Consider the following 144179-nt stretch of genomic DNA (forward strand, 5'->3'; position numbering starts at 1 on the left):
TTTCATCTTTGATTTTATTACTCATTGTTAGACATGTGTTCATTCATACCACCACAAAACATAAAATCTGAAGTACTATTTTCTTCGTATTTTGAAAGTATGTCATCAAATTCTGGGTGTATGTCAGAAGATGCACCTGGTCTGTAAATGTCAGCAGAAGTAAGTTCGAGAGACATTTTTTTACAGTAAGCAACAGCTGTAAGATATTCTGCTACAGAAAGAGCTATCCTGTGTCATTGCATTTCTACAAACCAAAATCAAGGGCATGGCAGTGAGGAAAGTGAATTGAAGATTGTAACACTAAATGGTAACTAGTATCTTTTTTTTTTTTTTTTGCCAGTGGTAATGGATATGTGAGGATATTGACAACAACATTGGAATAGCAGAGGAATTGAAAATGCTATACATTGATCAATGGGAAACTAGCTAAATTAATTATATTGCATATATACAATAAAATACCATGAAGAAAGCAAACACATATATAGTCTTGGGTTGAACCATATACCATTCTAAGTGCTCTACATTACATATACTATCTCACATAATTTCCCAACAATACTACTACTATCCCATTTTACATATGAGACAAGAAGTTAAGTAACATGCCCAAGATGACATATATATGTATATATTTTTCTATGTCATAATATTGACATTCAGTCCAGTAATCCTCCACTGTAACAGCTCCTTTACTTTGCAGTGAAAATTGATTTGTATATTTTTTGCCTCTGAGTCCTTGTGGGATTTTTTTTTTAAATTCAAACAGAAAGTCACAAAAATTATAATCATCCTCATCAGTTCACTCAGTCCCACGTAATTAATTTTTTTTATCTTGATCTTTTGTTAGCACTTTTATGAGTTCATCAGTTTTCCATTAGGGTTCTGAAAATGCTTATTCATTCAGTTCAGCAGTATAGTCAGTTATCAGAAACCTGTACTTGTCAGTCTTTTCTATGAACTCCTTGAAGATGAAACCCTTTCATAGGAACATTTTTGCAAAAGTATCAGAGTACACCCAGAACTGTCTGTAAATGACAAAACACTTAAAAATGACCATGGTTAAAGATTTGATGAAAGTTCATAATAATGCAGCTGACAAGGAAATTTAGTTATTTCTGAGATATACATTTTAAAGTAATAACTAGAATTATGACTTATAATATTATACTAGAACATATAAGATTTTCAGAAATTTCATGTAATGTCTGAAACATTTATATTAACATATTTCCATACAAATAACCCAAAGAAAGTTTAGTATTAGTTGTTTTTTTGTCTGTTTGTTTGTTTGTTTATACTGCAGGTTCTTATTAGTCATCAATTTTATACACATCAGTGTATACATGTCAATCCCAATCGCCCAATTCAGCACACCACCATCCCCACCCCACCGCGGTTTTCCCCCCTTGGTGTCTATACGTCTGTTCTCTACATCTGTGTCTCAACTTCTGCCCTGCAAACCGGTTCATCTGTACCATTTTTCTAGGTTCCACATACATGCGTTAATATACGATATTTGTTTTTCTCTTTCTGACTTACTTCTCTCTGTATGACAGTCTTTAGATCCATCCACGTCTCAATAAATGACTCAATTTCGTTTCTTTTTATGGCTGAGTAATATTCCATTGTATATATGTGCCACATCTTCTTTATCTATTCATCTGTTGATGGACACTTAGGTTGCTTCCATGTCCTGGCTATTGTAAATAGAGCTGCAATGAACATTGTAGTATATGTCTCTTTTTGAATTATGGTTTTCTCTGAGTATATGCCCAGTAGTGCGATTGCTGGGTTGTATGGTAGTTCTATTTTTAGTTTTTTAAGGAATTACCATACTGTTCTCCATAGTGGCTGTATCAATTTACATTCCCACCAACAGTGCAAGAGGGTTCCCTTTTCTCCACACCCTCTCCAGCATTTATTGTCTGTAGATTTTTTGATGATGGCCATTCTGACTGGTGTGAGGTGATACCTTGTTGTAGTTTTGATTTGCATTTCTCTAATGGTTAGTGATGTTGAGCATCCTTTCATGTGTTTGTTGGCAATCTGTATATCTTCTTTGGAGAAATGTCTATTTAGGTCTTCTGCCCATTTTTGGATTGGGTTGTTTGTTTTTTTGATATTGAGCTGCATGAGCTGCTTGTAAATTTTGGAGATGAATCCTTTGTCAGTTGCTTCATTTGCACATATTTTCCCCATTCTGAGGGTTGTCTTTTTGTTTTGTTTATGGTTTCCTTTGCTGTGCAAAAGCTTTTAAGTTTCATTAGGTCCCATTTGTTTATTTTTGTTTTTACTTCCATTTCTCTAGGAGTCATTATTTATTGAGGACCTGCTATGTGCCCGGCATGATGCTAGGTCATTTTTTTTTTTCAACTTTATTTACGTATAATTTACATATTGTAACACTCATCCATTTCAAGTATACAATTCAATGATATTTAGTAGATTTAATGAGTCGTATAAGTACCACTTTAATCCAGTTTTAGAACATGTATAAGATCCCTGTGCCCACTTACAGTTAGTCTCTATTCCCACCTCTAGCCCCAGGCAACTGCTAAGTGATTCTGTCTCTATAGATTCAGCTTCATTCTGATCTCTTCAATTGCACAATTTGGGTTGTACCTCACAATGGCAGCCCTTCTTGGTGTCGCTCAGGGCATTCATACCAATCCTTGGCCCTTTAACACCTCAGTGCCAACAGCCCAATGCCAATATCCCTTTGCCCATATGCCATCATTACCAACCCAGTGCCAATATTCACAGCCAGCACCCCAAATCCACACATCCATCCCATTACCAATACATCCCACTGCCCCATCACCAACAGCTCTTCCAAGAACTAGGCAGTCCTTTGCTGCCAGGTGCTCTTCTAAATGCCTTGTAATGCCACCTCTGTCCCACTTATGTGTTTCCATGCCACCCCACTTTCTGACAGTCCCTCACCACCAATAAGTATCCAAGGAGCCAAAAGAGCACAGACGAAAGACTTCTCTGCCAAAGAAGAATCAAGGCAGACCTCCAGATGCAGAGGGACCCAAATGAAAAGGAAGTAACTCCACCCCTTGCTCTCAGAGGCACCCTCCCCTCGACTACTGCACTTCGATTTTGAGACCCTTCAAGTGGGCACTCAGTACTGCTAAACAAACCTATCACAGCCGCCCTAGGGAATTTACTTTTCCACTCCCTAGAATAACCATTTCAGACACTCTTCTTGAATCTCCAATATGTTCTCCCACACCCAGTCACACTTAACTGATGGTCTCATCATCCCATCTATTCACCATCCCACTGTACTTAAGCCTACACCCCACCTTCCTTTCCGTTACATGAGATGAACTGTCAGTCTAATGGCAGCCCCTACCCCTCACTCACCCCTCGCTCTGGATCCCATCCCATCTCTGTGGCCTCTTTCAGGATCTTGCTCCTGCAGCCATCCCCTCCCCTTCCTGTATTACCCATTTCCGCCTCTCTGCCCAGCCACTCTCATCAATGTATAAACATCCTTTAAAGAAACCTTTCCTGATGCCACAGCAACCCATTTCTCTCATCCTTTTCACAGGAAAACATCTCCCGAGTGTTGTCTCTATTTGATATCCCCCTCTTGTTTTACTGCACATTCTTTCTTTTGTTTTTTTTTTGTTTTTTTTTTTTTGTTTTTTTTTTTTTGCGGTACGTGGGCCTCTCACTGTTGTGGTCTCTCCGTTGCGGAGCACAGGCTCCAGATGCGCAGGCTCAGCGGCCATGGCTCACGGGCTTAGCCGCTCTGCGGTGTGTGGGATCTTCCCGGACCAGGGCACGAACCCGCGTCCCCTGCATCGGCAGGCGGACTCTCAACCACTGCGCCACCAGGGAAGCCCACTGCCCATTCTTTCCTCAACCCATTGGGGCATTTTGAATAGGTGCTTGTAACAGCGTATAAAAAAACCCCACAAAATGAGATATAGTGAAAAGGAAGGTTATCCCCTTCCCCTGCTGCCAGCAACACAGTTTCCCTCCCCAGAGGCAACTGATAGTCCTTGTTTCTCATTCCATGTAGAAGTAAATACCTCAATCCATTCTGAATCTCCTTTTATCTCCACCCACACCAGTGACCTCTCTCAGGCCAGAGACTGTTCTGTGTCTCCGTCTTACTCAAGTTCTCAGCAGCATTTGACATGGTCCACCATTTCTACTGTATTTTCCTCCTCTCTCTGGCCATTTTTTCCCAGTCTCCTTCACAAACTCCTCCGACTCTTTTCATTCTCTAAGTGGTGGTGTGCCCCGAGTCTCAGTCTTCAATCTTATCCCTCCCTAGGCATTCTCTGTTCTCAGGTGACCCTGTAGCTCCATGTCTTTTCTATATGCTGACAACAACCACATTTTAAAAATCTCCAGCCCAAGATCTGGAGCTCCAGACTCATAAATATTAATCCCCTTGTATATCTGAATGGCATCTCCGACTTAGAGAAATACTGATTTCCTGCTCCAAATACTTTCCGTTCAGGAAGTGATGGCATCATTCACCCATTTGCTCAGACAACTGAGCTTGACCTTCCCACAAGCATCCAATTCACCAGAAGACCTGTCTGCCCCCTTTTCAGGATATATCTTGAATCCAGCCTCTTCTTACACCTCCATTATGACCCCCCCAACCCAAGTTCCCATCTTCTGTCATCTGGAACACAAGAGCCTCTTCCCTGTTCTCCCTGCTTCTGCTCTTCCCCCAAAGCTACAATCCTTCCTCCACACGGCAGCCAGAGTGAGTTGGAAAATATCACTCCTCTGCTTGAGACACAAGCCTTCTAATGGTTTCCTGCTTTGCTTAGAATAAAATCCCACCACTTTACTGTGGCCTAGCATGATCCACCCTACTCTCCCCCCCACCAACCCTCCACACCTGTCCCCTGTCATTCTCCATGGAATGCCTTTCTCTCAGACCTTCAGGGGCTGCCTTTTCTCACTACTTCTAAGGACACAACTCAAATGTCACTTCCTCCAGGAAGCCCTCTCTGACCACTGTCACACCTCTCTACTTGTTTTTTTCTTCTTTACAACCCTTCTCAGTTCCTGAAATTACTTGTGTACATGTCTATGCCCCACTGGAATGCAAACTCCTTGAGGACGGGGTCTGTGATTTGTTTCATACTTTTTAATCCCTCAACAACAGTGCCTGGCACATGGAAGGAGCTCAATCCATGTTTGCTGATTGACTCCTAAAATGAAAGAGCAAGCTTATCAGTGACGGGTAGGGTCTGTAGGGGCTGGGAGCCCTTCCGAGCACTGTCAGATCATCTGTGGTCTCTTTAGAATTAAAAAAAATTCTCCAGCGCAACCCTCCCCATCAGCCCCACCAGAGACTTGGCAGAGGTCAGAAAGGTAGTCCTATTTAACTCCTTCCTCCACTGTCCTCACACCCACAAACCCAGTAGAATCTGCATCTTGCTGCATCGTACTACAGGCTTGTAAGTGTAAAGCCTCCTCTCCCCCCACCCTTCCTCTCCCTCTCTCCCCATATTTCCCCTGTGATGTCAAGGGGAAACAAGCTGGCTTCACATCAGACCCAGAAGTGGGAAAGACTTCTACACTAACTTATCTCCCCACAGGGAGATGCAAAATTTGCCCATAAATAAAAGATTTTATTATTTAGCTTCAACATTAAATTTCATCGGTCTACAGCATGTGTTTCATTACAGCAGACATTAACATGTGCTTAAAAATTCTGAAATGCAGCCCTGGCTTGCAGAATTCTAGCAAAGAGACTCCAGTGTGGTCTTAGAGAGATGCCCCAGACTTCACCTTCCCAAACGGCACTGGTCATCGTGATTCTTACATTCGCAGGGCATTTTGTGCTGATTTAACATGTGGTATTAGAGGTGGCAAAGATGCTCCCATGGTGCCTCTAGCTGCTTCTATCTACTGCTGCTTCCAATCTACTGCAGGCTGGAAAAAATAAAATCCCGCAGCCAACGATGTTAGAATGGACTCCTAAGTAAGCATCAAGACCCCCCAAATGAGAGCTGAGAATTCTACGTGAAAGACACAAAGACTTCGTGATAGCTGTTCTTTCCGTCCACTAGCCTTTTTCCGTTCTTTTCTAAAACCTCCTTTGTTCTTGACTGTGCTCCAGAGAAATGCTTCTCAATTGTAAATATGCATCACCCGGGATCTTGTTACAATGCAAGTCTGATTCAATAGGTCTGGGTGGGGCTTAGGTCTAATAAGCTCTCAGGTGATGCAGATGTTGATGGTCACTGGAACGCACGTCGAGCAGCAAAACCCTGGAAAAGCCCTCTCCTATATGATAGCCACTAGTCATGTGTGGCTATTTAAATTAAAACTAATTAAAATTAAATGCAATTCAAAATTTAGTTCCTCCGTCACACTAGCCATATTTCAAGGGCTCAACGGCCACATGTGGCCAGGTGCTACCATCCTGGACAACACAGATGTTGAACATTTCCATCATTGCAGGAAGCCCAATTGGACAGCAGTGCTCTCCAGAGCTGAAGGAGTTGGAAATATAACCCCCAAAGTGTGATATGTGACATTCCCTGACACCCCCAGAGTGGCCAAGGACAGACCAAAATCTACTTGAGATCAAATGCATAAGCACAGGTATCATTCTGTCCAGATGAAGTCCTCGGTCTTACACTGCATTTTTCCTCTTCCTCACGGCCAGGCCCACCACTGTAGGTGCATCTTGTCAGTCAAGACCGTGGCCGTCACTTCTGGGAGACGTGGAGCAGTGATTCAGTGCAGAGGGAAGGCTTATAACCTGCCCCCACCCACCCACCCCACCTCCCTTCCCCTCTTTATTTGCTAGAGGGTCTGGAATGTGGAGGGGAGTTTACAGCACAAACTGCAAAGAAACTGAGGCCCTTTGTCTACTGCTTCCACTTCTCTGAGCATCTTCATTCCACGAAGAGGAGGGGAGAAGAGAATGTCAGAGAACTGAGTTGATTCCACACACATTGGAGCAATAAAGCAATGAGACCCAACCCCCTCCACTCAAACCAATCTGGGCCGCCAATTGCTGCAGTAATTCACAGCACAAAATTCTCCAGCAGGGGAATGAGGGAGGGCGGAGAGATTTTCCAAGAATGCCTTTCATGTGGACCCAGAGCTGTCATTTTCCCAGCAATTCTGTGAACCAAGACCTGGGGCAATTGCCCAAAGTGCATTTGGTGAACATGTGGCCAGCTGTAGCAATCACCCCGAGAGGCGCATAACTCGGGGCCCCAGAAATGCCTGCCTCACCACCCTCAGAGTTCACGGCCCAGCAGGGCTGGAAAGGACCAGAGACTGGGGCAGCCTTGCTGTCTGCCTGGGGAACTGTTGTCCCTAGCTAAGCAGTGAAAGACTGGCCTGGATCTGAACCCAAGCAGCCTCCTTCCTTGGGCAAGGACTCTGCTAATTTGCATTGGAACTGCAGCCTTATGTCTATAGATTCACAAGTAAGGCTGATGCCATCCATCCCAAATAGTCAGGTTAATCCTTCAACCAACCAGTAGAGACATAGCAGAAAGAATGCTGGTGCCTGAGTCAGAAGAACTGGATTCAAAGCCCGCCTCTGGCCCTTACAAAATGTGGGATTTTGGGCAATTCTCCTTTCCTCTCTGGGTCTCAGTTTACTTCTCTGTAAAGGAAGGATAATACCTATTTTTCGGGGTTATTCAGCATTTGGTACCCAGGACCAAGTGCTCAGTGAAGGTTGACCTACCCATTCCATACTTACTAAGTGCCAGGTGCTAGGCAAGACAGTGCGGGAGATGATGGTGACACAGCCCCTGTCCTCATAGACTTGATTGTGTGGAGAGGGAGACAGACACTCATCAAAGAGGCACATGGAAAAGCATAAAATGACAACTGTGGCAGATGCAACAAGGAGAGCAACAACCTGCAATGAGAATCTGTCTTGGGGAAACTGACCTAGTCAGGGAGGCTGACTTCTCTGAGGATGTGATGACCGAACTGAGAGCTCAAAAGTTATACAGGTTAACTAGGCAAGTGGCGGGGGGCGGGAGGGAAGGACACTCTAGGCTTAGGGAAGATATGTACAAAGGTCCTGTGGTAGGAGAGTACTTGGCTGTCCAAGGATCAGTGAGTGAGAGGACACATGGAGGGAAGAGAGACTGGAAAGGGTGTTGAGATAAAACTCTGCATCTACCTCCTAGGGCCCTATGCTAGGTCTTGGAGGTCAAGCCGATTATAAACATGCCTGCCCTCAAGGAGTTTACAATGTATTAAAACAGGATGATAACTGTTAAAAGTTTCCTTTCAGTGTTCTTTGGTGTATCAAAGACATTATTGCATCTTGGCCCATGGCCTGGAAGAAATTAAGATGATGTCAAACTTGCCCACTTGGAATTTCTAAAACCCCTGACCTCTTACACACACACCTAGCTCATCTGCAAGGAACCGAGAATGAATCAGACCCAGCTTCCCAGAGAAGTCCAGGGATGGTTACGGAGAATGAATCCAGCCTGACCAGAAACGTCCCTTCTCTGCAAAATGCCCTGCCCTCTCCATACTGGCTTCTTGAAAAAGAAGATGGAAAGTCCATGGGAATCACATCCCATTTTCCTTCTGACTACACAAATGGTTTGCATTAGGCGACCATAGTGCTTTGCTGCCTTCATTCTTTCCAGATGAGGCGAGGCATGCCCTCATGACTGCAGGCATAACTGGATGAGTGAGTGGGGTGATTGATGCCTCCAGCCAATCGGAGGGAGCTTTCTGCTGGAGACAAGAGAAGTGCCTCAACCCAACCCACTTGGAATGGCTTAACCTAAGAATGAGAAACCCTTGACCGGGGAAGAGGAAGCCGTATTCCCAGTAATAGGTATATCTTTGTTCTTACCCTAGGTGTGGTGGCACCGTTTCCTGCTCCATAGCAGGCGGCCTAATGGTGGTGACAGTGGCAGGAGAAGCAGCAACAGCAGGGAGTAGCGCACCAGTACTAGGTGGTTATTGGAATGGGAATGAATGTTAGTCCACAAACACTTTATTAATCTATAATGGAAATAAATTTGACTGGTGAGCCCCCTTCTAGCAGGTGGTAGAAATTCAATCTCAGTCAATTTGGAAGTTTCTCTCCCTGTTTTATTTGGATTTGGCCTAAGCTTTGGGGAGGTTGATGGGGAACCAGGGGTGGGGGGAGGGGAGTGGGTGGTTCGGTACGGAACCTGATCCTCCGTGTGGTCAAGGGTCCACGTGGGCTTCATCCACCAAGGCAGCCTGATCTCAGCAATATAGTGGCGTGGTTAAAGGAACAGATGCCAGAGCCAGACTGCCTGGGTGTAAAACCTCGTCGTCTCTTTTACTGGCCCTGGGACCTTAGCCAAGTTATTTATCCTCCCAGTTTCTTCATCTGTGAAATGGAGATAATAATAGCGCCTACCTTACTGGATTGTTGTGAGGACTAAACGAGTGAATGCATGTGACGTGCTTTAGAATAAATGCTATATATAATGAATATTTACTCCTCTTTATATGGGGGTTTGACATTGTTATCTTCCCCCATGCCCAGTGGCCTGGCCTCTCTGCGTTCCCAGGACCCCACCCAGGCCATTTTTAATCACACAGGACTAAATGTGGTACCAGCAACAAGCTGGACCCAGAGAGCTTGGGGAAGACTCTCTCCGACCCCAGCTGGCCTGGACACACCCCACAGCCACCCCTTCTGCCCCCGTTCCGCACTGGGCACTTGATCTAGGAGAGGGCAGAGCACAGACCCCATTCAATGCCACCACCCAGCCTCCAGTCTCCACAGTCTTCATATTCCTCTGCCTCCCCTCCCACCTCCCAACCGTAAACTTGTTTCTCCTCACTCATCCTCATGTCTTAGTGCCATAAATATTGCCAGGACCTCGGCAATATTTGGCTTGAGTGTGTGACTCATAGCCAAAAAGACTGTTTTGGGGGTTCTGCTGTGTCATCTCTTCCAACAAGGAGCAGGGAAGGAATCCTTTGACTGGTGGAAAGGGGAAGGGCCAAGAGGTAGAAGGAAAGGTTGGGGGTTGGGGAAACAGGGCCCAACAAAGATGTCAAATGTTTTCTCCCCACATGTGTTGTCACCTTACTGAGGCTTCTGCTCAGGGCTAGTGCCTGGTTGTAGGAATAGTGGTGTTAGTGCTGGAGACCTGCTGCTACGGGACCACGCTGTACCTCTGTACACTCCAAACAGAGCTGCAGAGCCCTTTAAGTCAAAGGTGGGAGCACTTGAGCATCCCTACAGTCAGTGTGTCAGGAAGCATGTTCTCAGCACAGCCACTTGGTCCAGCCAATGATTGTTCCCAGGTGCACTGGGCACTCTGCCAGCTGCTGATGCCAGCATTGCAGAGTGTTTCTTGCTAACCAGCCTTATCAAGCTGATTCTGATTACACAATGGTACTTACCCCTGGCAGAGAAGACCAGCTATACACATCCTTCTAGAGCCAGTTTCTATGGAAACCTACAGCTCTTCTTTTCCTTTCTAGCTTTACTGTCCTCCTTACGGGGCCTTGAACACACCAAGCTTGTGACCACCCCAGGGCCTTTGCACTAGCTGTTCCTTCTGTTCTGATAGCTCTTTCCCCAGATATCCACATGGTTGGCTCCTTCACCTTCAGATCTTTGATCAATTGTCACCTTATCAGTGCGGCTTTCTCTAAGCATCCTATTTCAAACTGTTATCCCACCCCTCCCCATTCTCCACGCCCTTCCCTAATTTATTGTTCTCCAAGGCATTTAGCACCATCTCTCCTATTTACTGTTTATTCTTTCTCTCCACCCAATGAGGGCAGGGACTTTGTCGGTCTTATTCATGGCTTTATGAAAGAAAGATGAGATGAAAGGGCCTCACAGGAGCTCTCTGCCTTCTCTGTATTGTGTACACAAAGCAATAAAGCCCAGAGAGGTTAGGTGACTTGTCTAAGACCACACAGCCATTAAAAAGAGAAGGGGAATCTCTCCTAGTTAATTTCTAGTGAACTTGCACATCCTGCTTTTTCCAGCCTTCCTGTGGGTTTCTCACACATTGTGAGTACCTGTCATTCACTCCTTTCCATCTCTAGCTGTAGAAACCCCTCATCCTTCCAGGCACACCTCAAAGCCTTCCTGGGTGCCCTCGTTGGGAGTGACCCTTCCCTCCTGGGAACTCCAAGTTCTCTTTCTCTGCCTCATGAAGGCACTTCTGGAGTCAGCCTTGTGTTATAGTTGTTTGTGTAATGACTAGGCCTTGTGCAACCCCAGGAAGGGGCTGTACTTCCCATCTCAGTATCTCCCGTCTGCACCAGCCCCCAGGAAGGGAGTACAAGTATGAAAACAGACTCTCTTCAGCTTCAGTCCTTCCACATCCGCCCCCAAACATCCATTTCTACCTGAGAGCTCGAGAGAAGGAGGGGGACTTGGTGACAGATTACTGACCCAGAACATGAAAGAATGAACGGAGGGATGACTCTCTCTGACCCCTTTCTAGATTGTTCTTTCCTTATGGGCAGGATTTGTGTGTGGTAATTCTTCGAAGCCCCCCACAGTACCTGCCTCTGGGTTTGTAAGAGGCGTTTAGCCCTCCTTATGAAAGGAAAAATGGAAGGAATGGTAGAAGGAGGTCCAGTCCCATTTCAAGTTCAATTCTGGTACTGTGACTGTGCTGTCAGCTCTTTCCTGATCCTTTGCCCCACACCCCACACACCCCCGATGGGAGGGTCAGGCCCAAGTCAAATGCTCTGCCCCCAAGCCCAGCCTGCCTGGCAGGTCCGCAGCAGGTGCACCCAAAGGGCGGGACCACGGCTCTCGGGCAGACTCCGACGGGGCCAACATCAACAGGGAAAGGATGAGGGGGGTTGCAAACAGACCCTCCTGGGCCTTGGTCCTCCTGTCTCCCCCCAGCACAAATCTAAACAATTCAAGCACCTGCTGACAGCTGAGATAGGAGAGGCAAACCCCGGCTGGGGCTTCCAGCTTGGATTTCACATAACGAGCCTCTGGAATCTGGGAAGTGATTACAAGCCCACTGGGGAGGGACCACCTACAGGTCCTGGAACCTTTCATCGCTCTCCCACATGTGGCTCGATGGATGTTGGGCTCACCAGGAAGCTGCACTTAGATGAGAAAGATGCAAATCACAGACTCCGTAACAGCACGGTTCAGCAGGGCAGGGCTTGAGAATTCTGTGCTGGAGGCGGGGACACAGTAGGGTGAGCCCGGGGGAAGAGGGATTGGGTCTTGGTTTTCAGCGTTCTCCAAGAGCGAGGCTTGAGGAGGGCCCAGAATGCGCCCTAGCAACTCCACATCTCGTGCAAGTCCCATCTATGGCCCAGATGCGTTTGTTGAGTACCTGTTTTAAAATCAGGGAGCTGGAGAGAACTTGAGTTTCGCAGTCAAAACTGCCTCATTTACAGATGAGACCATCAAGACAGAGAGAAGGAAGGTGGGTTGCCTGGCATCATACAGGCTGGGAGGGGCTCAGCCACGCCTAGGTCTCAGGCCCCTGTCCTGGTGCTGTTAGCCCACCTGGCCATCCTCACCCAGTTTAGAGCCAAGAGGCAACCAAGCCAGGCTGGGATCCTACCCACTCATTCCTCGTCTGAGGAGCTGAGCTACTGGAAGCTCAGCCCCTTGATGGGTGCTAGGGTTGGGTTGGGGGGGGGGGGACCAGTGACAACCCTGTATGCTGGTCACTGTGCAGGTACTTTACCACATCCTCTCACTTCCTCCCTAGACTTCTAGGAGGTGGTGGGACTCGTGTTCTTTATTTTACAGATGAGGCAACTATGGCTCAAAGAGGTTAAGTCACTTGCCCAAGGTCATACAGGTGGAAAGTAGTGAAGATGTGATTCGAACCCAGGCCAATCTGACCCCAAGCATTTGCCCTTCCAGTGTGCTAGGCTCAGGGAAGATCACCTGGTACAGTTGAGGCACAAGCTGTCATACAAGGTTAGGAAGAACTTTGGGAACTATGGCTAGGAAGAGAGAGAAAATGGCATCTTTGAGGCCAGAGATTTTTTTTTTTTTTTAACATCTTTATTGGGGTATAATTGCTTTACAATGGTGTGTTAGTTTCTGCTTTATAACAAAGTGAATCAGTTATACATATACATATGTATATCTCTTCCCTCTTGCGTCTCCCTCCCTCCCACCCTCCCTATCCCACCCCTCCAGGCGGTCACAAAGCACCGAGCCGATATCCCTGTGCCATGCGTGAGGCCAGAGATTCTTAATCGCAGAGGTATTAAGAGGTTACCAAGACCCCAGGTGGTCACATAACCTCTCTGGGCAGCTTTTCTCTGCTCTGACTACAAACACAGAAACGCAGATTCTCCAGCCAAGAAAGGCCAGCTCGTAAAACTGAAAGCGTCACAGAGATGGGGCTTCAGGGAAAGGTCACAGGAATCGTCCTCAGGTTCCTCTGCGGAGGCAGAGGAGTTCAGGGATGCTGGCAACAAGATAATACCAGCCTGAGTATCTAGAGGGCACTGGCCAGGGTGAGGCTCAAGGGAGCAGGCAGGGCTGGGGACGTGGAAGCCCACCAGAGTCCAGCCTAGCCTTGGGCCAGGCCCAGAAACCAGTCCTGTTAAGCAAAGCATTGCACAACCACATAATTAACTACATCAATTGAGAAGGTCAACTAACTCATTCCAGCTCTGTGAGGCTCTGGTCAGAGGGGATGGGAGAGGGCAGGCTCCTGAGTTCCAGTGCAGTGTGTCCATGTTGGTTTAATTAGCTCCATGATTTCTGCTTGCCTTGGGCAGAGCCTCGCATGTCAGGCCCCTGGCAGCTGCCTGGCATCCTTAGAGGAGCCAGGAAAAGAGGGGGATACCCCAGGGCAGTGGGTGGGGTGCAGATAGGAGTGGATTTCTTGCCCAGGGCAGCCAGGGCAGGAAGTCTGGGGGTGGCAGAGCAGTGATACAAAGACCAAGGCTGGAGGTGCTGTTGGTAGGGCTCAGGTCAAAAGGACCAGGAGAGGGCTTCTCTGGTGGCACAGTGGTTAAGAATCTGCCTGCCAACGCAGGGGACACGGGTTCGAGCTCTGGTCTGGGAAGATCCTCCATGCCACGGAACAACTAAGCCCGTGCGTCACAACTACTGAGCCTGCGCTCTAGAGCCCGCAAGCCACAACTACGGAGCCCACGGGCCACAACTACTAAAGCCTCTACGTCTAGACCCCGTGCTCCGCAACGAGAAGCCACGGCAATGAGAAGCCCGCGCACCGCAAAGAATAGTAGCCCCCGCTCACCCCAACCAGAGAAAAGCCCACGTGCAACAACGAAGACCCAACGCAGCCAAAAATAAAATAAATAAATTTTAGAAAAAGAGAGAAAATGCTTAACTTAAAAAAAAAGGGCCAGGAGAAGTTGTCAGTGGGAAAACGAGGCCAGCAAGCTTTCAGAGTGTAAGGCAAGTCAAGACAAGCAGTTCAAGACAGTCATACGAATGCAAGGGTGTCATTGGCCAAGTTTGGGGCATTGCCAGCTATGCATATGACAGACGAAAGGCCCTCAGCAGCACTGAATTTTCGCAAGCAATTAGGACTGCAGACCTCTAGGAAAAGTCACAGAACTCAAAGAATACTAATAAAGGTAATGAAAAAATTGGGAAACTAGAACAATGGTTCTCCAAGTGCAGTCCTGAATCTGTAGCATTAGGGTCACCTGAGAACTTCTTAGGAAGGCAAATTATCAGGTCCCACCCTAGGTCTACAGGATCAGAAAATCTGGGAGTGGGGCCCAGCAACATGTGTTTTACACCAACCTACAGGTGATTCGGATGCATGTTAAAGCTTGAGAACCACTTGGCTACACAAAGTGTGGTCCACGGACCAACATCATCAGGTCACCCGTAAGCTTGTTAGAAATGCCGAATCTCAGGCCTGGCCCCAGAACTACTGGATCAGACTCCACAGTTTAACAAGATCCCTAGGGGGTTCACATGTACCATACAGTTTGACACCTGAGCTCCAGCCCTGGGATTCTTTGGTCTGAGTATGGATGGGTCTCTAGGACAAATAGATGCAGATGACAAGTGGGCCACATAGATCCCGTCATCAGCAAGGACTGTCCTCGTCTCTTCATGAATCCATGCTACTCCCAGAAAATGTCGCCGAGAAGAATAATGGCTTCACTAAGCCTGCAAACATGCCCCACCTAGACATTGTGCAGAAAGCAGATTGCAAAGCCGACATTACAAACAGCCTGATGGGAATATTGATGTTCCACAGGAGACAGCTGGGGCCCCTGAAATGCAGGCAGGCTCCCAGTCCTCTGTGATGTGGAGATGATTTAAGGAGAAGCAGCTGAGGGTGGCTGCAAGCAAGTGAAAGACCCGCAGGGACACTGCTGGGAAGACAAAGCTGCTGAGACAGGAGGCTGGACCCATGACCTGTCATCCTGTCTGCCCACGGTGACCCGGGTTCTCATTCTTTCCAGGGAAACCAGCAGGGCAGCAGTGGTGATGAATTATAGGAGAGAACCTTGCCTCTGATGGCTCTAAGCCAGAATATGAATGGCTTTATCCTCATGACACCAGAAATAATCCCTTTCTCTCCCATCTCCCTGCTGGCTTCCTGGTGCCTGATTCTATCAGACTAGCCTTTCCATACCCGTTAATAATAGCTGCTAATTATTATTTAGTGAGAGTTTACTCTGTGCCAGGCTCTGGGTTAAGTACTATGTGCCTACTTTTTGCACTTAATCCTTTTAACAATTCCATTAAGTAGATAGCACTATTTTGGGTTTTCACTAATAATTAGGCATTTACTAAATACTATTAGGATTTACTACTCTACCGATGGGGAAATTGAGACTAGGAGAAGTTAAGTAGCTTTCCAAAAGTCAGCTGGATGGAAAGGTGGCCAGACATCCTGACTCCAGCTTCTCCACCAAACCACTGTCTCTGGTACTCAGAGTGTGGTCCTACGGCCAGCAGCTTCAGCATCCATTTGGAAGCTTGTTATGCAGGACCCAGACTTACAAACTCAGACTCTGCATTTTAACAAGATCCCCCAGGATTGATATGCACGTTACGGTTTGAGAAACATGCCTGGTTATAAATGCCTCCCTCCCTTGTAATGATGCAAATCCCACTCGCGTGAGGGACACAGCTGGTATAAGTCAGAGACACTTCAACAGGGATGTTTCAGATTGTCTTTGGGGAGCAGGATGTTAGGAACCCAGAGGGAGCACCGGGTTCTAGAGGGACACAAGGGAGGGGGAGGGAGAGAGAGGGAGAGAGAGAGAGAGAGGGAGGGAGGGAGGAAGAGACAGAGGGAGAGGAGTGCATGCCTTCTTTAGAAACACATTGTCCTAGAAATCCGCCTTCCCGGGGTGAAGTTGTGCCTGCTTTTGTTTTCTGCACGTTGCAGTCTGGAGAATTGATGGCCCCTGCAGACACCAGTGAGAAAGAGATGCAAGAAAGCATTTCTGAGTTTCACTTTCCTTGGGCCTCAGCAACGTTATCTGGTGCGGATCATAATCCTGCCCACCTCCCTCGCAGGTGTGATTTAAGACCTGCCAGTGTGGGAAACGGTTCACAGGTTCAGAGTAGAACACAAGTCTAGGGCACAATCCTTATTATTAGGTTGACCAGGTGCCTGATCGCTCTGCCCTGCAAAGCCGCATTATAAAATTATTTGCTGAAAGGCTAGATCTGGATCCCTCTCAGTGCTACCCCCGCTCCCCTCTGCTCCTCGCAGTAACTCGAGGGCATTCCTGGACCAGCTTCCTCTCTCCTGATACTGGCACAAAAACAGCGTCTGCTTGTTTATGATTCTGCTCTTTCTCATGAAGTGTGGTCCTTTCAAGGCCTTTGATGACCGTGCCTTATGTCCTTCATGGTCACTGCATCACAGATCCGATTCCAAAGGTCAGTGTTACCTGTGTTTAAGAGTTCAGGATCAGGGGACTTCCCTGGCGGTCCAGTGGTTAAGACTTCACCTTCTAATGCAGGGGGTGCGGGTTCGATCCCTGGTCAGGGAGCTAAGATCCCACATGCCTCGTGGCCAAAAAAATCAAAACATAAGACAGAAGCAATATTGTAACAAATTCAATAAAGACTTTAAAAATGGTCCACTTCAAAAAAAAAAATCTTAAAAAAAATAAAGAGTTCAGGATCATCAGAGCTTAAGTCCCAGCTCCGCTATTTATTAGGTGTACGATCCTGAGTGAGTTTCTTTATCTATCTCCCTGTGACTCGGTTTTCTCATTTGCAAAGTGGGAATAATAATAGTCCCTAATTTACAGGATTACTGGGAATATTAAATAAAATACTACATGTGAAAAACTTAGCGAGTGCCAGCATTTAGCTGATATCCAGTAGCTATTCTTTATTAAACTGTATTTCAAAGTCTCTTAAGATACATCAATTGTGAGACATCCGTAATTTCAGAGATGTTAAAATATTTTTATTCATTCAACAGGAAAAGTGTTCCAAAGCCAAAGATGTTTGGGAACCATCAAGTTTATTTCCTGCCAGATATCTCTGAACCTTTAAACGCTGCCTTCCAATGTGATTTCTAGGGTAGTTATGGCATTCAGTATTTCCCAGACTTAGTAGACAGGAACCCCTTTTCCATGGAGCATGTAGAGCGTTCTGTGGAATACAGTTTTGTAAGTGCTGACCTAGCCCAATGCTCTAATTTCATAGATAGGGAAACTGAGGCCCAGAGAGCAGAAGAGGCTTCCTGAAGTTAGCTGGTTAAGTGGTGGAGCCCAGGTCACTGAACAGCCCAGCTGGAGCTTCCTCTGCTAAACCAACTTCTCCCCCACACTTAACCTGTCACTTGTGGCTCTCCTCACGCTAACCCTGAGAGGTCCCAAGGAAAGGGATCCTCTCCATTGTACAGACACAGTCCCCTGGACACAGGGTGATGGGCAGAAGTGGAACTCAGATCCAATTCCTTGGCTTCCTGCTGTATTTTCTTAATACCCTAAAAACTCTGGAGGGAATGAGATACAGGACTGGGAGGGAGCAGTTGAGCAAGGAAGGTCTGAAAGGCCTGGGGCAGGAGGTGGTCTCAGTACAGACAGGCTCCAAACCAGGCTGACCTCACTTCCTAAAGCAGTATTTCTGGGCCAATCCTGTCCTCTCCTGTGGTGGGCTGAGCTGCAGGCCATCATCCGTCTGCCAATCTTGGTCAAACAGTGGGGGTGGGATGAGGGAGGAGGTACCAGAGGTACTGCCCCTCATTTCACACCTGCCCATGTGCAGAGCCCTGTGGAATGGAGGGCAGACCTCCAGGTTCAATGTTATTCCATCGCCAAAGAATAGCCACAGGGACTCACTGGGCAGATCAGACCACATATATGAAGTCCACCGGGAAGTTCTTTCAGCACGGCAGTTAATTCGATGACTGCTTTATTTTAAGAGTAGTTTGTGTTTCACTGCCTAAGGTGAATTACTCTGAGGAGTTGTTAAGCAATTCTTCAACTTTAAAACCTCAGTATGATGTTTGTGGTCAAACATGATTATTTTCACAGACTGAGTGACTCACAACCTTTTCCCCTTTGAGATGCACATGATGGATGATGTTTATCCACATGCTTGACCCGCCCCCAATGGGAATAGACTCCCTCGGATCAGCAAAAATGGTAAAGAATGGCCGCCCCAAGTGTTGGTGGGAAAGGTTAACTTTTATACATTGCTAGTGAGAGTATAAATTGATATAGACCCAACAGAGAACAACTTGGCTGCACCCGATGAAACAAAACATGTAATTTCGACTGTATTCCCTATAAGCCTGCAATTCCATCTTTAAGGATGTTCCAGAGAGGAGTTCAGCATATACACAGGAAACACCTCCAAGGGTAGTCACTACAGGATGTTGGTATTCATTGAAAACTGAAAACAACTCAAATGTCCATCCATAGGAGAGAGACTAAGCAAAATACGGTATAGTCACACAATGGAATATTTCACAGCAGTTAAAAGAAATGAATTAAATCTATATGTATCATTTGGGATAGATCCCAAAAATATATTGTTAAGTGAAAACAGAAAATTACTGTTTGATACAAAATTTAAATTCTATTTATATAAATTCTCAAATAGAAAAATCAGTACTACATATTTATCATAGGTGTATACAAATTTATAAATGTAAAAGAGAAAAAAACAGACTGATAGGAACATACCACATACATGATAGTGGTTTTCCCTGAAAAGGGGGAAAGGAGTGGGATGTTCTGAGGGACGAAGGGAACTTCACTTTCTCTGTAAAGCTATCATGTCAGTTGCATCTGATGAATCTCAGATTCTCTTGACTTCCCCTGTCTCCTGAACGTTTGACCGCTTGCTCTGCCTCTGGCACTCCACAGCAACTGACACTCCGCAGGCCCACCTGGTTCCACCTGAGGCTGGCTGGCCGCATGCCCAGAATCTTGGGTTCTCCCATCATTTCCGGGCTTGAATGAAACAGAACCTGGGATCTGCAGCAGGGCCTGGGGTCTGGCTTCCTCAGTGGCCGCCCAAAGGGGCCAGGCATAATGCAGTGGCTCTCAGCTGGGGTGATTTCCCCCCGCAGGGGATATTTGGCAATGTCTAGAGATATTTTTGGTCGTTAGACCTGGGTGTGTGTGGGGGTACTACTGGTATCCAGAGGGAAGAGGCCAGGGATGCTGCTAAACAGCCTACAAGGCACAGGATAGACCCCCTACAGTAAAGATTCATCTGGTCCAATGCCCATGGTGTCAGAGTTGAGAAACCCTGGTGTAGCGGTTAAGAACAAAGTCTCTAGAAAGACTAGCTGTGTGACCTCAGACGAGTTACTTCACCTTTCTGTGCTTCAGTTTCCTCATCTGTAAAAAGAGCATAATAAGTGTATCTACTTCATATGGTTGTTGTGAGAATTAAATGTATTAATAATTAAATACATTAATAATTTAAAAAATAAATTTATTTATTTATTTAATTTTTGGCTGTGTTGGGTCTTCATCGCTGCATGTGGGCTTTCTCTAGTTGTGGCAAGCAGGGGCTACTCTTTGTTGCGGTGTGCAGGCTTCTCATTGTGGTGGCTTCTCTTGTTGTAGAGCACAGGCTTCTAGGCACGCAGGCTTCACTAGTTGTGGCTTGCGGGCTCTAGAGCGCAGGCTCAGTAGTTGTGGTGCATGGGCTTAGTTGCTCCGTGGCATGCAGGATCTCCCCAGACCAGGGCTCGAACCCGTGTCCCCTGCATTGGCAGGTGGATTCTTAACCACTGCCCCACCAGGGAAGTCCCTTAAATACATGAATAATTTATGTCAGTGAATGTCACTTCGAGAATGTAATAATAATAATAGTAGTAGTAACTCTGCCATGGAGAATAGTAACATTAAACATGGTAATATTTTTTAAGGAAGCCACTCACAAACTTCAAGCTTCAATAGTTACAAATATTTCACAACATACTTCACAAGTTATGAATTCTTAAATGCACACTTTCCCCACACTTTGACCCCTCTGTGCTCAGGGTGTATCATACAATCATGGTTGGCAGGTGGCCATCACACAGAGCTGTCACTGTCTGCACACATGCATAAAACTTGGAAGGAAATTCTGGAGACAGCAGAGAAGACCCCCTTTTAAGAAATGGTGCATCGGGCTTCCCTGGTGGCGCAGTGGTTAGGAATCTGCCTGACAGTGCAGGGGACTCGGGTTCGAGCCCTGGTACGGGAAAATCCCCCACATGCTGCGGAACAACTAGTGGTTGTGTGCCACAACTACTGAGCCTGCTCTCTAGAGCCCGCGAGCCACAACTACTGAGACCACATGCCTCAACTACTGAACCCCGCACGCCTAGAGCCCGTGCTCAGCAACAAAAGAAGCCACCGCAATGAGAAGCTGGCACACCGCAACGAAGAGCAGCCCCCACTCGCCGCAACTAGAGAAAGCCCGCACATAGTAACGAAGACCCAACGCAGCCCAAAATAAATAAATAAACTTTTTAAAAAAAGAAAGAAATGGTGCATCACTCACTATTGATGGCTCAGAGGACAATATTATGTGAAAATATGGTCATTAGTGATGCTGAATCAAAAAGTGACCCAAGATTTGCACTCTTCTGAAGGGAATTCATTTTGTTTACATATTTCTTATGTATGTACAAAAGTGATATATTATCAAACACCCATGTCTAAATAAATGAGATTTTTTAATAAGGACATGTTTAAAAATTCTACATGAGAAAACCTTGTGCCGTAGTTTACTAGGTAATGTTCTTTTCCTAGTGGTACATAAAATAATGGTGCCTCTTACAATTTATGACATCATAGACTTGATGAAATGTGTAATAATCATACTGTCATTTACTGAGTCCTTATAATGTGCTAATCAGACTGTATATATTACCTCATTTAATCCTCTTAACAGCTCTATACTGTATGTACTATTATTGTTCATATTTTGCTAGTAAATAAACTGAGACTCAGAAGTGAAATAACTTGTCCAAGGTCAACAGCTGATAAGCAGAGCTAGGACTCCAAAGCCTTGGGGCTCAAACTTTGAATCCTGGTTCAGAACTACAGTCAGAGACTGTGTCTTATTTTCCAGGTGTTAGCAGCCTAACGCATGGATAGTAAAAACAGAAGGTGGCTGACCCAATGCTCAGCAACCTGTGGGCTGGTCTTCACGTTGCTATTTCTCCTTCCCTACCCCCGTTTCTTAGCACCACCAGACCTTCCCCAGCATAGCTCCCCTGCCCAGTCCAATGGTAGAATACAACCAGAACTGTGATCAACATGGAGCACCACATTTCAGAGACTGCTAGTCTCCAGGCTTCCCTAAGGAAGAAAAGTTCATGTGCTGCACAGCTGAGAGGGGCTTAAAAGGATGGAGATGTTTTACAAGCTTTGGATAAAAATCATGTGGTCCTAGGCTGAACCACATCTTTAGAATTTTTCATTTATTTTCTCCCTTATAGTAAACTTCTATCTCTACAGATTCCAGCAAATTGCGGAGCAAAACACAGAGTCATTGTAACCAAACATCCAAAGGTAATTATACAACGGCATTACCAATGTGCAAATAATAAAAGCCCAATTGTGAAGCCTAGCAGATGTATCCTATTAGCATCACCAAGACTTAATTCCAAACTGTGTCTCCTCTCCAGCAGTACAGGCCTTCCCAAGTCTCCCTGTGTGCTGGTGGAAGAGAAGATTGGCTGTTTGCAGCGGGTGTGGGGAGATGGTAAGCATTGCACCGGGGATCGAGAGACCCGTGTTCTTAAAGCTTGTGTGACCTTGAGCAAGACGCTTGACTGTCTATGCCTCATTCTCCCTCCTTTAAAATGTGTGCCTTCCCCCCACTACCCCAGTTTCTGAAATTAAATGGCAGCTCTCTTTTACTCTCTCCCATAACCCTGTGGAATCTGGTTTTCATTCTCATCATCTTTCAGGGCCTCTGAGCAAGTTCCTGTGCCCTGTTTCTCTCAACAAGGATAACTACTTCCACCTGCCTTTGTAATTGGTTCCTGGGACAAGAAAAGCCTCTTGACAAGGCTGGGCTGCCTTGCGTGTGTTGGATAAATGCTTGAAATATGGATTTTCTCCCCCCTCACCCACCCGTCCCCAGGGTTCAGAGCTGAATGCATCAAGAAGTTCTGCTGTTGGCTTTGCAGGAGCAGAAGTTTTGCTTTTCCTCGGCTTTGTGACTCACTCACTCTGAGGAGCAATGAAAAGACTGGGGTCTAGACAGTCTTGGATTATTTCCTGCCCCGATCTCCCACTCAGGTCATGGAAGTTGGCAACTGCAACCACTCTTTGCATAGAGGCCTAGAGAGGGGACGAGATTTTCTCAGTGTCTCACAGCAACTTAAGGCTGGACTGGGATGTCAGTCCTGGTGGTCTGACTCCAAGTCCAATTATCAGAGTGAGAGAGTCAGAAGAGGCTGGGCTATGGATTCAAACTGACCTGAATTTAAACCCAGCATTGCCACTGGCTCACTGTGTCTCCTCTGCTTCCCCGACCCTGAAATGCAAATAATAACCACCTCACAGAACTGTGAGCATCAGACGGGATAATGTACAGGGCACTCATGCTGTCTTGGGCTTAAACCTAGAAAAGACCCAAGTGACAACTGCTGGCACTTTAATGGGGATAGAGAGGAAGTGTTATTGCCCCACAAAAATGGAGAATTGGGGTTAAGGTAAGATACCTAGAAGGACAGGACTCTTTTTACTTGAGGGACCTTAAAACACTCCCCATCACTTAAGCATATGAAGAGACAGAAGTCCCACTTGTTAAAGGGAGAAGTGTGAATCAAAAGTACCCTGAGTATCATACGTAAATCATACCTCAATAAAGCTAATTAAAAAATCCTGAAATTGGTAAAGATCAAAATTCCTGGTAACAGACGGGTATCAAAGGGTGTGGGGAAGTGGGGGCATCCAGTGCAAAGTCCGAGGAGGGCAACTTGGCAAGAGTCATCAAAATCAGTAATGTCCACGCTGTTGGGTACAGCAATTGCACTAGTGGTAGCTGGTTGCAGGCGGCCCCTCCGCCAGTGCGGTAACGACCTCGGCTCCTTTGGTATAAAACACACCACCCGCACTAGAGCGTGGAGTGGGCAGAGGCAGCTTCACTTAGAACTTGTTGGGGTGTGGGTGAGGTGATGGGCGTTGTTACTACCTTGAGGGGAAACAGTTTTGTGCCACTTGAGTTGCAGAGGCGGCTGGGGCTGGGGCCGGGGAGCAGCTCCTGGTCATGAGGGGACCACTCTGGGAGGGCTTGGAATCTGGCAGACCTGTCCATTCGTCCCTGCTCTGCTACCTACTAGCTGTGTGGTCTAACACAAGTCACTTTGAGTTGCTTTTCTCCATCTACTCACTGAAGATGGTACCACCTTCCATGAAGAGTTGACGTGAGGATTAAATGAAATCCACAGGAGGAACTGGCTCAGTGTCTAGTGTCTGGCCAGCAAGCAGTGAAGGTTTTTCTCTTCTCCAGTTTATCCGTGTATCCCTCTTCCTATCTTTTTCTCTTCACCTCTCTGTTGCCTTTTTTGTAGTTGTGGCCAACACTCCCCTGCATCACACCCCAGCAGCTTGGAAGAGCATGTTTCAGAGAGTGATGGACCCAAGAAGCAATGGCTCACGTCTTAGCCCGAAGCTCCAACCTGTTCTGCCCTCCCTCCCCCTGGTCCTGAATGCCTGGTACACTGAGTTGGCTTGATCCTTGCCTTAGGCGCCTGGATTTCCTCCACTTCCTGACAGGGCCCCCAGCCAGCTCCCCGGTGTGGTTTCGGTTTGGCTTACAACTCTGGTGCCGGCTTCTTCCTTTGTCTGACTGTGGAACCCCCCCAACCACACACCTTAGCAGAGGAGGTAGAAATTCAGACCCTGTCTCCACTAGTCATATCAAAAGCAATGTGCTTTAGAAACAGACAAACAGCCGTTTTATTTTAAAATAATTATAATCTTGCAGAAAGTTGCAAAAATAATAGAGGTCCTATGTACCCTCCACCCAGCTTCCTCCTATGGTGACATTTTACATGTCAGCATTACACTTCTAAAATATGTGTTTGGGCTTCCCTGGTGGCACAGTGGTTGAGATTCCACCTGCCAATGCAGGGGACACGGGTTCGAGCCCTGGTCCGGGAAGATCCCACATGCTGCGGAGCATCTAAGCCTGTGAGCCACAACTACTGAAACCTGCATGCCTAGAGCCCATGCTCCACAAGAGAAGCCACCGCAGAGAAGCCCACGCACCACAACGAATAGTAGCCCCTGCTCGCCACAACTAGAGAAAGCCCCGGCACAACAACGAACACCCAACGCAGCCAAAAATAGATTAATTAATTAATTTAATTAAATAAATAAATAAAATATGTGTTTGGTACTTGTACCATCTGGGCAAGGATCTAGTATAGAAAGAAGATTTAGTGGTTCAAACCTTGTCATTGCAAATCTTCTGTTCCATCCCTCCCTGAAAGGCCTGATCTTTCCTTTCTCCAGGACATTGTTCACTCACTGCTTCTGCCCAGAAAGTATTCTTTATCAGCCAGAGACTCAGGTGAGCTTAAGTCAAAATAGAATTTACTGGAAAGCTGTTGAACTGCACCAGAATCCGTGGGAAGACCAGGAGGCAGAGCAGGAGCCAGGAGAAGGACCATGGCATCCAGAACTCCTTGGTCACTCCCTCAGAATGCTCCCAGGGCAAGGAGTAAATGTCCACTGCTTTGTTTTGTGCTGTTTTTCCTGTCCTTTGCCATCTGTTTGTGAAGCGTTTCCACATCACCCCAGGCAGAAGTGGCTCACACATACAGCCCTTCCCAGCTGGGCTGTGTTTCTTTGGGGTCAAGTTCTCGGTCTCTATATAACCTATAATATTTATCAACATAGGCAACCAAGAAGTATTACGAATAAATACATTTGGGGGCTTCCCTGGTGGCGCAGTGGTTGAGAGTCCGCCTGCCGATGCAGGGGACACGGGTTCGTGCCTCGGTCCGGGAGGATCCCGCATGCCGCGGAGCGGCTGGGCCCGTGAGCCATGGCTGCTGAGCCTGCGCGTCCGAGCCTGTGCTCCACAACCGGAGAGGCCACAACACTGAGAGGCCCGCGTACCGCAAAAAAATAAATTAAATAAATAAATAAATAAATACATTTGGCACCAGAGGCAGTTAATTTATTTTACCAAATTCATTAATTTATTTTACCAAATTCTTTGGCCTTCATACATAACCAAAACGAGGGGAAAACTGCCTCTTTTCATTTTTGACTCAGTGAGAGTGCCAAAGCAGTGAGTGAGTGAATTGGGCTTTTAAAATCATTAACAAAGCTTTTAAGGAGCCCATGAACTTGTAAATAACAGCTACAGAAGGTTTTAATTAGCATGATGTTAAAAACAGTCACTTGACCTCTAGGCGCCCTTCTTTAAAAAGTGGGATAATGAGAGTGGCCACCTGCCTAGCTCACGGGAGGCACTAGTTTATTAATGAGACCAGTGATAGCAAGGTGCTTGGAGCACTTTGGATGAAAGAAGGAGGAAAAAGCTCTCCGGATACTAACTGTTATAATGATGGTTTTAGCCAAAAGTCCTATTATATCTAGACTCCCTCTGGTGACCAATTTAGCATACTGTATATAATACATTCTGAATTAATTAGTTTCTACAGCCTCTCGGTAGACTGGGAGTTGCCAAATGACAGTAGCTATGCCTTTGCTGAGCCACCATGAATATATTCTCTTGGTGGTTAGCCCTGCCACCTTTTTCACGCCGGGCCATCTCTCTGCCTTTGCTTTGGTGCTTTGCTCTCCTCGACAGTTTTCCATTTGAAAGCCAGGCTTTTCAGTGCCGCTGTGCAGTTTGGGGAGCATCATCGTCACCATCCTTAGATCTCTGGACATGGACACAGGAACTGATTCATTCTGTTTGGTGCCAGAAAGCAAAACTGGCACAGGTGAGACAGAGAAGAACAGGTTTCAGCCCAACATAGAAAACGTTTTCATAGCCACACTTGCATATTCAATGGGCATCTCGTAGTCAGTGCCCTGCCCCCAGAGACAGAGCCTGTTTGACAAGGGTTCTTGGTTTGTAGACATCCAAATGTGCTCCAGTGAGTTTTAACAGAAAAGAGTTTATACAGGTGGACTGTGCTTCACCTCGACTCCCTTCCGCCTTCACGTGTGCCTTCCTCTAATGGCAAGGCCGGAAAGCTAGTCTGTGTTTCCCAGGCTGGCAGATGGGCTGGCACAGAAGGTAGAGGTGAGGAGGAAGCTACAATTCTACTGGGTCTACTGATTTTTTCAGTGGCCCTTGCAGAAATTCCAGTGTCCAATCACTAGCTTTACGAGTACTGGGAAGCAGAGCACAAGGCATTCACTGGTGTAGACTAACAGGCACAGTGTGACTGTGGTGGAGCTGCAGCAGTGGTTGTGGTTTCTGATCATGGTGACATCCTGACTGTGACAGTTTGATAACCATAGAGGCTTCTGGACTGTGGCAGCATCCGTGTGGTGCTGGAACCAGTGGCGTCCTGATCACAGACGAGGTAGCAGCTCTCTTGGCCCCTCTGAGAGTCATTCACGTGCCTTCAGCCTAGAGTCGTGTCTACAGCTCTGCCATCAACTCTAAGCCCTTTCATACCCTGTAGTGAACCATTTTCTGCTTAACTGAACTGGAATGGACTCTGTCCTCTGTTATAGAGCCCTAGCCGATACAAAGAGATACATAGAGCCTAACAAATCCCTGGGACTCTGTCTAGGGCGAGTTTACGGGAACAATTCACAAAACTACACTGCAGATCTGAGCTACCAAGGGAGCTGTTACTATGTGACATTCAGGACTGTCCTCACCTGCTCACCCCAGAATCATGCCAAGTCTACCCCGTCCTGTGCCAGCAAAACAGATGTCCATGCTCCACCTCCTTCTCCACATAATTCAGTTCTGAAACAGAGTCTCACACGGATGCATTTGACCAGCAGAATATGAATCACAACCAGATCCTGACCTGCAGAGGAGCCTTGGACATGTAGTCATTAGTGGTTTAGCCTCTACAGTTCAGAAAGGAATCATGTGAGCCAGTCCACAGTATGTACCACAGAATCACTGACTTTTAGGGCTGGGAGAGATCTTAGAGAGGAGGATAATTCAGCCTCCAGAGACAGATGAACTTGGGTTGTCCAAGTTAGAGTCAAAATTACAGCTGGTTAGAGACAAAATCCATGAGTACGAACATCTGGCCCTGTCTACCTGCTCCACTTTCTCTCTCTGAGACTCTGATGGGTTCCGGAAGGAATTCCTGCATTTGTTGGGAGTCTAGACCATATATACCCAGTGTCCAGGGATCCATATTATTTTCCCAAAAGGAAACACTATGGGATTTGGAAAACTTCTTTCCTCTGAGTTAGGCTAAACTGGTTTCAAATCCTGACCGCTTCATGTCGTCGGTGTGGCCTTAGACAAGTCACTTACCCTCTCCGAGCTTCAGTTTCCTCTTGAGCAAAGTGGGCAATTGTAATGTCTGTTTTAATGGGTTTTTGCAAAGCGTGAAATGTCAAAAGCACCTGACATACAGTAAGTGCTCAATAAATATTAGTCCTGTGATTCCCAACTCTTTGGTATTCAGTCAACATGTAGTTATATTTTTATGCAACATGAAGATATTTCCTAAAAGAGCAACAGAATTTAGAATTCTCAGAATTTGCCATGGAAACTTAACCCTTCAATTACTGCATAAGCCTGCAAACATCTCCAGGCCCATTCTTATGTTGGCAATTTTTCAGGCAAATGCCCCAGTGTAAGCTATATCTAAGATGAAGGTTACTGGGAAAGTTTAGTGCCTTCCATAAATTTGGTGTTTATTCATTATGAAGCAGAAGGGAGGCCCATTAGGTCCTGTTGCAGGAGCACACACTGACTGAGAACTGTTCCTAAGAGGTATGACTTGGGGCTGAACCAAAGGAAGCCTTCAACTTAGTGCAGTTTGATGCTTCCCACGGTAAACACAGGCTCTCCCAACCCTGACTTCTTTCTTATTCTTTCCAGGGACAACTGGTGAGGCTCAGAGGAAAGAGTTGTGCCTCAGGAATCACTGGAAAGCTGGATCTCACCTTCCCTTTTCTCTCTCTCTGGGCCTCAGTTGCTTCATCTAACAAAAAGGGCTAGGGCTAGAGGGACTTCCCTGGTGGTCCGGTGGATAAGAGTCTGCATTTCCACTGCAGGGGCCACGGGTTCAATCCCTGGTCAGGAACTAAGGTCCCGCATGCCACTCCCCAGCGCCCCCCCCAAAAAAAAGAGGGCTAGAAGACTGTTATATCCTCGTGCCAGCCCCCACCTCCCTCCCAGTGCTCAGATCTGTGATTCCAAGGCTTAATGGTGGGCTCACACACTAGAGGGGAAGCATCTTGGGACTCAGGAGATAGTATACAAAGACAAAGGTCTCTACCTATGCAGAGCAGCTATTTGTTCAAACAGAGTCTTAATTCCTAATGATCTCACGAACTATACATATTGGACTCACAGCTCATACAGGGCTAGGTCCTAAAGTCAGGACTTAAAGTAAACATCCTCTTTAGTCAAAATTACCCTTGAAAATCCCCAAGATTGTATCTGCATTGCATGACAATATCATCTTTCAATAAGATCAGTACAGCCAGTTTTTCCTCTAGTTTGGGATATTTGAACACCAAATATAATAGTGGGCTTGTGTCTGGGGACTGTGTTGTATGAAAATAGAAAATGTTCAGTGCTATAGACACATCCAGTGCTGGGAGATAGATGCTCACGTTATGAAAGGTTGAGTTCCACTGAGGGGAGAGATGCAGGGGCTGGGCAGGCAAAGCGAAGTCCAGAGGAAGGACAGGAATGGTCCTTGACACCAGGAGCAAGGGGAATGTGTAGGGCGGAACTCCAAAAGGTCAAAGGCCAGCAGGTTGGGGGAGGGGCTCCAGAGATCAGGCCAAAGTGACGCAGTGATGCTGAAGGGGTCCTCAGCAGCCCTGCCGAGCGCCCTCCAACCCAACCACCTTTCTGCTCAGCGCTGCTTGGTCTTAAAGGGCCCTTCTCCTAGGTCTGCAAAGAGATCTTCAGAAAAGGCTCAGATAATTATGTTATCTACGTTGAGAGAGAAGTGATCCTACTGAGATGTGGAAGATTGGGAAGACTTCGGGGAGAACAAGGGTGCTGGGTGGGTCTGCATAGCCGGGGAGGATGGGGGTAGCATTCTGGCATGGGAGACAAGTGGGAGGCGGGGCAAAAATAGCAAAAGCAGAAATGTTGAGGTGGGGAAGCTCAGGACCTGTTAGATGGCCAGATGAGCCAGGAAGGTGAGACATTAACAGGAATGGAAACAGGTGTCCTGAGCCAGGTACCAGAGGACTCAAATATCAGGCTAGAGACTTTGGACTTTGGCCTTTGTGTAGAGACCAGGGGTTTTGAGCAGGAAAATTACTGTAATCAAAGTCGATTCTCCTGGAAGCCCAGCTGGTCAGTGGGGTGCAGGTGGATGCCAGTTAGGAGGTCAGACAGGAACCCAGGCTAGAGATAATCCAGGTCCCATATGGGGTAGTGGTGAGAGCATGGAAAGGGGGAAGGTAGGAGAAGGATGCAGCATGCTCTGAGCTCAGGTACCTGGGAGCCAAACTTCAATTCCTTCCATGTAACACTATGTTGATCTCCTACAGTTCTTTCTGAATGTCAGGACCAAGTCACCCCATTTCCAGAGACAAAGCTTCTTGCTTTAGAAACACACAAAAGTATTCTGGGTCCTAAAACTAAGAGAGAGTGTGAGCTTTTGTGACCTCTGGCCCAGGACTGAGAAGTCTTCCCTAGAGCTATGGGGCTCTCTGCTGCATGGATTTGAGGAGTCTCAGCTTGTCTGGCTTCTGCTTTTAAACAATTTCCCACCATCATTGCTGCTGACACCGTAGGCATACTCTCAACTGGCAAAAACCTTTCCAATTTGAAACTTTAAGTGCTCAGTTAACTAAGGTCACAGAGACGGATCTGACCAGAGATCAGTAGAGGTCCCTGCCTCTGATGTTCTCCACTCTGCGTTCAGAAAAACGAATTAAGTACTCTCTGAGCTTGCGTATGGGGTGAATTGACTCATGTATCCACTCAACAAATATGAATTGAACACCTACGATGTGCCAATTCTAGGCACTGGGGATACAAGGGTGAATGAAACAGTCAAGTCCCTGTCCTCATGGAGTCCACATTCTAGTAGGCGATAGACAACAAAGAGTGAGTGAAATGTACAGCATGTGAGATCATGATAAGTGCTGCAGAGAGGAATAAAGCAGAATAATAAGCACAAGGAATGCTGGGATTTGCCATTTGTGTTGGGTGGTCAGGATGGGCCTCGATGAGCAGGTCGAATTGGAGCGGGGACCCGGAGAAAGTGAAGGGCAAGTCATATGGGTGTCTGGGAGGAGTGTTCCAGGCAGAGAGACCTGCAAGTGCAGAGGCCTGGAGAATGGATTGTGCTGGGTGCTCAAGGAACAGCAAAGAGGCCAGTGAGGCTAATGTAGCGTAAGGGGGGAGAGGGGCAGGAGGTGAGGTCAAGAAGGAGGGGGCAGATGGCGAGGGCCTTGGAGGTCATGGTAAGGACTTTGGCTTTTTCTCCAAGTGAGATGAGAGCCGGTGTGAACTTCTGGGCAGAGGATGATAAGAGCTGGCTCCCATCTGGACAGACTCCCTCTGGCTGTTGTTTTGAGGTCAGTCAGGAGGCCACTATGATAATCTGGTGGTAGTTCAGATCAGGGTGATCTTATCAGTGGGGGAAGAGCAGACATCTCTAGGAGTAAGGCCCAGGGCACCTGAAATTTGGGGAGGAAAGGTCAGATTTTAACATTATGAGCTTTAGATGAACAGCCCCCAAACAAGTGTTTGCCCTCAAGCCTGATCCTTCTAGTCCAGCCCTGGGCTCTGAAGGCTATTCTGAGAGAAGAGTTGCTGCAGTGTTTTGAGTGGGGACAAACTTTTTCTTTTTTTTAATTAATTTATTTATTTTTTGCTGCATTGGGTCTTCGTTGCAGTGCATGGACTCTAGGCACACGGGCTTCAGTAATTGTGGCACATGGGCTTAGTAGTTGTGGCTTGCAGGCTGTAGAGCACAGGCTTAGTTGTGGCGCATGGGTTTAGTTGCTCTGTGGCATGTGGGATTTTCCCGGACCAGGACTCGAACCCGTGTACCCTGCATTGGCAGGCGGATTCCTAACCACTGTGCCACCAGGGAAGCTCAGGGACAAACTCTTTTAGAATGGATATCAAGCCTAGCAGGATGGCTGCTTTGAAAGGGCCTTTTGGGTGTCCTAAGTGTAAAAAAGAAAATCAGTTTTCATGGCCACGTTAGAGGACACAATTGGGAACTTCATCCCCTGATTGCTCCCTCGGCGTTTCATTCACCACTGGTGCCAAGGACATTCAGTTCTTAATGTCGCTGTCATTCGAAAGGACAATGCCTCATGCTGCTGCCCCCCAGAGGCTACTAGCCTAATTGCAGCCCAGGCTGTACCTCCCAAACTTCACCGTGTTTTCTGAGCACAAACCATGGGCTCCACGTGCAGAGCAGCATGGCAGAGCCCTCAGAGAACTGAGACCAGAGAGGTGACTCTAAGATGCCCAACCCCGGGGCATCTGGCCTGCATTCCCATAAGAGATGCGGGACTGGGGGCCCAGAATCTGGTTTCCCATTCCTGCTTGGCTCTCATCTCACTGGATAACTCACCGTGGAACTCAAGCAAGACCCGTGCTCAAATAGCAAGCCCTTAAACTGGAGTTTCTCATTTTCCCTTCCTGCTCTGACATTTTAAAAGTGCTTATGGAATCTGTCCATTAAATGGAGTATGGTCTCCATATCATCCCCAATTCCTTTGAGATTCTTGCACCCTTCATCTCTCTCTCCCCAAACATCCCTCCTGGCACCTAAGGAAACCTGGGAAACCACACTGCGAGGCTCCTTCTGGGCCTGCCTTTCCTGCCTGTGCCCCAAGATTTTTGGAGTTTTTTTCTTCTTTTGCTCATCAAAACTGACCACTCCTAGTTCCATCAACTAACTAATGAGTGCTAATGAGGGATCATATTTTTCCACATCTCTGGAACCTCGGTTTTTAAATCTGTACAACACAGCTAATAATAATATTTATCTTCAGGGTTATTATGAGGATTACAAATTCTTTATGCAAACTGTCTGGCAGAGTGTCTGAGGTATTCGATAAATGGCAGACATTAGTCTAGAATGGACTCAGCTTAGACATCGTCTTCTCTAAGAAATCTTTGATTCCACCAAGTGGGGTTAAATGTTTGTCATCTGTGCTTCAAAGACTATGGAAATAATTCATTGAGTACTGGATATATGTCCACAGCAGGCTAGACACCTACGGTCAGCAGAATAATACCCTGTATCCCCCACTCCCAAGATGTCCACTTCCTAATCCCTGGAACCTGTGGGTATGTTACGTTACATGGCAAGAGGGAATTAAGGCTGCAGATGGAATTAAGTTTGTTAATCAGCTGACCTTAAGATGGAGAGATTATCCTGGATTATCCAGTTGGGCCAATATAACCACAAATCTCCTTAAAAAGTGAAAGAGGGAGGCAGGAGAGTCAGAGGAAGAGATGTGATGACAAAAGCAGAGGTCTGAGTGAGACCATTGCTGGCATTGAAGATGAAAGGGAGCCCAGAGCCAAGGAATGAGAGCAGCCTCTAGAAAACAGAAAAGGTAAGAAGAGGGATTCTCCCCTAGTACTTCCAGCAGGAATACAGCACTGCTGACTCCTTGATTTTAACCCAGTGAGACCCATTTCAGACTTCTGGTCTCCAGAACTATAAGATAATAAAACTGTGTTGTTTTAAGCCACTAAATTTGTGCTTATTTGTTACAGCCACTGTTAGGAACTAATACAACCCCTCACATACATCTAATTTGTACAATTATCCAAGTCATCATTGTTATTGTTCCCACTTTACAATTGAAAAACCTGCAGCTCAGAGAAGTAATTTGTCGAAAACTGCACAGCTAATAAATAGCTATCAGATCTTTCAATGCAAGTTACAAAAAACAAACAAACAAAACACAAATTGGCTCAACCTATGGGGGGGCGGTATTGGCTCAACCTGTCGGGGGGTGGGTATTGGCTCATATAACTGAAAAAAAATTCCAGAGGAGGTATTTGTGGAGACCAGGCAAGGCTTGATCCACAAGCTAAAAGGATGACACCAAAAATCCAGTATTTCTCTATCTCTTGTGTCTATTTTCCAGAATCTTGGCTTCATTCTCAGGTTCCACACAGTGGACCCCATGGCTCCAGGCTCACCGCTGTGGTGGCAAAAATGGCTACAGCAATTCCAGATGTCACAACCTCACTCCCCACAACTTCTAGAGGAAAAAAGAAATCTTCCCTTTTTCAGACGGCCCAGCAAAACTCTTGTAGTGATTTGTTGCTTCTAATTATGTTAAACCCCAATTCCTGGGCTAAATACTGATCCCCATGGTGGACCTGTGAATGAGGGGTGGGGAAGGGTTGAATTGCCTGAAAGGAGATCAGAGTCCTTTGGGCAGGAGAAACAGGCAACTGATATCAAATGTCCACAGTGCTGGCTAGGAAAGGTCCACCACAAAGTTTCTGAGTTCAAACACTACTGCTTCCCAGTAAAGTCATTTTCTGACTCTTTGGACACATGGTCATTGTCTGTTTATCTTTCAGTGAGACTAAGGGACAAGGCTGGAGCCATCCTAATCTCCTCTGTGTTCCCAGCCCCTAGCCCATGGCCTAGCTGAGATGGATCATCAGAGAAATGTTTATTGGTCACTGGGGCTGCTCTCTCCAGGGAAGTGAGCCATTCAGGAAGTGCTACCTTTCTCTGATTCTGTGTGAAGCTGTGATGGTACCCAAGCAAGCTAAATGTTTCTGAGAAAATGTAAGTACTCCAATGGATATAAGCAGTGGCTTGGATTTAAGCCAGTTTGAGTTGGATGTTTCTTTTACTTGCAGCTAAAAACATCCTAACAGATACAAATGCCTTATGGGGTGGGTGTTGTGAGGATTTAAATGAGATAATGCATGTAAAGTACTTAAACACGTTTAACAGGTGTTAGCTATTATTATTACTTTTTTTTTCTTGGTACACGGGCCTCTCACTGTTGTGGCCTCTCCCCTTGCGGAGCACAGGCTCCGGACGCGCAGGCTCAGCAGCCATGGCTTACGGGCCCAGACGCTCCGCGGCATGTGGGATCTTCCCGGACCGGGGCACGAACCTGTGTCCCCTGCATCAGCAGGTGGACTCTCAACCACTGCGCCACCAGGGAAGCCTGCTATTATTATTTTTATTACCACTTATAATGACATTATTAATGAGTTCCTCAAGGGCAGGTTGAATACTGCCCATTCTGGAATGTAGTAAATAATATTTAAGTAATGGTTGAAACAAATTGAAGTATCCAGGGCACCACTTTACAAGGGTTAAGTTTCCATCAATCGAATTTTTAAATGCGAGTTATATTTTCAAATTCACTAAGCTAACTTGCTATTTACAGAATTTTCCTGTAGAAAGTTGTTTTTCAAAGATAAGTCATTTCATAATTCAAATCATTTATGTTTAATTCGCCTATTGTACAAATTTGGAAATTCTTATATGCATGATCAGGTTTCTTCCATTCATTCAGTAGTTCACTCATCCATTCATTTACTCAGCAACTTTTTGGAGCAACTGTCATATGCCAAGCCCTGTGCTAGGACATAGGGAGATAGAGTTAAAACTTGGCCCCTGTGTTCAGGGAGTTCACAGCCTAATGAATGAACAGACAATAAACCAAGAATTACAGCAAGGTGGCTAGGAGGGTAAGAAAGAGGAAGCCCGGGGCAGAGGTGGTGGGAAGTGGGTGAAAGCAGTGAACGCTTCATCAAGAGGAGCCTCTACTGTTTCTGAAGGACAACCAGAAGTTAGCTGGTGAATGTGCAAAGGCTTGAGGTAACATAAAGCTTATTTTCAGGGAAATCCAAGTATTGACAGCATTGGTTTTGACTGGGTACAGCTTATGTAAGAATGGCACTTGTGTCAAGAGGTGAGACGGAGAATAGGCGAGGATGAGGTCCAAAGGGCCTCAAATGCTGTGCGGGGAAGTTCAGATTTTATCTTGAAGACAATGGGGAGAACTTTGAGGGATTTTAAGCAAACATGATCAGATTCGTGTTTCAGAAAGACTACCTTGGTGGTGATAAAAAGGGTGATTGGAGCTGTGGCAAGAGGGTGGAGGAGGCACGCCTCAAGCAGTTAGGGAGAGACCCGTGAGGAAATGACTGTTAGGTGGAACCATGTAAAATCATGATTTTTTTTTTTTTAGAAAATGTTCAAATGTCATCAATTCCATACGGTTCAAACTAATACAGTGGTCCAGGTAAGAAATGATCAGAGCCCCAATGAAGGCAGAGGCAGAGGAGATGAAACCAAGAGACATTTAGGAAGTCTAATTTGATAGGATACCATGATTTCTTTGGTGAGAGGGACAAAGGAAAGGGCATTTGTCCTAAACTGGAAATATACAATCACAGGCTATATAAAATAATTCTTGAACCTAGAAGAACACTTACTTCAATTAGTTTTACAGCTGAGGCCTGATAAATTCATTCATTTGGATACAACAACACTGTGTGTTTGGGGCTGAGTTGGGACTGAAACCCAGGTCTCCTGACTATTCTACTATTCTAGCTTCACTGCACCTTGGATATGCCAAGAAGATATTTGTGTTAGTTTCCTGGGGCTACCATAACAAAATACAACTAACCGGGTGGCTTAAACAACAGAAATTTATTGTCTCACAGTTTTGGAGGCTGGAAACCTGAAAACAAGGTGTTGATAGGGTTGGTTCCTTCAGAGGGCTGTGGGGGAGATTCTGTTCCAGGCCTTTCTCCTTAGTTTGTAGGCACATCAACGTGATCTCTGCCTTCACGTTCACATGGCATTCTCCCTGCGTGTGTGTGTGTGTGTGTGTGTGTGTGTGTGTGCGCCCATCTCTTCATATGGCTGCCTCCACTTGTATATCCATGTCCCTGTTTTCTCTTATAAGGACACAAGTCCTTAGTGTCCCCACAGGAGACACAGTCATAAGGACTCAGTCATAAGACCCACCCCACTCCAGTATGACATCATCTTAACTAATTACATCTTCAATGACCCTATTTCCAAATAAGGTCACATTCTGAGATACTGGGGGTTAGGACTTCAACATATGGATTTGGAGGGGGGCACAATTCAACTCATAACACTACTTCTGAAAGTCCTATGTCATGTTACTGGTGGTAATTCTGTCTTTTCCCTTGGAAAAGGAAATACAGATCTGAGGAATAAGAGTCTTTTCTCTTTCCTTTATATCTTATCACAATGCCAAGGATAGTCTTCTACCCTGCAAGTCTGCGTTGACATACCTGGTGGCATGAGACAGGGATTTCAGTGAGTTTCTAAAAATTTTACTGTGTGGTCTTCTCGTATTGGTGGAAAGAAAAAACTCTTAACTGCATTCCATCTGACTAGATGGGCAGAACATGTGGTTACCTGCTTTGGGTGTACAATGGTTCCCTTTGATTTCATATGCCAAGGGCAGGCAGCCAACCGCTCTTACTTTACCTGTGATCAGGCTCAGCAGTGGCTTCCAAGGGGAGCTGAGGAATGGCAGGTGTTCCTATTCATCATGATGGTTTTTTAAGACATGGCCTTTATTTTGGAACTATCAATAATTAAATAGGCTTTCTCTGGGTAGAATGAAAATGTAGGTTAGAAGGACACTCAGGGTTTAGCTATTGAGAGGGCTTACTGAGAAGATTTAGAAAAGTGTGGGAGTCTCCACCCCACCACTCACAGTAACTGAGACCATGTTTAACCACAAAGCTGTGGATGGGTAAAAACATGGGCTCTAGAGTCCCACAGACTTGGGCCTGAAACTCTGCCCTGATTTTACATTAAGAGTTGGCTTAGTTACCAAAAAGGGAACTAAGTAAAATCAGGTGCCTCCTGATATGATGCACTGAAAAGGACACAACATTGCTTATATAGTGCCCCCGCCAAAAGCGCATAATCTAAATTTAATCATAGAGAAACAACTGGGCAAGCCCAAATTAAAAGACATGCTGCAAAACAATAGGTATTCTTCAAAAATGTCAATGTCATAAAAGAAAATGAAAGGCAGGGACTTCCCTGGTGGTCCAGCGGGTAAGACTCCACACTCCCAACGCAGGGGGCCTGGGTTTGATCCCTGTTCAGGGAACTAGATCCCGAATACCACAACTAAGACCCAGTGCAGCCAAATAAATAAATAAATATTAAAAAAAGAGAAGAAAATGAAAGGTAGAGGAACTGTTCCAGATTATAGGAGACTAAAGAGACATGACATCTAATGGAATACTTGATCCCGAATTAGATTTTGGATTGGGGGGAAAAGTTTCTTGAAAGAGCAATATTGGGGAAATTGGCAAAATTTGAATATGGATTATAAATTAGATAATAGTATTGTAGCAATGTTAAGTTTCCTGAATTTGATCATCATACTGTGGTTATGTAAGAGATGTTCCTTGTTTTGGGGAGATACATGATGTATTTAGGGTTGAAGGGTTGTAATTTCTGTAATTTACTCTTAAGTGGTTCAGGAAGAAAACTAGAATAAAAAATAATGAGGATTGTGGGCTTCCCTGGTGGCACAGTGTTTGAGAGTCCGTCTGCCGATGCAGGGGACACGGGTTCGTGCCCCGGTCCGGGAAGATCCCATATGCCGCGGAGCGGCTGGGCCCATGAGCCATGGCCACTGAGCCTGCGCATCTGGAGCCTGTGCTCCGCAACGGGAGAGGCCACAACAGTGAGAGGCCCGTATACCGCAAAAAAATAATAATAATGAGGATTGGTAATTATACATAAAAATACTGTATTGGTATTTGAAAGTCACTAAGAGAGTAAATCTTAAAAGTTCTCACTACCAGAAAAAAAGGTAACTATGTGAGGTGATGGATGTGTTAACTAACTTTATCGTAGTAGTCATTTTACATCATATATGTATTATCAAATCATCACGTTGTGCACCTTAAACTTACACAGTGTTGTATGTGAATTGTACATCAATTAAGCTGAAAAATAAATAAATAACCCCCCGCAAATAATGAGGATCTTATTTATGTAATATGTAAAGAGAGAGAGAGAGAGAGAAAGCAAATGTGGCAAAGGGTTAACATTAAATAAATCTAGGTGAAGTGTATTAGGAAATTTATTATAATTTTCTCACAGTTTTTCTCTATCCTTGAATTTTTCCAAAATAAAATGTTTAATTAAAAAAGAAGAGATGAACCAGACTGGATATCGTCCAAGACACTGAACTAAAAAGGTGCAAAAGTATTACTGGAGTGTTAAAAATCTAACTAGAAATGTAACTTGAAAAAAATGTATTGTGAAAACTTCTCTTTGGAGAATACGAATGTGATTGGGAAAAAATGCTTATACAACTCACTTGTGGTTGAGAGATGAAGTTCCTAAGGGCAAAGCGAAGTCTTTTTAGGGAAGGTCCTCCTTCTCTACCATTCCCCTGTGAAGTTCTCAGTCTCTCTTCTAAATAAAAATGAATTACATTTTTTTTAATGTTTAAAAGAGAACCAAATTACCAGCCTCTCTTTTTAATCTGGTTCTGCAAGCTGTACAACTTTGAACAAGTCACTTCATCCATTCAACAAACGTTTATTTAGTACCCACTCTGTGCCAGGTACTGTTTAGATGTTGGAGACTTGGCAAGGAATAACATAGATATGGCACCTGCCCTCATGGAGTTTACAGAACAGTGATATGTGACAGATACTAGGTGTTGCCAACATTATAGGAATTTCCTTTTCTTCCTTGCTGATAAAACTCCAATTTTGCAGAAAGCAATGTGTGAGGGGGAAAGCCATGTGTGCTACAGATTGGGAGAAAATACTTGCAAACCACATATCTGACGAAGGACTAGTATCTAGAATGTATAAGGAACTCTCAAACGTAACGAAAGGAAGAAAGAAAGAGAGAGAGAGAGAGAAAGAAAGAAAGAGAAGGAAAGAAGGAGGGAAAGAAAGAAAGGAAGGAAGGAAGAAAGGAAGGGAGAAAGAAAGAAAGAAATCACTCCAATTAGAAAATGGGCAAAAACATAACACACATTTTACCAAAGTGGATATACTGATGGAAAATAACCACACAAAAAGGTGTTCAATCGCATTAGTCATTAGCAAACTGGGAATTAAAACCACAATGAGATATCACTTCATCCTTATCAGAATGGCTAACATAAAAAATAGTGACATCACCAAATGCTGGTAAGGATGTGGAAAAACTGGATCAATGGACCATTCATATCTTGCTAGTGGGAATGTAAAATGGCGCAGTCACTTTGGAACAGTTTGGTAGTTTATTTAAGCACTAAATATGTAACTACCATACAACTCAACAACTGCACTCTTGGACATTTATTACAGAGAAGTAAACATTTATGTTTACCCAAAAACTTGTACATGAATGTTCAAAGCAGCTTGATTCATAATAGCCCCAAACTTAAGTCAACCCAAATGTTTTTCAGTGATGGTTGAACAAACTGTGGTACAACCATATCATGGAATACATCCAGCAATAAAAATGAACCACCTAGTGATACAACAACCTGGATAGATCCCCAGGGAATGATACTGTGTGAAAAAAACCCAATCCCGAAACATTATATACAGTGTGATTCCATTTGTATAACATTCTTGAAATGACAAATTATAGAAATGGAGAACAGATTGGTGGTTATCACGGGTTAGGGGACGATGGAGTATAGCGTAGAAGAAATGTGGATGTGGTTATCAAAGGGCAACATGTGGGATCTTTGGAAATGTTCTGTATCTTCACTGTGGTGGTGGTCACAGAAATCTACACATGTGATAAAATCACATAGAATTAAATACACACATGTTCCCAACAAAATAGTGCTTGTAAAACTGCTGAAATCTGTTTAAGAACTGGGGAAGACTGGGTGAAGTGTTGTATGGAATCTCCGTTACTCCTTCTTTTTTTTAACTTTATTTTTATTTTATTTATTTTTGGCTGCGCTGTGCATGGGCTTTCTATAGTTGTGCCAAGCGGGGGCTACTCTTGGTTGCTGTGTGCAGGCTTCTCATTGTGGTGGCTTCTCTTGTTGCAGAGCACAGGCTCTAGAGTGCAGGCTCAGTAGTTGTGGCACATGGGCTCAGTAGTTGTGGCTCACAGGCTTAGTTGTTCCACGGCATGTGGGATCTTCCTGGACCAGGGCTCGAACCCGTGTCCCCTGCATTGGCAGGCGGATTCTTAAACACTGCGCCACCAGGGAAGCCCTCCATTACTTCTTATAACTGCGTGTAAATCTAAAATTATCACAAAATAAAAAGTGTTTTAAATGGGTGACTTAAAGCTCAGGAAAGCTGTTAAAAAACACACACACACAACAGAAAACGGGAGGGTGTTTTTGATTGTCACCATGGGAGGGAAGCACTTTTAGAATTTAATGGATGTGGGATTCCCATATTCCACAGGACAGAATTTTACAACAAAGAATCAACCTCCCCCATGGAACATGCTGCCAGATATTCAGGTAGATAACACACACACAAACAGAAGAACAGTAACAACATATATGTTTATACTTATCTGAACCTAGAATTTAATCCCATTTACAAATAAATGTAAAAGTAATTTGTGTATTATTTTAATACACTCTGAATTTTCCAGGAATGCTAATGTCGTGTAAAAAGAGGAAAAGTTGTTATTTTGTTTTGCTTGGAACTTTGCCAAGAATTATTCCTCATTCCAGAAAATCAACAGTGACAATGCTTCCAATAATATTTGAGTCACCAATACATTTCATTAGCCTCCATTTAAGCTGGTCATTCATGATATATATACACATATGTGATTTATTATATAAATGCATTTATTATGTATATATATTTATTTTATTTTTAATTTTTATTTTTTTTGCCACATGGCATGCAGGATCTTAGTTCCCTGACCAGGGATCAAACCTGTGCCCCCTGAAGTGGAAGTGCAGAGTCATAACCACTGAACCACTAGGGTAGTCCCATGATATATATTTTTGAATGATATATGTATTTAGTCCTTAGTTTGAAATGTCAAATATAAAGTGTTGACTATATTTGGTTAAATATTATCTTATGTTCTGTAAAATCATTATAAGTAGATGCAAGCATCTGATTACATCATGTTGTGTAATGTAGATGTGCCTGTGTACCTCCATATTATAATACATGTTTTTTCTAATAAATTACTTTTAATACTTTAAAAATACTATTAAAATACTTTTAATACTTTCTCATAAATTTCTAAAAAATTACTTTTATATTAGTTAGGTCATTATATAGATTATTTGTAATATGTGTAATATTACACATTACATTACACATATTTATAATATATGTAAGTTATATTATCTATGAGTTTCATGCCAGGATGAGTAAAGGAGACATTACAAAATATGTGTCTTGAAAAGAGGGTGTTGAGTTTGATAGAGTGGAGAACTACTAGTCTAATTTCTGGTCAATGAGAGGTCTGTGGAGGATCTTCAGGAAAATATTTTCTTCTCTGATAAAAGAAAGAGAGGGGCTCTGCACCACTTTCCCTCCCTGTTTTGGAAGTTCTAGGACAACATAATGCTTCTGTATGATGCAGTCATCTTGCAAGCAGGAGGCAACAAGTCTGAGAAACAAAAATTAAAATGCTGAGAAGTGCGGTGCCAAAATATGGAACGAGCCTGGGTATTTGATGGTGTCACTGATCTGTTGCACTAATCCTAGAACTGCCGACTGTGGATAATTATAGGTCTGCATTGTTTAACCCACTGTTAGTCGGGTATTCTCTTGCATGCAGCTAAAAGTATCTAACCAATATATGGAGAATACAGTAAATGGGCAATTACAATCAAGTATAATAAAGTGCTCTAATTGAAATAGAGGAAGATAGGGAAGCATTTCTTCACATTCCCAACCCAAACTGGGGGTTGGGGGATTGTCAGTGAGTATTACCTGTAGGAAATACCTGGTCTAAGGCCTGAAGAATGAGTCGGGGGTTAGCAGGACAGGGCACAGGAGAGTGTTCCATATAGAGAGAACAGCAAGTGAAATACTACAGAGTGACAGAGCAGTGATTCTGCCAGAAAGTAGGTTTCCTGAAAAAGGTATAAACAAATAGGTATGAGATACCAGATCAAATCCTGACTCAGTCACTTGGTAACTCTAAGTTACTTAGCCTCTCTGAGTTTCAGTTTCATCATCATGAAAATGACAGTTATGGTAGTTCTCATGTCCTAGGGTCTTTTTGAGAAGATTGTCACAATCATCCAGACAGGAAATGTTCAAATCTAGACCTGGGTGGTTATAAAGGTGCATAAGTAGAGGAAACATACTGGGGTTTGCTTCGACAAGGCTTGTTGAGTCAGTGTTTAAAGGGAGAGGGTACAGGATCAAGGATGATGTGTCGGTTTCTGGCATGGGTAACTGAGTGGTTGATGTGTCATTCACTGTTACAGGCAATACAAAAGGAGTAGTGGATTTTAAGGGGGAATTACGGGGTTCCGTTTTGCAGATTTTGAGTCTGGGGTGCCTGTGGGATGTGGAGGCATCCAACAGGTACTAGAATATACACCTCTGAGCTTAGGAGATGTGTTTGGGTTGCAGGTAGACAGGGAAGCAACAGCATATAACTAATAACTGAAACCAAAGGAGAAGGTGGGATGTGCCAGGACAACTGGTGAGAGGTGGTGTAAGGCCAGAGCCCTGAGGTATATGTAATACCCAGGACATTTAATGGCTGGGCAGAGGAAGAGGGGCCTGCAGAGGAAACTGAGACGGAGCACCCTTAAGGATAGGAAGAAAAAACAAGAAGTAGCGTCTGAGATCACGAAAGCTGATAGAATATTTCTCAACAAGGGGAGAGATCGAGTAGGGTTGAGAAACGTGAGATTAACAAGTGGAGTTATGGCTGACCTTGACCAGAGGCATTTCTAGGGGGTGGAAGGCAGATTGGAGAGAGATAAGGAGTGGGAGGGGAAGGACGAACACAAGCAGCTCTTTCTGCAAAGTTGGCTGCCAACGGGAGATAAGACGGTAGAGAAGAACGTAGGGACTTGAGGAGCGGAGGTGGAGGAGGGACAGAGGCTTAAGCATGATTAACTGCCACTGGGAAGGAGCCAGTAGAAAGGGAGAGACTGAAGCTACAGGAATGTAAGGAAATTCATTCAACAATTAGTTGAGCGCTTCCTACGTGCCAGATCAGTTCTCCCATCCTCTCCAGAGAACACGCGTGTAGGCTACACATATGACAGGTTTAACCAAAGGCTTTATCTTCAGGGGAAAGAGGTTCTCAAGCTGTTTTTCATAGGAGCTCCAATTCTGCCCCTCCCCCCACCCCCCATCACCGGATACCCCAAAGGAGCCCCAACACCCCTGGATCTCACAATCTCAATTGGACACTTGAAGCCACAACTAACGGATCTCTAAGAGGGCCAAACTAGTGACGCCAACGCCGCAGCCTCCCCGGCGTTTCGCCCCAGCTCGCGAGAACAGAAGCGATTACGCAAGGAATCGCCGCCTGGCTGGCCCCGCCCCTTCTCTTTCTTTGTCTCCAAGCCCGAAGATCTCGCGAGACTTGGGCGGCAAATCCCGCGAGCTGAGACCTGGGGCCGGTTCTGCGGCTCTCGCGGTGTTTGCGCGAGACTGCTCCTTTCCTGCTTCCTTTGCCGGTCCGGCTGCTTTCCTCCCCCTCTTCCCCGCCCGACCTCCCCCTCCTTCCCCCGCGGGCCCCCTCCCCGCAGGGATAATATGGTCTCCGGCGATGGACGCCCCAAGTGCAGGTTAGTTTCAGTTCACCGACTGGATCTGGCAGCTGTAGACGCGCGCTGCCCCGGCTCCGAGTTCTTTGCTTCTCTCTCCTGGAGTTGCTCGGCCGGCGCCGGGGCCCTCCGGGCTCAGGTTGTGCTCCCTTGGGGCCTGCCTGCTGGGCCGCACTCTGTGCGCCCAGGCCTCGAGGGCCCGGCCTCGCCGACCTCGTCCCTTAGCGTGACCCCAGCAGGGCCGTCCGCTCCGCCGCTGGCCTTGACCCGTACCGGCCTCGGCCCGTTGGCCACTGCTGGCTGCCAGCGGCTTCCCGGTACTCCTCAGTAGTACTAGGGTCGAGGAGAGGCCCACCATCTTCTCCCCGCCCCCCATTTGTAAGAGATGAGGGTGGGGGCTAGTGTCTCCTTGGTGGCGTCTCACGCAGCTAGTTGTTTATTCTGCTGTCCAGCCTCGAGCCCCTCCCTCTCTCTTTGCCTCTAGAAGCAGAGTGGGGGGTGGTCAAGGCCGAACACTGGTCAGCCAGTTCTCGGACCATTTATTGCAGCGCTGGGTCTCCTCCCCCCATCCACCTCCCTCGCTTAACCCTCAATAAAAAAGGAAAAACATTATATATTCTCAAAAAGTGAACAATGCTTATCGCTTCTCATTTCGGACCAAGGTCCTGGCAATGTTGGGGGTCCTGCCCACCTACTGCAGTGAATCTGCACAAAAGATCTGAAGGTTCTTTAATCTCAAGGCTGCCTCTCCGCCACTTCCCCCAAGAACCTTAGGAGCTGGGGCACATTCAAATAAGTCCCCTGGGTCTTCGACTTGGTAGTTAAGCTTCAATTCGTACAAAACCAGAAAGACTTGTCTTTTAGGGAGAATCTGCTAATTTGCCCAGATATTTTGTTGTTCACCTTTACCTTTAGTCTTAAAGCCTGTGAAGGTCTTACCTGATAAGTTGTTTGTTTTTGATTTTATTCCTGTTGTTGAATGCTGTGTAAAAGTCCATCTTTTGGTTATTTTTTTAAAAATCAGTTCTTCTAACATAATTGTGGCGTTGTCCTGTCTGTATTTATGCAATTTTCAGGACATGTCTTCACAAAACATGCCTATTCATCCTTTAAATCATTCTTATTGTCCCTTTCTAGGTATTCTTTATTATCACATTTTCAGGAGTTAATTATTTTACTTTCTAGATATTGTCCCTTTCTAGGTATTCTTTATTATCATATTTTCAGGAGTTAATTATTTTACCAGTTTTTATTTGACAAGGGTCATGGCTTAGAGTTTTACTGTCCAATACAGTGGACACCAGCCACATGTGACTATTTAAATTAAGTAAAATTAAGAACTCTGTTCCTCAGTCGCTATAACCACATTTCAAGTGCTCAATGGCCACGGCTACCTATAGAAAATATAGGTAATATAGCGCAAATATAGAAGATTTGTGCCATTACAGAAAATTCTTTTGGACAAAGCTGGTTTCTAGGTATTTTCACTTTGAATAAGGTAATTTGTAGCAGTGTTTAATGAAAGCTTTTTTTTTTCAGTTTTTATTTGACAAGGGTCATGGCTTAGAGTTTTACTGTCCAATACAATGGACACTAGCCACATGTGACTATTTAAATTTAAATTAATTAAATAAAATTAAAAACTCTGTTCCCCAGTCGCTGTAACCACATTTCAAGTGCTCAATGGCCACGGCTACCTATAGAAAATATAGGTAATATAGCACAAATATAGAAAATTTGAGCCATTACAGAAAATTATTTTGGACAAAGCTGGTTTCTAGGTATTTTCACTTTGAATAAGGTAATTTGTAGCAGTGTTTAATGAAAGTATAATTTTTTTTTTCAGGATATGCCTTTGAATACCTTATTGAAACATTAAATGACAGTTCACATAAGAAGTTCTTCAATGTACCTAGACTTGGAGGCACCAAGTATGGTAATGTTGCTTAAATTTTCTTGGATTTGTTTAGTTTCTAATAATAAAAATGCATTTGTCGAGCTGAGTTGAAGAAATTTTAAATTTATTCCCACCATGTTGTAGCAGGTACACCTACACATATGTCTAACATTTTAAAAGCTTCTTGGGCTAGCTTTTGTTTGAGGAGGATGTAAGCCCATACCATAGCTTCTCATTTTAAAATCTAAGTTAGTTTAGTAATGATTTTTACCCCCAGGAAATTACTAATACAATTTTAAAAACAACAGAAACCTGCCAGATGATATTCTAGAGCTATTAAATGTATATTTTAATTTTCCGAGTGAACAGTGTCCCTATCCTTTGAATAGGAATCATCAGCAGGGCCCACTGATTTGAGTTGTTGACCAGGGCACGGTTTGCCCTGGCTTGTGCCCTGACACTCTTGGCAGACCTTTGCAGGCGCCTGACCTGGATCAAACCTTTCACTGAGGTTTCAGAAGAGTGAACTTGGCGGAACCCCAGAGTATTGGATGGAAGTCTTTACTTTATTGACAACTAAGTAATTTTCTCAACCAGGCCGGTGAAGGGAAGACCTGTTTGGAAGAGTGATTTAGATTATTATTTAATGACTTTTCAGTGAAAAGAAAAATTAAATGCAGTTTTGGAGGGAGCTTTTCCTTAACCTTGGTTTTTTCCTTCTTGTGTTACTTAAGATTGCTTTTGTGATTTTTCTGTAGATTTTGGTGGGTTTAAATGTTCTAGACTAGCAGTATTTTCTTGTACATTCTGAGAATATTTGGATATTTTAGAGTATATTTTGGAGAAGATCCCTATCCTAGAATTAGGTTGCCATTTCAAAATAAACAGTTCACCAAAATCCTTTACCTTACATGTTTAGTTGCTGTGATTTGCATTGAGAGGTTGGTCTTTTCTTAGTGCCATGTGTCTTTCATTCACATTTATTTTATATCTTCACTGATGATGAATTTGTATTAATTTTGAAAAGGGAACAGCTAAGTTGATTATATATAAGAAAGATCTTTTATTTCCTTTCTCTCAAGTATCTAGTGATTCTGGCCTGGAAGTTTCTTAACCCACATTTTATAGCTTAGTAAAGTAAAAGAACATATATGAGGATGTTTTTTAATTTAGTATAAGTTCTTTTTATGGATAATTTGTGGAAATGTGCCTACTTGAAGATAGCCTGTATTTCCCAAATGCAGGAAATCAGTAGGAAACTATCAAAACAACTGTAAAATGCACTGAAAGAGTGATTAATAAACTAAGAGCTATATTATCTCTGGAAAATAAGCTGTCACAGGCATCTGTACATAACTGAGTTCCAGAGTACCAGGGTTTTTATAACCATGATAAATATAATAAGAGAATGCCTTTAAATACATATGCCTTTAAAACAGAAATTTGGTTTTTATTTCTGTGGGGTTAAAACATTGTTTTTAATAGAATGGTTTTATCAGAGGTTTACTAAGTAATTACCTAAATAATTTCTTAGTAATTAGTAGGGAATAAAATTTGGAAGAAGAATTGACTTTGAAAGAAAGGAGCAACTTGAGTAGAAAAACAAAAAATCCTTGCTGCATTTTTGGAGGGACCAGATTGAATGGCCTCCCAGACATGTGCTTAGGAGACATTGCTTTGGTAATCACCAGGGTTCTGGACCACTGCCCTCTCTGCTTCCCACATTTGGATGCCTACCAGGCTGAGAATCACAGTTGTAGTGAGTAACTTAATGAAGGGCAAGTGTTCTAGCTCTCTTATATGTTGGGGAGGAAAGATAGTTGAGAACACTCTTCTAAGCTCCCTGCTAACTGTATCAGGAATGCCTGCAGCTGCAAGGAACCGAAAACGTACTGTACAGTGACTCTAACAAATGGGGTTTATTTTTCTCACCTAACAAGAAGTCTGGATGTGGACATACTGGGACTGTATAGCACCAACATCAACAAGGACCTAGGCTTCTCACTTTTTTCTGTTTTGCTTTCATTTTTGGGGTTGCAAATAGCTGATGTACCTGCATTAGGTCCATGTTTTAGGCAGCTGGAAGAGCAAAACAGAAAGAAAAGCCCACCCCAGGAGCTTTTGCCTGTATCTCCTTGGCCAAAATGTCATCTCCACTCTCGGCTTTAAAGGCTGAAAGATGGTGTATTTAGCTTTCTGGATTTTGCAGTAGAGAAAGACAAGGGAGAAGTGGTTGAAGTGGTTGGGAGTGGGTAGTGAGTGAACTAGCCTAGACTATCTGCCTCACTAACAGTACCTTCCCTTATTAAGTCTGTCTTTAGATAGAGTACAACACAAATTACTTGATTTCTCCTTTTTTATTGCCATTTTATCTTTTTGCTTCCCAAGTTTATACTCAAGGTATCTTTTTTTTTTTTTAATTAGTTAATACCAGCTGTTTCCTTAGTAGTTCTCAAACTTCAGTGTGCATCAGGATCAGCTGGAGGCTTGCTGGGCCCCATCTCTGGAGTTCTGGTCTGGGGTAGAGACTGAAAATTTGGATTTCTAACAAGTTGCCAGGTGATACTGATGCTGCTGGCCTGGGGCCATATTTTGAGAGCCACTTAGTTTTTTTTTTTTTTGGCTGCGTTGGGTCTTCGTTGCTGCGCAGGGGCTACTCTTTGTTGTGGTGTGCGGGCTTCTCATTGCTGTGGCTTCTCTTGCTGCGGAACACGGGCTCTAGGCACTCGGGCTTCAGTAGTTGTGGCACGCGGGCTCAGGAGTTGTGGCTTGCAGGCTCTAGAATGCAGGCTCAGTAGTTGTGGCGCATGGGCTTAGTTACTCCGTGACATGTGGGATCTTCCCAGACCAGGGCTCAAACCCGTGTCCCCTGCATTGGCAGGTGGATTCTTAACCGCTGCGCCACCAGGGAAGTCCTATACTCAAAGTATCTTTATGGAAGTGGGCATATTGTACACGTTGACCACATTTTTAAACTTTAATAATTTCACTAGTGGCAAAATGCCTTTTTAATGATCTGGAGCTGCCTGTCTGGCACTCCAGTGCATTGACTACAACCTTAGAGATTTTGAGTGACTCTCTTAAGTAGATCTCTGAATTTGAAAATATACCTGGTTCCAAGGAAGAGAGAAATCACTGTTGCCTGGAATAGTTAGACTACTTTCTGAAGGAAGGAGGACTTGAATTGATGTTAAACAGAGGAATCACAGAGGCCAGTCAACACTTGGGGAATTAGAATGACCAGCAAGCATAATGGAAAATGAGTAAGGGGGAAGACAGTGAAGAGACTGGCCTGGCTCTAGGGAAACATATTTTAGAGAGTAGCTGTTATTGGGCAAGAGGGCCTTCAGCCTGGCGTAAAGCTTCAGGCCCCCTTCTTTACCTCACGTTATCTCATTCATCTTTCTTTTTTCCTTCCTAACTGCTTGCTTTTTAACCATGGTACTGCTTAGTCCTGTAGTAGAGCCAGGACTTGGTTTTCCTAATCCTACCTTGTAATCTCTGAAAGAAAATCTGTATTTAATTTTTTAGGAGAGTTTTTATTGATTATAAGAAATAAGGTTGGGATTGGTAATCACAGACAAAAACATTATAGGCAGTGTAGAAACAGTTTCATTTTTACGTGCATATACAAATATATGTAAATGTGCTCCTTAACAAAAAATACAGTATATATTGTTTTGTAACCTTTTTTTATTTAGTATATCATGAACATCTTTCCATGTCATTGGATATAAGTATCCCTTGCTATCTGAATCTGTTTGGTTTCTGAGTCAGGGATTATGAGTTTGAGTAGAAAGGGATACCTGTACTTTTCTACAGCTTCTACTGTACTGGCTGCCCGGTATTACCTGTATGAATGCATCATGGTTTAGTTAGCAGATCTTTGAATATTGAGGTTGTTAACCAACTTTTCCCTATTTATAAATAAAGCTGCTGCTGTGTGTGTAGTAGTTAAATTTTGATGCAACCTTATTATATAGTTACCGGATTGAAAGTATTGTTCCCTCCACCCGCATCACTTTTCTTTTTCACTTTTACTGTATATGTACTGTCTTTTCCAGTCTTTGTCCTTGAATATAAGGAACAGAAACTCACTTAACTCAGCACTCAAGAAAGAAGATGCTGTTACAGTTTCCAAACATCCAAAGGCAAAGGAAGAAAGCACAGTCAGGCCTCATGGGAACTAGAATTTCTAAGCCAGAGGCTGTTCTTTCTGTCACCTGTTTCTTTTTGAAGATCTACTCTCCAGTCTTCTGTCTCCACAGCCCACTTTACTTATTGGTATTGTGTAATACCCAATATAGCCACTACCAGCCATTCTTTGTGTGTTATGATTAGCTTACCAGCCAGTTAAGACTGTATCTCTAGATGACTTTTTCTCCTATTGTTTTAACCTATAGTTAACCTATGGTTTGGCTGGGCAAGTCGGGCGTCTATTGCTGGTCAGTTATCTTGCTGGTAGGAACACAAGTCCATGTTTTCTAATCTTGTCTCTTCCATGGACTCTGGAAAGGGCTGTAAGTTTGGTAAGCAATGAAATAGTTTGCTTGTAATATTTATACACAATACATAACTTTCTAAGGATTACCTTTACCTAATGTGATTCTAGTCCATCTACAATCATGCACTCACCAACCCTCCACATTTTGTCCAACGATCTGTTGGTTTTAACTGTGCCTTTGTAGACAATTTCTATTCTAGATTAGGTCCTTTTGGTAGCAGAGAACAGACACCCACTAGCTCAAGTGAAGAAAGATTTATTGTAATGATACAGAGCTCCCGAGCAAATGAAAGGTGGCTGTATCTCAAGAAAATGGGCAATGAGCCAGAAGTGAGGGAGCTCTTTATTTTTTCTCTCAGGGCTTCAGATTCCTGGCCCTCCTCCACTCTTCTGCTCCCTCTACTTCACTGCAGACAAGCTGCCTCTGCCTACTAACTTTATACATGGCCACAAATGGCAACCTCTGTCTCTAGCTTAGCTCTTAACAACTTTCTGGTTTAGCCTGTGACCTGATTGCAAATTCCTGAGAGAGGAATCTATATTTTTTCCACCAGGCTGTTGGTCATTAACCTGCCAAGGGGTTGGCATTTGCTTCAGCACTGTAGCCAGGGAGGTAATGGGACACTGAGCACTGTCCATTCCATGGATGGCAGTTTGGACAGGCACCATGAAGTATGCCTGTTATGTTAGCAGATAGTGCTAGATGACATGCTTACCAGGAGCAAATGAGAAGAGTGAGTGTGTCTGTACGTTTATCAATAATAGATATTATTTTTCTGGTTTTCTCTACCTTTGTCAGTGAGTGAAAAAAAAAATCTTAAAGAAGCAGGAATCTGTTTTCTCTTTCTGCCTTCTTGGACTCTCCATGGCGATATTAAAAAACAAAACAAAACAAAACAAAAAAGGTCAGAGTTCTTTATTGGAAATCAGTTCCATTCCAGCCTGGTACTGGTTAGAGATATAAGCAGTACCTTGACTAGTGAGACATGGGTGTGAGTTAATCCTGTTGCAAAGTCTGGGGTTACAGGGCCTTCTAGAACAGTTTCTTAATTTTTTCTCCAGGTTCCTGGCCTTAACAGGGTTTTTAGGTTTACACTAAAGCTATTCTACCAGTCCCCTTGCTCTCTTAGCCTGGACTCCAAAGATAGCCTCCTTGAGGCTTTAGGCAGGCCTAGAGTGTTTGAGTGTTTGTTTCCCCTTTCCATCAGTCTTCAGTGTATTTCTCTTTCATATCTAGTTTATCTAAAGCCTGTTGTTAATATTGATATTTCCTATGGGTATTTTCTCCATCTACTGTTTAAACCTGGAATTAATCACTTTTGAGAAATAACAAAACCCTTTTACATTATCTATCTTCACTACATTGCTTTATGTTAGGCAGGGAGGATAGTTTTATGCACATGAGGAAAATGAGGCTAAAAATCTCAGTAATATGCCTAAGGTCACATATCTTCTAAGTGAGAAGATCTGGTCTTATGCTCATATCTTTTGACTTCAGACCAACACTTTTCCCCCCTTAATACCATTCTGTTTCCCAGCTTAATAAGGGCAGTGATAAAGTGCTAGTATTTATTGATTGTTTACTATATCCATTCTGTAAGTTCTGTTATTACCCACTTGGCCAGGGTCCCGCTACTAAGTACCATTACCTAATAAATGATAGAGGAGAAACTTGATCAAAACATGATGAAACTTTGAGATTCCAAAGTCTATGCTTGTAAAACTGCTACACCAGGGGTTGTATGCTCATGCTTATAAGGACCATAGAGGCACCATAAACAAGTGAAATGGCCCTGGCTGGAATTGTGGCAAGCAGGAGAGCAAATGCCCTATATAAAAGAGTAGGTGCTACTCAATTCCAGCAGAAATGTGAGGTTGGTGTTGTAAAACTTTCTATTTATCTTAAGCCAGAAATTTGGATTTTCATGTAAAAAAATCTCTGGTTTTTTAGTGTTGGCAATTAAACTTTAAAATGTTAAAACTGTGTAGAACAAACGAAACACATCTGCAGGCCAACAGTTTGCGACCTCTGCCCTGAGAGAGAAATTTTATTGCCTAATCATAGTAGCAGCCACTTAGCCTTGAGTGGTAAGATCTACAGTCCTGGAAACCTGGATATGCCTTTCATCAGCTGCCTCCCATGTAAAATAGCAGACCTCGGCATCTTTTTTTAAAGCCTGAACCACCTCTTGGATCTTACACTGAGTAATTGATCAAAAAGATATCTGTTGTTAGCAGTTCATTTCAGAAGTATGATAACACGTTATCATACTTTTTCAGTTTAAGTCACAGGCATGTTCTGGTTCCCTGCATGTCTTTTTGATTACCTATCTTTAGAGGATTAGCTTTCCAGATTCATAGGATTCTGGAAATTCCTGGTTAGAAGAGGTGGTATTAATCCAGCCCAGTTTTCTATTGATACTTGGTGCATGCATCTCTCAACAATGCTCACTCAGCTAAGATTGAGTACTCAGATGTTTCTGGCGGGTGAAAGATGGCTAAGATAGCATCTTTGTGCTAAAGAAAGCACACAGTTTAGTAATGGAAAATGTAAGTACAGTGCCTTAGTATGTTGTAGCAGTCTCAGTCCAATCGGGGCATAGAATAGGGGAACTTTAATGTAAATAATTATTAACTGTGATACAAGAGTAATTGTAAGATGTAAGGAAATTCTTTATGGTACCTGTAGGGCTGACAGAGAATACCCAAGGAAGGAAAAATTGGAAGGGGGTCAGGTACCATTGGAGAAGGTGTGGTTCAGCTCATTAGATCGCAGAGAAGTTTGCTGGTTTGGTCAGACTGGAGCTGGTCTGGAGTTGCTGGGCAGGCAGTAGGCCATCATCTTAAGTACATGCAGGGGAGTAGGCAACCAGCAACTGGTACTGTGAACGTGTATTGAGAGAACAGATCCTGGCAGGGGCAAGAGCCCTTCACGATGCATGGGACACATGGGGGCTTGCAGAAACAGCAGCAGCTCGTTGTGTGACCGTCCAGGCAGCTTGCAGGGGAAGTCCAGGCAGTGGCAGGACAAAGGGTCTTCTGCGCAGAGCGTCTTGGTCCAGGTTCTGGTACAGGCAGGAGGAGTCTTTCAGAGTGCACAGCTTCATGGGAGCTCTGGTTCCCATGTTGAAAGGGCTGTGGTGATACTAACAAACGTGCATGTCTGTATTTTTTATATATTGTATAATAAAATGTGTCCGCATTTGGAAGATCTGCGTAACTTAGTGAACCTTTATTTCTCAAAGATCTTCAGTGAACACAGTGAGCAGAGAGTGGTGGGACTAGATAATGAGCAGACAGGCTTATTACTTCATTCATTTTTGAGAAAATGTCTGCCAGATATCCATATTTGAATAATCATAGTTGGTCATTTGTTCTTTCAAGTGAAAATGGTGTTCTTTGGAAAAAGTGGCTAATTTAGCTTGTAATTCAATCACACAAGTGTTTTTCCCTTGAGCAAAGATTGTACTTTGGTTTTGAGCAGAAATGCTGTATACACTTCATTGTTGTCACACAGAATATTGAGACTTGACCTCAGTGGTTGAGATTTAATAAAATTAACACTTTTTCTGCTTCATCAAGGACATTCTTAAGTGAAACTGGTATTTTGCCTGAAAATGAACGATACAGTGAGTACAAATACGGTTTGGTGCCACTGCTTTGAGTCCTGCTAAGGCATCAGCAGTTTTATCCACTATTGTTTTTGAACCATCAGCACATATGTCAAAATGGTGGAAAAAGCAAATAATGTCTTAGTTGACCTTGCAGATTCCCTGAAAGAGTTTCGGGGCCCCCCAGGAGTCCAGGGACCACACTTTGAAAACCACTGGTATGGGACATGTATGGAGATAGAACGATGAACTAAAGAATCTGAGTGAGAGATGACATAGTGGTGGCTTGTACTTGTTAGTGGTGGTGGTGATAGAAGTAGACAAATTCAAAATATATATGAAAGAGGTGTCACGGATGTTGCCTAGATACTTTGGCATAAGCATCTGGGTGGAAGGTGGTGCTGTTTACTGAGCTAGGGAACACAGAGGTGGTAGTAATATGGGACAGGGGCAGAGGGGAAATCAGAGTTCAGTTTAGGTACTAGTGAATTTGGAAACATATCAGTATTCAAGTAGAGATGTTTGTGAGGCAATTAACTGCATGGTTCTGGAGCTCAGAAGACAGATCTGGACTGCAGAAAAATATTTTGGAGTTACTGGTGTAGAGATAGTCTGTTGAAGCCATAGGATCAGTTAAAACTCCTGAGAGGAGACGATATGGAGTGAGAAAAGAAGTAAGCCTAGATATGAACTCTGAGGAACTCCTGCGTTTAAAGATCAGGTAAAGGAGTAGAGGTCAGCCAGGGAACCGCAACAGGACTGCCAGAAAGTGTTGAGAACTGTAAAAGTGCCAGAATTTCACTCTCCTTGTAAGTTAAACTGACAGTTTCATAGATGCTGGCAGAAGACACAAAACTCTTGGATCAGAGACAATGGACAGTTTATTACCCACAGCAAAGCAGTGTGCTTGGTACCAACATTTGTTGAAGAAGGCCAGGTAATACCTGCACACAGAGATTGTGTTACAGAAAATGAAGTCTGACTTAGGGAACCCAAATCTTTTGTAATGGACAGTAAGCATGCCTGCCCTTTGCTCCAGAAAGAGACACTATCTTTATCTTCCAAGGCTATTCACTATATTAACATCTTTTTCAAGATAGTCTGGAACAAAGGCAAGTCATTGCTTCTGCGTGCAAGTAAGGCAGAAACGTGAGATTGGAGACATGGAGAATGGTATTGTGAAAGCCAGTAGAAAGAGTGTTTCAAGAAGGAGGAAATTGTTAGCTCCGTTTAATATTGTTGAGAGAATATTGAAACACTAGTTAGAGCTGTTTCATTGATATTTTAAGAAATCAGATTGGGCTGGGCTGAAGAGTGAATGGAAGTGTAGAAGTATAAAATGAAATGTGTAGAAAAGTGGACATTGGGAATATAGGCGACTCTTTCAAAAAACTTGGTTGAGAGTTTGAAGAAAATAGTACTTGGAAGCTGTGTGTGTGTGTGTGTGTGTGTGTGTGTGTGTGTGTACACGTGTGTGTGTGTGAAACTGGGGCTAAAGACTTCAAATGCTGCTGGGAAGAATCCAATTGAAGGATAGATTACAGAAAAAGGAGAGATAATTGATGACTCATGGGTCCTAAAATGTATCACTGGGAATTGGATGCGGAACTCCTATAAAAGTTGGCATTTAGTAGGACGAGGTCCACACCTGCCTTCTTAACTGGGAAAAGGATAAATCAAGAGGTATCTAGGCTTGTGTGTAAAGTAGGAGGAAGTGAAGATAGGAACTATTAGTTTTTATTTATCTAGGATGTAGGAAGTGGGGCTAGATCCTGTAGGAGGCAAATAGAGATTTGATTTTAAGGAGAGTAGTTGAAGGTATGAATGAATTATTGTGGAGTGTGGGAAAACAAGCAGATCAGAGAAACAAAGTAGAATTTCTGGGTGAATGGTGAGGACCCAAATGAGGTTGTAATTGTGTATTTATATTGGTACCAGTTTCTCTGGTTGATGTTTTAGGGATTTGTTTTTTCCTTCCTCCTCCTTTACACATCACCACCAGTAAAACCACAGTGAACTACTTCACAACCACTAGAATGGGTATTATATAAAAAACAGACAATAACAAATGTTGGGAAGGATATGGAGAAATGAGGTCACTTCATACACTGCTGGTGGGAATGTAAAGTGATGTGGCCACTTTGGAAAATAGTTTGACAGTTTCTTAAAGCATTAAACATAAATTTAACATATGACCCAGCAATTCCATTCTTAGGAATCTACCCAAGAGAAATAGAAACGTTCTCTACACCAAGATTGGCAAATGAATCATCTCAGCAGCATTATTCATAATAGCTGAAAATTGGAAACGACCTAGATGTCCTTCATTGGGTGAATGGATAGACAAAATTTGGTATAGCCATACAATGGAATACTCTTAAGCAATAAAAAGAAATTAACTACAGATACATGCTACAACATGGACAGACCTCAAAAGTATGCTCAGTGAAATAAGCCAGACATAAGAGACCTTATTGGATGATTCCATTTGTATGAAATATACAGAAAAGACAAAGCTATAGAGACAGAGTAGATCAGTAGTTTCCAGGTGTGGGCAAGGAGAGGACAGGGATTAACAGCAAATGGGCATGAGGAATCTAATTAAGTGATGAAATATTCTAAAACTGATTTATGGTGCTGATTGTACAACTTGGTAAATTTGCTTAAAAAATCGTTGAATTGTATCCTTGGAAAGGGTGAATTATGTGTAAAATATGCCTCAATGAAGTTCTTTTTAAAAAGAACAGTTCCTCGTAAGTGGGAAAGTGATGTGGGGTTCACCAACTGAAAGGACAAAACAGGTTGGTGTTTTGATGGACAGATAGGATAAAAGAACAAAGGGGAAAAAGTGTACAGTTTGGGGAAACGAGATTTGACCACATAGAACCTAAACTGCTTATGTGAGGGGAGGTACAGACAAGCAGGTGCTGATGGATAAGGGAGAAAGTAAGTCCTCATGGTGTTGAAGAAAAGGTGTGAGAATGGGGATCAGAGAGGTTTGGAGAAGGAACTTTTACGATGGTGTAATTGGAGCATGAGATAGTGTGTGGTGGGGGGCCATAGGGAGAATAGGGAAGAAGAAAGAGGTTAAGGGCCTTGGTGAACTTTGTGCCTGATCCAGAGTAGGGATATGGAATTAATATTGCTAAAAACAAACTAGAGCACCTGTGTCCATTTTTACACACCTGCCAGCTTAGTCTCTACTGGTAGGGCTCTGAAGTATCTACCTATAGATTTACTTTAAGGATTAAATGAGATAATGTAGGTAAAACACATTGATATTTTCTCCTTAGTAGATCCTAAGTAAATAACTGTAGATGTTACTGTTTTAAAAGTTGAGGAAGAGAATTGTATTAGTTTTCCCTTACTATGTAATACATTAAACCAAAAGCTTTATGGTTAAAGCATTAGTAAACATTTATTATCTCACAGTTTCTGTGGGTCAGGAATTCAAAAATGGCTTAGTTAAATAGTGCTGGCTCAAGATCTCTCCTGAGGTTACAGCAGGGGTTAGTTGGGGCTGCAGTCATCCGAAGGCCTGACTGGAGCTAGAGGATCTGCTTCTAATGCGGCCCATTCACACATGGCTGGCAAGTCAGTGCTTGCTGTTGGCACAGAGGCCTCAGGTTTGCTCCACATGAGCCTCTCATCAGTGCTGCTTGATTGTCCTTGTAACAGGCCGCCAGCTTCTCCTGGAGTGAGCAGTCTGAGAGAGGAAGGCTAATGCTGGAATACTTTTATAACCTAGCCTTAGAAGTCACACACTGTCATGGACCTAGAAATTATCATACTAAGTGAAGTAAGACAGAGAAAGACAAATACATTATGTTATCACTTATATGTGGAATCTAAAGGAATGATACAAATGAACTTTTTTACAAAACAAATAGACTCACAGACATAGAAAATAAATTTATGGTTACCATTGGGGAAAGGGCAGGGGAGAGGGATAAATTAGGAGTTTGGGATTAGCAGATATGTACTACCATATATAAAATAGATAAACAACAAGCACCTACTGTATAGCACAGGGAGCTAGATTCAATATCTTGTAATAAGAAATACATCTGTATATCTATATCTGAGTCATTTTGCTGTATACCGGAAACTCACACAACAGTGTAAATCAACTGTACTTCAATGAAAGAAAGAGAGAGAGAGAGAGGAAGAAAGTCCCCCACTGTCATCTCTGCCATACTCTTGGTCATACAAACAACTGATCTTCAGTGTAGGTTATGTGAGAGCATGTGAATGCCAGGAGGTGAAGATTACTGGTATCATCTTGGAGGCTGGCTACCACAGAGAGAAATAAGAAATAAATTGTTTTTGTTTGGGGGAGAGGGTGTTTATTTGCATCTTCCCTTGCTGTAGGCCTCTAGTAGTTATTCTGAAATTAGACAAATCTGCAAGTTAGTGCTCCTTAGTGACAAAATGTCCAGTTAACATTTGTGATTCTTTTTTTCTTAGCACACTCTTATCTGATACTGCTTTTTAACTTAATATTAATTTTCAAATGATAGAGTTAAAAAACAGTAAGACCACTGAAATTATAACCAAAAGAGTAACCCTGCCCCAGATTTCTACTCTGCAGAGAATACTTATTTTTAATTCTTTTGGCTATTTGTTTTGGTAATGTCCTCCATATTATTAAATAGCCTTGCTTATACAGCTGTTTCTTGTTTTTTCAATTTTAGACTTTACTTTTTACTACGGAAAATGAGAATTTGGCACTTTTCTTCTCCCCTACATATATCCCATGTACCTCTTCCTAGTATAGTTATAATTTTTGGTTAAATCAATGTTCAGTGCTTATATTATGACTGTAAATATTCTCAGCCAATCCATGTAGTAAATGATGATTGCATCTCGTTTCTCTTACAACTTTGTATTTTTTTCCTGGAATTAATGACTGTCTTTTTTTGTTTGCTTCGTTTTCTATGTCTTTATCAATACTTCATCTCCAAACTCTCCAAAAGAACTAAACTCCTTCTGGTATAATCAGGTAATCTATCAATTAATTTTTTTCCCTTCTCTTAGCAGCATACCATCTGGACTCCATCTTCGATTGCACTGTGGCTTACACAGTGTTGCCCTAGAAGAGTCTCTGCGCTTTCCTGTGTCAGAGACTATTTCCTAGATATCATGATTTTTTATTTTCCACTTAATTCCTTGTTTTATAGAACATATCCCAGTAGCTTCCTAAGAAAGGGTGCCTGAGAAGTAAATTTTTGAGACGTTGCCTGATTAATTGATAGTTTACCTGTTCACAGATTTCTAGGTTGGAAATTCTCTTGGAATTTTGAAGGCATTGTTACATTGCCTTCTAGTTTCTTACACTCCTCTTAAGAAATTGCAGGTTGTCCTGATTCCTAGTCTTTGTTTCTGATTGCCTTTCCCCTATGTAGACATTTAGTTTCAGCTTTCTCTATTCTGCTCAGTCCATTACCAGTCAACCAAGGACTATTTTCCAAAATTTTGTTAGTTTTGCTTCTCTCTGTTTCTTTCTTTGTTCTTGCGAGTTTATAATTTTTTTTATTGCTTTACTATTATCTTAGTGGGTTGCAGGAGAGAGTGGAGATAATTACTGGTGTTTATTTTACCATATTTTACTAGAAATCTGACAAAATGCTTTTTATAAAGATATTTAAAACAAAAAATATTCCTGAGATTGTTTTTCCAGAATAATTAACCAAAGTTAATTTTGTGTTTGCTTCTGGGATAATATTTTACTTCTCATCATTTCCAAATGTTCTGTTAAAAAAAAATGTCCCCCCTGTAATTCCTCTTGGTTTGGGGGGCTTCATTACATTTCTCATTGAGGTAAGAATGGAAACTAATATTTGTTAAGTACCTACTGTTTGCATAGTATGTTTGTTTGAGGGTTTTACATGTACTAGGTAGATGCTGAGGTAAGATATTCTTCACATATGTTAGGTAGCTGGCATTCCCATTTTGAATGGAAAATGCATCAACTTGAGTTGCTTTCCAAGGGTCATACCTATTGTAAATAGCAAATACTGGCTTTGAATCTAGTATTTCTGATTATGTAGTCCTTTATCCTCTTTACTTACAACTTCATTAATCTTCAATTTGTGTGTGTTAAAATTTTCAAGCATAAAAGTAGGGAGAGAATAGTATAATAACCCACCACGTATTTGTCAGCTAGTTATCAACATTTTGTCAATCTTTTGTTTCAAATATTCCACCTTTTTTTAAATCTGTAAATGTACTCCAGTATACATCTCTGATGTATGAAAGGACTTCTTATAACTAACAAAATTAACAGTAACTCCTTAATATGATCTAAAACCCAGTCCAAGTTCAGATTTCTCTGGAAATACATTTATTCAGTTGGTTTGTTCACACGGTATCCAAATAGGATCCACATGTAGCATTTGGTCTTTATGTCTCTTAAATCTCTTTTAATCTATAATATTCATCCTCTCTCCTTTTTCCATGCCATTTTTATGTTGAAGAAATCAGGTTCTTTGTTCTGTAGAATGTACTACATTCTGGATTTGATTGTTTCTTCATGGTTTTATTTTATTGTTGTACTATCCCCCATATTTCTTGTTAACTAGAAGTTAGAGCTGGATGTTTGATTAGATTCAGGTTTGTGTATGTATGTATGTATTTTTGGAAAGAATATCTCCTAGCTTATATTTCCTACTTCATCAGGAGGCAAATAATATCTGTAATGTCCTACTTTTGGTGATGCTGAGTTGGGTATAGTTTTTCTCAGCTTGATCCATCCATTATAAGTTCCCCATTCATATATCACCTCAGGATTTTAGCATCCACTTATGATCATTGTACAGATCCATTATTTCATTAGGTGCTGCACATTGGTGATTTTTCTAATTATATCACTGCCCTTCTACATTTATTAGCTGTAATTCTGCTATTACGAGGAACTTTCTCCTCTTTACTGTTTTGCCACTTGAAATCAGGAAAGACAAGATTAATGATTGATTTTCCCCCCTTTATTTGCCAGTTTTCAGAGTGATGAGTTTCTGTAGCAAAGGAATCATTATGAACTCAGGGCTATTTATATATTTGATATATTTTAGTGTATTACAGTCATTATTCATTTTGTTGCTCAGATTGATCCATTAGTGTCCCCATTAGTCTTTGATAACTTCTTTGGTTTTTGACACAGGATGTTCCAGGCTCATTTTGTGCATATCCTTCCCCAAATACGGAACTAACCATTTCTCCAAGGAACTCTGTTTTTTTAAAAAATGGGAAATAGTATTTAGAAACAGCAACCTGAGTTGCTAGTGGTTCAGTACTATTGCATTGTCATCATTTTAGGCATTTTCACTGATCAGAGATAGGAAATACGTACATATTTTTTAGAAAGAGAAAAATCATGAGTTTGTACTGATGATACCTATTGAAGTGTAAGTTTTTTTTAAAACTTAGCTACTCTGATTTTATACTTGTACGTCAGTACTCTTAAATCTTGGTTCCCAACCATAGTAACAAAAGTACTTTTTGCTTGCTTCTCATTGTATATATGACAATTTCAAAACTACAGTATCAGTACTAATGACTGAACATAATTTGTTTTCTTTGTGGATCTTTTTGCCCTTAATATATATCCTGGTAGGGAGATACAACCAAAATACTACATGGTGCATACATATATATATATATATATATATATATAAAGTTTTTTATTTTATCCTTTCATTGTTCTTTCTGGGGGGGAGTATATATTATTATATATTTAGTATATTTAAAATTATAGTTTTTAGTTTTATATTTAATATGTAATAATACATATTTTGTTTTACTCCCTTTCTTACTGTAAAGGTATATACTATAAACATTGTTTTGCATTGCTTTTTCTCTTAATGGTACAGTCTGGAGATGACTTTTTTATTTATTTATTATATTTTTTGGCTGCATTGGATCTTCGATACTGGGTGCGGGCTTTCTCTAGTTGCTGCAAGTGGGGGCTACTCTTGGTTGCAGTGCGCAGGCTTCTCTTGTTGCGGAGCACAGGCTCTAGATGCGCAGGCTTCAGCAGTTGTGGCACATGAACTTAGTTGCTCCGCAGCATGTGGGATCTTCCCGGACCAGGGCTCGAACCCGTGTCCCCTGTGTTGGCAGGCAGGTTCTTAACCACTGCGCCACCAGGGAAGCCCTGGAGGTCACTTCTTATCAGCATGCAGAGATCATCATTCCTTTAAACAGCTGCATAGTAATCTATTATGTGGGTTACCATGACTTAGCTAATTTCATACTGATTTCGTCTTCCATTTAAGTCCTAAGGAAATACTTCTTTGTGGCAAAATCCAGTGTGAGAATTTAATAGGATCAAAAAATTTTTAAATATTGAAATCTATTTCTCTCCTTAAACTTGAAATCAAGAGTTAATGACAATTTTCATGAAATGAATTTTATTTACCTAAGCACCCTGGTTTATTTTTAAACCTTAACTATTTTTGATGGAAATCCTTTAAATTTATTACAAACTTTTACGCAGTTTAAACATTTTTTGCCATAATTGGGATGTTTTCATTATTGTATTTAATTCTAATTATCTGTGCTTTTCAGTTTTTCTGTGTTTTCCCTGAATGTTAAGTACTTGTCAGTCTCATATGCCCAAGTCAGCTGTCAGTCTCATATGCCCAAGTCAGCTGTTGTGTGAAGTTTTTTTAAATTAATTAGTTAATTAATTTTTCATTTATTCTATTAAAGTTTAGGTGAAGGTTTTATCTCTGCTTTTTCAGGGCCTCAGCTTACACACAGGAAAGTCAAATTTATAGAAAGCCTGGTATTAACAAGAATGGTGTTTCACTCCCTGTTTACTAGACTAAAAATTTTTTTTATATTGAAATATAGTTAATTTACAATATTTTGTTTCAGGTGTACACGAAGTGATTCAGTTATATATATATTTTTCAGATTATATTCCATTATAGGTTATTGCAAGATATTGAATATAATTCCCTGTGCTATACAGCAAATCCTTGTTGCTTATTGACTAAAATTTTTTTAATTGAGAAAGCATCTGTGTCTTTATCATTTTGCTATTGTAATTTTTACAATATGTAGTTATGATTATTCGCTTATTAATAGTAATATTTTCTCTTGAATCAGATGTTCTGCCTTACTCAATACGGGTCCTGTTGGAAGCTGCTGTGCGAAATTGTGATGGCTTTTTAATGAAAAGGGAAGATGTTATGAACATTTTAGACTGGAAAACCAAACAAAGCAATGTTGAAGTGCCCTTTTTCCCTGCCCGTGTTCTTCTTCAAGATTTTACGTGAGTGATTGGTTTATTTTTCATGATGAATTTTCAGAGTGTTTGCTTTTTAAAATTCAGACTCCCTGATGGCTCTCTTGTTTTTTAATTGTGAAAATTAGTTTATAAATTTAAAAAGTTGCTTTTTCTAAACTGAAGCTATTTCTTAAAAATTAGGCACTTTTTTTGGTACCATTTATTTAAAAACTACTTTTATCTAACTGCCTACTTGTCATCTCCACATAGCCAATAGGCTTCTCAATCTTAACATATCCAAAACTTCATTGCTCAGCCCCCCTCATGTATTCTTTCCAAGTTTTTTTCTGTCATATTGAATGGCGCTATAGTCTCCTGTTTGTTTAGAGCAAAAATCTATTAGTTAACCCTGGTTTCTGTCCTTCGTACATAATCCAGTCTATCAGCAGGTTCTGTCAACTCTACCTTTGAAATATACGTATCCTGAATCCAAATACTTCTTACCATCTCCACCACAGTCATCCTGATTATAACTATAATAATCTGTTAACTGGTATCCCTGCTTTCATACTTGGAATGTATAGTCTTGTCTTTTCACAGTAGGTGAAGTGACTTGGTTAAAAGATGTTAATCAAGGTCATATCATTCCCCTATTCTCCAATTGGCTTCCATTATACTTACAATAAAGTCTTTACCATAGCTTGAAAGATTCTGCCTAATCTGTGTGTCCAGGGATTACTTATTGGAAGAATTAACCTTTAGCTGAGTTTTGAAGGAGGTGTAGGAGTTAGCTAGACAAATAAGAACATCCCCTTCACCCACCCACCTAAATCTGGTTTGTAAGCTACTGCTCTGTGTACACTGTATATGCTGCTACTGTAGTACTTATGATACTATTCTATAATTGCTACTTTATCTTCCCTACAAATTCCTTGAGAACAGTTACTCTCCCTTATTTGGTCTTATACCATTGGTGTCTAGCACATTGAAGGCATTTGGTAAATGCTTCTTATATAGTTGGCTGGAGATATATATGTAGGTATAGATATAGATCCATCTATATCTATATCCATATATTTAGTGGATAACTTTGGAGACAAGAAGGCACTGGGAGTGAAGGGGCTGGAGCTGGGGAAAAGGGAGGGGTATCTTAAAATATAAGGCAAGAGAAAGAATTCCATAGGCAGTTCCCTTGAAGTTCTCTTATGCCTCTAAAAATCATCTGTTGTATTTTTGGCACATTTACCTTTGAGCCCTCAAATTCTCAGATAATATTTAATATTAATTCTCATTAAACCAGGATACATCTAACTTTGGATAACCCGTACATTATCAAACATGAATGCAACTTAAAAAGGGATACTTTTTAAATTTAAAAATGCATATTGATCATTTGAGCAAATGTAAAAGAAGAATTAGAAGTTGATCATTCTTTATTTTTTAGTGGAATACCGGCAATGGTGGATTTTGCTGCTATGAGGGAGGCAGTGAAAACTCTTGGAGGTGACCCTAAGAAAGTCCATCCTGCCTGTCCGACAGATCTCACGGTTGATCATTCTTTACAAATTGACTTCAACAAATGGTACTTTAATACACATATTTATAAAGACAGCCACGCACGATGACTGGCAGCCAGTCCACTGGGAGTGTGTGGTATAGAAGAAAGGGAATAGAGATAATTTGTGCCAGAGTAGAGTTTGCTACAGTTAGTATTGACTAATATACAAAAAAAAAACTGATGGAAACTTTATGTATTGGTGAATTTTCTTTTTAACTGAGTCTAAATTTAAACTGATTTTCATGTTTGTATATTTCTGCTGCCATTTTTTATAGATATGTGTAAGCCTAGAACCTGCTTTTTGGAGTGAATATCTTAATTAAGCCTTCATTTCCTTTTTGTTTTTAAACTTCCAGAGAGAATTTAAAGATGTGAGCCTTTAATGTCTAAATTGGTGATTGAAAACACTGAGCTTACTACAGCTGTATTTTCCTTCCACTGAAATAAATTTCTTATATTTAAAAGGTCATTTTGACCACAGTCAAACTAGAGAAGACATGATTCTATTTTCATGTACCAGCTTTCTTTTTACATTCCCTGGAGTAATGGAAAAGGCTACAATTTATTAAAACCTGTGAGAGCCTTTGCCCTCTAGATTAAACGATGGCTCTGAACTTCTTTTAAGTTGTTAGATGGGGAAAAAAATCGATTTTGCTACTTGCCAAAAGTTACTATATGCAAATGATTTTAGTGGCACAATTTTTTTTTAATCTCCATAAATTTAAATAAATCAACTTTTTTTTTTTTGGTAATCTGAGATTTGCTTTTGAAACCTGAAATAAATGATATATTAACCTTTGAATAACATTCAGTTGTTACTTCCAGATAGCATTGCTGTTGTGTGCTTTTTGAAGAGCTAAATTTCTGTAACTTTTAAATGGTTTTATTTTGTTTCCTTTTGGAACGATAGTGCAATACAGAATGCTCCAAATCCTGGAGGTGGTGACTTACAGAAAGCAGGAAAGCTTTCTCCACTTAGAGTGCAGCCTAAGAAGCTTCCCTGCAGAGGCCAGACTACCTGCCGAGGATCGTGTGATTCTGGAGAACTAGGCCGAAACTCAGGAAGATTTTCTTCGCAGATCGAAAATACACCCATTCTATGTCCTTTTCATTTGCAACCAGTGCCTGAGTATGAGATGTTTTTAAAAATATTTATTAGTACCAGATTATTTTTCAGTTAAGGAAATCATGTTTATTCTCCTTCCCCTCCTGATTCCTATTACATTGCCTTTATATTTACTGTGCTTCCTATTGTACTGAAAGAAGCAAAGTTAATGAAAATGGTAGTCTCTAAATACCATGATTTATTTCTGTTCCTTTGAAGAAAACTTTTCTTAAGAATTTTCTATAAATATATTTAATTTTTGTAACTAATGTAGACAGAAAATTATCTTGAACTGTAAATTTTTTATTTTAGTGAATTTATACCATTCACATGCTCATTATTCATTCAGATTTCTTTTATGAAATCTATCTATATTTTTAGCTTTATTTTCCTATTAGATTTCTTATTCTTTCTTATTGCATTGAGACCTCTATGTTAAGAATATTATCATTATCATATGTTATAAACTTAATGAGCCCTTTTAGATAAGCAATTGCCTATATAGTACCATGGAAAGTAGTAAACCTGCCTGGAAAAGAATCCCGTTCTTAAGAGTTGGTTAAATTTCCTAATAGGTAATTTTTCAAAATAAAAAAAAGAGTTCTATAATTTGAATTTTTATATGCTATGAAGTTTCCAAAGTCTTAGTCTTATTTTAAGAGAGTTATGTTGTTTATCCCATTGTTTACTAGACTGTCAAATTTTTTAAAGACGAGTTAAAAATGACTTACACTTTTTCAAATTGAAAAAAATTTAACACATTTAAGATTTAGGCTAGCTAAGAGTAATATCAACACATATTTCATCGTAAGTATCAAATAATATATTAGTTCATTTGTCCCTAAATTGGATCTTTCAAATTCTGGGTAGTTCTAAATTTTGTGCTCAATGTAGCTGTAAAGCCTCAGGTTATAAGTGAACTCAGGTGCTCTTCCTTTCTAAGAATTCAATATAATGTGTGGGTCCTTTGCCATCAAATCATGGCAGTTTTACATTTATGTAAGTACTCCTTATTCCGTACCTGGCTGTCCTGATGGTTAGGGACATGTTGAATTTTGAGATTAATTTCTCTTCTTATTTAGAAATTAATTTCCTGAAAAGGAAGATTTATTGATTCAAAAAATCATTGGTTTTCTTGGGTATCTTTTTATAACTGGTATGAAGTGCTAAGATGGTATGTTTTTATTTCTAAAAATCCAATCTGGTGTAACATTTCCCCTCAATTTTGACTCTAAATTACAAAGTATTAAGATCAGATATGTTATAGTCCCTGGTTGTATGAAAATAGTAACTCTTTCATGTGCTTTAATGCATCAGTGAAGTATTAATTATAGACTCAAACGAGAAATTGAGGGATAGAGAATTGAGAGCATACATTTGGCACTTGAAATCACTGCCTGATTTGAAGTCAGGTTATGAGCTAATAAATGTTTGTGTGGTACTTTGTAGCTATATATACTGTGAAAAGGTAAGATAATTGGAGTGGCTCTAGAAAGCTATGTTCCCTGAGGTCCTAAGAAAAATCTTACTAAGATGTGCTATGGCTTCAAATGATCAATCAGCAATGAATTATTAATCTTCGTTTTTTTAAAAAAGTTGACAAACAACTATAATTATCTGGACCCTGGAGGACATGTATAATTTAAGTTATATTGATATTCTAGTCAACACTTAAATCACCAGCTGGCAAGTGAAAATAAACAACTTAAAGCTGTTAGAAATAATTTTTTTTAAATATCCATTAGATAAAAATAGCTTCCTAAAAATGGCACTATGTTTACTGCTTGGCAGTGAATTGTTTTTATCTCTTAGTTTACATAATTCGTGTAAAATAGGTTTATAATCCATTTAAAGTAAAATGCTACTTTATATAAAATAGAACCTTCCATTTTGGGTGAGATGAATTTAAAATTTTTACCAAAAGCTCTTTTTAAACTATAAAGTGATGCTGAGTTGTTTGTCATTGCTACATTGTGATAATCAACAAGTATCTCCTAGTTTAACTGGTACTAGAGTTAAGTGGGTGGAGATGTACATGCTTATTTTTCACTAAGCTACAACCCTTCTTTTTCCTTGCAGTGGAAAATCCAACAAAGGTTACCATGCTACTTTTAATATTTTAGCCAAATCTCACAGTGTTACATGTTAAGTACAGTTTGGGACACTGGTGTGGACCATGGCTTAAATAATAAGTCCTTGCAGTAGCTTTCTAGTGTTACTTAAAGCAGAGCTTCCTTGTTGAAAAGAAAATAACTGATTCTGAGAAGTCTAGTAAACTGCTATTCCCAGAATTTTTAAAATATGTAGACTTAGAAACAAGGCAAGTCTTTTCTGTAATACATATATTTAATGCCAGTTCTTCTTCTTTTTAGACCTGAAACAGTATTAAAAAATCAAGAAGTAGAATTTGGCAGAAATCGAGAGAGGCTTCAATTTTTCAAGGTATAAATGACTGGGGGGAAATTTTTTAATAGGAGTTGATGAAATATTGAAAGGTTTGATTTTTATATCTTTAGAAGTTTTTAAACACTAGCAGTAGAACCCTTTTTTACTTTTTTTCCTTCAAATAAAATCTTAATCAGAAACGCTAGTGTATAACAAAATATTAAAAACAGTGGCTCTAATTCAAGTGAGCTTGGAGGGTCTTCTACTTGGGCCTACCCCTTTTCCCATCCCTGAGAATCCTTGGAATGTAGTTGAAAGCTACTGTTTATCTGGACTATTGGAACATTTTTCTTTGACTTAATTTTGTTTTAATAATCTGCAAAATGAATATATTTAGGTTTAGTATCTGTGTATTTGTTTTTATGTACTGTAAACTTTGACCATGATGAACATTGGTAAAATATTTTTAGTGTCAGTATTTATATGTTGATTATGAGGCAAATTCAGATATATGCTAACAGTTGGATTTCTTAAATTTAAATAAAATACAGTGGAGTTCAAGAGTTTTTAAGAATGTGGCTGTAATCCCTCCTGGAACTGGAATGGCTCATCAAGTAAACTTAGAGTATTTGTCGAGAGTGGTTTTTGAAGAAAAGGACCTCCTCTTTCCGGACAGTGTCATTGGCACAGATTCTCATATAACCATGGTGAATGGTTTGGGGATTCTGGGGTGGGGTAAGTAAATGACTATATTTAATTCTTTGGGGGAGAGGATGTCAGGAAATTTATAAAAGAACATAAATAGCAGGGTCTTTATAGCCTCTTTGAGGCTGTTTTTTCACGTACAACAGCAGGAACAAAAGTAAATCTTAATTCAAGTGTTTGTGGACAGTGTGGTATAAGAGAGAATTTATGAAAAGAAATGTGGACTGTGCCCAGCACAGCACTACCATTTGTGGAGTGCTTAGTGATGATGATGATGATGATGTCTGTGAAGGTGATGTGCTTATTCCCTTATTTAAAGTGCTTCAGTGGCTTCTCCTAGCATTCTTTGTAAATCCAAATTTCTTCACGTTTTTTTTGTGTGTGTGTGTGGTACGCGGGCCTCTCACTGTCGTGGCCTCTCCCGTTGCGGAGCACAGGCTCCGGACGCACAGGCTCGGCGGCCATGGCTCACGGGCCCAGCCGCTCCGCGGCATGTGGGATCCTCATGCCGCGGACCGGGGCGCAAACCCATGTCTCCTGCATCAGCAGGCGGACTCTCAACCGCTGCACCACCAGGGAAGCCCCCTCTTCATGTTTTTTATAGGGCCCATCACAACCTGTTGCCTCTTTAGCCATTTACCCAAACACATCTTTTATTTACCTGAGTGGGCTGTGCTATTGCACCTCACGGCTTGCATCAGCTATTCCCTCTGGCAGAGTGCATGTACTCTTTTATAGGGTGCTATAATTGTTGGCTTTTTGTCTTTATCATTAGACTGAGCTTCTTGAGGTTGACAGGGGCTGGGTTCTATTCATACTGTATCTTGAGCATAGCATAGTATCTAGCATAATAGATACTAAATGTTTTCTGAATTTAAGATAAAGGTAAAAATCAGTTTTTTCCAACCATATGAGTGGAGTCATTCTTTTGAGAAGACTTGAGTTCCATATCTACAGTAATAGCATTATAGTAATTCTGTGCAAGGTACTGTGTAAGACAAGCTCGTGAAACACCTAGAGATTTAGATGTTACAAAGATAAATTATCTTTAAATGCGCTATACTCATATACCTGTCTTTATTACATTAGGGGTTGGAGGTATTGAAACAGAAGCAGTTATGCTTGGTCTGCCAGCTTCTCTTACTTTACCAGAGGTGGTTGGATGTGAATTAACTGGCTCATCGAATCCTTTTGTTACATCCATAGATGTTGTTCTTGGCATTACAAAGGTAAGTTAAAATTTTGCTAGCTGTATAACTTAGTGGACATGATTTTTTTTGTAAGTAGAAGAGCAGGGATTTGGGTTCATCAACTCATCCTCAGCACTGTGATGTTATTAGCTGTGTCATCATAGTTATCATCATAGTAATAATAGCAAAATTTAACCCTTTATACTAGTAAGTACAAAACAATTTGTTGTGTCATTGTTCTCTTGACATGTTAACTCATTTATTCCTCATTACAAGCCTATGAGATTGTTACTATTGCCATCCTTATTTTAATTCTGTGAAAACTGAGACACAGTAAGGTTTAATGACTTAACCAGAGGGTCATAGGGCTGAATGGTCAGTGTAGAACAAGGTTTCCCACCCGGCAGTCAGGTTCTTTAGTCCATGCTCTTAACCATTATGCCTTATTGCCTCTGTGAATGTTTGTTGCCTTCGTGAATTTAAAAAAAAAAAAAAAAGTCGTATTTAGGAAATGTCTAATTGCATCTCCTTTAATTTGACAAATTTGAATCATTTGTCCCCTGAAAACTATTACTGTATTAGTACTTTAAAAAATATAGGCTGTAAAAATGTGGTAGTGTCAGATTTTTCTATTGGCTATTTTAACAGTTAAAAAAAAAGTCACTCTGCTGTACACCTGAAACTAACACAACATTGTAAATCCACTATACTTCAATTAAAAATAAAAAGAAATGATAAAAGTATCATATAGAAATTTTTTCTCTGAATTTTTAAAATATTGGCTGCATGCGTTTAATATATGTACTGTAGGGTTTCCTAAAGACAATAATTTGTAACTCTCCATCCTAAATTTCTCGTTTTCACTAACTTTATTGTAATGATTAAGTCCCATTTTGTTCAATGAATGAACCTGGGAAATGTTCCACAAATAATTCCAATTTGGATCCCAGTATCTCAGCATTTTCTGTTAGGTTACTGGTCTGAAGGCTTTCAGAATACTCAGCAGGGAAAGTAAATGGTGTTACCTCCCTCTCACCATTTAGTATTGATCCCTCTTCCCTAATTAGAAAAAAATTGACATCTTGCAGAAATGATTGATTCAGTGTGTGGTACCAAAAGATCAAGAAGTTAAATTAGAGAATTGAAGGATTATTCCTACAGGAAAAAGGATATCCCATTATAATTTTAGAAAAATCAATTCTTTTCCTTCACACATCCTGAAAATTAATGGTGCTTTTTAGATTCCTCCAGCTATATTTTTTCTTAACAATGTTCTACGTGTACTTTTGACATTTTGGCTTATTGATGCAAAAATTAAACTTATTATGTAGATGTACCTTTTTGATTATTTTGTCCCATATTTGAGGTCCTGTTCTATTCATGATCTTTGTAGGATTAATCATATATTGTTTTTCAAAATGTATATTGTGGTACCTCATTAATTTGGGGAAAGCAGCATTTGGCTTGCTATATCTAATCTATATGGCTCTTATCCTCAAAAATAAAACAGTGAAAATTAGGAAACATCTTTCTTTTAGGGTTGAGTTTCTGCATCTATAAAACGTTTGGATTAAGTGATCCTTAGCACTTATAAAATGTTAGAGCTTAATGTTATTCATAGGTTGAATGTTGTTTCATACATCGTCACTGTGCTGAGCAGTCCCTCTATACCATTCTGACACCATTTTACAATTGAGGTGGGTAGCTGTTTTGGTTACTTAAAAATGAGTAATAAGAAAAATGATTTTAGAAGGAATTAAATTTGAGGCCATATGTTAAATCCTATCAATGAAATTTACCTGGGGGGCTTCCCGGGTGGTCCAGTGGTTAAGGCTTTGCCTTCTAGTGCAGGGGGTGCGGGTTCGATCCCTGGTCAGGGAGCTAAGATCCCACATGCATCATGGCCAAAAAAACCAAAAACATAAAACAGAAGCAGTATTGTAACAAATTCAATAAAGACTTTAAAAATGGTCCCCATCAAAAACAAAATACCTTTAAAAAAAAAGAAATTTACCTATAATTAGTGATGCTGTAAATATTTGGATCAGTAGTTGGAATTCGAAGAATTTTTATAGCAGTATATAATTTTTTGAATTTCAATACACAGTTTCATCAGTATATTAGTATTTCACTAAATCTAAGATGCCATCATTGGTTAGAAGCACCACTGTTTTATGTGCTGCTAAGAAAGAAAGAAGACTGCCAGCTAACAGACACACCATAGAGTCTAAGGTATACGCTGATTTCAGAGACATTAAAACGGGAATCTTAGCCATTTTGAACTTTCAAGCCCTTTTCTACCCTAATAGTAACATTTGACCACTCTTCTATTGACTGTTTACCTTAAAATACCTGGAAAACCAGAATGAGTTGATGTTTCATAAAAATAACAGAGGACCTCTTTCACTGTCAGTAGTAATGGATTAAAGATTAGATTTTATAGTTTTCAGAAAATCCATGCTAATTTTGTGTGTGTTTCTATGTATCTCCTTATATAGCACCTCAGACAAGTAGGAGTGGCTGGAAAGTTTGTTGAGTTTTTTGGAAGTGGAGTTTCACAGTTATCTATAGTAGATCGAACTACAATAGCAAACATGTGTCCAGAATATGGTGCTATCCTCAGCTTTTTCCCTGTTGACAATGTGACATTAAAACATTTAGAACATACAGGTAAGGACGTATAAGATCACTAGGATAAATGTGTTACATTTCCAATGTGTCTATCTGAAATATTGTATAATAAATTACTACCTTGTACATGTTATTTAATGTTCATGAAATTGTCTTATTTTAAAACAGCAGCTTTGAAATAAACTGCATCAGATGTGTTTAAAGAGTGTTGTGTCCTCAAACCCTAATCCACTGTAACCCATTTACAGCAGTTTAGAGGAGTTATTCAAACTGCTGATCTTTGCCTCACGTTTTCCCAATGATTAATAATGGATACCTCCACCCTGTTAGTGATCAGAGGTTGCAATTTAATGGAAGTCAGGCTTGCACACATTTACAGCTGTTCTCTTCTACATACAGGAAGAGAGGAGCCACGAGACAGAGTTTGGGAACCAGTGCTCTATCTAAAGAAGAAGCACATAATTTTGTGAAAAGCAGCATAGGGTTACAGGTTCCAAATTCTTATTGTAGCCTGATTAACTAGGAACTTTGACCACTCTTCTGTTGACTAATATAGAAAATACTTGCAAAACCAGAATGTGTTGGTTTTATAAGGCCCCTATTCTTTAAAAAGCAGGGTCTCTTTATTTGCTCCACTTCTTTTTTTAAGAGATCATTACTGAACTACTAATCTCATCATAAGTATATTGGGGAGATATATCCTAGTATTCTTCAGTTTGGGGGCAGATTATGATAAGTCAAATGGCAAAATGGATGACTGGTCCTTTGGAACCTTGGAAGGAATGGTCCTCATAGAATACAGAGTTTTCTCTAAACTAGATTTTGGGTGGCAGAATGTTCAAGAGAGAAATGCCTTATTCCTTACATATTGATATTAATTAATGTCATAATGATCTGTCACTGTAACAAATTGTCCTAAAACTTAGTGGCTTAAAACAGCAATAATCATTTATTGCTGCATAGTTTCAGTGGGTCAGTAATTCATACAGGTACAGATTGTCTCTGCTTCATGATGTCTGGAGCCTCAACTGCAAGACTTAAAAGCTAGGGCCAGGAATCCTGAAGGTTTGTTCACTTGAATGTCTGGCAGTGAATGCTGGCCGTCAGCTGGGAACTCAGCTGGGACTGTCAGCCAGAACACCTATTTATGGTTTCTGAATATATAATCTGGGCTTTCTCACATGGTGGCTTTTCAAGGGTTGGTAACCTGAGAGAGCAGGGGTGTAGGGGGTTGGGGAGAAGGTACATGCCAGTTAGCCAGCTAGCCGGCTAGAAATTACATTGCTTAGGTTTAAGGGGAATGAACGTAGATTCTACCTCTTGATGGTTGAATGTCAATGTCACATTGTAAGAGAACATGTAACTTGGGATAGATATTGTTGTGGCAGTCATTGGCAAATATAATCTGCCACAGTTACTTACTTCTCATCAAGCTTACAGATAACTACCAGAATGTTTAATTGGAAACTTTATTGTTAACATCTAAGTTCTTTTAATTTCTGGAAGATCTTGTTAAATCTCTATCCTGCTCTGTAAAACTATTCTTAACTTTCATTTACTTTATTCTTAACTTTCATTTACTTTATTCTTTCATTTTGACTATTATATTAATGTTGCTTATTGTTTAGGGAAGGTAATGAATTTCATCTTTCATGGTGGCTAGTGATTCATTATGTTGAATTTTGTTATTGGCTTTTCTCTTGGAAACAATATTTTTGTGAGTTTTATATAACTGGCTCAGTATTTCTGATCTTGTCTGTGATTGAGTAACTTTTAAAAGGGGGGGTTCTGGTATGTATTTTATAAAGTGTTTTCATGAAGGGTAACATTTTTACTATTGAGAATAATACCAATTTGTAAAGAAATCTTTTCTGAGTGCTTAGTAATAAGTAATATTTGTTTCTTGCTCATCACTGAAATTCGGCATCGTTACCCCCAAAGATTTAAAAATTTCTGAAAGGATTTTTATTGTTGTTAATCATCTTTTTAGGTTTTGACAAAGCCAAACTCAAGTCAATGGAAACATACCTTAAAGCTGTGAAATTGTTTCGAAATGACCAGGATAATTCAAGAGAACCTGAGTATTCCCAGGTATATACACAATAACCCACCTAATAGTAGTTAAGACTGTAAATTCTGGAGCTTGACCACCTGGGTTTGAATCCCACCTCTAAGACTTACCAGCTATACAACCTGGGCACTTTTTTAACCTTTTTGCCTCAGTTTCCTCATCTCTGAAATATGAAGATAATATCTACCTCATAGGATTCTTAAGAGGTTAAGTACAAATTCATTATGACAGTTTCAAGCACATAGTAAGTCCTCAATAAATGATAGCTGTTATTATTTAACAAGGTAATGTTATTTGTGACCCAACTCTGATTTTATTCATTAATTTTACATAGATTTATATTACAGTAAATTTTGTGACATTTTATCAAGTCTCAATTTTTAGTACTTAAAATATAAAATTGACTCGATTTATCAGTCTAATTTTTTTCTATTTTAGGATAAGAATACTATAATCTACTCCCCAAATATCAATTTTGATGATGTCTGCACCTGGTTAATGTCTATACTTTGTAAAAAATCCACCGTTATGAAGGGGATATACAGTTATGTGATCTTAAATGTTAAAGATATTTTTACAGTCTAAGTAAATATTTCTTATCTTTTGGAAATTTATATTGAAGTAGGTAGAATTCACTTTCAGGAAAGTTGTAATAGAATTCACTTTCAGGAAAGTTGTAATAAAATTCACTTTCTAGAAGTGTGTCAGGGATCTAAATCAACTTGGTGTTATCATTGGTATGGTTAACTGTTAAGCTCTTTTTTCTTGGGAAATCCATTTTCTCACCCAGCTTTATTTTTCCTCATAGCTTGTATCCCTGCCTGATACCTATCAATTTGTATAATTATTTGCCTGTCTTTCCCTCACTAGAATGAATACAAGTAGGCTCCATGAGGACAGGAACTTCACCTGCTTTGTTTGGCACTCTGTCCCCAGCTCCTAGAAGAGTGCGTGGCACATAGTGGATGTTCAGTAACATGTTAGGTGAATAAGTGAATACATATAGTATATTGAGTGCCATATAGAACCCATAGGAATTGAATTTGTGTGACGTTCTGGGCAAATCTTCTAACTTCTCTGATTATTTTCTGGTCCCTTTCAGCACCATTTATCAAATCTAGTGCTCTGTCCACATTTTTTTTAAAAAGGGAAAGAATAAGAACAATTAAATGGAAACATTTTGGTGGTATAATGAAATGGAATAAATGTGCCTATTAAAAACCTGACCAGATAGATAAGAAATAAAACTAAAATTCACCAGGATGTTGATTTCAAGAGAAACTAATACATACACAGACTAGGATCACCTGGATCCATGAAATAAAAGTGTAGGAAAAGCAGGTGTTTCAGTTGTGCTCAACCAGAATAAACAGGGCTGTTAAATAATGATGAAAGCCGTAGTGAAAAAAATTTGTTTGAATTGATTATACACAAATAAAATGTACATAGGGAAATGGTAGAAATACCAGAAGAAATTAATAGAAACCTAGCTGGGAGGTGGAATTTTTATAAAATATGATTTTTTTTAAACCAAGGAATAAAAGCATGGTCTGCAGGGGCCTGGCTAGCTAAACTAGAACCAGGAGTAGAAAAACCTTTTTCTGCTGTGTCCCCCAAGCACCCTCTATTGACCAGACTTAACATCGTACAAGCTGAGAAAGGAGAAATGTTTACTGAGCCCACCTCTGTTATCACAGAGCAGGCAAAGAAGGATGAATTTGGAGCTCAGAAGCAATAAACTTAGCTGGCACAGGCATCTACTTTATCATCAGGCATGTGTGAAGATAGTGTTATCTTTGTGGGAAAAAACCATTTGGGGGAAAAAAATTTTATATAGACTGTATGGTTGGTGTTGTGCTAGTTTGCATACTGGTCTGCTAGTCTTTTAGCAAATTTTTATATATTATGTTTCATAAATTAAATGGAGTTGTTTTAAAATATTTCTTGGGAGTGTATATCACCATTAAAACAAATTGCATTAAAACAAATGTGAGCATATTCATTCTGCATCAGAAAGTAGTACTCATGTTGGAATCTGTACTTACGAATTCTAATTACTTTTCTCCCTCTTTTCTCTCATTTCCTAGGTGATCCAGATTAATCTGAATTCAATAGTTCCATCTGTCAGTGGTCCAAAAAGACCTCAAGATAGAGTTGCTTTGACAGATATGAAAAGTGATTTCCAAGCTTGCTTAAATGAAAAGGTAGATTACCTTATTTGTCAATACACTTTGTGCTAAGTAAGTAGTGAAGAACTAGCAGGATGACCCATGAACTCAATCAACTGCTGTATTTTTATATGTTATTGGCACACACCAGCAGCCCCCTCCTTTGCCTCTGTCCAAAGTGCAAGTCAGACATTTCATGAGCTTGTTCCCAGATCCACTGTGAGGACCAGAGGTTGATTGGGTATATATAAATAAAAATTTAAAGTTAAAAATAGAGTTTCTCGGTCATGATAGCCTCATTTCAAGTTGAATAGGTACATGTGGCTGTGGCTCTTGTATTGGACATCATAACTATTGAATATTTACATCATCACAGAAAATTCTGTTGGGCAGCACTGCTCTAGACTTTTGTGATTTCCCAGACTAGAACAAAACCACTACACTGTTGTGATTACTCTCTTAAAGTCTGGTAAATTAACTAAATACCAAGTGACCTCTTTGACTTTCAGGGTTTGTACTTCCCGTCTTGAGAATCATGGCTTCAATCTTGTCACTTTTTCTATTCTGAGAACTAGTAGCTGGCTTTTCAGAGCCTTTCTTTTTATAATTTCTTTTTTCTTTTTTTTTGAGGAAAATGTCAAACTTCTACAGGAATAAAGTAGTGTAATGAATTCCTGTGTCCCTCACTTGAACAATTACTAACTCATAACCCATCTTGCTTCATCTGTTCTACATACATATAGACACACAGGATCATTTTGAAGCAAATGTTCAAGGACATTTTTAACAGAAAATGTTTGTACCATCTCTTGAGAATTACTGTTAAGTAGGAATGAATAAAGAACAGCAAAGCCAAATAAGATCTGGATCATGAGTAGTTGGCTGGACTCAGTAGATAAAAGCTTAGGAACACCACCAGACTCCTGTCATGATTATTCAAATTCATGCTTCAGCTGAATTATAACTACTGAATGACATGGAACTTCAGCATCACTCACAAATAGTCAGAACTTATCAAAAGTCAAGGGTCTGCCATATTTTCTACCAGTCTTTTTTTCTATACATATCCAGAATATTTAGTTTATATTTATGTGCAAATTTGTATAGGTTGGATTTAAAGGCTTCCAAATTGCAGCTGAAAAGCAAAATGATATCGTCTCTATTCATTATGAAGGAAGTGAATATAAGCTGTCTCATGGATCTGTGGTCATTGCCGCCGTTATCAGTTGTACCAATAATTGCAATCCATCTGTCATGCTCGCTGCAGGTAGGTTGTGGTTTATAGCCATACATTTTCTGTTATATTCACATTCTGTTTCTTAGATTATGCATGAGTATTGATGCCTGTGTTTGATATTGAGAACCTGAGTTTTTAATTAGGTTTTAAGGAGCCTAAGTTTGACTTATGTTATTAATTTTGTTTTTATTACAAAGAAGGTGAATTTTTAAAATTATATCATGTATCTGTGAGCTTTAGGTTGTATCTGTTTTTTCTGTCAATTTAGAAGTATAGTTAATTAGCAGATCTTTTGATCTACTAGACATTTACCATAGCAATGTATTAGATTCAGTTGAGACACAAAGGAAGTAAAAGATTATTGACAAGGAATATAAATGAAATCAATTGTATGTACATGGAGCAATTCATTAATCATATAAAATCAAGTATAATAAATGTTAAATTGCTATTAGTTCATTACGATTATAGCATTTAAAATGGTTCATTTAATGGTATGTGTTATATGTGTACATGATGTTATTATATACCCTTTTCCATTTGTGTGCATGATGCCATGATATCAGATTGTATATTAATAATTTATAATGTAAAAGCTAGTATATCTACCACAATTTTTTATTTGTTTTAAATGAAACAAATCAGTAGAATAAAGTGAACAAAATAATGACAGTAAATGTGTGAATTTTAGACTTTTACCCTAACCTGTATTGGAGATGACCTGTAAAATAAACCATAAACCCTTTCTTACTTCCTACTTTAATATGAGGGAAAGAGAGAGAGAAACATTGCCATAATAAATTATTGTTTATTTACTGTTGCAGGTCTTTTGGCTAAAAAAGCTGTTGAAGCTGGTCTGCATGTTAAACCTTATATAAGAACAAGTTTATCTCCAGGCAGTGGGATGGTTACACATTACCTCAGTTCAAGTGGAGTATTACCATATCTTAGTAAGCTCGGGTAAGTGATGGTTACCACTCTTTATATTGACATTGGTATTCAGCAGTGATTGAAACTACTTGTTAGGACCTTTCATATACAAAAAGAAGATAGAAAAAAACGCTTTAGTTCTACTTGTTGCCTTGCCATTACCACAAAATCTTTGAGGCCGTTTCACTCAGCAGACATTTACTAGGCATATTCAATGAGCAGCAAGGCATTGTGTTGGCTACAAAGAAGTAGGAGATGTGATCTCTAATTTAAAGATGGAAACACAAGACAAACAAGTAAAACCAAGTAACAGTGACAGACAGGTAAGGGATGGTACCAAGTACTGCATAATTTGCATGAGTCATGTAGATCATCAGTTTTCAGAACAGAGTAAGATATAGGTTGCATTATTAACTGAATAAATTGTCTTAATTGAGGTTTTGTGAGATTATTATATCCATTAAGCATAGGTTAAGTTGTCCCTGAACTTTGGAGAAAATAACTTATATTGTTTATGTACTCAAAAAAATAATTGATGCTAGCTGTGTTTTCACTGTGTATTTTGGAACATAGTGTCTTACGTAAATCAATTCTTTTGCAAAACTGCCAAGTTTTAGGTTTTTTTCTTTGTTTGGAAGAGCAGCTGAAAGTAATTTTGAGGATTATACCTGTAATTTTTAAGTTATATCATCTTGGAGTTTTTGTCAGGAGCTTTTCTTGGGTTTAGTTGGTTGAGAATTAAAAGATTACTCCTATCAGAGTACCCAATTACAGTGCCTCTTTGGGGGCCTTTGGTCGGATTGTTGCAGCCAGGTCCTCTTGATATTTGACAGTTTAAACCCCTTTGGAGGACAGTATAATATCGATTTTTTGAACGGTCATGTTATATTCCTAGCGAGTAGTATCTGAAGAATTTTCTTGCGTAGTTTGATAAGTTTTGTGTCAGATTTAGTTAACCAAATTTAACTAGGGAGTGTCCTAAGTATCAGGGCTCTTCAGAGGTTTGCATTCAGTACAGATAGCCTGGCTGAGGGTCAGACTTGATTGCTCAAAAGCTGTGAAATGAACATGTTGATGAAGGTTCCTGTGTTGTGAATATTCTCTTCAGCAATCTTACTACAGTGATGGAAATGAAAGATAAGACTTGTCCTTTCTTTACAAATGTTGTGATTTTCTGTCCAATCACATTTATTTTTTGAAATGCAGATTTGAAATAGTTGGCTATGGATGTTCAACATGTGTGGGAAATACAGCACCCTTATCAGAAGCAGTTTTAAATGCAGTAAAACAGGTAAACTGTGTGGATCAGTAAGACATCCAAATGGTTTTTCCTAACTGTATTTCACTATTATCAAAAATGTATATTAATGTATTTATATTTCTGTAGTCCTTGCATCTCTTGGGAAGAGTAACCTATCAATCATAAAATGATTCTTTGAAGTCATTTTTAGAACCTTGAACTAATTCCTTAATAGTGCAGGAATTATTTTAGTTTATTTACAGTATTGATAGTTCTGTACCTAATAATTGGAAATAATGCTTTTGGTTATCATGCCCTCAGAAGTGTAATATTTGAGATTTCTTACATGTGATTATCCAAATTTGTACCATCTCTTGAATTGAATATATTCATTTGTGTTTTTTGTTTTTTCAGGGTGATTTGGTTACTTGTGGAGTTTTATCTGGAAATAAAAATTTTGAAGGTCGTCTTTGTGATTGTGTTCGTGCCAATTACCTTGCCTCTCCACCCTTAGTGGTAGCTTATGCCATAGCAGGCACAGTGAATATAGATTTCCAGACGGAGCCTTTAGGTATCTTTTCCTTTATATGTATACATATATACCTGTACACACTTTTTTCCCCAAAAGTTGTACTTTTGAAATGTTTCCTAGACCGTTCATTTATTGAATTATTTCAGAAAATCTTATCACGATGCATTATTAATTTTTGATTCATATGAAGAATATATAATGTGCAAGTAATTAGTTCTTTCAGCTGCTTACACCTGAAGCACTCTTGTTGAATAATATACTTGGTTTCTGTGATGTGTCTTTGAAAAGATGTGAACATTTTGAGGGAGTTACTTTTTATATTAAATTTCATATGAAAAATTTTTAACCAGGTACTGACCCTACTGGCAGGAATATTTACCTACATGATATTTGGCCTAGTCGAGAAGAAGTTCATCAGATAGAGGAAGAACATGTTGTATTATCCATGTTTAAAGCATTAAAAGAGAAGACAGAGGTAAGACTCTCATTTGTTTCTTAAAAGGTTTAATAAAGTGGCAGTGTTTCTTTATTTCATGTATCTTTCTGAATAGAATCAAAATTAAAATTTGATTCTAAATTTTGATTCTAAATTTGTTGGGAAACCCAACAAATATTTATTGAGACCCTAGTATGTGCCAGGCACTCTTCTAGCTGTTTGGAATATATCAGTGAAGAAAACACAAAGTTCTCAAGGGGAGAGGCAGATAGTAAACTGTAGACAGAATAATTAGGTAAATTACACAATATGTTAAAAAGTAATGAGTGCTGTAGAAAATTACAGAACAGGGTAAAGAGAACCAATTGTGTAAAATTTGGGGAGTAGATTGCAGTTTTATATAGGATAGTTGAAAACATGGTATTTGAGCAAAGTTTTGAAGGAGGTGAACAAGTTAGTCATATATGTGAACAAAGAACAGGGCTCGGCTTCCCTGGTGGCACAGTGGTTGAGAGTCCGCCTGCCGATGCAGGGGACACAGGTTCGTGCCCTGGTCTGGGAAGATCCCACATGCCGCGGAGCCTGCGCGTCCAGAGCCTGTGCTCCGCAACGGGAGAAGCCACAACAGTGAGAGGCCCGCATACCGCAAAAAAAAAAAAAAAAAAAAAAAAAAAAAGAACAGGGCTTACCAGGTAGAGGGACCAGTGTAAAGGCCTTAAGGAGGGAACCGTAATGAAGGCAGTGTGACTAGAACATAGGAAGTAAGAAGGATCGTGGTAGGAAATGATGTCCAGATTACATAGGGAATTTTAGGCCATTATTAAAATTTAATCTTTTACTCTGAAGTGAGATGGGGAGCCATTGGAAGGTGTGGAACAGGAGTGTCATAATCAAAAAGATTACACTGTCTTTGAATTGAAACTATATTGGGGCAAGAGGGTTGGGTAATAAGGATAGAGTCAGGAGGACCTATTGTATGTAGTAGTCCAAAGTAAAAAATGGTAATAGCATGGAACATTTGGGGTAGCAGTGGAGGTGGTGAGTAATGGTGAGATTTTGAACATAGTTTGAAGGCAGGACTAATAATACAGTGATGTAGGACAAATATGTTGGAGAAAAAAAGGTTTTCTCCATGATAATATTCTTAAATATTAAAAGTATACCCCAAAACACGCTTAATGTTTTAAGTTAAGCAACATGTTTAGATCTTTCTAAATTCTTTAGCTTTTCTGGGTTTCTGTAAAGTCGTTCACATTCAGTTTGTATTGAAACTTAACTCTTAGGGCATTCCTGAAAATCTGGTGTGCTGGAATTCGATGAGCAAATTTTATCAGTTCAGTCCAAAAATGTCATAATTTTATAGAATGCAGTATTTTAGCTTTCTTTCCGAATGGATGAGGCCTATTTTCTTTTTTTAATTCTAACCTAAGTACTATGTTAATTTCCTCATTTTCATAAACCTCTTTTTCTGACTCCATTTTATCTCTCTTTTGGTTTATCAACCAAAACCATATTCACAGACGGGAAATAAACGGTGGAATTCTTTAGAAGTACCAGATTCAGTTTTGTTTCCATGGGATTTAAAGTCTACTTATATCAGATGTCCTTCATTTTTTGATAAGCTTGTAAGTACTTTTTTACTATTTGATACTTAAAAAATTGTTTGAAGTTTTAAAAATCTCATGAAGAGTTAAATGCCTTCACCATTTTTTACCTTTTAGACCAAAGAGCCAGTTGCACTCCAGCCTATTGAAAATGCCCATGTCTTATTATATCTGGGAGACTCTGTCACGACAGATCATATATCACCTGCTGGAAGCATTGCTAGGAGTAGTCCTGCTGCTAAGTATTTGACAAACAGAGGGTATGTGTACATGGTTATAGGCTGTTTTTGTGTTATCTTTCTCATTAATTAAGAGGCTTTTACTGGTCATGTTCCTTTATCCAGTAAATTACATGCTATCATGGGTGTCTGATTGTCTATGTATTTGACCTAAGCAATAACTGGGATACCTGTTGTACCTGCTTTTGCTTGTAACTTTAGAAATTGAAATTACTATTTTAAATTGAGCCCTTGTCCATTAAGTAAACAACTAATTGGAAACAGGAGTTCTCTTTTTCAGTGCTACTTTGTTGAAAAGTCAGATTGGTTTGACCTACCAAATAAAGCCTGATGGTTCTAACCATCTTCCAGTGTTGGACTGCACAATTTAAATATGTGTATTTTGGGCTATAAAATGTACTTGCGTGAGGCTAGGCTTGATCTGTATCAAATCAAAAGACAATGAATTTCTGCTTCTCGAGTGTAAAATTTCACAAGAATAATAAATGTGAATGTGAAGGAGATCATTTACATAGGATATATAAATCCAAAACTAGAAAGATTTTGTTTCATTTCTGTGTGATTAATAACGTAGAGTTGCTCGGTTATCAAAGAACTGTTTTAACACCAGAGACAAAATTTTGCTAAAGGTAGAATTTGTGGTATTGCTGCCTGATTAGCTTTTTGATGCTTGAGCTATGCAAATGATAAGACTTTTCATTGAAATATCTTATAAAAATCAGTGCTACCTAGCTTTGTTTGACATGTAATACTGCATAGCTCTTACTATAATCTCATTAGTGCTATTGTGAAATCTGTGTTTGAATTTATTTTCTAGTTAATTGTAGTTTGGTGGGAATTAAAACACTTTTTGGTAGAAATTGCTAATAGCAACTCCATTTGGTGTAATTTAATGAAGATAAATGAGTTTGTTTTACACACGGCTTTTGTTCATAGTGGTGAGAAATAAAATAAGTTTTATTTCTCCCAAATATTTTTTAAAAGGTGATTTCCATCTTGGTCGTAATTGTGACAAAGATTCCAACCCCCTCCCAAAGAAAAAGCCACCACTTCTCTCAAATACACAATTTTTGTATTTATTGTAATTGCTGATATGGATTTCTTAGCACAGTTAATACCGTAGTTTTCGTCAGTTAAAAATTTTATTTTTAAAGACACTCAAACCCCTCACCATCTCCATCCTGAAGTACAGTGTTTAAATGTACATCCTGAGATAAGATGTTTAAATTAGAAGAATGTTTGTTGTCTTTACATAAAAGACCAAATTAGAGACTGATGGAAGTTGGTTGTTGATTGTTGAGATGCTTATGCTCAGTTTTCTCTTGTCCCTAAAAGGTCATTTATATAGTAACCAATCCAGTAGCAATGAATACCCATAGCACACAGATAATGGTGTCTAAATACCAATTCTTAGGACAAGCAACCAATTTGTCTTAGGGAAATGGTTGATTCCAGGTTTGGCCCTGGAAAATATACAAGATGATTCTAGATGTCTTATACCAAAAGCAAAGGAGCTATAGAGACTACCAAAGAGTGTCTTAATTCCCACCAAACTACAATTAACTTCCAGGCTTTCTGTCAAAAGGTCTCAGGAGCCAACTTGAATCTGTCACTGCTCAAAGATGGGACATGTTGAGCGTCAATAAAGAATATAACTGGAATGGGTTGAAACATAATGAATATGTTTAAATCCATGAGTTCATAATAATACTAAAAGAGATAAAAACTCCAAGTTACCTTTGGAAGATGTTGGGAAACCATCTCATTATTTAACAATAAAGTCTTTTCTGTATGGGATGTATTTCATTATAACCAAATCATTGATGAAGGAAAGTTTGTCTTCATAGAAGTTTTCCAGCTAAAAAATGAAGAAGGAATAAGAGAAATAGAGTATCATCATTTTGCAGTCCCTAGTGTAGTCTAGACAATGATGATCAATCACTGGTAGCATTCCAGAAAGAGAAAACTGGGTATCATGTGCTCCTGATGGAAGTACGACCTATGCAGCATTGTTGCAAAAATTAAAAACCCAAACCTTGTCAAGTCACTAGATTTGACATCTGGTTAACAAGAAATACAGGAGGGAGAACAACATATGAAATGATACTGTGGAGATGCAGTCAGCACGGTCTAGATATAGGAAACTACACTACAAATGACCTAATTTCTTTAGATAAAGTATAAGAGGGGACAAAATAGGAGAGGGAACATATAGATTAAAAAAGACTTGAGATCAACTGGATGAATTTATAAACCATATTTGGACCTGATTGGAGCAAACCAACCACTAAAAAAGTAATAAGAAAACCAGGGACATTTGAATATTGACTGGCTAGCTGGTATTAAGAAGTTCGGAGGGTTTTGTTTGTAACAAGGTAGTATTTTTAAGTCCATATCTTTTAGAGAAACATACTGAAATGTATACAGTTAAAATATGATATCTGAGTTTTCTTCAGAACAGTCTAATGGAGGATGATTATAGAAGAAACAAAGATTCCATGAATTGATTATTGTACAGTAGTGATAGGCACCTGGGCATTCACTGTTCTGTTTTCTCTACTTTTGTGCATGCTTGAAATTTTCCATAATAAAAAAGTGTTTATGAGTAAGTTTTACAATTTAATAATGTGATTATTTTCCATCTAAAATAAAAACTAACTTTCATAACTTTGTTGCAGCCTTACCCCTCGTGAATTCAACTCTTACGGAGCCCGAAGAGGTAATGATGCTGTGATGACAAGAGGCACTTTCGCAAATATCAAGCTTTTTAATAAGTTCATTGGAAAACCAGCTCCCAAAACAGTTCATTTTCCATCAGGACAGACGGTAAGGATGTATACAGAGTATTTAGGCAGTTGCTAACTAGATCAAAATTTGTATTAAAATTTCTTATGTTTGTTTTAATCTACAGCTAGATGTATTTGAGGCTGCAGAGCTGTACCAGAAGGAAGGTATCCCACTGATTATTTTAGCAGGGAAGAAATATGGTTCAGGAAATTCAAGAGATTGGGCTGCCAAAGGACCATACTTGCTGGTATTGATTCTTAAATTTTATCTTAAACTTCAAAGAGTTTTAAATATTCCCTTTTGTCAGTAACATCCTGTCAAAGTTCATTTTGTTCACTTAGACTTTGTATGCCTACTTGGATCTCATCTGTGGGTGTTTTTAAGTGACCTTATATAATACGTTGTACTAATCTAGTTGCATTTTAATACTCTGAATTTAATTAAAATTACATCAGTCTTACTTGTGAAAATAAATGTGGTAGAGGGAAAGGATATTCTGTCTTAAATTATTGCTTTATAATAATAATTATTTATACCCATTGGTAGTTTTACTTGCCCCCTTTTCGTTTAATTTTCTATGATTTGCTCCATCAAAGGTTAACGACTCAGAGATAGTGGGCCACATTTTACTTTTATCTTTTTCCAAATAGGTGATATTGGTCCCTGGCTGTCTGCTAGGAAGACATTTCTGTTGAAACTGTTTCCTTGTTGAAGAGCAAATAGGGAATCTGTTGGAGAGAATAGTCCTGTGACGTGTGCTCTCTGCCATTTCATACTCATACTGTGCTTCTCTTTACAATTGTAGTTGTTGAAGAGGCTGGTCAAAATACAGCCCTCACAGCTATCATAATCATACAAACGTCATTTGTTTTGAATCTTTAATTCCCCTCCCCCTTAAAATGTAAATACTCTAAGGAGTTGTGGGAATAAGTCTAATTCTTTTGTCTTTGTAAGATAAGAATTTTAAGTACCAACATACTTCAGAGATACTCCAGTTTCGGTTCTTCACCACTGCAAGAAAGTGATTATCACAATAAAGCGAGCTGCACAAGTTTTTTCGTTTCCCAGTGCATATAAAAAGTTATGTTTACACTGTACTGTAGTCTATTAAGTGTGCAACAGCATATTTAAAAAAAATTATACACACTTTAATTAAAAAATACTTCATTGCTAAAAAATGCTAACCATCATCTGAGCCTTCAGCAAGTCGTATAGTAACATCAAAGATCACTTGTCACAGATGGGCTTCCCTGGTGGCGCAGTGTTTGAGAGTCCGCCTGCCAATGCAGGGGACACGGGTTCGTGCCCCGGTCCGGGAAGATCCCACATGCCACGGAGCGGCTGGGCCCGTGAGCCATGGCCGCTGAGCCTGCGCATCCGGAGCTTGTGCTCCGCAATGGGAGAGGCCACAGCAGTGAGAGGCCCACGTACCGCAAAAAAAAAAAGACCACTTGTCACAGATCACCATAACAAATAAAATAATAATGAAAACATTTGAAATATTACAAGAATTACCAAAATGTGACACACACATGAAGTGAGCAAATGCTGTTGGAAAAATGGAGCCTGTAGACTTGCTTGACACAGAATTGCCAAAAAACTTCAATTTGTTAAAAAACACAGTAGCTGCAAAGCTCAATAAAAACAAGGTATGTCTATATCGTGAATATTAATTATAGGTATAGGTTTCCATTTTTTCCTCAAGTTTTTTTAGCTTTTTTTGTTTTGTTGTTGCGGGCTTTCCTCATATAGCTGTTGATCCTTGGCTGTCCATTCAGTTAGACATTAAAAATCTGATTACAAGCTGTAGTTGTGAGCTGCGTTTTGTTAGTGGGCCTTACTAATGATAAGCTACCTTTTTCATTGAGATAGCCCTATATGTTAGTATCTGTAAATATTTTCTCTGGGCCATTCAGTGAGACCCATTGAAGAAACAGACTTACTCCCCCCATTTCTGATAGTATTCTCACCCAGACTTCCCGTGAGCCTAGTGTTCCTCTTCAGTCTAGAGCATCCATCCTCTACAGGGTGATGGCACTCCCAAGGGGTGCAACAAAATCTTACTCTTCTTATGTATGAAGTATACATAGACATACATATATAAACAGATACACAGTATATTTGTGACATTAAATTTGGGGGGGTGGTGGGCAATGAGGAGGAAGATGTGATTAGAAGGGAAATGTCTAAAACTCCTTAGGAGGATAATAATGAAAAATAGTAGAGAAACATGGGTCTTTAGCTGATTTTGTTCGGAGGATAGCGTCCTCTCTTGTGTGGGAACTGAGCTGGAGATCTTACTGCTTTTTATAGACTTCTAACTACTATCCCAGTGTTCTGAGAACCTCATGCCTCTGAGTCTCAAGCCTTTTCTAGGTTCTTTGTTGCAAATTGACTCAAATCTTACTGGTATCACCCTAGTTTCAGTTTCTCAGTTTGTAGTTTCAACATTGTCTGCTAAGTCAGTTACCTGTCTCTGTTTTCTAAATATTTATAGAATTTGCACATCCTATTCCCTTTGTTGCTATGGGTTTACACTTCTTTATTCTTTTATTTTAGTGGGAGTTTTAAAAGGGAGTTTTGATGAACACATATGTTAGATCTACCATAATTAAACAGAAATCCTCCTGAGCCCTTTTTGAGTTTAAAGCAGCCGCCCCCAATTATAGAGAGCGCTTACTATATGGTAGGCACTGGCAGTACTTAACCCTGGAGTGGCCGAGGGGCAGTTAGGAGTTAAGGAGCTACTTAGAGAAAAATAACCTATAAAAGATTTCTTTAAATACTTTGATATAACATTGACCTTTAGTATGGGGTGTTGGGTTTAAAGTTTTTACAGAAAAGCCAAAAGTAGAATTTTTTTCCTTTTAAAATACTCAGTAAAGCAACTTTCAGAGATGAATGGAGGAATAAAATGCATGTTTGTTACAGGGTGTGAAAGCTGTTTTGGCTGAAAGTTATGAAAAAATTCACAAAGATCATTTGATTGGAATTGGCATAGCTCCACTTCAGTTCCTTCCAGGAGAAAATGCAGATTCTTTGGGCCTCTCTGGCAGAGAAACATTTTCTTTAACATTTCCTGAAGAACTGTCTCCTGGAGTTACATTAAATATAAAGGTATATCTAAAATTCTCAAATATATGATTGTGTACTATATATTTAAATAGATGGTTGTAAACTGAGTAAGAAACAATTACTGTAAATTGCATCCTAATGTCAGTTAGTGAACAAGTTGTAGTTTGAGAAGGCTCTGTTTTCTCTGTACTTAAACCGATGTTAATATAGTTGATGTTCTCCGAGGAAAAGTAGAAAACACTGTATACTTAGTCCAGAAGGAAGACATGGACTTCCAATTACACACGTTAACTTCCTTTTCCTCGTTATCAGCTCTCTCTGTCCTGATCTAATTTTATCCCAGGCACCTACACCACTTTAGGAGAAGCCAAAATTGAGTGTTCAGGGTTAGAGTAACACAGACTTTACAACCAAGAAGAAAGGAAAAAATAGCAATATTATATGCAATGAATATTTAACATAAAATGACCATGAGTAACAACTTCCCTAATTAGTAAGTCAAAATCTAAATCATTTGATTTAATGTTTTAGGTGATGCGATACTTGTTATTTAGAATTAGGGACTAAAATAACATGTTTTTCTGCTTAGGTGTGAAGCCTATGGTTTGGTATCTTAGGTGTTTTCAAGCAGGAGAAATGTTTCTCAGACAGAATATGAGTATAGTCATTGAATATGAAGACAGATGGTCTTAACCACTAAGTAAAACTTTGTAGATTTTACCACTCATGTGAGATGTTTTTGTTTGTTTAAAGACAAGCACTGGAAAAGTATTCAGCGTGATTGCTTCCTTTGAAAATGATGTGGAAATAACATTGTTCAAACATGGAGGATTATTAAACTTTGTGGCACGAAAATTCTCATAGTATCTACTCACCATGGATACCTTTCATAACTGGTAACTGCAAACAAAGCCTTTTGTGCTGGACCCAGGAATCCTTACCATGGAGCTGCAGGTAGTCCCAGTATGCTCACTTATCTCATCCATGGATGTAAATGATTATGAATCAACGTAGTGACTGAAATGAAATCTTCTTGATTTTAAATAATATACGAATGGTGCTATTAACATTGCTAAAATCAGCGTGTGAAGTGTGTTGTGGAAGAGGCCTGTAAGTATGGGGGGATATTTTATCAGACCATTTTGTAAATAAAGGCAGAATTTGAACTTGTGTTAAAGATTCTTATATGAGTAACCTTCCTGAAGTCTTTCGTTTAGTTTTGCACCTATAAAACTGTATACTACTGTTTGTTGGTTTAAGAGAAGCAGATTGAAATATAACAAGCCAGATAACTTTAAAATTGTGGAAGGTGAAATCTGATTTATAAGTGGATTTTCAGATATATTCATTCCTTTTCAGAATTGAGTTGCACATAGTTGTCATTCTTAGTTTGTAATATAAGCCAGGGTTATCCTAAGTCTCAGTCTAACTGCAAGGGATAGAACCTGCCCCATACACAATCATTCTGTCCAATCCAGCCAAGGTTTCCTCCACATCAGAAGGTGGACTGTTACAGAATACAATTGATTGCGTAGCACCATGTATTGGCAGTGAAAATATGTATCACATATGCAGCCCTTAATTTTTCAGTAATTTGCTGCTGTGACCCTGGCAAGCCTCAGATGGCATTATATCAATTGGATTATTTTGCTCACTCTGTGTGATACTGTAACTTCCTATAACCTAATATTTTAGCTATTATTAACTAAAATTCCACACTCATTTATGGTTGCTAAAGAGAACTTTAATCATTGAACGCTAACATGATTTCCTCTAGATTTTAAAATTATCCACCCTAAATTATATGGTTGCTCAACCCTAAACAGTTTTTAAATGTTGGTTACTTCTTAATTATTTAAATCGATTTCCTGTCATTTTGAATCATTTTACCTGGGAAGCATGATACTATTAATTATGTATGCTTTTGCTAACCGTCAGGATAAAACACTTAAGTTATTGCTGTCTGAATACTGTATTTTCTCTATTTGCATGTCTATTTATCACATCAAATGTTATGTCAACAAGAAGTTTGTCAACTTTTAAGAAAAAGGTTGGATAATTAATTCCAAAAAGTCCTATACCTTTTTTTTTAATTAAGAAATTAAACTTAGCAGGCAGAAGGTTAATTGTAGTGATTTTTTTTCCCACATGGAGATCATCATATGACCTAGTTAAGTTACTGCAATTCAGAATTAGCTCACATTGCACAGAATAAAGAATTGTTTTAAGCTAAAATGCTGAAATTACCAAACCAGTGGGTAAAGACCACTGAGAACTTTGCACATAATCAAATCATACAATCTTTTGAAAATATTCTGCAAATATGTGTTTAGACAATTAGGTGGACTAGAGTTTGGCAAAATGATTTCCCTTTTATTTAAATTTTTTATAAATATTTTCTTTGATACTTTCAAATCACGTGTTCTTGATATTTTATAATGCTGTGTATTTGTCAGTGCATATGTTTTTAATTTACATGAAAACATGAATTAGGGATGGAGAATTTACAAGTTGAACATTAAAATATCTGTTACAGGCTTTGAAGAAATGATAATCCAGATTGTTACGTGTGGGGAAAACATCTGTTTCATTTTTAAGCCATACTATAATATAATATGTAACCTACGGGCAGAGGCCTGGGCATCATCATAAACAGCACATCTAGGAGATGAAAAGATGATAAAGCTAGCCAGCTGTGAATTAAGCATTTAAATTTCCAGTCTACCTAGTCCAGTAATAATACAAGCAGATCTTGTATTTCAGGAATAAAATCAAGGTTCTCTTAATCTCTTGCTTATATACAATGAACCAAAAAGCTTCGTAAGCAATGGCTATCAATTTGTGAGGAGAGTCATGGATGTGTGTCCCAAAGCATACCTATATTTCTGCCTCCAGCCAAATTCTGTGTTTGCAAAAATGTGGCCCCTGTTGGTTTTTATTGTTTTACTTATCTCCTTTGTTGAATATATCTGGATAATTTGGTGTTCTAAAAAGAATACACAAATATTGTGGCAGGAAGTATAATAGGCCCCTTAGAGAAGCAAATTAGTGTTGTGAATTTAAAAGTACAATTTCAAAGGTCATTATCAACAGCAGCATTTTTGTTATATTTTAAGAAACATTATGCTACATACCATTGCCATGTTTCATGCCTTTGGGTTGCTAATCACTGAAAATGTCATCCAGTCACTGAATTGCCATTAGTATACCTAAAAAGTTTCCAAGATGACAGTTGTTACTTCCTGTTTTATCTCCAAGCTGACATTTGAATGAGAGGTATTAGACTCCCTTTAGCTAAATTGCTCAGTTTTTCACTGGGAATCAAACTTCAGTGGTACTAAAGGACAAAAAGTACAGCTAAGACCTAAATCAGAATTCTAGTTGTTTGCATATATGGTAACAGTGTTGTGTGCATTTGCCTTCTCAGTGTTGAGTGAGAGGATGAGGAGAAATTATTTGACATTTTTCTGTGGTTGAATTAAAAGACACCTTTCTTTTGCCTTTAGGTTTAGGAGAAAGTGCTAAGATACTGGATGTTGACCCTATCTTAGTTTGATTTGGAGTTATAAAAGAGAGGGGAAGGAGGTGGACTTAGTCTTCTTTAGTGACTTTTCCCCTAAAGTGTGATAGTGCTGATGTTTCTATCAGTTTTACACATAGTATGTAATTATGAAACCATATATCTCACTTAAGTAAATATAAATCATTGTCTATTATTTAAAGCCAACAAAACAGTATAACAGTTTTAAGTTCAATAATTTTAAGTATTGTATAGAAATATATTGGAGGCAAAGTTCAGTTGATGACAATTGTGTATATGTTACTGATGCTGTAAATTATTTTTAATAAAGAAAATTGTATTATCACATATTTGACTCTTGTTATAAAATATTTTGTGGTAATTGAAAAATAAAATATGATAACTTAAAAAGAAAGAGGATACCATCCAGAAATTTCTCTTCAAACATGTTAGGTAAATGTTCAGACATTAGTTATTCCCAATATAACTGCCAAAATGAGAATGAAAACCAAGATAAAGTTTGCAGTAGGAATAGCCTCGAGGAAACAATAAGTAAAGTTGAACTTGATTCCAGGGTTGTTCCAACTGGTACTTAGATTCATGGAATAACATTTTTAGAGTTGAAAAGACTAATCTCTCACCCAAAGCAGGATCCCTTGTCTAAATAACATCTAACTGGGCGACCTTTTCTTGAATATTCAAGAGATGGGAGACTGTGCTAGGCAACCCATTCTGATGAATAAGTTGGACCCTCCAGAAGTTGCCCTGAACATAACCTCCATACTCTAGATCTTTTTTTATGGAGGTAATTTATGTTAAAGTGAACATTTAGGACTGAATTCGTCTCATGCTACAAAGTTGTGTATTACAGGAGGAAAGGGCCTTTTCTTGATGGATGCAGGATGGAGGGGCTATGTTTTCATGAGCCTCTATGCTTTAGGACCAGCTGGTGGTGTCACTTCCTCCTTCCACTGGCTATTCATCAGCGCTCTCTTGAAGCAAGTCATCTGGAGCCGGGAGCCAGGGCCATGAGCCTCTAAAGTAATGTTTTGTAAGTATGGTCAGCTGCCCACTGATCTAAAAATACCTGCCCTTTCTCCCACTCTTAATAGCAACCTAAATGAGTAATTGAAATCTACTAAAATTTGGTATTCATAAACTAAAATTAGTACATTATTAGTTTTCTAAGGATTCCAATTCAGTATCCTAAGACATTTGCTTTACAATATCAACACAGACACATGGTGATAGTTTGAATATTTGAATATCCAGAGTTTTCAAGGAAGCCTAGTGCAACACCAGTGTTGCGTTTTCTTAGTTTATGGTTTTCACTTGATGCCACTTTTGCTTTTTAATTATAAGTTTAGCTTCAGCTTGTTTTAATTTGATATGAGTTGTTTGGCTGGTAAGTTTTCCAAAACATCAGATTATAAAGCTTGTGTTTAGTATACAAAAAGGGAACATTTATTGCAGAAGCAGATGTAATCCCCACAGAATTTGCTTGTGTAATGACAATTGTGTTGTCTCTGTGAATTTTGTGTTTACATGATGATGGCACTGAATTTTTAGCCTTTTAAACAACCTGCAATATATAGTTGTATCATAAAACTAGTGGGCTATTACGTTTTATAGGATGTTTTATAATATAAAATCATATCTATAATCTCACTCTTCAGATTGTTCATTTTGTTTCACTCCAATTTTTGATCACTAAACTCTTTGAGAGCCAATACCTAAGTGTCCTAGTGGCCAGGTGGAGAAGGAAAAAACTTGTTAATACAACAGTGACATGACATTTCTTGTCTATCAGATTGGTGGAACTTTTTTCATTATCACGGTATCCAATATTGGCATTACTGAGGAAAAACATGATTTGGTAGCATGTATTTTAAGAGCCTTAGAAATGTTCATTCTCTTAGACCCAGTAATATGACTGAGCAGTGTATCTTAAACAGTAACCAGATCAATAGAGGTGGAATAGTGAGAGGGTGGAGAGAATTCAGGACCTGCCTGAGGGAAGAGAATGCAGAGGGGCCTAACAAGGCCATTGGGAGTCAGGTTCTGGTGACAGATAATCCAAATCAAAGTTTGTCTTTGACACCCTAAAGGAATGAGACATCAAGAATGCCGCCCTGGGGCTGTAAAAAAAGCCCTGCTACTTGGAAATTAGAAGTGAAGCAGATAAGAAGCATATCTAAAGGGAGAAAAGAGGTGATCTCTCAATAGGTGGTTGACAGCGGTTTGGGAAACCACCAAGTCAATCAATCAAGGTCACTCTAACCAGAGTGTGCTGTATCCTGGGGGGGGGGGGGGGGGGCGGGGGCACAGGGGGAGAGGGAGATGTGCATGGACAAAAACAGACCAAGTTGCAGACATGAGTGATGTCTAGAACTCTCCTCCATTAGAGAGAGTGCTCTGTACTATCAGGTTCTGCTTGGTTGCAGACGTATATCAAACTGGCTATCAGAGCCAGATGACCTTGACAATTAAGGTCACCCAAACAGCCTGGCTGTTATGATTCCCAAGGCAGCCTCCTGATAATCATGTGGTTCTACACTTCCCTGCAGAGGGAGAATACACTGATTGAACTACCTAAATAAGGATTCTGATCCAATTACCAGTTCTCAGTGTAAATGAATCACTTATCACACCAGACCTGAACTGTGGTCACCTCAGCCCCCGGGATGACCTGTTAGGACGGCCTTCAGGCTTCCTTTACATCTTGAGAATAGAAAACTCGGCACTGTGCAAGAGCTTGAGCTAGAAGTTGGGTGACCACGTCTGGTTGAGGCTCTGTGCCCTCTAGACTTCAGTTTCCCCATCAATACAAGGAACGTGTGGACATAACTGATAAATTAGACGATTTCACATTCTAACATTCCAGTATCCCGGGAGAACCAGGTCCTGTGCAGAACGCTGCCGGGTCAAACTCCCAGGTCCTCCGAGCTGAACTCTTGATGTTTTGGGGGACAGGATGGGTTTGAGGCCACCTCGGCCACGCTTGCGAAGCCTCTGGGATACGTGTTTCCAGCAGGAGGGAAGGGAGGGCGAGGAGAGAAAAACGAGGACGCGAATTCTACCCAGACAACTAGAATCCTGGGATAAGGCCAAGAAGCCTCCACAGCTACGTGGACTGGGAGGAACTGCAAGGTGCCACTCAAGAGCTGAAAGCCTGCTAAATGGCTACTCACCAAAGGGAGGGGCGGGGCGGAATCTGGAAGAGCCAATCATAAACAAGAAATCCAGTTTTGTAGTGAGGTGGCCGAGTTCTGACTGGGGTGACCACCGAGAGAAGGCGGGGTGGGATTGCAGAAAGACCATCCGAAGCCCGATCTCGGAATTTCTGTTCGCAGCCTCTTAGGCCGGGGACAGGGCTGGAATAGCCCAGGTAGGCCTGGACGGGCCTCGCCTTCCAAGAGTCTGCGCTGATTGGCGGCGGTGGGATCTCGAGGAGCCAATCAGAAGTCAGGACTCTCGGTCCCGGACGAGGGGCGGACCCAGGAGCTGCGAGTCAGGCGAGACCTCCGAGCTAGAGCGGAGGACTGCGGCTACAGTCCCGGGCTGCTGGAGAGTGGGAGTCACCTCAGGACCTCGGGTCGTTGCGGGTGAGCTGGGTGGGGAAAGCAGAGACGAACCCCAGAACCCTCTGGGAGTCTGGCCCGGAGAGCAGGGAGGCTTGCTGCAAGTCGGGCCAGGAGTCATGAGCCTCGGGCTTCTCCCATCCTTGATCCACGTCAGACTCGCTGCGTAGGTGATGCGCAAGTCACCTTCCTCCCTGGATCGCACCTGTAACCCAGAAGGGCTGGGTTGAGATCCCAGAATTGGGGCGAAGGACCCGAGAAGCCATCTGGTCCAACTCTGCCAGACCTGTGCGGAGACCCTGACAGAGGGGAGGTACGGCGCCTGGCACTCACGGCCAGGTGTCTGGTGGGAACAATTTCTAGGGCTCGACAGGACCTCACTAAAGTAATAACGCTCTGAACTTGTGTGTCCTCCTTCTCCCTTATTTTCCTGACTCTTCTGCAGCCCGCTCGCCCACCACTCTTTCCCTCTCACCCAGAAGGAAGACACTCACAGCACCTGTTGTTGTCTTCTGAAAAACTACAGATTCTAGGGCTTCCCTGGTGGCGCAGTGGTTGAGAGTCCGCCTGCCGATGCAGGGGACGCGGGTTCGTGCCTCCGTCAGGGAAGATCACGCATGCCGCGGAGCGGCTGGGCCCGTGAGCCATGGTCGCTGAGCCTGCGCGTCCGGAGCTTGTGCTCCGCAACGAAAAACTACAGATTCTAGTTTCCCTGCCTTTCTGTTTCCTGATTCCCTTCGAGGGTAAACGGCCCCATGAGCCTATTGAGTAAAGGCAACCCTCCTTTCGTTAGTTCCTCTGATATTTAATAAGAGTCTGGGCTGGGGGTACAGAGATTTACTGGGTATAATCCTTGCTCTCCAACCTTGGAAGGGCATAGCAGAAAGAATTGCAGGTCAAGAAGGGCAATTTGGAAGACATGCTAAGGTAGAATTTACTAGACTTGGTAACACTTTGAGAGTGAGGGAGGGGAATCAAGAATGACTCCTGTTTATTTTCTGGTATACTTTACACAAAGTGCAGAGTTTAAGGTCCAGCTCCCCTGGTTGTAGGACAAAGGTTTTGAGATTCTGGCATAAGCCCTGGAGTTGGAAAACATTTGCTTCCTGAGTGCTTTCTCAGAAGCCAAGTGAAACACTGTTGGCAGGAAATATAGATCAACTACCTACAGGATTTGAGTTCCCTTCTTTGCCCCCTCCACCCATGCAAAAGACATTTGGTTAAGACAGACATTTCTTAACATATATTTCTCTGTATTTACTTACTTACAGCAGCTGACTTGATCTGTGTCATTAGTTCCATAATTTGGAGTCTTTGTAGACAAAGAAAAAAAGGCAAATTTAAGCTCAAAAAGAAAGAACTTTAGAAAGAGAATGTTAGCACTAGAAGGGATTTTTAGGGATGATCTAGTCCAACTCTCTTTTAGAGGAGATGTGAATAGTCAAAAATTTCAGACGCTAGGTATAAAATATGTTTTATTTCTCCCAGCAGAGCACCTCTTTTCTTCATTAAAAAAAAAAATTAAAAAAATTTAAAAAATTTAAAAAATTAAAAAAAAATTTTGGTAAAATACACTTAACCAGCACAACTTTTTGTTAACACCAGGCTGTCTTTTGATGGCTAGAGCTGCCAACATTGCTTTACATTGCTTTAGAAAACAAGGGAGCTTCATGTAGAGGCTTAACAAACCCCATTCAAGAATGTTACAGAAACATTTTCTAGACTGGAAGGCAGATTGGCCTTCACTAACTGCCTCTAAGCGTCCTTCCAACTTGAAGTATTTATAATTCATATCAAATTCAGAGTTATCCTGACATCTTTAATGCTTTAGGATTTGAAAAATTACTCCAGGATTTCGTCTTGAATTTAAAGCTTTAGTTCTTATTACATTCTGAATATGGGCCTTACACCTGTTTATAAATCTCCAGAAGGAATGTTAAAATCCCATGTGAAGTCTTAAGCCCATATACAATGTGACGGGATATATTGGTTCCCAGAAGTTTCAGGTGCAAAGATGGTTTCAAACCCCATTTAGGCTTTGTCACGTGTCTTTAGTAAACAAAATCTGAACGACTTAATTTGCTTCTGAAAGCAAATGCACTGGTCAGAAAGCAGACATGAGAAGCAATTGGCAAGAATGCAATAACTATAACAGGTGGTGGAAACCTACAGCGGCACAAGGGGCTATGCAAGTTTAGAGGCAGGAGGAATCACTTAGGTTAGGAGGATCAGGCAAGGAGGGATGGGGAGGGGACTGGCATTTGGGGTTTATACTCTTATCACTTGAGTCATCAGGCTATAGTCTTGGGGCTGAGTCAGGGAGGGGGTCATATAGGGGAGCCCTAGTGTGCCTCCCTGAATTTTATCCCTTTCCCTTCACTGGAATAAGTTGGACTTTGTCTGTCATAGATCTGAAGTGATTAGACATTAACAGGCATATGCTCTGATTTGGGGAGCTCTGAGAAAGTCCTAAGATCCCACCCCACCATCTGTCCTAGCCAGTCTCTCACAAAGCCTTTTTCTTAAGGTAAAATTTATATTCAGTGAGATTCACAGATCTTACTCTGACCTAAGTTTTAAGCTAAATTTTGACAAATGTTTACACCCATGTAACCAAAACCTAGTCAAGATACAGAACATTTTCCTCCCAGAAAGTTGTTCCCTCATGCCACCTTCTTGCCAGAAGCAACAGCTGTTCTGATTTCTATCAACAAGAGCTGTTTATGAGATTCTTTTTATATAACATTACATCCCTTGAACAGCAATCTAACTTGCACTCTAAAATGCAACCCATCCCCAAGATGTTATTAATTATTTACAATTTACTATGAAGGAAGGGTTGGAATAAAACTATTTTGGGAAAAGGGGGAGGCGAGATTGCAAAGATCTTAAATATTTGGGTCCTAAAGGATATTCAGAAGCCTTACATTGCCTCCTGTCTCTCTCTTCTCTCTCTTCTCTCTAGATATATATGTATATATATACACACTCAGGAAATATGCCAAGTATGTGCAGCAGAGGGTGGCATTATCAAGGGGAAGAAAACAGTCTCCCCCATCCTATATATCCAACTCATATTTACTAACTCAATTCAAATCCATCTTCTCAAGAATATCCCTAGGCTGTAGTAATTTCTGTCTCCCCTGAATTTCTACCACAGTTTTTGTAGATATTAATTTCATAGGGCATAAACTCAGAAGCACCTTTACTTTTTATAAGCGACCTTATTTATTTATTTATTTATTTATTTATTTATGGCTGTGTTGGGTCTTCGTTTCTGTGCGAGGGCTTTCTCTAGTTATGGCAAGCAGGGGCCACTCTTCATCGCGGTGCACGGACCTCTCACTATCGCGGCCTCTCTTGTTGTGGAGCACAGGCTCCAGACGCGCAGGCTCAGCGGCCATGGCTCACGGGCCTAGCTGCTCCGCGGCATGTGGGATCTTCCCAGACCAGGGCTCGAACCCGTGTCCCCCTCACTGGCAGGCAGACTCTCAACCACTGCGCCACCAGGGAAGCCTCCTTAATTTTTATTTTAAGCCCCTAGTCTGCTTAATAGTAGAAATTTTATTCTTTACAATTTAAGGTAAACTTAGTCACTTCAGTGATAATTCAGTCATTTCAGGTTTATACTCAATTCAGTGTTTTCTTTGGCATTCTATCAGTTTATCACTTACTGCCTTATAACTTGTTTTGAACAGCTTTTATGTTTTTTATTATTTGGGATATCTGTGACCATGAGTTAACTTTTCAGAGCCCTCTAAGTGCATTTCCTGTCTCCCACAGTGCTTCACGTGATGCTTTGCACATCAGCCCACCCTTCAAAGTATGTGCAATAAGCTAGATGATGACCTTTATAATTTAACACAGAAAAGTAAGATCACTGTATTTGAATTTATATTTTAAACCAAAACTGATGGTAATATAGTCCAAAGTACATAATTATGGATTAGGAGTCTAGAGGGCTGAGTTCTCACTGTAACTTTATATATAACTTTGAGCAAGACACTAACCTCTCAGGACCTAACTTCCCCCTTTAAATAAAGTTCATGGTACTGGGAGGGGTGGAGGAATTGGTGATACCAAGGTACTTTCCTGGTCTTCATTCTGTCCCTGGGAACATACCTTTTGCTTGAGAGGTGAGTTTAGAAATCATTTATGGTACAAGGATTTTTATTCACTGCTTTTTTATCTCATACACTCATTTAATTTTTTTAACTTTATGAGTGAAAATTCATAATCAAGAGAAATACAGAATCAGTACTGGGAAACATTATTGGTCTGTCTTAAGAAAAATATTTTAAATAAGTATATTCATTATATGTCCCTTTTCTAGTTTATTTGTTTGGGGTTTTTTTTTTTTTCCTTAGAAATAATGTCAAGTGGAGGTGGTCAGCAATCACAGGCTCTTACCAAACCCACTTTCAGTGAGGTACAAGCCTCTGCATTAGTGGAATCGGTATTTGGATTAAAAGTTTCCAAGATCAAGCCACTTCCTAGCTATGATGACCAAAACTTTCATGTATGCATTTTAAGAACCAAAGACACTACAGATGGCCCAAATGAGTATGTCCTCAAAATAAGCAACAGCGAGTCAAGCAAAACTCCAGACCTGATTGAAGTGCAGAGTCACATCATCATATTTCTGAGAGCAGCTGGATTTCCAACGGCCTCCATGTGTCGTACTAAAGGAGACAACTTAACCTCTCTCATATCAGTAGGTACGAGACTACCACTGGTTGTCACCTGTCCATGTGCATTACTGCATTTTGGCTACAAGTAGAAATATCAAGAACAGGTACGTCATTCCAAGTGTAGACAGGGTTACTTTTTCAGCAGTTGGGAGAAGCCACAGCATCACCCAAGTAGAGACTGGGGCTGTGATTCAGAAGTGGTTAGAGCCTGGGTCTGGTGTAACTCTTCTGCCTGGGAAGGATCTGATGGATGAACAACTAAAGGGACATGTGGAAACTAAGGGCACTTTTATTTTTAATTAGGAAAATAATTAAATATTTTTATTCATCAGATCAGCTGTATATTTCAGTGCTGTGATCTTGTAGAAAGAACACAGAATCAGGAATTTTAGATCCCAGCTCTGTAATTACTGTACATGTGACCTTGGGTACACAATTTAAATTCTTAAGGAAACCTCATCTGTGAAACTTGGTTCCTCTCAATTCTAAATGCTAAGATGTATCTTTCTTTTTTTCTTAAGATGTATCTAATAGAGCTCTCCAAGCAGCAGTTTGTCCCTAAAGAAGCCTGTGATTCTGAAACACTCATTTCTTTATCATTCCTTCCTCGATTTTAAATTTATAAAAAATGTTTTTTAGGCCTTCACTTACCAGAGCAGGTGATTTATGTTTAGAGCTAAGGCCAGCAGACTTGGGGCCACAGTTATGTTAGTATGTAAATGGCTGGTCCCAATGTCCTAATGTCTGTCTGTTGTACCTGCTTGCTTGATCCATTCGGCCCTGCTTCACAGAATCCTGCTGACTTGTCCTAGGTTAGCGTGTTTTTTCTCTTGTTCTGTATTATTCTTTGCAATAGTAATTGGAAAGGCAGAATAGCTTCTCCTCTTTTTTTTTTTCAAGAATAATTGACAGGATATATACTTCCATCCATCTAGATAGCGGCTCTGAAATCAAAAGCTACTTGGTGAGGCTGCTGACGTATCTGCCAGGAAGGCCTATAGCTGAGATTCCCAGCAGCCCCCAGCTATTATATGAAATTGGAAGAGTAGCTGCCAAGTTGGATAAAACACTGGAGGTAAGATCTGGAGTTTTATTTTGCTTATAAGAATTTTTTATGTGTTGGTTTTGATTTATTTTATTTTAAATACACCTAGGGTCAGACTCTTTTTTTATATGGCGCCTCTTAACGTGTTACGAAGGAAATAGGGTAGTAGGTACATACATTTTATGACAGTAAAAGATTTCTTTCTGCCCAGGTCTGTACTTTACTAGTCTACTAGCAAGATTACCTACATCTTTAGAAATCCATGGTATTCTTTATGCTGCTCACTGAAAACAGTCTGCATTCACAAATTAAAACCTGAAGTTTTCATCCAGATAAGACATAGCCAGACCTCTATATGAAGCAATAGCTGTGTTACAAATGGATTGAAATGACTTGTATTAAGGATGTTGTGGTCCTATAGAAATGGTACCTTATTTGACAAAGATTTTTCCAGACCTACCGAAACATCTTCATTTAATCAACAAATGTTCACTAAGTACCTCTTCTATGGCAGGCACTGCGGGAAAGGTAAAGATTCCCCTGTCCTAGAGGAGTGTGTTCCAGGGGGACAGATAGACACTTTCTTGAAAAAGTAAACAACAGTTTGTATGAGTAAAACATTTCCAATTACTCACTAAATCCTAGCCAGTCTACCTCTCAAATGTCTCTACAATCCACCTTCTTCTTTCCATTCCTGCCTCGACTATCCCGCCCTGCATTCAGGTGTTTTTCTCCTTCAATGTATTCTTTATACCAGTTCAGAGTTACTTTTTAAAATTACAGATCTGACTATGTCAGTTCTATAGTTAAAACCTTTCGGTGGCCTCTCACTGACTTCAAAGTAAAGGCCGAGGTCCTCAGCGTTTCTTTCAGACAAGGCACTGTGTGGCCTCATCCCTGCCTCTCCCCTGCTTAGTCTCATTGTCCATGTCTCCGCTTTCATGCTTCTCTTACCACCAGAATAGAACTTCCCGTCATTCCCTGAATGTGCCTTTCTGTTTCATGCATCTGTGCCTTTGCATATGCCGTCTTCTCAACCAGTAATACATTTTCCCCTGCACTGAAAAATTCCTACTTATCCTTCAACACACAGCTCAGGCACCACCTCCTCTGTGAAATCTTCCCTGGACCCTTCTTTCTCTTCCCAGGCTGTACGAAGAGGATCACTTCCTTCTCTTTGCTTCATCGGAACTTGTACATCTTGTCAACCCATATGATTCCGTGGGTTGACTGGCCTCTCTGCTCTTCTTGGTGTTAATTGGGGTCACTCATGCAGCTATATTCAGCTGGGAGTTCAGCTGCAGTGCTTCAGATCCTCTCCATGTGTCCTCTTCTCTTCACCTGGTGTCTCATCCTCCAGGATGGCCTTGAGCATCCTTACAACACAGCTGCTGTCTTCCAAGAGAGAGTGCCAAGAGGACAAGCCCCAGTGTACAAATGCTTATCAAGCCTCTGCTTGAATCATGCTAGCTCATATTCCATTGGCCAAAGCATGTGACGTGTCTAATCCCAAAGTCAAGCGGGAGAAGCTGCACAAGGGCATGCACACCAGGAGGCATGGTTCATAGGGAGTCATCAGGGTAACAGTCTATCATGTATGGTATTGTAATTTTGTTGCTTGTGCTTCCTGTTACATATGCTACATAAGAAGAAATGACCTTCTTAAGAAATTGGTCTACATCTTAATTACTCGTCTTTTATCCTTCATGTCTAGCAGTGTCAAACACATAGTACGTATTCAAGGAGGGCTTCATAAAAAAAAATTTTAACTAAAAAAAAAAAACTTTTGAGCTAGTTCTTAAAAGTTTCAAATCCATCAGTCAGTCAGAGAAAAGGAGGAAGGGTGCTCAGTGAAAGGAAAGAGCATGAAAAAATCATGGCAGTACAATGACTATGTTCTAGAACCTCTGAATAATTCACTGTGGCTGGAGTATAGGGGTTAAACCTGAGAGAGACAGGGGATAAAGTTGGAAACATAGGGTGGAGTCAGATTATAAAATATGTTACCATATATGACACTAAGGAGTTTGGACTTTGTCTTATTTGCTTGCTCAGTAGGGAGACTTGGAGGGTTTTTAAACAGGAAAAAAAATTCTAATTTATAGCCCTCTGAGGGCCCATATGATAGGTAGATTGGCAGAAAGCCAGAATGGAGGCAGGGAATGCATCTAGGAAGCTAATGCAGTAATCAGGAAAAAGCTGATTGAGGGCTTGAACCAAGAAAAGGTTCAAGATATATTTAAGAGACAGAGCCAACCAGGGCTTCCCTGGTGGCGCAGTGTTTGAGAGTCCGCCTGCCGATGCAGGGGACACGGGCTCGTGCCCTGGTCTGGGAGGATCCCACATGCCTCAGAGCGGCTGGGCCTGTGAGCCATGGCCGCTGAGCCTGCACTCCGCAACGGAAGAGGCCACGACAGTGCGAGAGGCCCGCGTACCACAAAAAAAAAAAAAAAAAAGAGAGAGAAAGAGCCAACCAAATTTGGTGACTGATTTAATGTTAAGTGTGTGAGAGGGGAAAGGACTGAGCAGGACATGGACTGTAACCTGAGTTTGCTGGGACACAGCTCCATTCTAAAGTAGGCAGGGTTCTCTCTGGTAGCAATCAAGTGGTTGCCTCCACAGCCTAGAACAAAGGACCAGAGGGAGGGGAAAATGTCAGAGATGGGGTCTAGAAAGTGTTGAGATCTGTGGAAGCTAAGGCTTCCTGCCGTACAGGAAAGCAGATCAGCCTCTATGCATTTCACGTGTGCTCCATTAGTACCCGGTGGGATCAGCCTGCCTGCTCCCACTCCCTGATTCTGTCCACAGTTTTTTTTTCTATCTGGTTGGTGCTTTAGAGAAAAGAGTAAGGTAGAAACTTAAGGAGAGTTAAGTGAGAGATGAGACAGGGCTGAGAACACTTTAACAATAAGCTTTAGGAGATTTTTTTAATTCTCTCTACCTTCAGAGACTTGATATTTATAGTCTTCTGCAAACAAGGGAAAAATTCTTTGGTATTTTATAGTAGAAGTGTATTTCTTGTAGGCAGCATGCACGTGAGTCCTGCTTTTTTATCCAATATGATAATCTGTGACCTCCAGTTGGGATGTTTAGACCATTTACATTTAATATGATTTTTTATATGGTTAGGTTTAAGCCTATCATCTTGATATTTGTTTTCTATTTGTCACATCTATTCTTTATTCTCGAATTTGCTTTTTTTTCTGCCTTCTTTTAGTTCGTGTATTTTTTTATTTCATTTAATCTCCTTTGTTGGCTTATAGCTATAACTCTGTTTATTTTAGTCATTACTTTAGGGTTTATAGACTACATCTTTAACATCACAGTCTATCTTCAAGTTATATCATTTCATGTATGGTATATGCACCTGACATAGTATACTTCTGTTTCTTCCTTCCTGTCCTTATTCTATTGTTGTCATACCTTTTACTTATACATTGTTATTATTTTTGTTTAAACTTTCAATTATCTTCTAAAGAGATTTAATTAGGAAAAAATGATATATTTGACTATATGGTTACCTTTTCCTGTGCTCTTCATACTTTTTGTAGATCCATATTATTTCCTTCTACCTAAAGGACTTCCTTTAATATTTCTTGCAGTGTGGGGCTGCTGGTAATGAATTTTTTCAGCTTTCTTATGTCTTTGTTTCACCTTCATTTTTTTTTTTTTTTTTTTTTTTTTTTTTTTTGCGGTACTTTGGCCTCTCACTGTTGTGGCCTCTCCAGTTGCTGAGCAAAGGCTCCAGACACGCAGGCTCAGCGGCCATGGCTCACGGGCCCAGCCGCTCCGCGGCATGTGGGATCTTCCTGGACTGGGGCACGAACCCGTGTCCCCTGCATTGGCAGGCGGACTCTCAACCACTGCACCACCAGGGAAGCCCTCACCTTCATTTTTGAAAGATATTTTCATTGGACATAAACGTCTAGGTTGACTGTCTTTTCCAACATGCTTTAAACACATTGCACTACTTTCTTCTCTTGCATTGTTTCTGATAAGAAATCTGCTGTCAGATGGTTCCTCTAAACGTAATATGTCCTCTGTGTGTGTGTGTGTGTGTGTGTGTGTGTGTGTGTGTCCTTAAGATTTTCTCTATCTCTACTTTTGAGCACTTTGATCATGATGTGTCTTGGTATAGTTTTGGTCATGTTTCTTGTGCTTGGTGTTCATTGAGCTTCCTTGAGTGGATGCAGTTGAAGCAGTTTGGTGCTTTTGTGTCTTGCTTTCAATACTTGCTGGGTGGGACCAGGGCTGGGTTTAGTCTAGGGACAATTATTTCCCGCTATTAATGCAAGACCCTTCTGAGTTCTCTACCCAATGTCCCATGAACTATGAGTATGATTGGTGGGAACAGGTGCTATTCCTGACCCTGTGTATCCAAGTACTGTTCCCTCTAATCCTTTCAGGTGGTTCTTTCCCCAGCGTTGAGTAGCTTCCTCATAGTCATACACTGATCTGCCAGATTCTCAAAGGGAACATTCTCCAGGTCTCTAGAGTGCTCTCTCTCTCTGTAGCAACCTGTTTTCTGGTCATCTATTCTGAAAACTCTAGCAGCTTTGGTCTTCCTAGAGACTCTGCCTCCTCAACTCAGAGAGTTCCCTGGGCTCTGCCTGGGTCTCCCCTCCCTGCACTTCCACCTCTATCAAGGCCAAAATCCGAAACAAACTCACCTCATTTGTTCTCCATCTCTCAGGGATCCCTGTCCTTCATTGCCTGATGTCTAGTAACTTTAAAACTATTGTTTTATATATTTTGTCCAGTGTTGTAACTATTTCAACCAGGAGGATAAACCCTGTTACTCCCTCTTGGCCAGAAACTGAAATATATATTACACTCGAAATATTTAGTATTTATTTACCTTTTTATCCCCAAATAGAAATAACTCTTTTTTGATTAAAAGCCCTTTCAGTGACTCATTAAAGAAAGTCAGATTAACATACAAAAAAAATTAAAGTTAATAGTAATCCCATCACCCCAAAATGAGTCACTAAACTATACATTCTGTGAGTCCGAGACCACACTATCCCATAGTTAGTGCTCAGTAAATGTTTGCCAATTGAAAGACTTTTCTCTATGTTGACAATAATTACCATTTCACCTTGCACTCTATTTGTTTATTCAATAGATATTTACTGAGGGTTTGGTTAGTAAATGTTTAAGCATTTCTGTCATAATAGTTTTCAGTTAATTTGGGGCAAATCCATTTGTGGACATCCATTAAAAACATCAATTTGTGAACATTAATATAATTTGGATTGAAGTAGCCTCTCCTAATTAAGTGTACAGTTAGGAAATTTTCTTCATATATTACTTTTATTTAGAAAGACCTTTGAATGGATTGGAAGGCTCAGGAAAGTCTCTCTACCATCCTCAGAATCAAATCTACAAAATGAGCTGTTGAGATGAGTGTCTGTTACAGAGGACTTCTTTATTACTGATCTTTCCTTCTACACTACCTGTGGCCTTTATTAATATGCCCGTTGCCATTGAGGTTTCAACTTTTGCTGCTAAATTCTGAAATGGAAAATACAGTTCTCAGGGGGAGATAGCACCACATTATTGCTGACAGTGAGTTCTGCTGTGTAGTTAACCACCTGCCACTCTGCTGTGCAACTTAAGTTGTCTCGCAGGGGACAGGGGAGTCCTAGAGGAAACCAAGAGAAGCATTTCCCACTAGGTATTATAATGCATTTTATCATGCTTTATTCCCATTGTTCATCCCCTCACCTAACCTCCCCCCATGGCTTTGCAGGTGGTAAGTTTTTAATTTCTGTATAAGCACTAGGAACCACGGAGTCTGCACAAGATACCACACAGGTGCAGAATTTTAATCCCAGGGGTGTGGCAGAGGCTGTGACTGCCCTGCTGGGGATGTGGCTGGGCCATTGAAGCTTCCAGTGACTGGGCAGGCCTGGGGGGCCCAGAGTACAAGGAGCCCAGAGTACAACGCAGTTCTGGTTGTTGCCATAACTGAGCGTTCACAAGTGAAGGGACCAACTGATCTGTACTGGAATTTGGTTGCTGCTTGGTTCACAAATGGGCTGGAGGTCAATCTTAGGAGATTCATTTAAGTATAAGAAAGAAGAAAATATAGGGTGGGCTTATGAGTGTGATCAGAGCTTCGTAGCAGAGGAAACAAGGTGCTTGAGAAATGGGAATTGGTGTGAGAGGTAGAGGGAGGAAGCTGAAAAGGGGTAGGTTTAGATAGGCTAATAAAGGGTAGTGATTAAACTGTCAGAAACTCAGGTTGGTGTGCTGAGGAGCCAAAGGATGGAAAGGCCAGAGAAATCAGGCACATAAGCTGCAAGGTTCACATTCAACAAACATTTATTGAGAACCTATTATGTATGAAATCTTTATTTCAGGTCTTAGTTTATCAACAGATGACTATGAGGTTGGTATTTTTTAAATTTTATTTTATTGAAGTATAGTTGATTTACAATGTGTTAATTTCTGCTGTATAACAAAGTGATTCAGTTATACTTGTGTATATATATTCTTTTTCATATTCTTTTCCATTATGTTTTATTACAGGATATTGAATATAGTTCCCTGTGCTATACAGTGGGAACTTGCTGTTTATCCGTCCTATATTTAATAGTTTGTGTCTGCTAATCCCAAACTCTCAGTCCTTCCCTCCCCCACCTCCCCTTCACCTTGGCAACCACAAGTCTTCCCTCTCTATCTGTGAGTCTGTTAATGTTTTGTAGATAAGTTCACTTCTGTCATATTTTAGATTCCACATGTAAGTAATATTGTATGCTATTTGTCTTTCTCTTTCTGACTTACTTCACTTAGTATGATAATATCTAGGTCCATTCATGTTGCTGCAAATGGCATTATTTCATTCTTTTTATGGCTGAGTAATATTCCATTGTATACATGTATCACATCTTCTTTATCCATTCATCTGTTGATGGACATTTAGGTTGCTTCCTAGGTTGGCTTTAGGTTGCATTTAGGTTGGCTATTGTAAATAGTGCTGCTATGAACACAGGGGTGCATGTACCTTTTCAAATTAGAGTTTTCTCTGGGTATATGACCCGGAGTGGGATTGCTGGATCATATGGCAACTCTTTAGTTTTTTGAGGAGCCTCCATGCTGTTTTCCATAGTGGCTACACCAATTTACATTCCCTGTGAGGTTGGTATTGATACCTGATCTCACTGTTAAGGAAACTAAGATCTGAGATATTAAGTGATAAAACCAGTTGAAACCCAGATCTGTCTGATTCCAAGTCCAGATCCCAAGTATTCTTCCCACTACTCCATACCAGAGTGGGATGCACGGGGTAACAGTGCTACCATTTTAGAAACTGACTCGGAGCCTTCCCTGAATGGATGGTTGCTCTATTGCAAACCAAACAAGAGTGTTATATTTTGCCTTCTTTAAAAATAAAAGTAATATATGCACATGGTAAAAGTATCAGTACTGAAGCAGTACTGAAAGGTGTAAAATGAACCTTTTTTCTCTCTACCATCATTTTCATTATTAGTTCCTTTCCAGTCCTACTCCCCAGAAGTCACAACTCCTAACAGTGTTTTTCAGTGCTTACTGTGTAGAGTATTTTTGTGATCCACAGTGACATTTAACACAGCAGATGGTCAGGAGATTCAAAACCATGTCATGTGAGGAACAACTGAAGGAACTAGAAAGGTTTACTCTACAGAAGAGACTGTGGGGCAGAAGTGCTGTCTTCAGATATCAAGAGGACAGTCATGTGGGGGAGAACTAATCCTGTTCCCGTGGCCCCAGAGGTCACAGTTGGAACCCATTGCATAGACACTATGGGAGAGGCAGCTTTTAGCTCTGCAAAAGAGAGAACACAGAGCCATCTCAATGAGAGTAAAAAGTACCTCCTGCAGGAAGTATTCAAACAGAGGCTACATGACCACTTAGCAAGGACATGATAATAGTAACAGGAGCATCAAGGGGAGGTTTTCAAACTCCAGGTCATGAGAGTGGGTGTTAAAATCAATTTAGAGGAACATTTTTAAAGAAATAGAATAAAGTGAAAAATCTCAGAATACAGCACATGTAAGGTTGTAAGTATTGTTACAGAAACTTTTTTCCCCTAGGTGTGTGTTACCTGTATACCAGGTTGCAATGTAAAACGTATTTCTTACTGCAAGTCATGGTCAAAAAAATTTGAAAGCTACTCCACTGGGTGGACACCAAGACCCCTTCAGGCACTCACTGTGTGAAAGGGGTCTGGACTGGAGTCTGCAGACCCGGGTCCCCCCTCAGCCCCATAGTGGCAACTCATCATCCTTCTCTGAACTTTTCTTCATTTGTGCAATGATGGTCAAAGCCATTTAGAACTTTAGATAGAGTGGTCAACATCTAAAGGCCTTTCCAATTCTAGAATTGTCTATGCTAAGAACATTCATTTATTCAATAGATATTGCTTGAGCAGTGCCTTCTATGCGCCAGGCACTGTTCTAGATGTGGGGATACAGAAGTGAACAAAGCAGGCCCAAAACAAGCTCCTGACCCTCATGGAGCTTACGTTCTAGCAAGAATACCAAGGTAAGTAAGGGAATCATGGTGACTGTTAGACAGCATTTTGTACCAAGTGCTTACAAAGAAAAAATAAGCAGAGAGGAGGGATATGAAATATTGGAGAGAGGGTTGAAATTTTAGATGGAGTGGTCAAGGAACCCTCCCCCAGAAGGTGATTTCTGAGTAAAGACCTGGTGGAAACGAGGGCATTAGCCATACGGATTCCTGGGGTCCCCAGGAGGAAGAAACAGCAAACGTAAAAGGGTGGGAACGTGCCTGGCATGTTCCTTGAACAGCAGGGAGGCCAGTGTCAGTGTGATTAGAAGAGAGTGAAAAAAAGTTGTTGAAGATGAAGTCGGAGAGGGAGCAGGGGGCCCAGCACAGAGTTCTTTAGAGCTGCCTCCATTCCTTTGGTAGGCTGCAGATGGTGACACCTATCTTTGCCCAGTTGTGAGGGTCGGGGAAGATGGGAATGTGTTCTCAAAACTATGAGATCCTCTAGAAATAGGATGTTATTACCACTTTGTGGATGAAGGTAAATGGAGCAAGTCAGTGACCATGAGAGAATGCCAGCTCTTTCCCTAAGGCACACCCAGCCCACCCTTTGGAGGGTGCGGACCTCTCCATAGTGGTTGTGCTGTTAAAAGTCTAAGAGTTTCTTTGCTTTTGATTTAGAAATTCCATCACCCAAAGTTAAGTAGTCTTCATCGGGAGAACTTCATCTGGAATCTGAAAAATGTTCCTCTTTTGGAGAAATACCTGTATGCCTTGGGCCAGAATCGGAATCGAGAGATTGTCGAACAGGTTGTTCAGCTGTTCAAGGATGAAGTAATGACCAAATTAAGTCAGTTTCGAGAATGTGAGTATCCCCCCATTCAAATCAGTATTTTTCTTGATTTTTAAATTGTCAAATTTCAAACCATCAGCAAAGTATGGAGGTACAACTTAGCTTTATCAAATCTTAAAACTTTGTCAGATTTGCTCCTGTTGCTTTTAAAGAATAATACTTTCACTTCCCTTAAAATTGCTACATTTGAAGCCCCCTCTAAACTTTACATGATTCTACCTCTCCCCTCCCTACTAAATTTGCATATGTTTTAATATTACTACATATGTATATATTCATAAATTACCTACAGTAGTATTTTGCATGCTTTCAAACTTTAGATAAATGGCATCACACTGTATATTATCATTCTACAACTTGCTTTTTTATTCAACATTGTTTTTCAGATTGATCCATTTAATATGTGTAGTTCTAGTTCATTTAGTTGGTTAGCTTTAACTGCTGAATAATATTCCATAGTGTGTGTGTGTGTATGTGTGTGTGTGTTCCATAATTTATTTTAATGTAATTTTTTTGGGTCTATCCTCTTGTTAATGGAATTTTAGTTGGTTCCTTTTTCTTTTTCTGTATAAATGATGCTGCAGTGAGCAATCTAGGGCATATCTCCTTATGCACATGCACAACAATTTCTTTAGGGTGTAACAAACCTTCTGACCCAGAATGAAGTACTGGTCAAAGGGCAAGGAACTGAGGGGGCATTTCTAGTAAAGCCGAGGATAGGCTTTGAACATCCTTTTTGTCCTCTGCTTTCTGTAATAGTCAGCTCAGGCTGCCATTAAAAAAACACAAATGACTGGGTGGCTTAAACAACAGAAATGTGTTTCTCATAGCTCTGGAGACTAGATGTCTGAGATCAGGGTGCCAGCATGGTCAGGTTCTAGTAAGGACTCTCTTCTCTCTGTGTCCTCCTCATATGGTGGAGAGAGAGCCAGCAAGCTCTCCAGTATCTCTTCTCATGAAGACACTAATCCCATCATGAAGGCCCCACACTCAGGATCTCCCCTAAACCTAATTACTTCCCAAAGGCCTCGTCTCCAAATACCATTGCACTGAGGGTTAGGGCTTCAACATAGATTTGCAGGGAACTCGGGGTAGGGGGGTGAGTGGGCACAGTTCAGTCCAATGGCACTTACTTTGTGTAAACACAATGTGGTAAAAAAAAAAAAAAGGAGTTGATTTTTTTCCCCCTCAAACCTGTTTCTCCCTCCCAGTCATCTTCATTCCATTAAAATAGTATCCACCATTCGCTTAGTTAATCTGACCAAAAACCTACAAGTCATCAGCTTGACTTTGTTCTTTCTCCCACACTTCACATCCAGTCAAATTCTATCAGTTCTAACTTCAAAGAATACCCTACTTCTAACCCTGTTCCCCACATTTACTACCACCACTTGGTCCAAAATACCATCATTTCTCAAATGGATTATTGCTGTAGCCTCCTAACTGGTCTCCCTGTCCCGTCTCCCTGCAGTATATATTCACTTGTGTCTTACCTTTTTTTTTTTCTTAATAGTACTTCTGTAAGATTATCCATGTTGTTGCATGTGGCTATAGCTTATTTTTAAATTTTATTACTGTAGAGTGTGTGATTCATAAATATACCACACGTTAGCTATTCTACTTTTCAAAGATATTTGAGTTCTTTCCAGTTTGGGTCTGTTAAGAACAGTGCTCTGTGAATATTCTTGTGTCTCTTGCTATACATGTTCATGAGTTCTTTGAGTATATGACTTCATGAGCTCAGGGGTAGGATTGCTGAATCATAGTTCATGTCCATTTTCAACTTCAGAGATAATGCCAAACAAGGTGGCATTATTAATGCCAAGGTGGTTGTATGACTTTGTACCACTACTAGCAGAGAATAAAATTTATATTCCTCTACAACCTTGGTACTATCAGACTTTAATTTTTGCAAATCTGATGTGTGTGTAATGGTTGCTTATTGCGGTTTTAATACACATTTCCCAATTATTGGCCATTTGGATATATTCTTTTGTGAAGTGCCTATTCAAGTCTTTTGCCTGTTTTTCTATTGGGATTTTTTTCTCATTGATTTTAGAAGTTCAAAATATTTTCTGGATACAAGCCCCTGGTTGGTTATATGTGTTACAGATATTTTGTTCCATTCTGTGGCTTGTCTTTTCACTCTCTTCATGATATGCTTTGATGAATAATCCTTAATTTATTGGTTGAAAATATATCAATCTTTTACCTCATGGTTAGTGTTTTCTGCAAGAAATTTTCCCTACCTGTGGTCATGAGATATTACCCCATATTATCTTCCTAAAGTTTTAGTTTTTTGCCTTTCATAATAGGCCTATAATCCATCTGGAATTTATTTTTATATATGGTGTGAATTTTTCTTATGGCTGATAAATTTTCTCACCAACATTTATTGAAAAGCCATGTTTTTCCTTTTGTTTTCCAGTACTACCTCTGTTGTAAATCAAATATGTCTTTGGACTCTATTTTACTCTATTGGTCTATTTGTCAGTCTCTGCACCCATACCACACTGTGTATCAGCTAGGCTAGGTCATGCTGCAGTAACAAATAACCCCCAAATTCTTGTGGACTATAATAACAAAGGTTTATGAGTTCCAACTCAAGCTGCAGGTCTATCATGGATTCACTAGGGCTCTGTGTTTTCTCACTTTGGGATTTAGACTGATGGAACTTTCATCAACTGGAATGTTGCTATGGGGAAAGAAAATGTAGTAAATTGTACGCTGGATCTTAAAGCTTCTGCCCTGAAGTGATGTCATTTCTGTTCATATGTAAGTGGCCAAAAAAAGCCACACGGCCGCATACAACTTTTGGGGAAGCAGGGAATTGCAACCCAGCATGTTCCTAGAAGGAAGATAACTGGAATATTTTTGCGCATACCTAAAGATTACCATAGTATCTTAATTTCTTTAACTTTTTAAGTCTTCATATCTGGTAGAACATGTCCTCCCACCTTCTTGTTCTTCTATAAGAGGGTCTTGAGTATTTTTGGTCCTTTACATTTCCATATCAATTTTGGAATCAGCGTGTCATGTTTAAAGACAAATTTTGTTGAGATTTTGGCTAGATTTTGGCTAGAATTGAATCTGTATACACATTTGGAGAAAATGGGTATATATATTTATATTATAAGATTGAGTAAGATAATCCATGAACATTGGTCTACCTCTCCATTGATATAGATCAATAAAAGATATATATGATGAAATTTTTGATTGTCCTTTTACTGTTGACTTCTACTGTAATTGCATTATGGTCAGAGAACGTATTTTGTATCAGTGCTTTCGAGTAGAATTTTCTTCAATGATGGAAATGTTCTGTATTTGTGATGTCTAACACACTAGCTTTTGTGTGGCTACTGAGCACTTGAATGACTGGTGCAACTAAGGAATTGGATTTTTTATTTTATTTAATCTTAATGAATTTAAATGGTAACTTGTGGAAAGTGGCTACTATGTGGGACAGAGCAGCTCTATATGATTTTAGTACTCTGAAATTTGTTAAGATTTACTTTATAATGAAGCATTTGGTAATGTTTAAAAAATGGTCCCTGTGTGCTAAAAAGAATGTATTTAGTAGGTGCTGGGTACAGAGTTATACATATGTCCAGTAGGTCAAATTTGTTAATCATGTTGTTTAAGTTTTCTATACTATTGAGTTATCTTTTTGTCTGCTTGTTCTAATAATTATTAAGAAAAGTATATATAAAATCTCCCAGTCTGATTGTGGATTGTCTATTTTTATTTGTATTTCTGTCAAATTTTGCTTTATATATTTCAAGGCAACATGCATATAAAAGTTGAATTGTTGTCTTACTAGGAAATTGTATCTTTTATCAACATAAAATATCCTTCTTTATCTCTGCCACTGTTTTCTGCCTTAATGTCTACTCCATCTGACATTATATAGCTATCCCGTCATATTTTTGTTCTCTTGATTTTTTCTCTTTTCCATTTTTTCTTTTCCTTTTTGCCCTTCTTTTGAGTGAATTGTTTTTGTGCTTATTATTTTTGTCTTTTTTTTTCTCTCTCTCCCACACTTTGAAAATTATATACTCTCTATTCTTTGAATGATTACCTTAGGAATTCTAACATTTGACTTTAACTTATCAAAGTCTGATATTATTCAAGACAATACAAGGACCTTAAAATACTTTCATTCCATTTATCTCTTTCCTGACCCATGTGCTGCTGTTTTAGTAAACTTTAATTCTATATTTTTACCACAAAAGACATTATTATTTTTGTTTTAGAGTCTAGTTTATTTAGATTTACTTATATATTCCCTTTTTATCTTCCAGCACCCCAAACCTTCTGTCTGGAGTTATTTTATTCCTGCCTGAAATACAACCTTCTGAATTTCCTTTAATGCAGTTATCTAATGGTGAACTCTCTCTGATTTTGTCTGAAAATGTTTTTTATTTTGTCTTCATCCCTGAGGAGATTTTCACGGCCTATAGAACTTTAGATTTCATGGGTTTAGAATTTTAGAATTCCACTGTCTTCTAGCTTCCATTGCTGCTAAGAGGCCAGCTGTCAGTCTGTTGCTTTTGTCTTTTTCTCCTTTGGGATGCTTTTCAGATGTTTTCTTAAAATATTTTTTTTTCTTGATCTACTCAGGTTTCTCAAATCTGTGTGTGTACATGGTCTTTCACCATTTATGGAGAATTCTTGCCTCTGCACCTTTCTCTCTTTCTTCTCCTTTTGAGACTCCAATTAAGCTCATGTTAGACCTTCTCACTGAATCCTCTGTGTATATTACCTTCTCGCGCGTGCGCGCGCACGCGTGTGTGTGTGTTAATCTTTTTCTCTGCCCGTGCTGCATTTTCAACAATTTTCTAGTTTATCGATTCTCTCTTTAGCTATGTCTAATCTCTTAAACCCAACCATTGTGTTTTTAACTTTTTCATTGTATTTTTCAGTGTTAGAAGTTCTTCTTGATTATTTTTCTAGAGTAACTGCCTTGTGGCCAGAGAACATACTCTATATCAGCACACAGGGAAATAAGGTATCATGAGCAAGAACAAGAAACTGACTATAGACACTGAACCAAAGACTTCAGTAACTCGAATGATCAGGCACAGAATATAGTCACACAGCAGCCTGGTTTGGCATTTGGTTTTAAGGCTATATTTTTGTCCTTCTGCCTCCTTGGACCTGCAGTAGTCTAAACAGTGGGTTGTAGCAGATTTTGTCATCCTTTTAAGAGTTGGGAAACCCTCATCACTGCCTTCAGCTTCATGTGGTGAGTCTGTTTCCCAACCAGCAGGTAGCATTTTAAGTTCCTTCTCCCAAAGGGAGAAAGCACACTGCTGATCTGGAACACAATAGACAAGCCTGTGGCTTTATTCCTGCTCACTGCACTGCTTGTGCTTGGCATTTCTATTCTGTTTTTAGTGTATAAATCTATCTTGGTTTTGAGGCTGGCTGTATATTTATTGTTTTCTCTTTTTACTTTTATCATTGCTATGTATATTGGGGTTATCAAAGAATGAATTCACTCTGCCAACTGGATCAGAACTCTTTCTTTTCTTTCGTTAATTCTCAAATTCAACAACTTTTGTCATTTTATTCCAAGCATTGAGTAGCTGTATCATTTCTTAATAGGCCATTGGACATGTGAAGAGAAGCAACAAAATGAGAGAGGTCCTTGCATATACAGATTGCATTAGTGAAGTAACATTTCATTGATTCTAAAATGCCATTTGACTGTACAAGATATCCAATTACTTTATGAACCTCTAGGAAGAAAAAATATTGCCAGTGAAACTATGACATGGCATCAATTGTATGATGAACCCCCAAATCAGAAGCATGTAGTTTACAGTAATATTCATTGCTTTTACAGGCCACCAACTGTGCCATATCACTTAACATGAATTACACAATACTAACTCATATAGAAGAAATCAACATTATATTTAGAAGCTAATATTGTGGACTTTATATCACGTACTTATTATAAAGTACATGACTAACTGCTTCAGTAGGCGTGGACATCCCCATCTCCTCCTAATCCTCACTCAGAGGTTTATTTATTTATTTAATAAATTTATTTATTTTTGGCTGCGTTGGGTATTCGTTGCTGCACACGGGCTTTCTCTAGTTGCAGCGAGCAGGGGCTACTCATCGTTGCAGTGCGTGGGCTTCTCATTGCGGTAGCTTCTCTTGTTGTGGAGCACGAGCTCTAGGCGTGCAGGCTTCAGTAGTTGTGGCTCGCGAGCTCTAGAGCACAGGCTCAGTAGTTGTGGCACACGGACTTCGTTGCTACGTGGCATGTGGGATCTTCCTGGACCAGGGCTCAAACCTGTGTCCCCTGCATTGGTAGGCGGATTCTTAACCACTGCACCACCAGGGAAGTCCCCTCACTCAGTGGTTTAAATCAGTGCTTCTCAAACTATCCATGGTAAAAGTTTGGGGTTTTCTCCCAACCCACTGCAGCCTGATACATGGCCCTACTATTCAAGATTAGATCACGGATCACACCACATATGACTTACCATGCACATTTGACAACACCCAAACTGGCCTATACTGTTAATGAGATAAGGCCCCTGTCATACTCTTTGATGAAAAACCACTATGAAATTATCTAAACAGTCTCAATTTCTGTTTTTATTTGATGCAGACTAATAACAGATTGTGGGCCAGCACTAGCCACAGGCCCCCCACTTTGAGCGGTACTGTCTTAAAATAACACCACCTATTCCAGTAATCAAAAGACTGGACATTCGGAATTACCTTGTCATCAGAAATTTCTTTTAGAAATCCTAGGTTAAAATAAAGGCACATCTGGTTCATTCTAGGACTCTTTGCTTCTTATAATAATATGAATACACACACACACGTAGGGGCGTGTGTGTGTGTATACAGGTCTTTTCCCTTTACTTGGCTCATAGCCAAAATCAGGTGTTCACAGTGACTACAGTCTTCATCTTCTGGCCTTGTATTGATGAGAAGCAAAAGCAAAAACAACCACCAAAATTAACTGCTTTTATCCTTTTCAGAGGAAATTATTTTATTTCAAGAAAAAGAGGGATTAGCTCTTTATCTCTGACTGCTTATCAAATTATCTGAATGTCCATACCTGAGGAAGAGAAATGGAAAGAGAATGAACTAGGGTATTGAACAACTGTTTTTACTTGGCTTGATTTTTCTCCTTTCAGGTATCAATCATGGAGATCTTAACGACCATAACATTTTAATAGAGTCCAGCAAGTCAGCCTTTGGAGATGCTGTATATCAAGTGTCTGGGATTTTAGATTTTGATGACATGAGCTATGGCTACTATGTGTTTGAAGTGGCAATCACCATCATGTACATGATGATTGAAAGCAAGACTCCTATACAAGTAGGAGGTCATGTCCTTGCAGGGTTTGAAAGTGTAGTCCCACTGACACCTGTGGAGAGGGGTGCTTTGTTTCTACTTGTTTGCAGTCGTTTTTGTCAGTCACTTGTCTTAGCTGCATACTCTTGCCAGCTATACCCAGAGAACAAAGAGTATCTCATGATTACTGCAAAAACTGGGTGGAAGCACTTACAGCAAATGTTTGACATGGGCCAGAAAGCTGTAGAAGAAATCTGGTTTGAAACTGCCAAGTCCTATGAATCTGGGATCTCCATGTGACCAGACAAAAATGCACACTAACTTGGGTAATTAAAAACCAATAGGACCAAATCTAATTCCATAAAGGGTTTCCCTGCATAATTAAAGATGAATTGATGAAACACTGCAATGCACATGAAACCACTAAGGTCTTCTAGCAATTTCATGACCATTTTTTAAACCTAAGAAAGTACTACATGAACAAGCATGTCTTTCTATGGGTCTCACTTGCCTTGTGTATCAAACATGTAGAGTGATATTCTGAATCAGATAATCTCTCAAGGTCTGTTGCAGCCCTGAGATCAATGATTTTTTTAAACTTTGAAAGGAATATATATGTATAGACATATTCACATATTTTAAATAAGTGGATGTAACACACATACCTAGTTAACATATCACCAATTCTATGAAGCCTTCTCCCAACTCTTTGTTGTCCAGAATCCCATTGTACCCTGTCTTCTGTATGGCACATCACTTCGTATCATGGATGATGGCTGTGTAGTCATCTAGCCTAAGAGCTATTTGAGGTCAGAAACCATGTAAAACTTTTTTTGTCTTTCATCCCTTTTTACACCTGGTATAGTGCTTTTCCCATGGTCTTTAAAAATATTTACAAAATTAATGTATCCTAGAAGAAAGGCTGGAGAAAATAAGGCACACATAGTGCCTTAGGAGGAAACACAGATGGTATTCATAAGAGAAAGCTTTAACTTGTTTGAGAGAGCAATTGAAACTGTAACTCCAGAGATATATGCCAGAACTCACTGGAACTGCAAGTAAGCAAATAACACACCCAGGCAAGGCCACTAACTCCTGAAGTACCGAAACAGTTTTCATATCGATACTAAGAAAGACCCTAAGCAGATATTTTAAAATTCTCTACAATTTATGTTCCTTTTCATAGGAATATGTAATATTGAAGAACATAGCTCACATGTACTACTTGACTTTAATCATACCACTGTATTTCCTTCACTGATTTCTCTTCATGTCCCCCTTAGTATGATATAGTAAATAGCTGTTTACTTCTTGTCATTTTAACCCTCCATTCTCTAGAGATGACTCAAGTCTAGAACCCTGTCCATTCAAACACCTTCTCAGTAGTTATCTCTTTCCATATACATGAGAACACATTGATTCTGTATCTCTCCATCTAATGGCCTACCTATAGAGCTATCTATACTCGCCAAACTAGGTCTCTCTCTGAATTTTCTTGTATCACTCTTGTATCATTCTTATATTCACCTTTAACTTTTCTGTACTTTAATTTCCTTATCTGTAAAGGTGAAGTAGTACCTATCTTATAGTGCCTGTAGTACCTCATAGAGTTAGAGTTCTTAGAAATTAATGCAAAGTTCTTAGCACAGGGCTTGGCACATAGAAAAGACTTAATAAATACTTACTAAATGAATGAACCAGGTTACCCAAACTCAAAATATTGGAGAAGTTTTCTTTTTGCCTCTCTCATATTCAATCAGTGATCTGATTCTTAGGAATCAGAATTTTAGATCAGTAAATGATGATCAAATCCCTGTCCTTCCTGCCTTACTGTTTAACAATAAATAATAAAAACAAATATTTATTGAGTACTAAGTATTTAAAAGAAAACTCTCTCTACTCTCACAACACTTCTGACGCTAAACATGTGGAGTTTTCCTTCGCATTAAGCAATCCTGACACCAACTGTTTGGAACTAGAGCAGACCCCCAGGTTAAGGGCTCAGTCCCACAAAACTGCCTCCACTTCAGATGCCAGCCTCAAGTCCTAGGTTGTACTTCTGTAAGTTGGGGCTTCCCATGACCCCCTCCTCAGGTTCTATAATTTGCTAGTACAGCCCAAAGAACTCGGGGAAATGCTTACTTATGTTTATTAGTTTATTTTAAGGGTATAATAATAAATGGACAGAGGAAGAAATACATAAGGTGAGATCCAGAAGGATCCTACGCACAGAAGCTTCTGTCTCTGTGGAGTTGGGGGTGCACCATGCTCCCGGCATGTAGATCTGCTCACCAAGCCAGAAGCTCTTGAACCTCTTTGGTAGGGCTTTTATGTTGGCTTCGGTTGATCAGATCATTGACCACTGGTTGATCAAATCATCTCCCCTCCCCAGAAGGTGGGGGGTGAAGCTGAAAGTTCCAGCCCTCTAGTCACTTGGTTGGTTCCTCTAATAATCAGCCCCCATCCTCCAAGACTCACTTCATTAGCATAAATTCATGTGTAGCTGAAAGGGGCTTCTAAAAAGAAGCTCCTCTCTCCCCTACCACTCAGGAAATGACAAGAGTTTTAGAAGCTTTGTGCCAGAACCTGGGACAAAGACCAAACATATATTTCATATTATATCACAGGACTTTACATGCATTATCTCATTTAATCTCCACAAAAAAAACCGTGAGAAAAGTATTGTTATGATTTTTTAATAGATCTTTATTGGAGTATAATTGCTTCACAATACTGTTAGTTTCTGTTGTACACCAAAGTGAATCAACCATATGCATACATGTGTCCCCATATCCCCTCCCTCTTGAGCCTCCCTATCCCACCCCTCTAGGTCATCACAAAGCGCTGAGCTGATCTCCCTGTGCTATGCTGCTGCTTCCCACTAGCTAACTATTTTACATTCGGTAGTGCATATATGGGACTTAAGTAAACTTAAAAGCTTTTGCACAGCAAAGGAAACCATAAACAAGCCAAAAAGACAACCCTCAGAATGGGAGAAAATATTTGCGAGTGAAACAACAGACAAAGGATTAATCTCCAAAATATACAAACAGCTCACGGAGCTCAATATAAAAAAAAAAGAAACAATCCAATTAAAAAATGGGTGGAAGGCCTAAATAGACATTTCACCGAGGAAGACATACAGATGGCCAAGAGGCACATGAAAAGATGCTCAACATCACTAATTATTAGAGAAATGCAAATCAAAACTACAATGAGTTATCACCTCACGCCAGTCAGAATGACCATCATCAAAAAATCTAGAAACAATAAATGCTGGAAAGGGTGTGGTGAAAAGGGATCCCTCCTGCACTGTTGGTGGGAATGTAAATAGTACTGTTGTGATTAATCCCCATTTTCAGATGAGGAAATAGATGCTTTAAAAGTTGAAGCAATTTGCTCCAAGAGAGCCAGGGACCCATACCACTTTCTCCTCTCCTCCTTTGTCCCCTCCCCTCCTCTCCTCTCTATGGGCTCACATACACACCTGTGTTAGGAGGATCAAATGAGATCATTCACAGGAAAGCACTTACGCTTCTCAAATTTAAGGGGTTGTGATTTTTATCTGCCTTGACCATTCAGGAAACTGGGGACTAGAAAAATGAACTAAAACTTGCATTTCACTCCCAGACCAATGTTCATTTTCTTATACCATGAAACTCTACAGATTTCCTGCTTGCTTGCTCCTTCTGCTAACATGGATTCTCTTCCACTGAATTATCTTAATGCAAATATTGCTGACCAACTCTTCAGATATTTAAATACGGGCTGCCTTGCATTGCTATTTTACTATTTGGTGTTTGCCCTAGCTTATCTCCAATCAATCAGGTCAATGTAGTTTATAAACTCTTTGGTGGCATACACTGAATAATATTTATTTCATTATCTTCAGAACCTAGCTTGGTGCCAGGCCCCTAGCACAGCCTTAATAGAGAACCGTCTGATGAACTGTTAGAATGAACGCACGTCTACAAGTGCTGGTCTTTGGTTCTTTCCACCAATGAGGAGGAAAACCAGTTCTAGATTTGGGAATCAATACCATACCTCCAGCAAAGACTCTACTCTTGCAAGTATCTTTTTCTGTCTGGGCTTTTATCCCTCTAGACTGCAACAGAACTTTACTTTCTGGTGTTATTATCCTTAATCTCTCCACCTTACAGCCTTCATATTAGGGCCAGATAAAAACTCTCATTACAATATATTGCTGTGTGACAATTTAACCAAAAACTTAGTAGATTGAAAGCTCAATTTTTTATATCTTATGGATTCTTCAGGTCACGAATTCAGACAGGCCCTGGGACAGCTTGTCTCTGCTCCACAATGCCTGGGGCCTCAGTGGGGAAGACCTCAATGCTGGGGGAGATTCAATGATGGGGGACTAAGATCATCTAGAGGAATCCTCACTCACAAATCTGGCCAGTCATGCTGGAACCTCAGCCGGGCTGTTGGTGGAATATCTCTCCATTTGGTCTCTGCTCGTTCATGGCATGGTGCCAGGGTTCCAAGAAACACCTTCCCAAGAGAACAAGACAGAAATTTATTTTTTATGACCTGCATTTGGAAGTCATATGATGTTACTTCCGTTGCAGTCACAGGCCCACCCAGATTCAGGGGAAAGGGACACAAAACCTCTCAATGGGAAGCATCCATGCCACATTGTAGGAGGAACATGTGGGATGGGAGATCATGAGGCTTCATCATCCTAAAACATCACTTTAATCCTCTTTTCCCACTACCTACAGAGAAAAAATTCTGGCATTGAAGGCATTCTACAGTTTGGCCTAAAATGCCTTTCCTCTTTTCCTCCCTTTATTGACGTCTCTTCACTCTCACCAGACTGAGCTACTCTGTTACCCAAACTTGTTAAACTCATTTTTACTTCTGCTCTTTTATCTCAACTGATCCCTCTTCTTTTGACCTAATAAATTCTACCTCTCATTTAAAACTCTTAATGCTTAATTCGTCAGAATGAACTAAGGTGGCAGGAATCCTCAGAGAGATTACATAAGTTACACTGCCACCTAAGGATGCTTTCAGAACACCACCTGTCTGGCTGTGGCCCTTACCATTTTGCCTTGGCTCACCTCCCTATGTGCCTGGGAAGCAGAAATGAAAGGAGAGACCTCAAACCACAACTCGTTCCCAGGTTACCTCCTTTTCAAAGCCCAGATCCGTCAATAATAAGTTTTTGCCCAACATGAAGAGGACAAAGTCCCTACCCAGTGGACCTCTTCTTCGAGGAGACTATGAGCAAATGACTACACATTAATTCAGACCTAGTCAAGCGTCTAGCTCGGAGAAACTTAAAACATGAATAGTAGATAGTTTACACAGAGACTGAAGCCAGATGAAAAAAAGAGTGGAAAGGAGAGATGGATAATGAACACATAAATAAACATGACAATTTCTGTATAAAAGATAACGTGTGTGTACGGTGATGGTAGGGTATTGCTTTAACTAGGTTGGTCAGGGGAATCCTTTCTAACGAGGTGAAAAGACAAGAGGAGAAGACTAGGGTGAAAGTTCTCCCAAAGGTGTAAACCCCCTCATAATATGCTTTATATGCCCCAAAATGCATGTATCAGCAATAAAAGTGGAAGACAGATTCAAGAAGGGAGATGGTGAGAAAAGGCAGAGTGAAGGGTAACGTCTGACGTGCTTGGGTCCGTTTTGAGAACAGGGCAGGAAAGGCAAGCAATTAACAGGCGGTCCCACACCAGTGCTCTCCTGGGCCAATGACTTAGTGCTGAATAGAAATCGAAAGTGAAAATAAAGCGCAAACAGTGGAAAAGGGACATTAGCTATAATTCCACTTCCTCCTTGGCCAGGGCCTTCCTGCCCCGCTCCCCGTGTTCTAGTGCCCCCTCATCGTGCTGAGGGTCCCTGCCAGTGCCTCCGAACCTCAACTCCGCGGCTCCCACGAGGACAACCGGCGCTCGCTCCGCCCCCCAGAAGGAGTTCCGCGTCCTCGGCTGCCCCGCCCCCGCCGGTGGCTCTGCGCACGCGCGGGGGCCATATTAGCAGCGGATACTCAGGCGGTGGTGGTGCGTTTTCTCTCGCAGAGAAAGAGCTCCGTGTAGGCTCTTCAGCGTCTCCCCTCGGTGAGCCTTTTCCCCCTGCGCACTCGCGGAAGCTTGGCCGCTCTCTCCGCGGGCGGGGATCCTGAGCGTTGCGGCAGAGCTGGTCCCGGCCTGCAGCGGCCGCCGAGGAACCGTGGACACGATGACTCTGCACCGGCTCCTTGGTGATGGACCGGCCGCGGGACTGGCTCCGGACGGCCGCCGTCGGGCTTCTCTGCGCTGAGCAGGCACCGCGGGGCTGGGGACGCTCGGGCGGCGGGGCGGGCGCGGGGCCGGTGGGCAGGACAGAGTTGTAGGGCTGCCTCCGTCACTGTTAAGAGTCCGTAGTGAAAGTGAACCTGCGGGAAAGGAGGTGCAGGTGAACTCGCCTCGGGCCGTTGTCCTGCGTCTGGCGTGGAGATGAGAAAGTTGTGTTCTCTCGCGAATCAGAAGCCCCGGCGGTCTCCTCTCTGTGATCTCCTGGCGCTCTGCTCAGGGCCAGCCTTACCTTTCACCTGCGTGTTGCAGGAGCCGCGTAGCTGGTTACCCTGCCCCACTCTTCGCCAGCCAGAGCGATCTTTCTAAAATGCCGGTCAGCTCCTGTGGCTCTTTGGCCCAGCATCGTTCTTTGGAGCCCCATTGCATAAGAGATAGCATTCATAGTTTTTACCTGGGCACGCGGGCCTTCGGGACCTGATCCCTGCTTATCTTTCCATTTTTAATTACCGATATTCTAGAATTTGGGAAAATTGGCTCTGGAGGCCGAAGTTTGGCTTTTCCACCAAATCACGCTGAGCCCCAGTGTTGTCTTTTGCAGTAATAGTAAAGATGCCAAAGATTACCATCCCGCTCCTCCCCTTCATAGTTCAGGACCCCGTATCATTCTCTGGAGAAAGCCTAAGCCTCTTAGCTTGGCATTCAAAACTCTACATGGTCTGGATACTTGCTTAGTTCTTTAGTTTTTTCATATCTTTTTTAACTTCAGCAATTTCTCTCGCCCATTAAGCTATCCTGCCTCAGTGCCTTTTGCCCAAGCTTTCTCCTCTGCCTGGAATGCCTTTCCCTTCTTTCTTCCCCTGTTCTTCCTCTTAGACCTAAATGTTCTCAGCCTTATTTCTGCCTCTCCCATCTCTAATTTGGGCTCATTTTCTGTATGTGTTTCGCAAAAAATACTTTCTTGATTTTCTCCAACCCTCTTCCCACTCTACCCTTAGTGCCTCTGTTACCATATTGCTTTATAAGTGTCCTTCTGTGTCTTCTCCCTCACCTGGCCACCAGACTGTACGCTCTTTAGGAAAGAGATTGCTCTTACCCATGCTGGCATTCCAGCATTTGGCATAGTGCCTGGTGCACCGTAAATGTTGGCTGAATGAAGAGAGTGAAGAAAACATTTTTTTTTCAAGTCAAGAAATGCTTTTTAAATTGTAAGTTTCATTTTAATAATTATCCTGTTTTCTTTTTACAGGAATTATCATAAAGTTCAGAAAACATGGTGAGTTAATACACATGCCAGTTAGCTGTTGCCTGATAAATTGTATTGCTTGTACTCAGCTTACAGACTTGCATGAGAAAATTGAAATGGAATGATGCCTTACCAGTTTCCTCCCACTCTCTGAATTTTGTATACCAGGATGTGTTCTGTAAAATGACTTGAAGGTTTACAGGAGTTGGCTTACTAAAAGTGGGGAGGAATCATTTGTATGTTTTTCCTTTGCAGTCTCGAAGATATGACTCCAGGACCACTATATTTTCTCCAGAAGGTAAAATATAAATTGTTTGACCTGTCTCAAATAAAAAAAAAATTTTAAGTATTTGAATTTTAGGGGTGGGTGGGGAATCTACAAACTTTTTTTTAAGACTCAGTTGTTCATCCTTTCTGTAGTTTGAAGTAATGATCACCAGGTTGATTATGTACATCACAGGACTATGAGTAAAAGTAGGACTCTCGTCTGTAGCCCTCCAGTGTTGTTGCTGATTTCTCTTGAACCAGTGGTGCAAGAACAAGGAAGAGAGTCTTGGTTTCTCACTGCTTTTGTCTTGTAGGTCGCTTGTACCAAGTTGAATATGCCATGGAAGCTATAGGACATGCAGGCACCTGTTTGGGAATTTTAGCAAATGATGGTGTTCTGCTTGCAGCAGAGAGACGTAACATCCACAAGCTTCTTGATGAAGTCTTTTTTTCTGAAAAAATTTATAAACTGAATGAGTAAGTGAAATCTTAGGGCAAACATCTCATCATATTTTCGGAGGGCTATTCCATGTGACATGATAGAATTGAACAGTTTGTTCTGTTTTTACTTCTGAAATTTTTTCCTTTTAACTTACTTGCTTGAAACTTCCTTTAGGCCCAGGACCATATGTTATTCTTTTAAAGTGCAGGGTCAAGTACTTAGTGGAGAAACAGCGTTGTATAGTGATAAGAGGCCTGGTAGTCACACAGCTTTGGGTTAAATCTGGGCTCCACCAATGCAAAGAATATGAAAGTAACTGGGACTTTCATATTCACCAAAGAATATGAAAGAATATGAAAGCTGTGACTTCACACCCATTGTTTAACTTCTCTGGGCTTCCGAGCCTACTAGAGTGGTTGTGGCAGTTTAATGAAATAAAATAAAATGAATGAGATAAACTAGCACAGTGTTTGGCACATAGGAGGCCCTCAAGGTATTGTTTATAATGGTTACTCAGGAATTATTTTGAATTATACTGAATCTTACCAAAGAATAGGCCTCCTGAAGGTCTGGGAAAAGTTTAGACTTTTCTGTACACTTAGTGAAGTTTCTGTTACAGTTGGGTGTTCAGGGCTTTGCAGCTAGCAGAGAGCTGGATTTGCTCATTGGAGACTTTCCCTTCAGTGGTGAGCCAGGTGAATTCTGGTTATAGGGCCTTTCTGATACACTCACCCAAGAAAGTGTCATCCCTCCACAGTCACTATTGGGCCCCTCAGCAGCTTGCAGGCTTGATTAGGCACAGTGCCAGAGGGTGTCGAAGCTGTAGGAGAGCCGGGGCGGCTTTCAGGGAATGGGGAGTAGAGAAAGGAAATGCACCCTCCCTGTAAGCCTAGCCCTGAGCTTCCTAGGCAGGCTCATAAAATATCCCGCCCTTCGGGTCCCCTCACCCTCACCCCCATCAAGTTAGGCCTTAGGAGGTGAGAGTGCTTACTACCCAAGAGCGTGGGGTAGTCTGTCTTCCTGTCTGGCAAAACCTTTTTCTTCTTTGTGGTTGAATCTCCTTGGGATTTACCCTAGCTTCCTAGTGTTTATTCTCTTGCCCTGTTCACAGAGTGGTGATGGTAAATACATCTCTTGTGAAGAACTTAAGTGTGCATTTGTTTATCTTATGTGTTGAATGACATCAAGTTGAAAGTTTCCTACAAAGATAAAACACACAGGTTTTGTCTGAAGGGTGTAGCAGCTGAGAGGAAGCATGGTGAATTTCTAATAGAGCTTAGTACTTTCTAAAACTTGTAAAATACCCCTGGTAAACATCTTCTCTGCTTACAGATAAATGTCTTTCTTTTCCTCAAGGGATATGGCCTGCAGTGTGGCAGGCATAACTTCTGATGCTAATGTTCTGACTAATGAACTGAGGCTCATTGCTCAAAGGTATGGTCATAAATACTATAATTGATGATATGTAAAATTAGTTTCGATGTTTCTAAGAACTCATTTTTGTAAAGATTAAAGTCATTAAAAACCTATTAATTGCAAATTACAGTGTTTTTTTCTTTAACCAAACTTGCAAAATATTAGTTACTGTATGATTTTTAAGATGTTGCCATGTCCTCTACTCTCCCCCTTTAGATCATTTATAAGTGACGATTATGTTGACCCCATGACAGAGATTTCTTTTCAGAGGGCATTTTGCTTAGAGTGTGTATATAGAGTGTTTTAGAGAAAACTATTCATATGCCAGTTTCTTTATCCTAGGTATTTATTGCAGTATCAGGAGCCAATTCCTTGTGAGCAGTTGGTCACAGCACTGTGTGATATCAAACAAGCTTATACGCAGTTTGGAGGTACTGAAACTTTTGGAAATTTTATTCCCAAAAGATAAAACGTTTTATGAGTAATAACCTTTTTGAGATGGTAAAATGAAATTGAAAGTGAAATAAGTAGACACTTTTCATCCATTCTCACTTCATGAACTAACTGGCTTCCACTATGTAGACTATCGAACATTTTATTAATAGACTATTGAAAGGCCAAAATAACATTTTCAAATCAGGAAACAAATTGCTTTTTACATAATGATGAAATTTAGCACTGGTCCTCTTTGTCTTTATTCCCTCTCCTGGCTGCATCCAAATCCTAGAAACAAAAGTGGAATTTTTGATGGAGCTTATCTGTGGTGGCCAGAACACGGAACAGTTTATGAATGCTTAACTTCACAGAAGAGGGGTTAGCCACTGAGCTCAAGTAACCATAGTGACACTAAATTTAGATTGTTGGTATGTTTAGCTTTTTTTTTCTCTGTTAAAGGAAAACGTCCCTTTGGTGTTTCATTGCTTTACATTGGCTGGGATAAGCACTATGGCTTTCAGCTCTATCAGAGTGACCCTAGCGGAAATTATGGAGGATGGAAAGCTACATGCATTGGAAATAATAGCGCTGTGAGTATTTTTGTGTTGCTGTAGAATGTAGCAAAGGGTCTAGTAACTGCCGTAGTTTTAAAGTAGTGATGAGTGTAAACAACATTTTAAGGTAGCTGCAACAGCCTTAATGTGATATGAAAGTATCTGTGATTTCTATTGGTGATGAAGTCACAGGTACTACTAATACTAGTAGGGTTTACTGCCTACAGTAATAATGAAAGGAAGTGCTAATTTTCAGTTAGAAGTTGTGAAAATAAGATCTAGTTCCCCCGTCTCCCACATGCTAGTTCACAGACGCCCTGAATTCTGTCATGGATACCTGGGATTCATTCATAGATCATCAACATCCCTCCTTTGCACCCCTATCCCATGTCAACCCTCCCTGCCATTAAAATTGTTTATGTTGTGTACACACTAACAAACGTAAGGTAGATAGCTAGTGGGAGGCAGCCACATGGCACAGGGATATCGGCTTGGTGCTTTGTGACCGCCTGGAGGGGTGGGATAGGGAGGGTGGGAGGGAGGGAGATGCAAGAGGGAAGAGATATGGGAACATATGTATATGTATAACTGATTCACTTCGTTATAAAGCAGAAACTAACACACCATTGTAAAGCAATTATACCCCAATAAAGATGTTAAAAAAATTGTTTATGTTGGTTATAATGCCAATAATAATTCAGGCATTATTCATGTTCCTAAAAATCGCAAAAATTTAAAGGAAGTTCTCTATGTTGATTCTTCCTTATGTTTTATAGGCAGCTGTGTCAATGTTAAAACAAGATTACAAAGAAGGAGAAATGACTTTGAAGTCAGCTCTTGCTTTAGCTATCAAAGTCCTAAATAAGACCATGGATGTTAGTAAGCTCTCTGCTGAAAAAGGTAATTTATGTCCACTCCTCTAATTTGTTTGCTTAGTGAGGGAATTGATAGAGTAGGCCTTTAACATGTTATCATAGTGCACTGAAACAGCAGCCTTATAAGTTAGGTGACCTTACAGCTATTTCCTAAGACTTGACCAAGGTCAACACTGACAAGTTCTGGAGCCACCGTCCCACACTACATAACAAGCTTAAGGACTTGAGCCTGAATGTTCTCAATATTCATAGTTAAATCTGATCCATGCTATTTTATCTTATCAACTTCTTGACAATGATATCTGTGCTCATGTGTACATATGATAAAGAATATGAAAGTAATTATATGGTTATATATGTTTGGTGTCCTTTACCAGAGATACAACATTTGCATGAGTTGTACCCTCTGTTCTTCTGAATCTACTGATCTCTTACGTTAAGCCCATGTTTGCAATTGTAAATGCTTTATTTAACTAAAGTTACATGACCATATAAACCAATATTTGTAAGTAATGTTTTTCAAAAATTGTGGTAAATTAACGTATTGATTTAGTTTAGGATAACTTAGCTCCTGGTGTTGCTTTAAAAAATGCCATTTACTTGCAGATTGTCCTCTTGTCTACTTCTACCTAATTTCAAGGAGGCACTACTCAATTTTCCCTTCTCAAAATTTCTCCTCCTTTTGGCATTAGTCTGCTTTTCTCATCCATAGTCATGGGAGCTGCTTTTCATGCCTTTGTTTTGAAAAGAGATTTGAAAAGTTCATGAAAAGTAAGTGTAAGTACTGGTTAAAGATTTTGGCTGAGCCCTCAGAGGTTCTAACGAGGAAACTGGCTCTTTCTGGTCAGGCCAGCTAGAGCAATTGGCTGGTTGTACTTTTTCCGCAAAAGTAACAGAACAGCAGCTCAGAAAGTTAGTATGGATGAAGATAAAGATGATATTAAAGTAAAAATATTCATAAAAACATTACAGTATTGAAGGTATTTTGTTTCCATGAAAGTATCCATGAATTATATTCAGCAGAAAACTTGGAAAAGTGGTGTACTATGGCTCAAACGGTATGAAGAGATTAAACTGTGGTTGCTTATTAAGGGTTTTGGCTAAGTATGGCTGCCTGTATTACAAGTGTGTGTGTTTGCTTCCAGTGGAAATCGCCACACTAACAAGAGAGAATGGAAAGACAGTCATCAGAGTTCTCAAACAAAAGGAAGTGGAACAGTTGATCAAAAAACATGAGGAAGAAGAAGCGAAAGCTGAGCGTGAGAAGAAAGAAAAAGAACAGAAAGAAAAGGATAAATAGAAGACAAAATCAGGGATTTTATAACTCATTTGGGGCACCATTTCAGTGTAAAAGCTGTCCTATTCTTCCACATTGAGAAAGCTTTGACTTTTTTTTTAACTTGTCTAGTGGGAAAATAGGATGGTACCAACTGAATTGGGTCCTTGTTATTGCTGTCCAGGTGAATATTGTAATGATGGTTACACTTTATGGACATCTTAATCACCCTCCCCCTCTTTTTTTTTTTCTGAATAAAACTTGGAAAGAATGGAAATGGTGAAGGAAAACATTCTCTAGCAGTAACTGTTAAAGATACCAGGATTAATAGGGCTGTGGTCTTTTCACACTTTATGTATACTGTGGCTACTCTTGCAGTTACCTTTTTTTTGGCTGCCTTGCGTCTTCATTGCTGCACGTGGGCTTTCTCTCGTTGGCGCCGAGCGGGGGCTACTCTTCATTGCGGTGCATGGACTTCTCATTGCGGTGGCTTCTCTTGTTGCAGAGCGTGGGCCCTAGGCCACAGGCTTCAGTAGTTGTGGCACGTGGGCTCAGTAGTTGTGGCTCGTGGGCTCTAGAGCACAGGCTCAGTAGTTGTGGCGCACAGACTTAGTTGCTCCGCGGCATGTGGGATCTTCTTGGACCAGGGATCAAACCCATGTCCCCTGCATTGGCAGGTGGATTCTTAACCACTGCGCCACCAGGGAAGTCCCAGTTACTTTTAAATAAGATGTTAAAATGGACAGAAATGTAAACATCATAAAAAAAGAAAGGTGGGAACTGTGCAGTGAAGATTTTCTGTTCTTTGTTCCCCTACCATCTTGGAGAACCTGTAGCCCAATTTGAGCAAAACAGAGAGCTGTCCTTCTCCTAGGTCTCGTCTGATATTACCCTATCCGAAGCCTATCTAGTGAAATAAGAGTCGTTCGCCAACCTTTGATATTGATGGGTGTTCATACTGGACTTAAAAATCCTGTGTGTCTGTGTGTGTGTACACATACATACTTGCAAACATAGTAAAACGCGAAAGGTAGAATTAAAATGAAAGCCCTGTGTATCCACTACCGAGCTTCAGAAACAAATTAATCAGTACTTTTGAAGCCCCCTGTGTGTCCCTTTCAGGTCTCATTCTTCTCTGTTTCCCTCTACCCCTGAGAGGTGACCACTGCCTTGAGCTCATCATTCCTGTAAGCTACGGGTTTTCCACTCTGGTTTTCTGCCCCTCTACTCCAGGTGGTCCTGGTGGGTCTGTCAATCAGATAATCCCACGCCTTTCACAAAGGTGAGCACATCACTCAGTCTGGCCAGATTACCATGTCTGTCTGCAGGGATGGGTTTGAGAATGAACGTGTGGGCTGAGCCAAGCCAGACTTGATGTGTGGATATGAGGAACGAATACTGAAGGTCCTGCATTAGGACCAGCTCTCCCAGTTGGCAGCCCAAGCCATGTGAAAGGTTATGCAAGAGAAACTAAGGCTACAGAGGAAAAAGAACCAAAAGATGAGAATAGTTCAGTTTGGCCAAAGGGAGCTCCACCGCTGAGCTTTGCTTAGTATGCTGTCACTTAGAATAGAATCCTCTGATGGAAGTGCTGTAGGGCAGTGCTACTTAAAAGCGTGGTCTGTGGAGCGTCACCTGGGTGTTTGCTAGAAATGCAAATTCTAGCGTCCCATCCCAGGCCTCCTGAATAAAAATCTTGGCATAGAGCCCAGCAATCTGTTTTAACCAAGCTCTGCATGTGTTTCTAATTCATGCTGAAGTTTGAGAAGTGCTTTGCTGCATATTGGAATCATCTGAAAATCTTTTAAATTTCTTTGTACCCAGGCTATACCCTATACCAATTAAAGCAACCTCTGCAGTGGACCCTGGCGTTACCATTGCTCGAAATCTTCCCGGACGATCTAATGGACAGCAGGGATGAGAACCAGTGCACTGAGCCATAGCAGTGTTGTCAATCAGATATGGGGTCCCAGCCTAATCCCTAATTAAGTGCTCTTAAGCAATAGCAGTGTCTTGGAGTTTTCTGCACGTGGTGGTGTTCAAGCTATTTCCAAGCCCCTTTGACATAGTGCTTTTTGAATCTTCTAAATTTCTCTTAATACAGTTGATTCTTGTTTGTGGTAGCCATGTTCTGTAAAGTCAGCATGAAGGCTGAATTAGCAAATTCTGAGCCATTGCTCCTAGTAAAATAACAGGTTAGGTTCCTTTGAGCCTCTGGTTACAACACTTTCATCAACAGATCAATACATAGCCTTGTTTTATGTGTGTTTCTGTTTAGAGACATTTAATATACGTTGGTACTTCATTAATATTGAACTCATGGCCAACAGCACTTTAACTCATACCTAAATGAAGCTTATCTAATGCATATATTTTCTATGTAAGGCACATCACAGCTGCCTTGTGTTTAGGAACACTAGCAAGCACTACACTGAAGGGACATTTTAAAAAGTGAAATCACCAACAAAAAGCACAAAAATTCAAAAAGCATAGCACAAAAATGACCAAAAGAACACTTGTTTACAGTATGACCTGAAGCAAGAAGGCAGAGTGGCTCCTTGTTTGACTTCAGCTGGGAAAATGGACATCAGGCAACAAATACTTCCATGGCTCTGTGCGTGTCCACAGTGACCAGGAGAGCACTGTGAGTATAGGTTTTGGGGTTAAAGGCAAACTTGCAAATGCAGAATCTGTACATAATGAGGGTTGACAGTATGTCGTAAAATGACCTTTCAGTCTCGCTATGCACAGAAGTAGAGGTAGATGGAGAAGTGAATTGATAAATCCTGTTGGCTTTATCTCCAGAATGTATCTAGAATCCAACCATTTACCACTGCAGGTACACTGATCCATGCCACCATTCTCTCTCACTTGGACTATTGCTACAGGCTCCATCTGCTTCCTTTCCCTTCAGCCAATTCTCCACACAGCAGCCTTTCAAAATGTAAGATTGTGCTACTGGTTTGCTCAAAACTCTCCAGTAGCTTCCCTTGCTCAGTAAAAGCCAGATTCTTTACACTGGTTTACAAGGTGCCCCATACTCTGGCCCCTCTGCTACCTTCTCTTCCACCTTGTGCTCCCTTCCTCACTCTATTCATCAGATGAGCCCCCTTGTTCCTTGGAATAACAAGCCCTCTTCCATCCCAGGATCTTTGCACTTGCCATTCCCTCTGACCTGGGAATACTCTTCCCCTGGGAACATCAGTATGGCCCACTCACCTCGTGCAGGTCTCTCTCTCAATGTCACCTTATTTGGCTACTTCCTACAGAAGAGCAGTCTGTTCCCCACACACTCACATTCTCCTTCTCCCTGCTGAGTTTCCTCCATAGCACTCAACACCATCTGGCCTGTTTACTGTCCGTCTACCTCACTGGAATATAAGCTTCCAGAGCAAGGACTTTGTTTTATTCAACAGCTATGTTCCAGTACCTAGAACAGAAACTGGTACCTATTAGGCAAGAATTAAATATTGTTGAAGGAATGAATAGTGGCTCTTGATATGGTGGAGTGAAATCCTAAAATACACCTCTTTTCCATCCAGGTCAGTAGAACTGGTGGGTTTTCCATATTCTGATCACCCCTTCAACACGTGCTTAAAGTTGTGACAACTTCAAAGACTGTAGTGGGTAAGACAGCTTAGCATATTTTACCACCACATTAGAAGCAAGTCTTCAGAACTTCACCCAAAAGATGGGCAAATTTTGACATATTCACCCTTTTGTTGAAATAATTTCATACTGTAGGGGAAAAGTAGAAGGTGGGGTTGCAGCAGGGGCTATTCTATAACTGGGTTTTTTCCTGCTCTCGGGCTGACTGCTAGCCTAGATTCTCACCCAGCTTCTTTTTCCTCTGTTCTGTGGTGTACTTTTAGTCCTAGATTTCAGACCCCTCTGGTTCCTGATGACTCATCCCAAATATAAGCTTAGCAATCCTCATCTGAACAGGGGCACTCCTCCACCTACAGCAGGCATTTCATCCTCTCACCTGGGCAAAACTTGTGGGTTCTCACAGGGGCACTACGGGTTCAAGAGCACCTTAACAGAAACAAATAGGAAACCAAAAAGCTAAAAGTTTCAAATCTTGAGTCAAACTTTAAAATCAAAATCTTAAGCTGATTTCATTTTGGTGAGTTACAAATCACGTTTTTAAAAATAAATCGTGGAAAAAAATCATGTTCCTTCACATAATTTTATTGCTGGTGTTTTTCTTAATCAGAAAATAAGACTCTGGAATTTCTACAGTCCAGCACTTGGACAGTTCCATGAAAGTATTTGTTTTAGCAATGTAAAAATATTCTACATTCTGGAAAAAAAATCAGAAAGTGGATTCATTTCTTTATTTCTTTATATTTACCATATTCCTGGTAATTTTAGGTGATGTGGATTCATGGATGAGTAAGACATGTCCTCAGTTCTTTTTTTTTTTTAATTGAAGTACAGTTGATTTATAATGATTCAGGTGTACAGCAAAGTGATTCAGTTACATATATACATATATTCTATTTCAGATTCTTTTCCATTATAGGTTATTACAAGGCATTGAATATAATTCCCTGTGCTATACACTAGGTCCTTGATGTTTATCAATTTTATATATAGTAGTGTGTATATGTTAATCTCAAATACCCAATTTACCCCTCCCCTCATCCTCAGTTCTTAATGTGCAGTCTCGCAGGAAAGGCGGGGCTGTCATCAACTACTTAACAATGTGGAGGATGTGCTGGACTCCAGGTGGCTGTACACTGAGGTTAGGGAGGAAAGGCAGAAGGAACTGCTGTGTAAAGGCCTGGCAGTGGGAAAGCTTCACATTTTTATGGAAAATCCATAGCTGAGCAGAGCTAGAGCATAGCTCGTTAGGGGAAGAAGAGGAACAAGAGATGAGGTTGGACACGTATGCTAAGGAGAGAAGACAGCTTCACAGATCTTGGAGTTTGTGCTCGATACAATGCAGAGGCTGCTGAGATTCTTAGTAAATGAGAGAAACAATTAACACTCGAACTCTTGGAGTCCGGAAGATGGATTAAGTAGGAAGAGACATAAGGCAGGGAAACCAGATAGGAGGCTACCTAAATAGGCAAGGAAGGGTCTAAGAACAGAGAGGAGGGAGGCCCCCACACAGTGAGGGATGAGAGAGAGGGAGTAGAGGATGACTAGGGTCTCTAACTCAGATAAGTAGTTACAATCTAATTTTAAAAGACATTAAGTGAATATGATGAACTACTCTTAAAATTTCCTAACGTCTTTTTTCTTATTGCTGTTTTGGCTTAAAACCAATATCCCTGGGAGGGAAGGATTCTGCAAACAATATTGCACATTACACAGTGAGTAAAACCATGTCAAATGCTTTCTTTTTCTCTTTCTTCCACATGTTGTTCATTTGTATTCTTTTGTGTACTGTCCATCTCCTTTGCTCAGTTTTCTATCAGAGCATTTAACTTCTAAAAAATTCATTTTTAATGCAGGTATACTGAAGGCTTTTTGTGTTTATGCAGGCAAAACTATCAATCATTTATAGTTCTTGTTGTTAGTATCATGCATATAAAGATATTCCCCATGCCAAAGTCTATAACATACTTCTAGTAAATTTGTGGTTTTATCACTTTTATCATGCGCAATTTTATTTATTGTTTGAATTTAATTTATTTAATTTAATTTAATTTTTTATTTTATTTTTGGCCACATTGGGTCTTTGTTGCTGCACGCGGGCTTTCTCTAGTTGTGGCGAGTGGGGGCTACTCTTCATTGTGGTGTGCAGTCTTCTCATTGTGGTGACTTTTCTTGTTGTGGAGCATGGGCTATAGGCACTTGGGCTTCAGTAGTTGTGGCGTGTGGGCTCAGTAGTTGTGGCTCGCAGGCTCTAGAGCGCAGGCTCGGTAGCTGTGGTGCCTGGTCATAGTTGCTCCATGGCATGTGGGAACTTCCCGGACCAGGGCTTGAACCCGTGTCCCCTGCATTGGCCGGCAGATTCTTAACCACTGCGCCACCAGGGAAGCCCCTATCATGTGCAATTTTAAATATATAATTGGTATCTATTTTTAAAAGGCACTATTTAAGTTAATCATGCAACTTTAATTCCATTGTTCAGGCTAATTGGGAATTGTCCATTCTTTTTTTTTTTGGCTAGATATTGTTTTAATGAGAATTATAAAAGACCAAAACCATTTTTTGGCAAACTGCCCTTTTTTTTAAACAAATGATTTGCTTTTAATTACAAATACTGTGTAAGACAATGCCTTCTTTTGCAAAACCAATAAGTACAAGAATAAATTTTAAACAGATGTGATTTGTCCAAGATATTTGGGGGGAGGAAGAGAGCCTGATTTTTTTCCAGTATTAAAAAAAAATGAGTCTTCCCTAAACTTTCAAAGAAAAAGTTTGAAGGTATGACTCAACTGGAGAAAAAAAAGAGAGAAAGACCATCTTATAGCTGCTTTAAATAGCTTCTGATAATTCTTCCGATGTTACCTTTCCTTTCCAGAACTCATAACTTCACAAAATAGTTGAATTTAAAATATTTCTAATGAACTGATTAATGGGGGAAAAGGAAAATGAATGAATTCAGAATGACATGAAATAAGATAGTTATTTGCCTTTCTTGGTTTATTTACTTATTTATTTTTTGGTAACAGCTTTATCGAGATATAATTCATAGACCATACAATTCACTCATTTAAAGGGTACACGTCAATGACTTTTAGCATAGTCACAGAGTCGTACAACTATCACCACAATCTTAGAACATTTTCATCATCTGGGAAAGAAATCTTGTACCAATTTGCCATCACCCCCAAGTCCCTCCTCAGCCCTACACAACCACTAATCTACTTTCTGTCTATACAGAGTTGCCTATTCTGGGAATTTCATATAAATGGAATCATATACTAAGTGGTCCTCTGTGACTGGCCTCTTTCACTTAGTGTAATGTTTTCAAGGTTCATCCACGTTGTAGTATGTATTGGTATTTCTTTGTTTACTAGGTGAGAGAAATAATAGCATGAATTCATCTCCTTTTATTACTGAATAATATTCCATTGTGTGATTATACCACATTTTATCTATTCATCAGTTTGGGGACATTAGGGTTGTTTCTGTTTTTTGGTTATTATGAGTATTGCTGCTTTGAATACTCATGTATATGTTTTTGTGTGGACGTGTGTTTTAATTTCTCTTTCTCTATATACCTAGTAGTGGAATTGATGGGTCATATCTTGGTTAATTTTTCATCCATATTTATACTATACATTCATATTAACAATTCAGATTTTAAAAGGAGTCTACTTTCTGCTATTTTCTCCTGTAAGAGCCCAATAAAAATGGGAACTGGATTGACTCCTTGAGTAAATGTACATATATGAATTCATTTGTTGTCCTTGAAGTAGGTCTCACAGTTGGAGAGGATTTTGGCTTCCTTTCATCCTGGCAGGAAGAATGTCTTCTCTAAGTTCCTTTATGCCTAACACTAGGAAAGGCCACGTCTTTGATTCTGTACCCAAGAGCCTTATATAACAACATTCTCTGAAAACGTCAGTCCGAATGACTTTGAGAGAGTACAGAACGAGAGAATCCGGGGTAAATTGTCTTCTGAGTCCTAAACAATCTAACAACTTGCTTTTCCCGATCACAAAAGCAGTGCATGCTCAATTTGGAAAATACACAACAAATTAAATAATAATTGCCCTTACTATCTTGCCCAGAGTTAGCCACTGTTAGCTTATTTCACTGGCCCAGTTTAGCTGCAGAATAAGTGTACTGGTAGACTATGGCAAATTACAGAAAAGCTATTTTATTTATTTATTTATTTTAGGTTTAATGTGAGGTTTATTTATTTATTTTTAAATTAATTTTTATTGGCGTATAGTTGCTTTACAATGTTGTGTTAGTTTATACTGTAAAGCAAAGTGAATCAGCTATACGTATACATATGCCCCCTCTTTTTTGGATTTCCTTCCCAGTTCGGTCACCACAGAGCATTGAATAGAGTTCCCTGAGGTATACAGTAGGTAGAAAAGCTATTTTTAAATAGTCTTAAATGAGAATTTAAAATAAGTTTTTTCCTTTTCATTGCTCTTCTAAAGCATTTTGCAGCCTTAGAACACGCTGTTTCTCAATACAACAGAGTAGAAGCTATCATTTGTTGAGTACACAAATGTGTCAGTTACTGTGTATTTATCAGTGCTAATTCTCACCATAACCTTGTAAAACATTTAGTATAATTGTAGCACTGAGGGCCTACAATGTGCCCAGTGATTTAGAGGCAAACTTTCTATTTATGTAGCTGAGAAAACCAAAGCTCAGAAGAGATGAGCTTGTGCCGAGTCACACAGCTCCAGTGCCACCACTGCAGTGCAAGCCATTGCTGTCATCCCTGGCCTGGGCTTCTATGGGAGCCTCCCCCATTTGTCCCTCTCCAGCCCTTTTCCCCTTAACTTCTAGAGTGTTTTCAATTTGTTGAAAACTAAAGAATACTTGAAGTCACCTGTAAGAAAAAGGATATATTTGATCCTTGGTTACATCAGATCTTCTTAGTCACTGGTGAAGCAGAGTTGAAATTGCTTGTTGTGCTTTTGATGCCCATTTGATCTCTCCGACACTCTGCGAGATAGTAGATTGGGAAATACAGAAAGTTCTTGACATATTGGGGAGTGCAGTCTTTGGTCTTTGATGTCAGATAAACACCAGTGTGGATCCTTGCGCTGTCACCTCCTAGCTATTCATTCAACAATTATTTGAGAATCAGCTATTTGTCAAGTTCTCAGGATGATACAGTGAACGAGATAGGTAATATCTCTGCTTTCATGGAACTTACTGTGTGTAGGGGAGGAAAGCAGAAAATAAATGAGATTATTAATCAAGCGTGTTATAGAAGAGCAAGGAGAGATTGTGTCTCGTGTGAGACAGCTGTGGAACTGGAAATTACCAAATGATTTCCAATTTTGAGAGACTTGGATCAGGTGGCTTAGAATTAGGTTAAAGAAAATCGATTCTCTGGAACAATCAGTGCCATACATTAACTTTCAGAGGGAGTTTTTTGTATTGCTAAAATGTTGCTCATCTGGTCTTCTTATGCATATAGAAAACTTGACATCAATTAGTAATCACTAGATAGATGAGAAAGTGAACCTTGCTAAATAAATTAGAGGAGCAGATAATTACAGCAGAGTCCCAAACGTAGTAGAGAAACAGCTCCATTTTGGTTTTAATTTATCCTCACATCCCTAAATGCCTTACATGGCAGCTTACAAATTACAAATGGAAGAGAAATATATTTAATTTTGAATTTTTTAAGTGCTTTTGAGGATCATAATTCCTTAATATCCCTTGATTGAGGTGGGAATAGTCTAGGGACAATTAAATTGGCAATCAATGAATTAAATTCTAAGAGGACAATTCTCCTGGTGCATAGCTACAAATTTCTGGAGCATTTGTGGTCTATACCTGCAGTATAATTTGTCCTTTGGATTTATTTTCGGTATATGTGGCAGTGTCTATAAATACCTCTCATTTCTAGAATAGAAAGAGAGTGAGATATAGTCTGTATATTTGATAAGAATATTTAAATTCTACCTTTTGCACAGAGTCAAGCATTTGCAATTGTGTTTTGTGGTCATTAAGTAAGGGCATAAGTTTCTTTTTAAAATTTATAATAGTATGTCACCTATGAAGAACATTTCATTTAATGAAATCAATATTTACATATTTCTAATAAATTGTGTTGATCTAATACACAAATGTTGAGCTTTTGCATAGTAATTGCAAATCTGCTGAAGGAATTTATCTAGAGAAATCCATATTTGTGTTTTTTTTACTGTAGAAATTATATTTTAGCAGCTTTATGGAGCTGTCATTGATGTATACAAATTTGATGTTTAATGTGCATATACATTGTGAAATGATCACCACAATCAAGCTAATTAACATATCCATTACCTCTACATAGTTACCATTTTGTGTGTGTGTGTGGAGAAGATTTAAGATCTATCCTTTTGCAAGTTACAAGTACACAATAGAGTATTGTTCATATTTGTCTTTAAAAAAATTCTTTCATGATATGATTCATCACTTCCAGATATAAAAGTTTTCAACATTTAGAGGGCATGGGATATTACAGTGTACTTTCTTAAGATGGAAAACAATATCTTCATTTATAACAAGAGCTGGTATTTGTTCAGGACACATTATAATTTATTTTGTTTTGTAATGAACTGCCATTTCTTTGTTCTTTTGTGTTTTTCTATTGTTAATTGGGTCCGTGACATTGTGGTGTATACGTATACGCATATATGCTATTATTAAATTCTATTGAGACAGCTCAGTTTTATACATGGTTTGTACTTTTTGTGATATTTGATTTTATGTGCTACTATTTAGCTATTACAATCTAATACAAATGTGGCCAATTAATTTTCTTTGAAAGCTCCCTGCATTAAAATATGTCTGCTCTTTTACATTTTGATCACAGCCATTGAAATAGCCCCTGAAAGGGACCTTTTATTTTTATATCATTTCTTTTGAAGAATTGGATTTTAATATCCTATCAATACTTGCTTTTTTTCCTTTAATCTGTGAAAATGCATTTAACTTCAACAATAAAATTGACAGCATCCATTTTTATCTTTAATTACCTTTTCAGTTTGGCTCTCCAAGGCTCACAGCAGAATTTATCACCAAGCCATAATGGAAATGCTGAACGGAAGATTCAGAGAATCTGCCGAGCTCTGAATTTAGCTCAGTTGACCCCGTTATAAAAAAGAAAAGTGAACAGCAACATTGACATAAAAGACAACTCATTAGGTCATACCACTTGCAAACGACAATGTTTATTTTTGATTCCTCTTATTTATTTGGCCCCCTAATTCCCTTCTCGTGTGCTCTTTTTTAAACTCCAAAGCACCAACTCCCCTCTGCTTAAGGGTTTCGTAAGTGCAAAAGCACATCAGAGAATAACTGCCACACAAACAATAATAGCTGCCAGCTATTGAATACTTGGGCCCTGCAGCTGAATGCTCGCTTTACCAGCTTTATGTCCTGCCAGGCAGCTTTTAAGGCTCTGGTTTAAAGATTAGGGATGGGGTCTACAGAGAGAGATTCGGTTTAGTTTGAAGTCAGGCCACCTGGGTTTGAATTCCTGCTCACCATTTTCTACCTCACTAGCTCAGAGATCTTGGGCAAACTACTTCACATGCATTTATTCATCCAACAAACATTTTGAGCATCAACTGTGTGCTCCATATACTGGGCACCCACCGGTGGATACCAGACACAGCTGTTGCCCATCTGGAGCTAATTTTCTATAGGGGGAATCAGGCACACTAAAATTATGTCATTAAAAATTGTGACAAATGTGGTGAGGGGAGGGGACAGGGCACACTGATACAGAGTAATAGACAGAGGGAGTGGAAGACCCAGCTTAGGTTGGTTTGTCTCTCAAGAGGTGACAAATAAGCTCAGTCCTGAAGGAGGAGTAGGAATTAGGCAAAGCGGGGGAGGAGGAAGGCTGGGGAGGGAACAGGGCAGGCAGAGGGAGCAGTTCATGTCAAGGCAGGACCATGCTGGCTGGTTCCAGAGACTGAAAGGGGCCAATGACCCAGGAGCACGGTGTGTGCGTGTGGGGTGGGGGGGACCTGTCAATGCAGGCAGCAGGGGCCACTCTAATGGGTGGCAAGGACTTGGGATTTTGTTTGTGTTTTAAGACAATCACTCAGGCTGCCCTCAGAATGTGCTGGAGAGTGCAGGTGGAGTCTAAGCTAGAGATAAGCATGGACCTGACTATAGTAGTAGGAGAGGAGGATTAAGATATGGATTCCAGATAGATTCAAGGTAAACAGCACTTAAGGTTGAATTAGACTTGGTGGGTGAAGCAGAGGGAAGAACCAATGATGACCTCCAGGTTTTTCGCTTGAATAATTAGTTGGATGGTGGTACCATGGATTGAGATGGGGAGACTAAGAGAACAAAACGTTTTGGGACATAATTAACTGACATGTTCAAGTGACGATGATGTCACATACACACAGAGTTGAGACAGAGACCCAGAGTTGAGATTAGCACCTGAGTGTGAATCTGGTCATTGCCAGTATGTGGAAGGTATTTAACGCCAGGGAAATGGATAAGATCACAGAAGTTGGGGGAGTAGGGTGGAGGCAGGGGCAGAGTGTACAGAGAAAGAGATAGGTCCCAGATTTCAGCCTGTGGAATTCCCAACATGAGGAGTCTGGGTGAAAGAAGAGGAACCTGCCAAGAGCAGTGAGAAGGAGAGGTCAAGACAAAACAAGGGTAATAAAAGTACCACACTTCTAATACTGCTGGAGTTTAAGTGTGCTAGTATATTAAAAAGTGCTTAGATTATTATATTCTCCCACTACCTAGCAAGGTTAATATGATAATTATTATATTCCACTTTCTATGGCAAGGCACTGACTCGCTAGTGAGTATTATAAAGATGAATAAGACATAGACTCTAAGCCTAGGACCTCATTATCTAGTAGAGGACATAAGATGTATAGAGAAA

General features: G+C 40.5%; 3 protein-coding genes across 4 annotated transcripts; all 3 read left to right on the forward strand.

Annotated features, from left to right (window-relative positions):
• The first annotated feature begins 44122 nt into the window (after positions 1 to 44122).
• Positions 44123 to 93237, forward strand: IREB2 (iron responsive element binding protein 2). The gene is made up of 22 exons (XM_030874869.2): positions 44123 to 44253; positions 46079 to 46168; positions 63356 to 63521; positions 64921 to 65058; positions 65945 to 66163; positions 68512 to 68581; positions 69076 to 69259; positions 70319 to 70458; positions 72918 to 73089; positions 75041 to 75141; positions 77209 to 77325; positions 78397 to 78556; positions 79351 to 79486; positions 80663 to 80747; positions 81111 to 81267; positions 81579 to 81703; positions 83185 to 83289; positions 83386 to 83528; positions 86186 to 86333; positions 86419 to 86541; positions 89226 to 89411; positions 90123 to 93237. The coding sequence occupies exons 1-22, from the start codon at positions 44235 to 44237 to the stop codon at positions 90231 to 90233; spliced, it is 2895 nt and encodes a 964-aa protein (XP_030730729.1). The 5' UTR covers positions 44123 to 44234; the 3' UTR covers positions 90234 to 93237.
• Positions 93238 to 96195: 2958 nt separating this feature from the next.
• On the forward strand, positions 96196 to 120734 carry HYKK (hydroxylysine kinase). The gene is made up of 5 exons (XM_030874871.3): positions 96196 to 96494; positions 100838 to 101188; positions 102097 to 102236; positions 111384 to 111567; positions 118725 to 120734. Exons 2-5 carry the CDS (start codon positions 100843 to 100845, stop codon positions 119183 to 119185), a joined length of 1131 nt encoding a protein of 376 aa, XP_030730731.1. The 5' UTR covers positions 96196 to 96494; positions 100838 to 100842; the 3' UTR covers positions 119186 to 120734.
• Positions 120735 to 124862: 4128 nt separating this feature from the next.
• On the forward strand, positions 124863 to 131931 carry PSMA4 (proteasome 20S subunit alpha 4). Of its 2 annotated transcripts, none has more exons than XM_030874872.3 (9): positions 124863 to 124986; positions 126410 to 126436; positions 126662 to 126704; positions 126988 to 127150; positions 128472 to 128549; positions 128874 to 128962; positions 129426 to 129556; positions 130297 to 130420; positions 131541 to 131931. In XM_030874872.3, exons 2-9 carry the CDS (start codon positions 126434 to 126436, stop codon positions 131693 to 131695), a joined length of 786 nt encoding a protein of 261 aa, XP_030730732.1. In that variant the 5' UTR covers positions 124863 to 124986; positions 126410 to 126433; the 3' UTR covers positions 131696 to 131931. The 2 variants fall into 2 exon arrangements, with proteins under 2 accessions (XP_030730732.1, XP_069900963.1); XM_070044862.1 differs by lacking the exon at positions 124863 to 124986 and adding an exon at positions 125010 to 125192.
• The last annotated feature ends 12248 nt before the right edge of the window (positions 131932 to 144179 follow it).

The sequence above is a fragment of the Globicephala melas genome, chromosome 2, assembly GCF_963455315.2.
Source record: "Globicephala melas chromosome 2, mGloMel1.2, whole genome shotgun sequence".
NCBI classification, from domain to species: domain Eukaryota; kingdom Metazoa; phylum Chordata; class Mammalia; order Artiodactyla; family Delphinidae; genus Globicephala; species Globicephala melas.

Coding starts and splice junctions, on each gene's coding strand:
- PSMA4 (XM_030874872.3), top strand. Junction 128,550..128,873: donor CTGAGGCTCATTGCTCAAAG/GTATGGTCATAA, acceptor TCTTTATCCTAG/GTATTTATTGCAGTATCAGG. Junction 130,421..131,540: donor TAAGCTCTCTGCTGAAAAAG/GTAATTTATGTC, acceptor GTTTGCTTCCAG/TGGAAATCGCCACACTAACA.
- IREB2 (XM_030874869.2), top strand. Junction 63,522..64,920: donor GTTCTTCTTCAAGATTTTAC/GTGAGTGATTGG, acceptor TTTATTTTTTAG/TGGAATACCGGCAATGGTGG. Junction 73,090..75,040: donor AAAACATTTAGAACATACAG/GTAAGGACGTAT, acceptor TCATCTTTTTAG/GTTTTGACAAAGCCAAACTC.
- HYKK (XM_030874871.3), top strand. CDS start 100,843: ATGTCAAGTGGAGGTGGTCAGCAATCACAGGCTCTTACCAAACCCACT. Junction 101,189..102,096: donor AACCTCTCTCATATCAGTAG/GTACGAGACTAC, acceptor CCATCCATCTAG/ATAGCGGCTCTGAAATCAAA. Junction 102,237..111,383: donor AGTTGGATAAAACACTGGAG/GTAAGATCTGGA, acceptor CTTTTGATTTAG/AAATTCCATCACCCAAAGTT.